Source organism: Zea mays, chromosome 3 (assembly GCF_902167145.1).
Source record: "Zea mays cultivar B73 chromosome 3, Zm-B73-REFERENCE-NAM-5.0, whole genome shotgun sequence".
NCBI lineage: Eukaryota > Viridiplantae > Streptophyta > Magnoliopsida > Poales > Poaceae > Zea > Zea mays.
This window is the reverse complement of record NC_050098.1, coordinates 25,612,399-25,756,577: the sequence shown is the minus strand read 5'-3', so window position 1 is coordinate 25,756,577 and position 144,179 is coordinate 25,612,399.

Here is a 144,179-nt window from a genome sequence, read left to right as displayed (position 1 = left end):
CAGCCTTCGAACCCCTGATCAGTAATGGGCGCGGAGCCCGAGTAGCCTGAGGCGGCCATGGAGCCCTTCGGGGGGCTGGCCTTCGAACCCCTGACCAGTAGTGGGTGTCGGGCCCACGCGATCTGAGGCGACTGTTGAACCCTTCGGAGGGCCAGCCTTCGAACCCCTGATCAGTAATGGGGGGCTCGGAGCCCGGTTCCTTCGCGGAGAAGGATCCCTTTCGGGGTGTCCCCCTTTCTCGGTCCCTGTTGCAAGAGATAGAGAAAGAGAAAAACGGAAAAGGATACGAAATCGGACGACGTGGCGTACCTTTTCTGACGCGGTTATTACGGCGAAGGTGAAGCGCCGCGCGCTCCTCCTGCCAGAGGCACCGCGTGTCCCGCCGCGGAGTTAATGCGACGCGGCGAGTGGTTGGCGAGGCGGCCGTTGCGCGCGTGCGATCCGTTCGAGGAATGGGTCACGGGCGCACCGTCTCCACGCCGTGAGAGGAGGCTCTCTTGCTGTCTCAGGATGGGACGTGAGCCTGGCTGACGGCGTGACCGCTGCGCCCGCCCGCCTGCCACCGCTATTACTGATGGCCCACTTTCGATCGCTTTGACCGACGCACCAGGCTGGCGCTGTTGGGTCGCCTCGAGTCGTGGCATAGGCTTTGTAACCGAAGAGGCGCGATGGTGGCACAAGTGGCGGTGCGGTTGCTTGCATGCAGCAACTGGCGCGCCGGTTGCTCGACGCGTGGGCCTGGGTTCCCAAGCTGGCGTGTCAGAAGTCGGAGAAGCGCGTCCATCTGGCGCGGTTGCATGCCGCCTGCATGGCTGCCCGCCCCTTCTGCCCGTTGGTCTGGGCGGAAATGGGGGGTCGCCTGTAACCGCCGGACGGTCGTGCGCACCACGCGCGGCGGTTTGGCTTCTTCTGCCCTGGGCTGGCTTGCATGACATGCGGGACCCAGCCCCCGAGTCGCAGGGGAGGGCCTTGGAGCGTGTTGGAGAAGACTCAGCCCGCGGCGTCTGGGGGCGCACGTAGGGAGAGTTGCCTTTTAAAAGGAGGGAGACTCCTTTCGTAAGGCAACCATGTCTTCTTTCTCCCTTAAGCGTCGTGTCTTCCCATCTTCCAAGCCCCCGGATGGGGGGTATCCGCCGCCTTTCCGCCTCCTCGTTGGAGGAACGCAACTCCATGGGAGTTGGTACCTCTCAGCCATCGTTCGGCTTCAAGGATTTTCATCAGCCGGCCCGGCCGTACCCCCATGCCGACGATCACCCAGGATGGTGACCGCCGGTTTCTGGGTGGGGAAGAGCAAGCCGGGCTGCGATCTTGGTCCCACCCTCAGCTTCAAGGATGTTCATTATCCCCGCTGGGGCGGGAGCCACGCTGAGCCGGTGCTCTACCTTCCGCGCGGGTCCGCGGGTCGCCCTTTCCCACGGCGTTTGGGGGTGGAGGCGCTCGCTGGCCCTGCGGACGGCGCGGACTCAGACAACGTGGGGCTGAACGACGGCGGGCGTCGTCACCTCCAGCGTGTCGGAGTCGTCGGCCGGGCTTCCGGCGGCCCCTCCTGCCGGAGGGTGACCGCCACATCGTGTGCACGGGAGGACCACCCAGGATTCCGCGCGCCGTTAGGGCGGCGTTCGTGTTCTGGGGTGGTCCTGCTTTTGCACTGGGACGGCGCCCTCGCGCAGTGGCCGGCGCCCCACTCGTCTGGGAGGATTTGAGTGGGGATCTGCCGGGGGGCTGGTGTCCCCTGCCATCGGCGCCGATGCGGAGGCGGCTCGAGAAGTCCCCGTCACCGACGGGATCACTGCCACCACCCGCGCCTCGGGCCACCGCGCCGGCGTGCTTGTCCTCGCCCCTCGAGCGTCGGCGGGGGCGAGGGCAAGATTGCAGCAGCGCCGACCCACTGTCGCCGTAGTCAGGATGGGCGGCGGCGAGCCGGCCATCGGTCTTCTGTGGCTCCGCAGGCCTTCCCCATGGAGTGGGGTCGTTCGTACCTGCGGAGGGGGGAACCGGAGTTCCGTTCGTAATGGCACTTTGGATGCCAGTGTTTTTTGTTCATTGTGGCTGTCGAGGCCTGAACGTGTATGTAATTTCGGCACGGAGCCGTGTTTTTTCCTCATTTTCGAGCATTAAGTCTCGCCTGTTGATTATCTGAACCGCTTTACCAAGCATGAGTTACCCCGTGTCAAGGTGACGGGTGAGGTATCCGTATCCCGGAGGCGTAGGAATCCCTCGGCCCGTTCGGCCTTGTTGTCTGGGGCTCCTCTAGCTTAGTTGAAGAGACCCCTCGGCCGCCCTTCGGTGGACCGAGGCCAGGGGTAGCGATATCAGTATGAACAGAGGCGGAGTTGGCTCGAGAATGGGAACCTGGTTGGTCGGAGCCTAGCCGTGTTGTCCGTCAGCGGAGCCGACGCCAAAGTCGATCAGTCGAGGCCTCGGGTCGGGCTGGCGCCCTTGGAAGCCGGTTGACCGAGGCCCCAGGGGTAACCGGTTGAGCCGCCTGCTCGGGCCGGATTCCCGGAGGAGTCCCTGGGCCGCGGCGCCGCCCGAGGCTGGGTCGGGCTTTGCTGAAGACGTCGTCGATGCCGAGGGTGCTACGGCTCCCTTCAGCGTGAAGATCCGAGCCTGCAGGATCAGATCATCTTGTAGCGTGTGCTTTCTGCGGCCGCCGAGGCCAGAAGAACACACCCTCGCCGCGCTTGCGAAGCCGCGTCTTTTTTTCCTCTTGTTTCGAGCATCTGGACTCTGTCGGTAACAGGGATGTTTGTGTGAGCGAGAGCTGCTTTTCGCGGAAGGGACGAGTGAGGTATCCGTATCCCGGAGGCGTGGGAATCCCTCGGCTCGGTCGGCCTTGCGGCTTACGCGTACTTTCACTCGTCCATGAGGCCCTGTCCCCGACTTAGTCGAGAAAGCTTGAAAGACTGCTTCGGCAGGAGAGCTTCCGAGCGTGATGACTCGTTCGGTCCACGGAGTCGCTTTATCCGAGCGCAACTTACTTATCGCAGAAGGTGATGAGTGAGGTATCCGTATCCCGGAGGCGTAGGAGTCCCTCGGCTCGGTCAGCCTTGGCTGCTTACGTGTACCTCGTCGTTTCCAGGATCCGCTTTCCGAAGTAGTCAAGAAGCACGAAAGAAATCCTGCTAAAAAGAGATCCTTTTTCGAGGAAAAATTCGACGCAGAGGGGGTCTCCCCCCTTTTAGCCCCCGAGGGAGGGTCGGGCTTTGCCGAGGCTAGGCCGACCCTTCCTTGACGACTAAACTTTGCGTAGGTGCGAGGTATATGAACAACTTGAAAACATCTTAAGGGTAGAAGCGACGTAGCTGTTTGATGTTCCAAGCGTTGCCGTAGATCTCGCCTTGATTGTTGGCCAGCTTGTATGTTCCGGGCTTCAGAACTTTGGCGATGACGAATGGCCCTTCCCAGGGGGGCGTGAGCTTGTGCCTCCCTCGGGCGTCTTGCCGCAGCCGAAGCACCAGGTCGCCCACCTGGAGTTCTCGGGACCAGACCCCTCGGGCGTGGTAGCGTCGCAGGGACTGTTGGTACCGCGCCGAGTGTAGTAAGGCCCTGTCCCGAGCTTCCTCCAGCTGGTCCAGCGATTCCTCTCGACTAGCTTGGTTACTTTGTTCGGTGTAGGCCCTCGCCCTCGGGGAGCCGTATTCCAGGTCAGTGGGTAAGATAGCTTCAGCCCCGTAGACCAGGAAAAACGGCGTGAAGCCTGTGGCACGACTCGGCGTCGTCCTTAGGCTCCAGACCACCGAGGGGAGTTCCTTCACCCATCGCTTGCCGAACTTGTTGAGGTCGTTGTAGATCCGAGGCTTGAGCCCTTGTAGAATCATGCCATTGGCACGCTCTACTTGCCCATTCGACATGGGATGAGCCACGGCGGCCCAGTCCACCCGGATATGGTGATCCTCGCAAAAATCCAAGAATTTTTTGCCGGTGAACTGGGTGCCGTTGTCGGTGATGCTGGAGTTCGGGACCCCGAAGCGATGGATGATGTTGGTGAAGAATGCCACCGCCTGCTCGGACCTGATGCTGTTCAGAGGTCGGACCTCGATCCACTTGGAGAATTTGTCGATGGCGACCAGCAGGTGCGTGTAGCCCCCGGGCGCCTTCCGCAAGGGACCGACGAGGTCCAGACCCCATACAGCGAAGGGCCAGGTGATGGGTATTGTCTGCAGGGCCTGAGCGGGCAGGTGTGTCTGCTTCGCATAGAATTGGCACCCTTCGCAGGTGCGGACAATTCTAGTGGCGTCAGCCACCGCCGTTGGCCAGTAGAAGCCTTGCCGGAAAGCATTTCCGACAAGGGCTCGGGGCGCTGCGTGGTGGCCGCAAGCCCCCGAGTGTACTTCTTGCAGCAGTTCCCGACCTTCGGCGATGGAGATGCACCGCTGGAGGATGCCCGAGGGGCTGCGATGGTAGAGCTCCTCTTCGTCGCCCAGCAAGACGAATGACTTGGCGCGTCGCGCTACCCGCCGAGCCTCGACTTGGTCGAGGGGTAGCTCTCCTCGACGGAGATATTGCAGGTACGGGGCCTGCCAATCTTGATCTGGTGTGGCCCCGCTCTGCCCTTCCTCGACGTTCAGTGCTCTGCCCTCGGGGGCCGAGGGTACCTCGGGCTGTGCCGAGGGTACCTCGGGCTGAGCCGAGGGTACCTCGGGCTGAGCCGAGGGTACCTCGGGCTCGGGCGTGTCGTCGAGCTTGACGGAGGGTTGATGCAGATCCCGGGAGAAGACGTCCGGGAAGTGGAGGCGCAGCACGTAGCGCATGTGCTTTCCGAGGGGCGAGATGAAGAGCAGGCCCGCGCCGACCCCCGTCTTCATCAGCGACCCGTCGAAAAACATGGTCCAGAGCTCCAGTCGGATCGGGGTCGTTGGCAGTTGGGTGTCGACCCATTCGGCCACGAAATCCGCCAACACTTGGGACTTGATGGCCTTCCGAGGGGCGAACGAGATCGTTTCGCCCATGATTTCCACCGCCCACTTCGCGATCCTGCCCGAGGCCTCTCGGCACTGGATGATCTCCCCCAGGGGGAAGGATGACACCATAGTTACCGGATGGGACTCGAAGTAGTGTCGCAGCTTCCGCCTTGTCAGGATCACAGCATACAGCAGCTTTTGAACTTGTGGGTAGCGGATCTTAGTCTCGGACAGCACTTCGCTGATGAAGTAGACCGGCCTCTGAACGGGCAACGTATGCCCTTCCTCTTGCCTTTCGACTACAATCGCGGCGCTAACCACCTGAGTGGTCGCGGCGACGTAGACCAAGAGGGCTTCTCCGTCCGCCGGCGGCACCAAGACAGGCGCCTTTGTAAGGAGCGCCTTCAGGTTGCCGAGGGCTTCCTCGGCCTCAGGGGTCCAAGCGAAACATTCGGCCTTCCTTAAGAGGCGGTACAGAGGCAGACCTCTTTCGCCGAGGCGTGAGATGAAGCGGCTCAGGGCCGCGAGGCATCCCATGACCCTCTGTACCCCTTTTAAGTCCTTGATGGGTCCCATGCTGGTGACGGCCGCAATCTTCTCCGGGTTAGCTTCGATGCCTCGCTCGGAGACGATGAACCCTAGGAGCATGCCTCGGGGCACCCCGAAGACACACTTCTCAGGATTAAGCTTGACTCCTTTCGCCTTGAGACACCGGAATGTCACTTCAAGGTCGGAGAGGAGGTCGGAAGCCTTCCGCGTCTTGACTACGATGTCATCGACGTAGGCCTCGACTGTGCGACCGATGTGTTCGCCGAACACATGGTTCATGCACCGCTGGTACGTCGCGCCCGCATTCCTCAAACCGAACGGCATGGTGACATAGCAGTACATGCCGAACGGCGTGATGAAAGAAGTCGCGAGCTGGTCGGACTCTCTCATCCGGATCTGGTGATACCCTGAGTAGGCATCGAGGAAGGACAGGGTTTCGCACCCAGCAGTGGAATCCACGATTTGGTCGATGCGAGGCAGAGGGTAGGGAACCTTCGGACATGCTTTGTTGAGACCAGTGTAGTCTACACACATCCGCCATTTCCCCCCTTTCTTCCTCACAAGCACAGGGTTGGCAAGCCATTCGGGATGGAATACCTCTTTGATGAACCCTGCTGCCATTAGCTTGTGGATCTCTTCGCCAATCACTCTACGCTTCTCCTCGTCGAATCGGCGCAGAGGCTGCCTGACGGGTCGGGCTCCGGCCCGAATATCCAGCGAGTGCTCGGCGACATCCCTCGGTATGCCGGGCATGTCCGAGGGACTCCACGCAAAGACGTCGGCGTTTGCGCGGAGAAAGTCGACGAGCACTGCTTCCTATTTGGGGTCGAGCCCGGAACCGATCCGGATCTGCTTGGTGGTGTCGCCACTGGGGTCGAGGGGGACGGCCTTGACCGTCTCCGCTGGCTCGAAGTTGCCGGCAGGGCGCTTCACGTCTGGCACCTCCTTGGAGAGGTTCTCCCGGTCGGCGATGAGGGCCTCGGACTCGGCGAGGGCCTCGGCGTACTCCACGCACTCCACGTCGCATTCGAACGCGTGTTTGTACGTGGGGCCGACGGTGATGACCCCGTTGGGGCCCGTCATCTTGAGCTTCAGGTAGGTGTAGTTGGGGACGGCCATGAACTTCGCGTAGCATGGCCTCCCTAGCACGGCGTGGTAGGTTCCTCGGAACCCGACCACTTCGAACGTCAGGGTCTCCCTTCGGAAGTTGGAGGGTGTCCCGAAGCAGACTGGGAGGTCGAGTCACCCGAGGGGCTGGACGCGCTTCCCAGGGATGATCCCGTGGAAGGGCGCAGCGCCTGCCCGGACGGAGGACGGATCAACGCGCAGGAGCTTGAGGGTCTCGGCGTAGATGATGTTGAGGCAGTTGCCCCCGTCCATCAGGACCTTGGTGAGCCTGACATCGCCGACAACGGGGTCGACGACGAGCGGGTATTTCCCCGGGCTCGGCACATGGTCGGGGTGGTCGGCCCGGTCGAAAGTGATGGGCTTGTCGGACCAGTCTAGGTAGACTGGCGCCGCCACCTTCACCGAGCAGACCTCCCGGCGCTCTTGCTTGCGGTGCCGAGCCGAGGTATTCGCCGCATGCCCTCCGTAGATCATGAAGCAGTCGCGGACCTCGGGGAACTCTCCTGCTGGGCGATCTTCGTTCTTGTCGTCGTCGCGGGCCCTGCCACCCTCGGCGGGTGGCCCAGCCCTGTGGAAATGACGCCGAAGCATAACACACTCCTCGAGGGTGTGCTTGACGGGCCCCTGATGGTAGGGGCACGATTCCTTGAGCATCTTGTCGAAAAGGTTTGCACCTCCGGGGGGCTTCCGAGGGTTCTTATGCTCGGCGGCGGCGACAAGGTCCGCGTCGGCGGCGTCACGTTTCGATTGCGACTTCTTCTTGCCTTTCTTCTTGGCGCCGCGCGGAGCAGACGCCTCGGGAGCTTCTTCCGACGGGCGGCCCTGGGGCTGCTTGTCCTTTCGGAAGATAGCCTCGACCGCCTCCTGGCCAGAGGCGAACTTGGTGGCGATGTCCATCAGCTCGCTCGCCCTGGTGGGGGTTTTGCGACCCAGCTTGCTCACCAGGTCGCGGCAAGTGGTGCCGGCGAGGAACGCGCCGATGACATCCGAGTCGGTGATGTTGGGCAGCTCGGTGCGCTGCTTCGAGAATCGCCGGATGTAGTCCCGGAGCGACTCCCCCGGCTGTTGCCGGCAGCTTCGAAGGTCCCAGGAATTCCCGGGGCGCACGTATGTGCCCTGGAAATTGCCAGCGAAGGCTTGGACCAAGTCGTCCCAGTTGGAAATCTGCCCCGGAGGCAGGTGCTCCAACCAGGCGCGAGCAGTGTCGGAGAGGAACAGGGGGAGGTTACGGATGATGAGGTTGTCGTCGTCCATTCCACCCAGTTGGCAGGCAAGGCGGTAGTCCGCGAGCCACAATTCCGGTCTCGTTTCCCCCGAGTACTTTGTGATAGTAGTCGGGGGTCGGAACCGGGTCGGGAATGGCGCCCGTCGGATGGCCCGACTGAAGGCCTGCGGACCGGGTGGCTCGGGCGAGGGACTCCGATCCTCCCCGCTGTCGTAGCGCCCCCCACGCCTGGGGTGGTAGCCTCGGCGCACCCTTTCGTCGAGGTGAGCCCGACGGTCGCGTCGATGGTGCTCGTTGCCGAGGTGGCTTGGGGCCGCAGGCGCGGTGTTGCGCGTGCGCCCGGTGTAGACCGAGGCTTCCCGCATGAATCGGGAAGTCGCGGCATGAGGTTCCGAGGGATATCCTTGCCTTCGGGATGCAGTGCTCTCGGCCCGCTGGGCCGCAGCGCCTTCCAGGAGATTCTTGAGTTCTCCCTGGATTCGCCGACCCTCGGTGGTTGACGGCTCCGGCATCACGCGGATGAGCATTGCTGCGGTTGCCAGGTTCTGACCAACCCCGCTGGATGCGGGCGGCGGTCTGATCCTGACATCGTTGGCGACGCGGTGCTGGAGACCTTGGGGCAGATGACGTATTTCTCCGGCCAGGGGTTGGCCCACCCATGCTTGTCCGACGTCCCGATGGATCGGCGCAAGCGCTCCTGTTCCCTCGTTGAGCCTGGCCTGCGCCTCGCGGACTTGCTCGAGTTGTGGGTCGTAACCCCCCGCCGGAGCGGGGACCACAGCTAGCTCCCGTGGGATGTCGGCGCGAGGCACCGGCCTAGGGAGATCACCATCCTCCGGCATGCCAAGATGGTTGCCTTCGGTGGGATCCCCTAGCTCGATGTGGAAACATTCGCGGCTTGGGCCACAGCTCTCGTCGCCAAGGCTGCGGCTTCCATCGGAACAGTCGGATAGGCAGTAGTCACATGCGGTCATGAAGTCCCGCACGACACTGGGGTTGCCAAGTCCGGAGAAATCCCAACCGATGCCGGGATCATCATCTTCCTCGGACCCAGAGGGCCCGTAGGTCGAGACGTCCGTCAGTCGGTCCCAAGGCGACCGCATACGGAACCTCAGTGGGGTTGCACTCGCCTCAATGAGAGCGCCCGCCAAAACGAGGTCGTTTGGCGGGTTGAGGCCGAGTCGAAATGACGCAAGATGGGAGTTAGTCGTTACCTTTTGGTCGACGAGGAGCGACGTAGTCACATCGGGGACTGGTTGCGCCGTCATCTCTGGTTCGAGGGCGACGTCCTGCAGGCTTTCCGCGAGCGCGCCAGCGTCGTCTTCTTGCTCGGGGTCAGCGCGCCGCGGGGGGACAGCGCTTGCCTCCGTCTTGAACGCGAGGTCGACGTCCGGCGTGCCTTCCGTCGGGGCGTTGGGGGCGTCGATTCGCTCGACGGCCGACGAAGCGCGGCCTCCCGTCTGGCCTTGACGGCCCCGCCTCCTCCTCCGTTGGTGGGGGAGGGAACGGAGCGAGCCCGAATGTCGCTCTTCCACCACGCGGGGAAGACGTCGTCGATTCCGCCGCCGGCGGGCGGGTTGTCGGCCGCCATTGTCGTAGTCGCGCGGCGGTGGAAGAAGTATCATGTCGTAGCTGCCGTCGAAGGACATGAACTCAAGAGTCCCGAAACGAAGCACCGTCCCGGGCCGGAGAGGTTGCTGGAGACTGCCCATCTGGAGCTTGACGGGGAGCTGTTCGTCAGCACGCAGCAGGCCCCTACCTGGCGCGCCAACTGTCGGCGTTTCGAGACAGGGGGGTCCCTAAGCCGACGAGTGAGTGTGCTGCGTGCCCCAGCCCAGATGGGTCGAGCGCGTGGGCGAGCGCGAAGGGGGGAGAGTAGAGGTGGCCGGAGTCAAGCGTGAGAGAGGTGTAAGTCCCGCGGCCTTCGTGTTCGTCCCGCGCCCAGGTCAGGTGCGCTTGCAGTAGGGGGGTTACAAGCGTCCACGCGGGTGAGGGAAGCGAGCGGCCCCAAGAGAGCGCCTGTCCCGTCCTCGGTCCCGCGCGGCCAACCTTCTCTGAGAAGGCCCTGGTCCTTCCTTTTATAGTCGTAAGGAGAGGATCCAGGTGTACAATGGGGGGTGTAGCAGAGTGCTACGTGTCTAGCGGAGGGAGAGCTAGCGCCCTAGGTACATGCCAATGTGGCAGCCGGAGAGATCTGGGCACCCTGCTGGCGTGATGTCGTGGCTGTCGGAGGTGCGGCGGAGCCTGATGGAGGGACAGCTGTTGGAGCGGTCGAGTCCCTGCTGACGTTGTCCTGCTTCCGTAAGAGAGCCGGGGGCCGCCGTCGTCATAGAGCTTGTGGAGCGCCATCATTGCCCCTCTGGCGGAGCTGGCCGGATGAGACGCCGGTCTTGTTCTCCGTGACCCGAGTCGATTCGGGGTAGGATGATGATGGCGCCTCCTGTTGACGTGGCGGTCTGTGCCCTAGGCAGGGTGACGTGGGGGTTCCTCCGAAGCCGAGGTTGAGTCTGCCTTTTGTTGCCGTGGCCGAGCCCGAGCCAAGGGGTCGGGCGAGGCGGAAGTCGTTCGGCCAAGGCCAGGGCGGAGTCCGAGCCCTGGGGTCGGGCGAAGCGGAGTTTCGTCGTCTTCCGGGTGCTAGCCCGAGTCCAAGCCCTGGGGTCGGGCGGAGCGGAGTTCGCCGTCTTCCGGGTGCTTAGCCCGAGTCCGAGCCCTGGGGTCGGGCGGAGCGGAGTTCGCCGTCTTCCGGGTCTTAGCCCGAGTCCGAGCCCTAGGGTCGGGCGGAGCGGAGTTCGCCGTCCTCCGGGTCTTAGCCCGAGTCCGAGCCCTGGGGTCGGGCGGAGCGGAGTTCGCCGTCTTCCGGGTCTTAGCCCGAGTCCGAGCCCTGGGGTCGGGCGGAGCGGAGTTCGCCGTCTTCCGGGTCTTAGCCCGAGTCCGAGCCCTGGGGTCGGGCGGAGCGGAGTTCGCCGTGGCGCCTTTGGCAAGGCCTGACTGCCTGTCAGACTCACTCTGTCGAGTGGCACTGCAATCGGAGTGGCGCAGGCGGCGCTGTCCTTCTGTCAGACTGGCCAGTGGAGCAGTGGAGTGACGACGGTCACTTCGGCTCTGCCGGGGGTGCGTGTCAGGATAGAGATGTCAGGCCACCTTTGCGTTAAATGCCCCTGCAATTTGGTCAGTCGGTGCGGCGATTTAGTCAAGGTTGCTTCTGAGCGAAGCCAAGGCCTCGGGCAAGCCGGTGATGTGTCCGCCATAAAAAGGGGGCCTCGGGCGAGACGGAAGTCTCTCGAGGTCGGCTGCCTTTGGCCGAGGCTAGGCTCGGGTGAAGCGTGATCGAGTCACTCGTGTGGACTGATCCCTGACTTAATCGTACCCATCAGGCCTTTGCAGCTTTATGCTGATGGGGGTTACCAGCTGAGAATTAGGCGTCTTGAGGGTACCCCTAATTATGGTCCCCGACAGCATCTTTAGAGTTCTAAACTATTTTAGATATTCAAGTAGAGTTCTAAATTATTTTGGATACGAAAATACTACATAACATGCTACAAGTTTCTTCAGTCTGAATCACAATCTATAAGTAACTCATCTTCGGAGTCATCCGTCGCGCAATCCTCAACGACAACCTCATTCCACTTGCTGCATTGTCCTGCATCACACTTGTCAACAGTTCTCTTGTAATAATTGGCTTCTGCTTCATCTGCAGCTTGGGAGAATAGCTCATCCTCAGCCTCATCAGACTTCTTCTTGTAATAAGCCGCCTCTACCTCTTCGGCGGTCTGAGACATAAACTCATCCTCTTCCTCTTGAGCACGTAATCCTGCCTCAGCTAGTGCGATGAGCTCACTCAACCTTGATGTGTCGTCTTCCTCTTCTTCATGTAATCCTGCCTCTGCGAGAGCGATAAGCTCACTCAATCTAGATGTGTCGTCCTCCTCCTCCTCCATCAGCTCAACCGTCGCCATTTTATCCTGAACATATCTTGCATGCGCCTCATCGGCCAAATAGTTTACGCCACATCCAATCTCTGCAAATATAATGAGCAAAATAAGTTAGCAAAGTCAAGATAAATAAATTGTACTAACATAATTATAGTATCATTTTTCTCACTCACTTCCCTTGAGGCGATCAGCAAGATTATCCAACATCTGTTTCTCGGCTTGAGCCGCTTCCCATTCCCTTGCATCTTGTGCTCTCTTCTCATCTGCCGCCTTCAACCTCCTATACTCTGCACGCTTCGGGCTATCATAAAAGACAGATTTTGCTTCCCTACGCATGTCGCGTATGCGATCATTAATGTACGAATCGACGAGCTGAGATCCACAACGCATCTTCTGTCCCATTAGTCTCTTGGACTCTATTGTGCGCATCACCTCTCCTTTGTCGTCGTAACTCTCCCAACTGCATTTCCTCGTCTCCTACAAAAAAATAGTAAGTACCGCTATAACATTACAGCTGGTGCAAAAAAAATATCAACCTCATTGTAATCGACCATATGTCCACAAAAATATCCAACACCAAGCTCGGAAGGAACTAATCCATACTTAGCTTCAATACCACATTTGCAGAGTACTGGATCAAATTTCAACTCTTCTTCCGCCCACTGATTGTATCTCTTTTCCTTTACCTCTGGCTCTGGCCAATGGGACAAAGGACCATACAACCACTCTCTGAAATGACACTTACGCCACCCGTATGGCTGCAGGAGAAAAAATTAGTAATTTATTGTAAAAAATAACTAGTTCATACATTTAGCGTATCGATGGGCTCACATAATCAATGTTCGGACAACAGAACTGCTTCTCATAGTCTTCGTCGATGACAGCACGGTCTCCACAATCGCATCGAGGCGGTGAGTCCATCCATCTTTCTATTGCTACCTCCTTCTCCGCATCCGTCATTGGTGGAGGATTCGGGGGAGGAGGTACCCAACGCTTAAAACGGTCATGACTAGTCCTTCCACTCAACCAATTAACGAAAAGAAGATATCGAGGGTCAAATTTATCAGGACCGTCGATCCACTGGAAAAAGAAACACCTCTGATGCCCCTAAAATAATGAAAAGAAGCACTATTACACATCTACAAAATAATGAATGCGAACAAAATTAAGTGACAAGTTATAAGCTACGTACGTCCAAACCGCCACAAAGGTAGTAGCAGCGAGCAGCCGTGTCTTGATGTTGTGATTGATGTACCCAAGCCAGTCTGCCACAGTCACAGTTAGGCACGGGGAGTTCAGAAGGAACAGGAGCATCCTTACTAGATACGTCCGGATATAACTCCCGAGGACGATCTCTCTTCTGCCACAACGCCTCTCGGTACATGTCTTTCATCTAATAAACGATTATAATTATCACTTGTACCTAATATGCTTTATAACAGGTTTACACAAACTATCAAATAAAATATACTCATCATATTAATGATACTATATATATTATGAGCAACTATGAAACTAATAATCGAAATGATAATATAATAAGTTTACACAAACTATCAAACATGAAAATATGAGCAACTATGAAACTAACAACCCAATATACAAAACAAATCAGTTGGGCACCATACCTTGGTCTACGAAGTAAACCACCTCGAATCTTTGAATCCAAATAAATTTGACGAAGTTTTGAAATGAGAGGAATTGTGCTGCTCTCGGCCAGTAGCGCGGCTGTTTTATAGGCATCCGTAGCTTGGCGCCAAGATCTGTGGCGCCGAGCTACGAGGCCGCGTCGCCGCCACATCGCTGCCACGTCAGCCCTGGGCGCAGGTAGCCGTTGCTGCCACGTCAGACCTCGGCGCCATAGGCTGTGGCGCCGAGCTGTGTTACCTCGGCGCCACAGGCTATGGCGCCGATCATCGGGTCCAAAATTGCAAATAAAATTTCTGGGGGTCCAAATGTAAATATTTTTCAAAAGTAGGGTTAAAATACAAAAAATTCGGCCTATATGTATCCGATTTTTATTTTTAATTTAGTGAACTTATACGTATGTATGTGTTGGATACGACCCAGCCAGCCCAACAAGGTGTAGATGCTAGTAACCTGAACCTAGACCCTAGCCCCAGTTCCCTCGTGCCGCTTTAGGTCTTGCACTCGTGCAGGCAATGCGCCACCGTCGTTTGGCGCTAAGAGGAGAAAGTGTCGCCAGAGATGGCAATGGATATTCGAAATTCAAATATCCAACATATTTTATCTAATATGTAGGTAAATATAGAATGATTTTTTACCTACGAGTATGTTAATGAGCAACAATATCTATCCGTTGGGTAGACGGGTACGAGTATGGATGGGTAGTACCCCTACCCGTATACCCGTATCATACCACTATTATTATCTAATAAAGTCAATCTTAGTTAAAATAAAATTCTTCTTTGGCTATTGTTTATTTAACTATCAAGTTATGTAATCATACAATTTGTTATATTTCAAGTTGAACTTACTTTCGTGTATTTATTTGACATTTTAAGTGATCAAATTGTTTTGAGACCTTAGCGGGTACAGGTTATTCGATGGGTAAAATTATCCATGCGGGTATGAGTATGAGTAAGATTTCATATTATAAATAAAATGGACCTCGACCCATTTAACTAAGCGATTTTGATGTTTGATGAACAACATAACTAGTGAACTAATGTTTTTTAAGTGTTTGTGTTTTGTAGTTCACAGGATGTGAAGTGGATTGGACTTAGGCTCTGAGAATGAAACACATCAAAAGAAGACCCAAAAGACTCCTAGAAGACTCACAAATACTCAACACAAGTCCAAGACACAAGACCAAAAGAGCCCAAGAAAATAGGATTGAAGATTATGAAGTGGGCTGTTAGCTGGCGCACCAGACCCATAGAGAGCTTTGCAAATGGCTCTTGGGCTACTGGCGCACCGGACCGTTGTCCAATGACTAGCTGCCAACGGTCACATGACATGGCAGGCACTGGACCGTCTCCAGTACTAGCAGGGTACAACGACTAGTTGACGTGGAGGCCAGACCGGTCCGGTGCACACGCAGATAGAAAGTCGGCAACCTTTTCCAACAGGTAGAATTGAGGGGGATCTCTATATAAATCGCTAGTCGGTCATTTGATGGTGTGGGAGCTAAAGCAACATACCAAGGAAGGTTATACATATCTCCAAGTGCTCGAACACCTAAGTGCTTAATATAATCACTCGATGATTACTTAGGCGTTTTGCGAGGTGCTTAGGTTAGTTAGACTGCTATTGCGCTTGCTCTAGGTGATTCCTAGTGAATTGAGTGAATTTAGAAAAACCCACAAAACCCCTTGGCTCTTGCGCGAGCCATTGTAATTGTATTGATTAGGGCATCGTTTTGCGAGATCACGTCAACCACGAATCTCGTTCGATAGCTACCGTGTACCATAGGGAACGAGGCCCACAACGTTTTGGCCGGAAGCTCGATAGTGAACACGACATGGATCATCCGAGAGGAGCTGAAAGCGAAGCACCACTTGCGCGTGGGGAAGGCCCACAACTCTATGGATTTACTCGTCCATGGTGCTTGGCCCTCGCGTGGGATACCCTTTTCGTAGGGGCACCAACGAGGATTAGTCGGGACCTTGCACGATTCTGGATACCTCGATAAAAGATACAAGCGTCGTCCATGGGAGTTTGCATATCTACCCTTGCTCTTTAGCTTCCGCATTTATATTCAATTACTTAAGTTCCTTTCTCTCTATTCCTAGTTTAGATTTGTTAGGATTGGAACTTAGGTTGCAAAACTACTTTTGGGTAGAGATAGCGACACTTAGACAAAACCTAGTTTGCACATTTAAGTTTACATATTTGCATATGTTTCGTTCTAGGGACTTATTTGTGGCCTAGACTAGCAAAGTTTTTAGAAGTCCTAATTCACCCTCCTCTTGGGCGTCTATGTTGCTTTAAATTGGTATCGGGGCCCGGTTTGGCTTATTTGGAACATTTTTGTCTTCATCGCTAATAGAGCTGACACTTTTTAGAGAAAGGGGATGGATACCCATAGGCCACCACACTTTGACAACACTAACTTCCCTTATTATAGTGCTAGAATAGCTTGTTACCTAGAAGCAGTTGATCTAGGTGTTTCGAGAGTCACTTGCAATGGGATCAAGCTACCTAAGAATCCTAAGAAGCTCACCGTGTGTGACAAGAAAGAAATTTATTTAAATGATAGAACTAAAAATTGTTTGTATGAATCTCTTAGCATGAAAATTTTCAATCAATTCTTTACTTTGAAAACTGCTAATGAGATTTGGCTAAAATTACATGAGCTCCATGACGTCACTTCAAATGTCTGTGAGCAAAAATATTGCCTAGTCTTGAATGAATATAATTCTTTTAAAATGAAAGAAAATGAGCTTGTCAGAGATATATACTCTCGCTTGAATCTAATTATCAATGAGCTCAATTCTATTGGAATTAAAAATCTAGGTGATGCAGACATTGTGAGGAAGATCATCTTCCTTCTACCACAACAAAAATATGGGAGTATCGTCACCTCCTTCACAACTTGGAGGACTTGAGTCAAATGACTCCGACACTCATGATCGAAAAAATTGTGGCATTAGAGATGTCACGAAAATCAGGTCAAGAGGAGGCCACTTCATCGACGCCATATGCTTTTGCATGTGATGAAAAGAAGAAAGGAAGAAGAAGGCTCCTAGCTCAAGTTCCTCAAGTGAAGAAGAATAGGAATATAAATGTCGGTGTTTCGGACCCGGGGGACCCTCAACCGGACCGACTAGTGAATTTCATGCCGCGTGCCCCTGTTCAGATGGGTTGATGCAAGATGGAACACAAGAGGAGGGATGAGGCTTATATTATCTTGCACCGGGGTGCTTGCAGTAGGGGTTACAAGCTTCGCGAGAGAGGGAACGGGTCCTAGGCCTCCTGAGGAGTCTAGTGTTGCGGAGTGGAGTTCGATGTTTCAGTGTGTCCGTCTCCGTCGTCCTTACTGCCCGTCCCCCTCCCTTTGAGAAGGCCCTGGGCATCCCCTTTTATAGATACAAGGGGATGGTCCAGCTGTACATATGGGGGTGTTGCTATGTGCTAACGTGGCTGGCGGAGAAGTGCTTGAGCCCTGTAGAAGCGTAGCTGGCGGTGCGGTCCTGGGTCCTGCTGACATTTCTTTGCCTTTGTAGAGAGCTTGAGGACTATTGACGTCCTGGACGCATGCGGGGAACCATCATTACCTGTTGCCGGAGTAATCTAGATGTGACTCTGGTCTTGTTCCTTCGTAGCCTAAGGCGGCTAGCTAGAGGTAGGGTCATGATGTATCCCCTGTAGCGTAGTCGGTCCGAGGCCGAGGTCGGGCAAGGCGGTGACTTCTCCTAAGGCCGAGGTCGGGCGAGGTTGTGACTCCTCCCGAGGCCGAGGCTGAGGTCGGGCGAGGCAGAGATCTCCTCCCGAGGCCGAGGCCTGGGGTCGGGCGAGGCGGAGCTCCCTGTTGCGCCCGAGGCTGAACTCGGGAGAGGCCGTGACTTACTGTTGTTAGTCTTACCCTGGTGGTTGGCACAGTAGTCGGAACGGGGTAAATAGTGTTGTTTTCCTGTCAGAACGACCAGTAAAGGGGCAAAGTGACGACGGTCACTTTGACCTTGCCAACTGAGGCGCGCGTGTCAGGATAAGGTGTCAGGTGATCCCTGCATTAAATGCGCATGCGATACGGTCGGCGATAAGGCAATTTGGCCGAGGTTGCTATACGACAAAGTTTGCCCGAGCTTAGCCTCGAACGAGCCGGTGGTGCGCCCGCTGCCTGAGGGGGCCCTCGGGCGAGGCGTGAATCCGTTCGAGACCACTGTTCTTGTCCGAGGCCGGGCTCGGGCAAGACGAGATCGCGTTCCTTGGTAGACGAGGCTTTAACTTTGCGCTGCGCTTACCAGCCCTTACGGTCTGTTTTGAAGATGTTTTTCAGCCATGCTTAGGAGTATTGGGGGTACCCCTAATTACGGTACCCGACAGTAGCCCCCGAGCCTTGAAGGGCGTGTAGGCACTTGCTTGGAGGTTCTGTCGGATTTTTTGCAAGGAGACTAGCCTTTGTCGGTTATGTTTTGTTCCGATGGGTGCACACGAGCGCACCCGTCGAGTGTAGCCCCCGAGGCCTCGAATGAGTGGTTTGACTCCTCTGAGGTCTTAATTCTTCTTGTGATTCCTCGGTCGGCCTTGTTGTTCCCTCATGCGGCCTGGCCGCAGCCCGGGTGCATGGTCAGGCTCCGAGTTTTTAAGCTAGTTTGTTGACGTGGTCAACAATTTGGCCGTGGCCTGGTGCGAGAGCGGCCTCCGAGCCTCTGCACGGAGCGAGAGGATGATCGAGGACCGTCTTGGCTTTTTATTGTACGCCCTTCGTCGCCTTTCCGCAAGGAGGAGGGGGGGAACGCGCCATGTTACCCTCGGTGGGCACTGAACATGGTGTTTCCAGTGAGTTGCTAGCGGGTAATCCGAGTGGACGCCCGAGCCCCATTCGATAAGGGTCGGCTAGTGGACCAGAGGCGCGCTCCAAAAGTACCTGCAGGTGATTTGCTGGACCCGGACCCATTCGATAGGGTCTGAGGACTCGGTGCCTCCCTTCGGTGGGATTCCATTACAAATCATTCCCGCTGGTCTCGAAAATGTCTTAGGGTACCTCGGGAGCGCAGCCCAAGCCTTGGTCAAGTAACGGACGTACCCAGGGTCATCATTGACTCTGCATGTTCTGGGGCAGCTGTCGAATCCCTTCGAGGGGCCAGCCTTCGAACCCCTGATCAGTAAAGGGCTCGGAGCCCGAGTGCTCTGGGGTGGTCGCCGAACCCCATGGGGCGCAACCTTCGAACCCCTGATCAGTAGGAGGGCTCGGGGCCCATTTCCTTCGCTGCGAAGGACTCCTTCGAAATGTCCCGTTTCCCGATCCCTGCAGAGAGAGAGAAAGAGAAAGGAAAGGAAGAAAGGAGATATTTTGAAACAGTGTGGCACACCTTTTTTGAGGCAGTCATCATGACGGAGGCAAAACGGCGCCCATCCGCCTGCCAGAGGAGACGTGTGTCCTGCCAGGGAGTTAATGCAACGGGATGGGCGACTCGCGGGGTATCTGTTGCGCGTGCGCGAGCCGTTCGAGGAGTGGAACATGGGTGTGTTGTCTTTATGCTGTAGGAGAGGGCTCCCCTGCCGCTTTAGGGGAGGATGCGAGCCTGTAGGTGGGACCAGGGCCTGGTTGGTGGTTGGACCGCTGCCTCTGCCTGTTGCTGCAATTACCACCGGTCCGCCTATGATCATACCAGCCGTTGCGCCTATCCCCACGGCTGACTGATCCGTGACCGTCGCACTTAATTGGCACTGTTGGGTCATGTGCGGGGCTGCCTCGAGTCGCTGCACTAGTTCTGTAGTCCCGAGAAGACGCGGTATTGGCGCAAGTGGCGGTGCGGTCTCTTTGCACATGGTAACCGGCGCGCCGGTTACATGACATGTGGGCCCGGGCCTCCATGTTGGACTGCCAGTCGCACCGAAGCTGAAAGGGTGCACGACCGTGGTGCGGTTGCATGCTTCTCGCGTGGCGGTCCGCCTTTTCGACCACTGGTTTCGGCGAGGATGAGAGAGCGCTTAACAGCGGGGCGGTTGCATGCTTCATGTGCAGCAGTTCGCCATCTTCACATTTCGGGTCAGTTTGTATGACATGTGGGACCTAGCCCCCTGTGTCGTAGGGCAGGAACCCTGGAGCACGTCGGGGGAGACTTTGCCCGTGATGCTTCGGGGCGCGAGTGGGGAGATCTGTCTTTAAAAAGGGATCTATCCCCCGGGCAGTAGCCATGCCTTTGCTCTTCTCGCATTCATCGCGTCTTTCCATCTTTCGGGCCTCCAGATGGGGTGCACCGGCGTTGCCTTCTTATTCTTGCCGTTGGAGGAGTGCGACCTCGTGGGGGTTAGCGCTCTTTAGTCATTGCTTGGCTTCAAGGATTTTCATCATGCAGCCCGGCTACCGTTCCCCGCCAGTGGTCACCCAGAATGATGACCACCAGCCTTGTGGCGGAGAAGAGCGAGCCGGGCTGTGGCCTCCCCTCTGCCCTCAGCTTCAAGGATGTTAATCATCCGTGCTGGGGGCGAGGGCAAGTCGAGTAGGGGCCCTGCCTTCCGTATGGGCTGGCGACCCGCTTCTTCCTCCAGCATTTGGGGAAGAAGGGCGTTCACTAGCCTTGTGGAGGAGGCGAACTGCCACCTGCTGCTTGGCCGAGGTGTGGCTGTCCATCCACCGCACGGGCGACGGTCGCGCCGTGCGCAGGTCGGCCACGTCCATGGCCCGTCCTGCGCCGCCGACCACACCGGAGGGGTCGTACAAGACGTCGTATGCCGCAGGGGCGGTGTCCGCGTTCCTGGATGGCCCTGTCCTCACTCCCGTAGCGACGACGGGAGCGAGGACCTCCTTGCGCGCGCTGGGGCGGCCGCCATTCGTCGGTGCGGCGTTGGTGCGCAGGTGGCCGCTGTCATTGGTGCTGAGGTGGTGGTGGCCACCATAGGTGAGGCTTCCCACCGCAGAGGTGGTTGCCTCTGCCGACGAGACCGTCAGTGCCACCTGCGGGCGGACCTTCGGCTCTTTGGCTTTAATGGCTTGTTCTCGCCCCCCATGTGGGGACGCGGGCGAGGGCCTTCTCATAGTAGCGTTTGCCCTGGGGCAATCGCTGCTGCTGTCTAGCCGCCCGAGGCGGAGGTCGTTGTCGCTGCTGGTGCAGTGGTCACCGGTGAGCCGCTTGGAGTTCGTTATCTTGCAGCCCTTCCGGTGTGGAGGTAGTTCATTCCTGCAGGAATGGAGCTGGGGTCCCATTTGTAAGGGAATGTAAGAGCAAAATGTAATTGTTTTAAGTACTAAGACATCTGCTGCAGGTCGGGAAAACCACCGAGGGTGCTGCCGACATCTAAGTCTATGTAGCATAGTTGTCCCAAGTATGCGTGTTTGTTTTCTGCGGCTGCCGAGGCCTGAACATTTGGGTATTTGAGTATAAAGCTGTGTTTCTTTCCTCTTATTTCGAGCATTAGGACTTGTTCGGTAGTAGAATCACTTATCCGAGCGTGAGCTACCTTTCGTGGAAGGTGACGAGTGAGGTATCTGTATCCCGGAGGCGTAGGAGTTCCTCGGCTCGGTCGGCCTTGCCGTTCAAGGTCTCACTTGTCATTTTTTAGGACTCCGCTATCGATATAGTCGAAAGGCATGGAAGTTGTTTTGGTAGAAAACCTTTTCGAGGAAAATTTTGACGCAGAGGGGGTTCCCCCCTTTTCAGACCCCGAGGCGACCGCTCGGGCCGGGACCCTCGTGGAGGGCCTGGCCGTGGCCGACGGGTCTGCCCGGTCTGCCCAAGCCATGGCCTCATAGCAGCATGCCCGGGCCGAAGGTATGTTTTGCCTGCTTTGTGACTTTGGTTTAGCTTCATCCTTTTCCTTGTGTCTGAAGAACATCGTCCGACTGTCTTCAGGGTTCGAGGCGGCTTTCGATAAGTCCGTCAAGAACTACAAGGCACTTGCCTAGGCGGCTGAGCAGAAAGAAGTCGACTGCATGGCCATGTCTGAGGCCATCTCGGCCTTCTGCCGGACCTTTAGCCTCGACAACGTCCCCTCGGGCAGCTCCCCCCAGAGTCGCAGCCGGGCCTTGGGCGGCCACGTGCGCAGCAAACTTCGCGGGGTGCTGCACCACGGCGTTAGGCGTGCCTTCGCTGTCCTCGCTTCCCACTACGACGTGGATCTGGAGCGGGTCAGCGAGGGCTACTGCTTACCCGACGAAGAGGAGGTCGCCCTGGCAGAGGTCCAAAGGCTTGATGCGGCTGCCGAGGGCCCAGGCGCGACGTTGGCTTCCTTTTTTGAGGTGGAGATCCTTCCGCCTGTGTCACCGTCCGAGGCAGGGCTAGATTCCGCCGCAGGTAGGAATGAAGCCGAGGGTGCTGCTCCTCCCCCTGCCGACACCTGAGCCTATGGGGAACAGTTTATTCTAAGTATGTGTATGTTTCTCGCGGCCGCTGAGGCCTAAACATTTTCAGTGTTAGAGTATAAAGCTGCGTTTCGTTTCCTCTTGTTTCGAGCATTAGGACTTGTTCGTCGGTAGCAGAATCACTTATCCGAGCGTGAGCTACCTTTCACGAAAGGTGATGAGTGAGGTATCCGTATCCTGGAGGCGTAGGAGTCCCTCGGCTCGGTCGGCCTTGCCGTTCAAGGTCTCTCTCGCTCGTTTTTAGGATTCCGTTATTGATATAGTCAAAAGGCACGAAAGTCGTTTTCTACCCGAGCGTTAGGACTTGTTCGGTAGCAGAATCACTTATCCGAGCGTGAGCTACCTTTCACGGAAGGTGATGAGTGAGGTATCCATATCCCGGAGGCGTAGGAGTCCCTCCGCTCAGTCGGCCTTGCCGTTCAAGGTCTCTCTCGCTCGTTTTTAGGATTCTATTATCGATATAGTCGAAAGGCACGAGAGTCGTTTTGGTAGAAAACTTTTCCGAGGAAAATTTTGACGCAGAGGGGGTTCCCCCCTTTTCTGACCCCGAGGCGACCGCTCGGGCCGGGCCCTCACGGAGGGCCTGGCCGTGGCCGACGGGTCTGCCCGGTCTGTCCATGCCATGGCCTCACAGCAGCATGCCCGGGCCGAAGGTATGTTTTGCCTGCTTTGTGACTTTGGTTTAGCTTCATCCTTTTCCTTGTGTCTGAAGAACATCGTCCGGCTGTCTTCAGGGTTCGAGGCGGCTCTCGATAAGTCCGTCAAGAACTGCAAGGCACTTGCCCAGGCGGCTGAGCAGAAAGAAGTCGACCGCATGGCCATGTTTGAGGCCATCTCGGCCTTCTGTCGGACCTTTGGCCTCGACGACGTCCCCTCGGGTAGCTCCCCTAGAGTCGCCTGCGGGCCTTGGGCGGCCACGTGCGCAGCAGACTCCGCGGGGCGCTGCACCACAGCGTTAGGCGGGCCTTCGCTCTCCTTGCTTCCCACTACAACGTGGATCTGGAGCGGGTCAGCGAGGGCTACTGCTTACCCGACGAAGAGGAGGTCACCCTGGCCGAGGTCCAAAGGCTTGATGCGGCTGCCGAGGGCCCAGGCGCAGCGTTGGCTTCCTTTTTTGAGGTGGAGATCCTTCCGCCTGTGTCACCGTCCGAGGCAGGGCCAGATTCCGCCGCAGGTAGGAACGACGCCGAGGGTGCTGCTCCTCCCCCTGCCGACACCTGAGCCTGTGGGGAACAGTTTATTCTAAGTATGTGTATGTTTCTCGCGGCTGCTGAGGCCTAAACATTTTCAGTGTTAGAGTATAAAGCTGCGTTTCCTTTCCTCTTGTTTCGAGCGTTAGGACTTGTTCGTCGGTAGCAGAATCACTTATCCGAGCATGAGCTACCTTTCACGAAAGGTGATGAGTGAGGTATCCGTATCCCGGAGGCGTAGGAGTCCCTCGGCTCGGTCGGCCTTGCCGTTCAAGGTCTCTCTCACTCGTTTTTAGGATTCCGTTATTGATATAGTCAAAAGGCATGAAAGTCATTTTCTACCCGAGCATTAGGACTTGTTCGGTAGCAGAATCACTTATCCGAGCGTGATCTACCTTTCGCGGAAGGTGATGAGTGAGGTATCCATATCCCGGAGGCGTAAGAGTTCCTCGGCTCGGTCAGCCTTGCCGTTCAAGGTCTCTCTCGCTCGTTTTTAGGATTCTGTTATCGATATAGTCGAAAGGCACGAGAGTCATTTTGGTAGAAAACTTTTTCGAGGAAAATTTTGAAGCAGAGGGGGTTCCCCCCTTTTCAGACCCCGAGGCGATCGCTCGGGCTGGAACCCTCGCGGAGGACCTGGCCGTGGGCGACGGGTCTGCCTGGACTACCCAAGCCATGGCCTCACAGCAGCGTGCCCGGGCCGAAGGTATGTTTTGCCTGCTTTGTGACTTTGGTTTAGCTTCATCCTTTTCCTTGTGTCTGAAGAACATCGTCCGGCTGTCTTTAGGGTTCAAGGCGGCTCTCGATAAGTCCATCAAGAACTGCAAGGCACTTGCCCAGGCGGCTGAGCAGAAAGAAGCCAACCACATGGCCATGTCTGAGGCCATCTCGGTCTTCTGCCGGACCTTTGGCCTCAACGACGTCCCCTCAGGCAGCTCCCCCCAGAGTCTCCTGCGGGCCTTGGGCGGCCACGTGCGCAGCAGACTCCGCGGGGCGCTGCACCACGGCGTTAGGCGGGCCTTCGCTGTCCTCGCTTCCCACTACGACGTGGATCTGGAGCGGGTCAGCGAGGGCTACTGCTTACCCGAAGAAGAGGAGGTCGCCCTGGCCGAGGTCCAAAGGCTTGATGCGGCTGCCGAGGGCCTAGGCGTGGCATTGGCTTCCTTTTTTGAGGTGGAGATCCTTCCGCCTGTGTCACCGTTCGAGGCAGGGCCAGATTCCACCGCAGGTAGGAACGACACCAAGGGTGCTGCTCCTCCCCCTGCCGACACCTGAGCCTGTGGGGAACAGTTTATTCTAAGTATGTGTATGTTTCTCGCGGCCGCTGAGGCCTAAACATTTTCAGTGTTAGAGTATAAAGTTGTGTTTCCTTTCCTCTTGTTTCGAGCGTTAGGACTTGTTCGTCAATAGCAGAATCACTTATCCGAGCGTGAGCTACCTTTCACGAAAGGTGACGAGTGAGGTATCCGTATCCCGGAGGCGTAGGAGTCCCTCGGCTCGGTCGGCCTTGCCGTTCAAGGTCTCTCTCTTGCTCGTTTTTAGGATTCCGTTATCGATATAGTCAAAAGGCACGAAAGTCGTTTTCTACCCGAGCGTTAGGACTTGTTCGGTAGCAGAATCACTTATCCGAGCGTGAGCTACCTTTCGCGGAAGGTGATGAGTGAGGTATCCGTATCTCGGAGCCGTAGGAGTCCCTCGGCTCGGTCGACCTTGCCGTTCAAGGTCTCTCTCGCTCGTTTTTAGGATTCTGTTATCGATATAGTCGAAAGGCACAAGAGTCATTTTGGTAGAAAACTTTTCCGAGGAAAATTTTGATGCAGAGGGGGTTCCCCCCTTCTAGCCCCCGAGGGAGGGTCGATTTTTGCTGAGCAAGGCCGACCCTCCCTTGACAGCTAGACTTTTTAATTGTACATGTAAAGGGACCAAGGTACATGAACGACTTGAAACACTTTAAGGGTAAAAGCGACGTAGCTGTTCAATGTTCCAAGCATTGCTGTAGACCTCGCCTTGATCGATTGCTAGCTTGTATGTCCCGGGCTTCAAAATTTTGGCGATGATGAACGACCCTTCCCAAGGAGGAGTAAGTTTGTGGCGTCCTCGGGCGTCTTGTCATAGCCAAAGCACCAAACCTCCCACCTGGAAGCCTCGGGGCCGAATCCTTCGGGCGTGGTAGCATCGTAGAGACAGCTGATACCTCGCTGATTGTAGCAAGGCTACGTCCCGAGCCTCTTCTAGCTGGTCCAATGAATCCTCTCGGCTGGTCTGGTTGCTTTGGTCGTCATATGCCTTCGTCCTTGGGAAGCCGTATTCTAAGTCCGTGGGTAGGATGGCCTCGGCCCCATAGACTAGGAAAAACGGCGAGAAACCCGTGGCCCAGCTCGGCGTCGTCCTCAGACTCCAAACCACCGAGGGTATCTCTTTTATCCACCGCTTGCCAAACTTGTTGAGGTCGTTGTAGCTTCTTGGTTTTAGCCCCTGCAAAATCATGCCATTGGCGCGCTCCACTTGCCCATTTGTCATTGGGTGAGCTACGGCGGCCCAGTCCACACGGATGTGGCGGTCTTCGCAGAAGTCTAGGAACTTTCTCCCAGTGAACTGCGTGCCGTTGTCGGTGATGATAGAGTTTGGGATCCCAAAGCGGTGGATGATATTCGTAAAGAACGCCACCGCCTGCTTGGACCTGATGCTGGTTAAGGGTCGGACTTCGATCCACTTGGAGAATTTGACGATGGCGACTAGCAGGTGCGTGAAGCCCCCAGGTGCCTTCTGTAAGGGACCAACGAGGTCCAGACCCCACACAGCGAACGACCAAGTGATAGGTATTGTTTGTAGAGCCTGAGCAGGCAGGTGTGTTTGTCTCGCGTAGAATTGACACCCTCGGCAGGAGCGTACAATCCTAGTGGCGTCGGCCACTGCGGTCGGCCAGTAGAAACCTTGTCGGAAAGCGTTTCCTACGAGGGTCCGAGGTGCTGCATGGTGACCACAAGCCCCCGAGTGTATTTCTTGTAACAGCTCTTGTCCTTGGGCGACGGATATGCATCGTTGGAGAATGCCTGAGGGGCTGCGGTGGTACAACTCATTTTCATCACCCAGTAAAACGAATGACTTAGCGCACCGAGCCAGTCGCCGAGCTTCGGCCTTGTCGAGGGGCAGCTCTCCCCGGAGGAGATATTCTAGGTACGGGGTCTACCAGTTTAGGTTTGGTGTTACCCCATTCTGCTCTATCTCTACGAGCAGGGCCTCACCCTCGGCGGTCGAGGGTACCTCGGGCTGGGCCGAGGTCTTCTCGGGTTCGGGTGCGTCGTTGAGTTTGACGGATGGTTGATATATGTCCCTGGAGAAGACATTCGGGGGAACCGTTGTCCGTCCCGAGGCTATCTTAGCCAGCTCATCTACAGTATCGTTGTACCGTCGAGCAATATGGTTGAGTTCTAGCCCATAGAACTTATCTTCCAAGCGCCGAACTTCGTCACAGTAGGCCTCCATTTTCTGGTCGCGGCAGTGAGAGTTCTTCATGACTTGGTCAATAACGAGCTGCGAGTCACCACGAGCGTCGAGGCGCCGAACCCCTAGATCAATGGCGATGTGTAACCCATTCACCAAGGCCTCATATTCGGCTACGTTGTTTGACGCTGGAAAATGGAGGCGTATTACATAACGCACATGTTCTCCGAGGGGTGAGATGAAGAGCAAGCCCGCGCCTGCTCCGATTTTCATCAACGACCCATCGAAGTACATGGTCCAAAGTTCTGCTTGGATTGGAGCCGTTGGCAACTGGGTGTCGGTCCATTCAGCCAGGAAGTCGGCCAAGACTTGGGATTTTATGGCCTTCCGAGGGGCAAATGAAAGTGTTTCCCCAATGAGTTCCACTGCCCATTTTGCTATCCTACCCGAGGCCTCTCGGCACTGGATGATCTCTCCCAGGGGAAGGATGACACCACAGTCACCGGATGAGACTCGAAGTAGTGTCGCAGCTTTCGCCGTGTTAGAATCACTACGTACAGTAGCTTCTGGATTTGTGGGTAGCAGATTTTGGTCTCGGATAGCACTTCGCTGATGAAGTAGACTGGCCTCTAGATGAGTAGTGCATGCCCTTCTTCTCGTCTCTCGACTACGACCGCAGCGCTGACCACCTAAGTGGTTGCGGCGACGTAAATCAAGAGGGCTTCTCCCGCAGCGGGGGCACCAAGATGGGCGCATTAGAAAGGAGTGCCTTTAAGTTTCCGAGGGCTTCTTCAGCCTCGGGAGTCCAAGTGAAGCGCTCGGCCTTCCTTAAGAGGCGGTCCAAGGCGCGAGATGAAGCGGCTCATAGCCACAAGGCATCCCATGACCCTTTGTACTCCTTTTAAATATTTGATGGGTCCCATGTTGGTGATGGCCGTGATTTTTTCCGGGATGGCCTCGATGCCTCGTTCGGAGACGATGAACCCTAGGAGCATGCCTCGGGGGACTCCGAAGACACACTTCTCGGGATTGAGTTTTACGCTCTTCGCTTTTAGGCACCTGAATGTCACCTCAAGGTCAGAGAGAAGGTCGGAGGCTTTCCTTGTTTTGACAACGATGTCATCGATGTAAGCCTCGACCGTTCTACCGATGTGCTCTCCGAACACATGGTTCATGCACCTTTGGTATGTTGCACCTGCATTCCTCAAACCAAATGGCATAGTAGTATAACAATACATGCCAAAAGGTGTGATAAAAGAAGTCGTGAGCTGGTCGGATTCTTTCATCTTGATTTGGTGATAGCCTGAATAGGCATCGAGGAAAGACAGGGTTTCGCACCCAGCGGTGGAGTCCACAATTTGATCGATGCGAGGCAGAGGGTAGGGAACCTTGGGACATGCTTTATTTAACCCAGTGTAGTCTACACACATCCTCCACCTCCCACCTTTTTTCTTTACAAGCACAGGGTTAGCTAACCATTCTGGATGGAATACCTCTTTGATGAACCCTGCAGCCATTAGCTTATGGACCTCCTCGCCTATGGCTCTGCGCTTTTCTTCATCAAAACGGCGCAGGTGCTGTTTCACGGGTTGGGCTCCGGCTCGGATGTCCAGTGAGTGCTCGGCGACATCCCTCGGTATGCCTGGCATGTCCGAGGGACTCCATGTAAAAATTTTGGCGTTTGCACGGAGAAAGTCGACAAGCACTACTTCCTATTTGGGGTCGAGCTCGGAGCCGATCCTGACTTTCTTGCTGGCATCGTTGCTGGGGTCGAGAGAGACGGACTTAACCGCCTCGGTTGGTTCGAAGTTGCTGGCGTGCCGCTTCGCGTCGGGCGCCACTTTGGAGAGGCAATCCAGGTCGGTGATGAGGGCTTCGGATTCGGCGATGGCTTCGGCGTACTCCACGCATTCCACGTCGCACTCGTAAGCGTGGCAGTATGTGGATCCGACAGTGATGGTTCCCTTGGGGCCTGGCATCTTGAGCTTGAGGTACTGTAGTTGGGGACGGCCATGAACTTGGCGTAGCACGGTCTTCCCAACACCGCGTGATAGGTCCCTCAGAACCCGACTACCTCGAAAGTGAGGGTTTCCTTTCGGAAGCTGGAGGGAGTTCCGAAGCAGACGGGCAAGTCAAGTTGCCCAAGGGGCAGGACATGCTTGCCGGGGACAATCCCGTGAAAGGGTGCCGCACCGGCCCGGATCGTGGACCGATCAACCCCCAAGAGCTCTAGGGTCTCGGCGTAGATGATGTTGAGGCTGCTGCCTCCGTCCATGAGGACCTTGGAGAGCCTTGCGTTGCCGATGACAGGGTCGACAACAAGCGGGTACCTTCCCGTCTCGGTACGTAGTCAGGGTGGTCATCTTGGTCGAAGGTGATGGGCTTGTCGGACCAGTCTAGGTAGACCGGCGTCGCTACCTTCACCGAGCAGACCTCCCGGCGTTCTTGCTTGCGGTGTCGAGCCGAGGCATTCGCCACTTGCCCACCGTAGATCATGAAGCAATTGTGGACCTCCGGGAACTCTTCTTCCCTGTCACCTCCTTTCTTGTTGTTGCCTTGGTCCTTGCCACCCTCCGCCGAGGGTCCAGCCTTATTGAAGTAACGCCGGAGCATGTCGCACTTTTCAAGGGTGTGCTTGACGGGACCCCTATGATAGGGGCACGACTCCTTGAGCATCTTGTCGAACACGTTGGCCCCTCCGGGAGGCTTCCAAGGATTCCTGTGCTCGGCAGCAGCGACGAGATTTGCGTCAACGGCGTTGCTTTTTGCTTACGCCCTCTTCCTGGTCTTCTTCTTCGTGCCATGCTAGACGGGCGCCTCGAGGTCGCCTTCCTTCTGCCTTCCCTGAGGTTGCTTGTCCTTCCGGAAGATGGCTTCGACCGCCTCCTGACCAGAGGCGAACTTGGTGGCTATGTCCATCAATTCGCTCGCCTTGGTGGGTGTCTTGCGCCCCAGTTTGTTTACCAGGTCCCGGCAAGTGGTGCCGGCGAGGAATGCCCCGATGACGTCCGAGTCGGTGATGTTAGGCAACTCGGTGCACTGCTTTGAAAACCGCCGGATGTACTCTCGCAGGGATTCCCCTGGCTGCTGGCGGCAGCTCCGAAGATCCCATGAGTTCCTAGGACACACGTACGTACCTTGGAAATTTCCAGCGAAGGCCTTGACTAGGTTGTCCCAGTCGAAGATCTGTGCAGGGGGCAGATGCTCCAGCCAGGCCCGGGCAGCGTCGAAGAGGAAAAGGGGGAGGTTGTGAATGATGAGGTTGTCGTCGTCCGTCCCTCCCAACTGGCACGCCAGCCGGTAATCCGCGAGCCACAACTCCGGCCTCGTCTCCCCTGAGTACTTGGTAATGGTAGTCGGGGCCCGGAACCGGGCTGGGAACGGCGCTTGTTGTATGGCTCGGCTGAAGACCCACGGGCCTGGTGGTTCGGGTGAGGGGCTCCGATCCTCCTCACTATCGTAGCGTCCCCCGCGTCTAGGGTGGTAGCCTCGGCGCACCTTTTCCTCGAGGCGGGCTCGACAGTCGCGGCGGTGTTGCTCGTCGCCGAGGCGATCTCGGGCTGCAGGTGTCTCGCCTCCTGTGAGCTCGGTGTGGACCGAGGCCTCGCACATGTGTCGGGAGGACGCTGCGTGATGCTCCGAGGGGCATCCTCGCCTTCGGGAGGCGGAGCTCTCGGCTCGTCGGGCTGCGGCATTTTCCAGGAGGTTCTTGAGTTCGCCCTGGATACATCGCCCCTCGGTGGTAGATGGCTCCGGCATCGTTCGAAGCAACATCGCCGCTGCAGCTAGGGTCTGGCCAGCCCCGTTGAAAGCCGGGGGCAGCATTGCCCTGGCATCATCAATAATACGACGCTGGACGTCCCGGGTCCGATGACACGCTCCTCCGGCGAGCGCTCGGCCTGCCCACTCTTGCTCGAGGTTTTGTTGGAGCTGCACAAGTTGCCCTGTTTCTTCGTCGAGCTTGGCCTGCATCTCACAGAGTTGCTCGAGCTGTGAGCCCTGACCCCCGTAGGGACCTGGGCCACAGCTAGCTCCCGCGGGATCTCAACATGAGACGCAGGTGCAAGGGCGCCGTCATTTCCTGGCATGCCGAGGTGGTTGTCTCCGTCGTGATCTTCCTGATTGATGTGGAAGCACTCGCGAGTTGGGTCGTAACCCTCGTCGTCAAGGCTGTGGCCATCGTCAGAGCAGCCAGAGAGGCAGTGGTCACATGCGGACATGAAGTCTCGCATGGCACCGGGATCACGGAGTCTGAAGAAATCCCAACTGAAGTCGGGGTCGTCCTCTTCCTCGGAACCCGTGGGTCCGGAGGTTGAGACGACCGTCAGTCGGTCCCAAGTTGACCACATATGATACACCAGAAGGTCAGGATATGCCCTTACAAAAGCGCTTACCGAAGTGGGGTCGCTTGGTGGGTCGAAGCTGAATCTAAAGGGAACAGGATGGAAAACTGATGGTACCTCCTGGTTGGTGGGCGGCGGTGGAGTTGCGTCGAAGATGGAATATGTCGTTATCTCAGGCGCGAGACTAATGTCTGACAAGTCCCTCGCAAGGGTGCCGGCGTCATCAGTCCGCATGGGGTTGGCACCTTGCTGGGAAGCAACACCCGTTGTTGTCTCAGGTGCGAGGATAACACCCGACATGTCCCCCACAGGGGTGTCAGCATCGTCGACCCGCTCTGGTTCGACAGCCGACGAGGCGCTGCCTCCTGGCTGGCCATGGTCGCTCCGTCTCCTCCTCCTCCGGTGAGGAGGGTGGCGGGGTTGACCCGAGTGTTCTTGCGCCATGGGGAGATGTCGTCGCCGAGTTCGCCTCCGCCGGGCGAGCCGACGACCGTCGTTGTTGTCTTGCTGCGGAGGGAGGAGTACCATGTCATAGCTGCCGTCGGGGGACATGAACTCGAGGTTCCCAAAGCGGAGCACCGTCCTGGGCTGAAGAGGCTGCTGAAGATTGTCCATCTGGAACTCAACGGGAAAGTATTGTCAACACGCAGCGGCCCCTACCTGGCGCGCCAACTGTCGGTGTTTCGGACCCGGGGGACCCTCAACCGGACCGACTAGTGAATTTCGTGCCGCGTGCCCTTGTCCAGATGGGTTGATGCAAGATAGAACACAAGAGGAGGGATGAGGCTTATATTATCTTGCACCGGGGTGCTTGCAGTAGGGGTTACAAGCTTCGCGAGAGAGGGAACGGGTCCTAGGCCTCCTGAGGAGTCTAGTGTTGCGGAGTGGAGTTCGATGTTTGAGTGAGTCCGTCTCCGTCGTCCTTACTGCCCGTCCCCCTCCCTTTGAGAAGGCCCTGGGCATCCCCTTTTATAGATACAAGGGGATGGTCGAGCTGTACATATGGGGTGTTGCTATGTGCTAACGTGGCCGGCGGAGAAGTGCTTGAGCCCTGTAGAAGCGTAGCTGGCGGTGCGGTCCTGGGTCCTGCTGACGTTTCTTTGCCTTCGTAGAGAGCTTGAGGACTATTGACGTCATGGACGCATGCGGGAAACCATCATTACCTATTGCCGGAGTAATCTAGATGTGACTCCGGTCTTGTTCCTTCATAGCCTGAGACAGCTAGCTAGAGGTAGGGTAATGATGTATCCCCTGTAGCATAGTCGGTCCGAGGCCGAGGTCGGGCGAGGCGGTGACTTCTCCTTCGGCCGAGGCCGAGGTCAGGCGAGGTTGTGACTCCTCCCAAGGCCGAGGCTAAGGTCAGGCGAGGCGAAGATCTCCTCCCGAGGCTGAGGCTGAGGCCGAGGCCTGGGGTCGGGCGAGGCGGAGCTCCCTGTTGCGCCCGAGGCTGAACTCGGGAGAGGCCGTGACTTACTATTGTTAGTTTGACCCTGGTGGTTGGCACAATAGTCAGAATGGGGTAAACAGTGTTGTTTTCCTGTCAGAACGATCAGTAAAGGGGCGAAGTGACGGCGGTCACTTCGACCTTGCCAACTGAGACGCGCGTGTCAGGATAAGGTGTCAAGTGATCCCTACATTAAATGCGCATGTGATATGGTCGGCGGTAAGGCGATTTGGCCGAGGTTGCTATACAACAAAGTTTGCCCGAGCTTAGCCTCAGACGAGCCGGGGGTGCGCCCACTGCCTGAGGGGGCCCTCGGGCGAGGCGTGAATCCGTTCGGGACCACTATTCTTGCTAGAGGCCAGGCTCGGGCGAGACGAGATCGCGTCCCTTGGTAGACGAGGCTTTAACTTTGTGCTGCACTTACCAGTCCTTACGGTCTGTTTTGAAGATGTTTTTCAGCCATGCTTAGGAGTATTGGGGGTACCCCTAATTACGGTACCCGACAATAAAGAAGGTGAAGATGATGACAATGAAGATAATCAAGCCTCAACATCATCGTTCGAGGACAAAGAAACGACATGGTACGTTTAAAAGGTAATGATGATGATTCACAAGATTAATCTAATGGGTGTGCCCCTGCAAGTCAAGGATCTTCTCTTTAACATTGACAGAAAAACAAAGAAAGAGAGGATTCTTTACATGTGGGGAGAAGGGCCATTTTTTGGATAATTTCCCAAATATGGCTGAACCCAAAACATTTATTTGTGCTTAGATCTCTCTAGAATGAAGCAAAGGTGTTATGCATTTGTATGGGAGTGTTCTCTTGCTCCAGGGAGGCTTGAGTACTCGATGTGACTGATGGAGGAGGTATTTATAGCCCCAACTAGCCAATAGTTGTTGGAAGATGTGCTAGAATTCTGCTTTGCGCGGACACACCAGTCTGGTCTGGTGCACCACCGGATCTCCAGCATGTCACCATCTCCCGGATTCTAACTGGGACCTTCTATCTAACACTGGCACATGACCTGTCCGGCCTACCACTGTACCGCCTGCCACGTTAGCTAGCCATAGCGATTACTGTTGGAGCTGAAAGTAGGTGTTGGACCAATGTCCGGTGCACCAACGGACCATGGTCCGATGATTTTTAATCTTCAAGGCTGAGAGTGTCGTGTTCGTTGTAGACGGTCTGGTGTGACGGAACCTCCCAAGTTATTAGGCCCACCTACAGTTGTCCTTGTCCAACGGACTTCAGACAACCCTGTAAATGCTCCTGAATTACTTGAAAAGTTTGGTATCTGCTTTTCTTACCTTTCCCAAGAGCGTTTCACCCATCACGCAGACATTACAGACCATCGGAGATACATAAATGCAGAAGCAATTACATAATCTTACATTTATTGAAAGTAAGATCAAGTTAGTTATTACAGACCAGTATATAAACACGAGTGCAGAGTACTTAATATTACAATACCAAGGGAGGTAAAAACTCCTCCCGATAAGTTCTTACATAAAAGTTTTTATGGAGGACTAGGTCCTCCCGCATCTTCATTCTTGCTTTTCTTTATTTGACACCACCTTGGTACAAAAGCAACAAAAATTTGCTGCTTCCTCACCTAAAAACAATAGGAAATAATACCCTGAGTATGGAATTACTCAGCAAGTCTTACCCGACTAAGGAAAAGACTCTCAAGGGTATGCTGGTTAATGGTTATAAGGGAGTCAAGCTAAGGTATCTCAATGATCAAAGACTCTATTTTGCATAAATGCTTACTAAAGTGGATCCTTAAAAATCCAGTTTTATTTTCAGGTTAGGTAAAATTACCTGCATCTAGAGTTCTTTCTACCCTAGTTCAATCACTTCACCTGCACTAGCCAATTTTCTTAACAAGTCCTTTATCTTTACTGGAATTCTACGTATAGGGCAGTGACCAAGTCTTCATGACTATGAAGGTACGACGATCTGATTCGATTATACTCAGCTGAGGATCTCCGATCACACGACATATGTAGCACTTAACCCTTGCATATGTCAACCCACCACCGGGGTTCTTAAGACCAGATCAGGTTCACGCGAACCGAGAGCACAGATACACCACCGTCTAGCCTCTTGCCACGGAGGGTACACGCTACTCCCGCCACCGCTCCACGCCCATTCCGTGTTATCTTATTCTGGTCTTAGTCTGCCCGAGGCAAGGCTTACCCATGACGAGGCATGTGACCAGTTAAAGGGTCCTCGATCATCAAGCCTACATTGACATGGTCCTTAATCGACTCAGACAGAGATACTACACCGAGACTCTCTTCTCGTGCAAGTCACCCGCCCGATCTCAACTTAATCATTTAAAACCCAAAGCTTGGTACCTGGCAGAGGTACATCTTTTCCGATGTTGAACCCATCACGACCGTGATGGATCCACCATCAAGTTTTATTTTCAAAAACATCCTTCCCACTTTGCCAATCATCTTTGGTAAAACAAAAGTTTTTTTTTGCTAGAGCAATACTAAGCATAGTAAAACCTTTTGTAAAAACATGGTTTCAAGGAAGGTAATCAAGTTCAAGGAAGGTAATGCAGGAATCGTTTAAGCATTCAACTCCTATCACCTAATGCATTAATCAAGTGAAAAAGATTTTAAAAACATCAAGGAAGGTGGCAAATGCACCGGGGCTTGCCTTCGTTGATAGGTGAGTCAGGCTCGGACCCACACATATCAAGGTAGAAATAGTTTCCTGCCTGAGATTCCGAAGGTGGTGGTGTCTTCTCTTCAGTTACTTCGATTTCTTCTTCGTTTTCTAAAGATAACCATATATATGTATATAAGAATGAATGCCATGTAATGCTCATGAGAGTGCAAAGATAATAAGAATTTATTAGCTAAGGTCTTAAATACAACTTTCCTTCACGGAACTCCGAGAACTTAGGGTTTCCGGAGTTAGTAAAGGAATTCAAAGAGCAGGGGTGGGGGTTTTGGGTTCTAGTTATCAAACAAGGTCCAAATCAAACCAAACTCTACCCAAGGCTTCTAAATAATGTGTAGAGCTCATATAAAAAGTTTGGGCATTTTTGGACTTATTATCTATTTTCTAAAAATCCAGAACTAATATTTTAGGCTATTTTAAATACTCTAAAATTCCCTATTTAACCTAAAAATCATGAAACTATTTTTATTAAATTCTACGGAAAATAAGAAGTTTAGAAAAATTAGTTTGACAATTTTAGGGTTTTTCTACAATTTTCTATAATTGTTAGAGTTCTGCTGGAAAAAGAAAAAGAATAAAAATGAATAGTCTTGTGCTGAAAGCAGCCTGAGTCGGCCCAACTAAGACAGAAACGCGCCCACGCGTGTCCGACCGTGGCGACTTTGCATAAAAGACCTTGGCGCCTTGAATAATCATAGAAGAAATCTGCACACTATTTCGGGGAGTCACTGACAGTTTATAGAAACGCCCTTGAACTTCTATTTCTTCGCAGGATGGGGTCCCCGACGACGGCGAACGCGACCGAGCTCCGGTGAGCTCCTGGACCGGCTGAATGGAGCAACGACTGGGGTTCCCGAGCGGCTAACACCAAATTGGACCTCCCCCAAATGATTCCCCCAACTTAATTCCATAATTGGTAAACTATCAAGCTCTGACCACGCAGGCCGCGGATGATGAAGACAACCGCATGCGTTCCCGGTGACTAACGAAGTTCTAGCTTAATTGGACAGTTCGACGATCATCCAGAGCAAGTAAGAATGTCGAAACAAGAATTCAAATGACAAGAATGGACCTGATTTGGACTGGCCACGGCGAGGTGTTCTTCGCGGTGGCGGAGACTTGATTTGGGGGAAGTTTGAAATTCAAGAGCTCTAGCGAACGATTGCTAGCGATTTTCGGTGGCTGGGTGGGTGATGACCTTGTGGGGCTAGTGGGGGCTTCAATTTATAGGGCTCAATGGCGGTGGCCGGGAATTTGGATGACGACGCGCGACGGCCGGAGGAAAGGAAGGGCTCTGGCGCGCGTGATTCCGTGGCATCTACCGTGGCAGTCACTCCGACGAGCCACGAAGAGGCACGAGGGTTCACGGTGATACAGTGCAGGGGCTCAAGTATGTGGCATACGGCCGGAAGACGGCGGTTCACCGGCGAGCTTATCTGCTCAAGCCGCAAAGCAGAGGGGAAGTACGACGGTGAGTCACCGGAGTGGCGTCCAGCGCACGGGGTGACGACCGAAGCGTTATCCCCAATCCAAGTGCATGAATCCACATGCCGGCGACACGAATCACGGCGGCAAGTCACCGGCGGTGAGATCTCTGTAGCAATATTGTAGTGTTATAAACCAGCTACAACTCGACTATAGGGATTAAACTTAGTTGAGCACTGGATCAAGGTTAAATCCAGGTCCAAAGTTAGCTCTATTACACTGCAATTCTGAATTTCAGAGTTCCATCAGCCTGACAGTCCAACTTTGGGCTTAATTATCTCCAATATCTTCTTAACAACTATGCTTGCACTCTTAAGCAAAGTTGTTCTCCTTTGCTTTATCTACAAGTTTGATGTGGTGACCTAGGGCAAAAACCCTAGAATTTGAAAGTTACAAAGCTCAAAATTTGAGCCCATAACACTGTTTTTCAGACTTAGAGTAGAATCACAATTAGGGTCTTTTTGCAAATTTGTCCACAACTTAGGGTTTGGCTTGTAAATCTTCATAAATGTGAACCATGTGACTTTATATGCTTTAATATTGTAGTTTTTACACTTTAGTCCAAATGTGCACTATTTTTGCACATAGGCCCCTAGGGTTTGGATTTAGGGTTTTCCAGGGTTTCAATTAGGGTTTCTGGTATCTCAGGGGTATAAATGTAATTCAAATTCATTCTTAGGAACATTTTATGATTGTTTTACATAAACCTTAGGTTTTTCTCAATTTAGGTCATGTTTTACCCCTTTAAACCCTATTTAGGGTTAAGTCCCCTAGTCCAGGGTTCTATTTGCAAAACACTAGAACAATACAACTTGCTTGAAATTTTTTACCTAGTGAATGCACTCTAGGTGTGTCAAACATATGCAATGCCAATGTTTATGATGTCATGCTCAAGTTTTAGTAGCAGTAACACCAGGGGTGTTACATCCTTTCCCCCATAAAAGAATCTTGTCCCGAGATTAAATGTCCTAGGGTAGGTAATGGAAAAGGAAATGCTTCACATTTTTATTTCCTTATTTCTGGTACAAGGCAGGGGTGGGTTGGGACTCATTCCATTATTACAACAATGTTGTACACTTTACAAATCACAAGAGGCTAAAAAGCCTGGGAAATTCTTATATAAAAAGTCTTGAGTTTCCCATGTAGCCTCATCTTCGGAATGTTGATTCCACTGTATCTTGTAAAACTTGAGAGTTTTCCTCCGGGTAGTCCTGTCCTTTTGATCCAAGACTCGAATAGGATGCTCTGAATATGTTAAGTCTGGTTCAAGGACAATATCTGTCACTTCAACGGTTCGATCTGGTACCCGAAGAAACTTCTTCAATTGGGACACGTGGAACACATTATGTACAACAAACAACGTTTCGGGTAGTCGGAGTCGGTATGCCACTGGTCCACATTGCTCAAGTATAGGGAATGGACCAATGTACCGGGGTGCAAGCTTCCCTTTAACCCCGAAACGCGATACACCCTTCATTGGAGAAACTTTCAAGTAGACATAATCTCCTACTAGAAAGTATAAGGGTTGTCGTCGCCGGTCTGCATAACTCTTCTGACGGGTTTGAGCTTTCTTCATATTATGAATTATTTTCTGAACCTTGTCTTCAGTTTCTTTTACCAGGTCAGGCCTGAAGAAGTACCTTTCACCTGGTTCAGACCAATTTAGCGGAGTACGACATCGTCGTCCATATAAGGCTTCAAAGGGGGCCATCTTAATGCTTTCTTGATAGCTATTATTATATGAGAATTCCGCTAACGGCAAACATTCATCCCATTTTTGTGAGAAGTCCAGCACACATGCCCGCAGCATATCTTCAAGTATTTGATTAATGTGATGGAACCTTCCAAGTCATTAGGCCCACCTACAGTTGTCCTTGTCCAACGGACATCAGACAACCCTGTAGATGTTCCTAAATTATTTGATAAGTTCGGTATCTTCTTTCTTACCTTTCCAGGAACGTTTACCCGTCTTGCAGACATTACAGAACATCGGAGATATAGAAATGCGGAAGCGATTACATAAACTTACATTTATTTAAAAAGTAAGATCAAGTTACTTATTACAGACCAGAACTATAAAAAGAGAGTGTAGAGTAGTATTATTACAATACCAAGGGAGGCAAAAACTCCTCCCGATAAGTTTTTACATAAAAGTTTCTTACGGAGGACAATGTCCTCCCGCAGCTTCACTCTTGTTTTTCTTCGTTTGGAACCACCTTGGTACAAAAGCAACAAAAATTTGTTGCTTCCTCACCTAAAAACAACGAGAGAATAAACCCTGAGTATGGAATTACTCAGCAAGTCTTACCCGACTAAGGAAAAGACTCTCAAGGACATGCTGGTTATAAGGGAGTCAAGGTAAGGTATCACAAGATCAAAAGACTCTGTTTTGCAAAAATGCTTACTAAGAGTGGATCCTTAAAAATCCATTTTTATTTTCAGGTTAGGTGAACTTACCTGTATCTAGAGTTCCTTCTATCCTAGTTCAAACACTTTTCCTGAAGTAGCCAAGTTCTTAATCCATCCTTTGTCTTTTAGTGGAATTCTATGTATAGGTCAGTGAAGTCTCCATAACCGCGGAGGTACGGCGATCCGAATCGATTATACTCAGCTGAGGATCTCCAATCACACGACATATGTAGCACTTAACCCTTGCATATGTCAACCCGCCGCCGGGGTTCTTAAGACCAGATCAGGTTCACGCAAATCAAGATTATAGATACACCACCGTCTAGCCTCTTGCCATGGAGGGTACACGCTACTCCCGCCACTGCTCCACGCCCATTTCGTGTTATCTTATTCTGGCCTTAGTCTGCCCGAGACAAGGCTTACCCATGATGAGGCATGTGACCAGTTAAAGGGTCCTCGGTTAGCAGGCCTACATCGACACGGTCCTTAATCGACTCAGACGGAGACACTACACCGAGACTCTCTTCTCATGTAAGTCACCCGCCCGGTCTCAGTTTAATCATTTAACCCAAAACATGGTACCTGGCAGAGGTACATCTTTTCCGATGTTGAATCCATCAAGGCCTTTGACAGATCCACCATCATGTTTTTATTTTCGAAAACATCCCACCCACTTTTGCCACATCATATTTTGTAAAACAAAACATTTTGTTTTTCTAAAGCAAGGCTAAGCATCAAAATCTTTTGTAAAACGGGTGATCCAGGAAGGTAATCAAATTCAAGGAAGGTAATGCATGAATTGTTTTAGCAACCAACTCCTATCACCTAATGCATCAAGCAAGTGAGAAAAGTTTAAAAACATCAAGGAGGTGGCAAATGCACCGGGGCTTGCCTTCGTTAGTAGGTGAGTCAGGCTCAGGCCCGCAGATGTCAAAGTAGAGACAAGACCCTGCCTGAGTTTCCGAAGGTGGTGGTGTTTTCTCCTCGGTCACTTCAATTTCTTCTTCGTTTTCTAAATATAATCACACAAAAGTATATAAGAATGAATGCCATGTAATGCTCATGAGAGTGCAAAGATAATAAAAACTTATTATCTAAGGTCTTGAATACAATTTTCCTTCACGGAACTCCGAGAACTTAGGGTTTCCGGAGTCAGTAAAGGAGTTCATAGAGCAGGGGTGGGGGTTTTTGGTTCTAGTTATCAAACAAGGTCCAAATCAACCCAAACCCAACCCAAGGCTTCTAAATAATGTATAGGACTTATATAAAAAATTTGGACATTTTTGGAATTACCATATGTTTTCTAAAAATCCAGAACTAATACTTAAAACTACTTTAAATATCTTAAAATTCCTTAGTTAGCCTAAAAATCATGAAACTATTTTTATTAAATACTATAGAAAATAAGAAGTCTAGGAAAATTGGTTTCACAATTTTAGGATTTTTCTACAATTTTCTATAGATTTCTAAACTTCTACTGAAAAAGAAAAGGAAAAAGATTGAATAGTGTTGGGCTGATTCTAGCCCAGCCGGCCCAGTACCAGGGGAAAACGCGCGCACGCGCCCGCGCCCTAGCGACTTTTGCACAGAGGCCCTCGGGTTTTTAGTTAACTGGGAACGAGTTCAGTTACTATTTAAATCAGTCACTGATAACTTGCACCGAGGTCCTTGAGGTTCTATTTCCCTACCCTGACTGGTCCACGACGGTGCTCAGCACGGAGAGCTCAACTCCGACGAGCTAGACCGGCCAAAGGGAACTAAGACCGGCGCCCAGCTTCGGACTAAACCCAATTCAAGACCCAGAGAGGATTTTCCCCAACTTAATTGCACTAATGATCAAGTGGTTCGCTCTGGCCACGGTGACCGCGAGAACTATAGCAAGACTGCCGTGTTCCCGGCGACCAGAGGCTACTCCGTGCAATTGAGTGGGTCGATGGGCATCACAGGCATACGAGAGCACCTAAACACGGTTTGAAGTGGGCAGAGTTTTACCAGAACAGGCCGACCACGACGAGCTTGGTTCGACGGTGGCAGAAACTTGATTTGGGGAAAACAAGAAATTCGGACACTCTGGTGATCGATTGCTAGCAATTTCTGGTGACTGGGTATTTGATGATCTTGCGGAACTGGTGGAGGGCTCAATTTATAGAGAGAGCAAGCAGTGGTGATCAATTCGGCCGAGCCGTGCTGGCGGCCGGAGATGAAGAAGAAGCTTGGTGTAGTGATTTCGTGTCCACCGTCGTGGCAACCTCCCCGGCGATGATGGGACAGCAGTAGGGAGCCACGGTGACGCGGTGGAAAGGCAAAGGCACGTGGCGCAAGGCCGGGAGACGGTGGTTCACTGGCGAGCATATCAGCTCAAGCCGCGGGGTAGAGGGGAAGTACGGGGGGATCATCGGAGTGGAGGCTAGCTCACCGGCGGCGACGATTTACACACCCTGCAATGTTATCCATCTGCCCCAAGCGCGAATCCTTACGCCGGCGACACGAATCACGGCGAGGGAGCGATCATCGACGGTGAACTGTTCTGAATCTGAATAGTTACTGTACCATGAGCTTCTTTCATTCAGTCGACCTGACAGTCACAGTTTAGGCTTGATTTTCTCACAAACTTATATGGCAACATACTCCATGCTCTGCAGCAAAGTTGGAGAGCTATATACCATCTACAATTCGACTATAGGGGTTGAACTCATTTGAGCACTAGATCAAAGTTGAATTCACACCCAAAGCTGGCTCTGTTACACTGAAAATTTGAATCTCACAATGGAACCAGCCTGACAGCCAAACTTTAGGCTTAATTATCTCTGGATTTTTCTTAATAACTGAGCTCACACTCTTAAGCAAAGTTGTCCTCCAATAATTGGTCTACAACTTTGATGTGGTTACCTAGGACAAAAACTCTATATTTTGAAAGCTACAAGGCTCAAAAGTTGAGCAAAAATCTCTGAAATTCAGACTTAAGCCATTTGGGACATAAGAAGTGATTTTTGCAAATAGACCCAAAACTTAGAGTTTCACTTGCAAATTTACATTTGAGTGACCCAAATGACTCAAGATACTTATTTGACTTGGTTTTTGCACTTTAGTCCAAAAGTGGACTAATTTTGCACATAAGCTCCTAGGTTTTAGTTTTAGGTTTTTTTCCAGGGTTCAAATGGGGTTTTTGGATATCCCAGGGGTATGAATGTAATCCAAGTCTATTTTTGGGAATATTTCATGACTATTTCCCCAAAGCTTTTAAGTTTTCTCAACTTGGGCTAGGTTTTACCCCTTTAATCCCCCTTTAGGGTTAGGTGCCCTATCCAGGGTTCTATTTGCAAAATACAACTTGTTTGAAATTTTTACCTAGTAAATGCACTCTAGGTGTGTCAAACATATGCAATGCCAATGTTTATGATGCCATGCTCAAGTTTTAGTTGCAGTAACACCAGAGGTGTTACAATTAACCCTCTCAGTTTGCCCACTAGTTTGAGGATGATAGGCCGAACTGTGGAGCAATTTGGTACCCAGGGACTTATGAAGTTCTTCCCAGAATTTGGATACGAATTGAGGTTGTGACACTATAAAAATCGTCAAATAAAAATAATACATTTAGTTTATTAGTGGTATTTATTTTAATAATTTTTCATTGAAGTGTTTGTTATTTATTTCATTCGGAATGATTTTTGATTGCTCATAAGTAATTTTGAATATTGAATATTTTTTTCTTAAATGAAAATTCACCTAAATAATATAATAAATACTAGTCCAAAAATTAATATTTTATTTATAAATAATTTTGGTTTGATTCTTATGAATTTTATAATTATTTAAATTTGTATTTCAAAATTTGAAAAGGAAATAGAAAAAAAGAAAAAAAACTAACTAACCTAACCCTAACCGGCCCACTAGGGGCCCAATATCCCTAACCCTAGCCGGCCGCAGCCACCGCGCCCTGCTCCCCTCCACAGCCGCCGCCGCCAGGACTCTACTCTCCCCTTCCTTCTTTTCTCTCTCTTCTCTCTCCACCCGCACCTTCTCTCTCCTCCTCTCCTCTCTCGCTCAGCGCGCCAGGAAGACCACGACCGAGTCGCTCGCCGAGCTGGCCGCCCTCGCCCCGCACCAGGAATCGCTCGGCCGCCTCCCATCCGCTCCCAGTTGGCCGCCGCCTGCTCCCTTTCCCTCTCTTCTCTCTACAGCGCGCGTCGCTAGGAACACCGAGCCGCAAGGCCCCTGCCGCGTCCTGCCCAGCCTCCCGATCTTCCGCGCCCGATGCACTGGCGCCAGGAGCCGTGAACCACGCCCAGGCCGTCGTCGCCCTGCAGCCCGACGCCCCGACCACCCTGCGCTGAGCACAGCGCCGAGGAGACGTGCACCGAAGACCGTCCGAGCAGCTCGCGCCGAGACGTCCGACCCAGAGACCGTGTGCGCAGTACCCTGCACCCGCACCGATCGTTTCCTCCGCGTTCAAGAAACTTCAATGGAGCCGTTACTTCTCTCCCATTAATCTCTCTGTTGATGAATGCCATTAATGATAGCTTGAATGACCCGACCACCTCTCTCCCTCCCTCTCCTCTATAAAATCCAACGTCGAGCTCCTCTCTTCTCCCTCCCACAACCGAGCCGACCCCTCTCTCCCAAGCTCGCTCGCTCTCTCTCCCTCGCTCTCCTCGAGTCCGCGCCCTCCTCATCCAATCGCCGGTGACCTGCTCTGCCCGTCGACGACACCGAACGCCGCTGTAGAGCCACGCATTCCTATGTCGAGTTCTCTGTGCGTGATGCTTGCCGTCATCGTTCTTCGCTTCGCAGAACATGCTTGCCTCTGCGTCGTCGCTTCCTATTCCGCGCCGTGACATCACCTTGTTGCTGAACTCGTCAACACCGTGTCCGAAGCCACAACTCCTTATTCTACAACGAACGTGAGATCAAGAAGGTGAAAAATTATGTGCTAAGCACAAATTCGCGTAATCTCTTATGATGGTTTTTTTTAAAATCTACTAGTAATTGTTTTGTTAGTTTCATACGTCTGTTCTAAATACTTCAAAGTTAGTATTTACGATTGTTCACGTGTTTTCGTAATTCAAATCTAGTTTGTGACGGTTATAATTAATTTATGCGTAGTTTTCTAATTATGAAATTAAAAAGAATTGTAGATCATATTTTCCAATCAAACGTACTAAAGAAACAATTATATAATTACCTTTTTATGATTATATTTAAGTATTTCATATTTAAATATGTGTATGATTTTATAATTTTAAAAATAAGTACGGTCACTATTCACTACTTCAGTGGTTTAATGTATTATTAGGTGTTTTGATTATTAATGACATTTTCTTTAGAAAGGAAAGATAGAACTAAAATGAAGATCATTATTCATAGTATAAATAACTAGGTAATAATTAATTATTTCTATAGAATTTGTTAAGTTATTACACCTAGGCCACATATGTTTAGTCAGATAAAAATATATTTCATCATTCATAATAAATATATTCATAGCACTTAATTACTTAGGATAGTAAAATGCTCATTTATGTCATAATAACCATGAATAGGTTATTAAAAGTCCCATTTAGTAATTTACAATTAATTATTAGTATATTAATGTTAGAAGAATTAAATAAACAATTTTTAGTTATACATATAAATTCTATTTAGAAAAGAAAGGAGAAAAACCAAAATAGTAGAATTTATAATAATGTTAAAAAGACTTAATTAGACGCTCATACTTTTCTAATAAAGAAATTGATAGTTATATTGGTAAATATAGGTTTCTTACTAAAGAATTAAAGAATTTGTTTCTAACTATAAAATGACCTTTTAATAGACATTATGATTTTGATTTATAGGATTTGTTGTAGATGTTTAAGTGTAGCCGTACTAAATAGTTATAGGTCTAATAATGATATAATAGTTTAAATAAGTGCTCACACTGTCATAACTAAAATGATAGTTAATAATATACTAATAAATATAGTATTCATTTTAATTATCTGGATCATTTGTTACTACAATAGAATTAAAGATAATTAATAGATTAATTATCCTTTGTCATAATTTATAGTCAATTTGTTCTTAACTAGGTTTATGGCACGATTAATGATTTTATAGAATTTAGTGCACAGTATATACGAATCACTCAGTTTTTCCTAAAGGATAAAATAAAGTAATAAGAGTTTAAGTTCTTTTATAACTTAAAATGTGGCTTTATATATATTGACTTCAAATATATAGGCTATATGCTTTTATTGATATTAAATGATGGTTATGCGTTCATTATCTTTTGCATGAAAATCCACTTAAGATCCATAACCTAACTCGTCTTAAATAAGTGATCAATAATATAATTATGGTCTTTTCACATAAAACCTATTTAGACTTATATCTTAATTTGTCATAAGTGAATGATTAATAATATGCTACATAATGCTTCTATAATTAATAACGTGATTAGTAGCCCATTAACATTAGATATAACATATATCTTTTCTAAAATGTTAAAAAGGTTTAATATTGTTATAACGTGTTTTATCATCTTATAAACCCTTTATCTTAGATATATCGCGTATGTCGTTTTATAAAAGATTAATTTGGTGAACCTAATATTTGTATATTTTAATTAAGATATTTATAAGCACATGTCTTGTTTTATAAAGTATAGATCACACATTTTTGAAAAGAACACCCTCCCATTATAACCATTACTTGCGACGTTTTTGAAAAGTGACGCTCTCTTCGTTAGGCTTTCTTTTAGCTTTACGTGTGGTGAATGTGGTATGTTATTGAGTGGTGTTTGTTCTTCTTGTTTGTTTGTGTGATATTCAGTGGTTGATCTAGTAGTTTGAATCAAGATCTATTCCTATCCGTGGAAGGACCTCAAGTTTTCAATAAGCTAGGCAAGTGGACTTCTCCCTCTGCATACTCTGTTTGATCCCAAACAATACATTTAATAAAGTTTATTCTTTTGGATATATATGCATAATTTGACGGGTTACCTATTTAGATAACCTTTCCAACCTTATTCCTTGATCAAACCTGGGAATTATACTTTACATTAGTAGCTATGCTATTGCTACAACTTAACTTTATGCAGTCACTCCCGCTTATGATATTAATGTTCCAAACTTCTTAAGTTTACATTATGGTTGTTAACCCGATGGTTAAACAAGATTATTGCATATTAATTGGAACATGGAGTGACCACCCGGGAAAACAGTGCTACCATGAGGACTATCATGACTCTGGTCTTGGCTAAATAACTAGGGAAGTCTTATGTTGGGTGTTGGTCGTGGTCGACCGGAACGGGGGCATCTGGCAAGCTCTTATAGTTCCGGCTCAGGCAGATTGAATACGGGCATAGTTCCCAAAGCTTTACCCTGTAGTCTGGACTATAAGTTGGTTACGGTAGGTGTGCCTTATGCAGTTTGACTATTTCCAACATTTGCGTAATGAGGACTCTAGGGAGAAGCCTCGTAGTGAGACCCTGGCCGTTCACCTCGGAAGTGAATACGGGTCTAGCTAACCCGGGCAAGAAGGGAATCGCGACTCATGGGTAAAGATGCGCCACCTCTGCAGAGTGTAAAACTGATATATCAGCCGTGCTCACGGTTATGAGCAGCCTGGACTCCTCACATGATAATTGAACTTGAAGATGGAAATAAATCGAGATCTGATGATCTACCAATGGTTTGCTTAAGTGGTTTCACTTAAGTGTTTTTGATATACTCTTATATATTATTTTTAATGGGAATACTTGGGATTCACACTTATTAGTAAGACAGGTGTTGTTAATAAAATGTTGACCAACTAAAATGCTTACTGCTCAACCTCAGCCTCACCTTGTTAGACTTGCATTAGTTTTTCCCCCACTTGCTGAGCCCCGACCATAAGTGAGCTCACCCTTGCTTAATTTTGATCAGAAGTTGCAGATGAAGATATGATACTGAACTCCATGGATGCTAGTCTAGTGATACCCCCGGTCATCTTCCTGTGGATGGATGTCCATGTTCGCTGTACTTTGATGAATAAAGGTTAAGACATTATGTCTGTTTGAAGTATAATATGTTAATAAAGTCGTTATTTATGCTTTTATGCATTGTTCTTTTGATATATTACACTTGTGACGTCAACATATGTGTGGAAATAGATCCTGGCACACATATGCTATGCACCCGGCTCTGCCCCTCAGAAAAGGGTGTGACAGAAGTGGTATCAAAGCCAGGTTGACCGTAGGTCGCTAGATTAGTTAGAAATGGAAAGCCTAGTCAGTCTTTCAAAGCCTGATATATTTTCCTCCATAAAAACTTACTTTATATCATGACTCGTCTCTTTTATTTTCAACTCTACTTATCTGATTCTTCGTCTATCAGAAGATTCTAATGAGAAGCATTGCAAGATGATCAAGCTAGGATTGCGGAACTTGAAGCGAAGTTTGCCAGAAGAAACCTTTTCGAAGCTATCGACGATGCCCCATTCTCTGTCTTATCCCGGCCCAGCAAGAAGTTCTCGTTATAGATCTCTTGGATCTATTACCATTCTTCTTGGTTAGGTTGATAGGATAGTTCTTTAGTATTAAGATTTTTGACTAGATCGGTAATGGCGATATTATATTATATTATAAGTGGTTTTCTAATCCCTAATATTGCTATGTAACCCTTGACTTCTTATACTTTTGTTGTCTTGCCATTGTATTGCCACCCTTGTGCAATATCTACCTTGATATATTAAACTTTTGCCTCTCTACTTTTCTCCTCGATAATGCTTTCTCCCTATTGAATTCTTATACTTTTGCTTTCGTGCCATTGTATTGCCACCCTTGCGCAATATCTACCTTGATATATTAAACCTTTGCCTCTCTACTTGCCTCCTTGATAAAGCTTTCTCCCTAACTCATTTCATATCCTTGGTTGTATCATTTATCCTCACTTTATTAGTTCATGATTATCTTATTTCACTCTTGGCCACCAATGAATATGTCTGGTCTAACTCCTTGATAATTCTTACCCAACTCCTTGACTTTATAATATTTTTTTTATTCCAAACCTTGTCTCACCGTTTGTTCTAGTTGAATGAGTAGAATTGGATTGTGTTGTGCTGGTATGCTTGAGTTCATTGTCCTTTGTGTTCATGTTTGATTTGCTTCTTTGAAATGATTGTTGGTGTATTGTGTGACTTTTGTCCACAATGGCATCAGTTAGCTAGGTAAAACCTTAGATAGATGGGTTTTCTCTGCTCTCTATAATCTGTCTTTGCTCAACCCTTTCATCCCTTCCATTCTTCCATACTCATACAGATGTCAGACCTTGGAATGTCAACTACAAGTGATGTCACTAAGTGCAAAGAATACAGTGTGTTGGCAAGTCAAAACAACACTCTAAATAAAACAGCTGATGAACAGACAATCAAGATTCAAGACCCAAAATGATGCACAACCAAACCAACATACAAGTGACCTTGGAACATGTTGTTGTTGTAAGTACTATGGAATTCCTTGTCGCCAGATCAGTACAAACGAAAGTAAAACTACAAAATAGAAGAACCGGATTTTATTTTCTGGCATAAACAGACAGATGTCCCCCCAAGAACAACTAATAGCAGATTCTCTCGTACCTAATGCACTGTCAGTTGATGAATTGCAAAGTATGCCAAAAAGGAAACATCACAAGGATGCCCAGCCCCAAGAAGAAACACATGAGTGTTATATTGATGGATGGACTATTACTTGCACACAGTTTCAACCTCGTTGTCGTATCAGGTCCAAGAAACAAAAAGGGAAACATGGAAAAAGTCAAGAAATAACTTCAAGAAAAGCTTGCTATCAATGTGGACGTGAAGGTCATTACTTCCGTAATTGTCCAGAGAAGAGTTCACTATCGGACACCCCCGAGATAAAGCTACCTCAGTCTCCAGACATGGAATGTGAACAAAAATGCACAGAAACTTCTACCAACAACGTAAAGACAACTCCACCATGTAACTTATCAATTCGTGCTTGCTTTGGCTGTGGTGATATCGGCCATCTTGTTAATGGTTGTCCTAAGAAGGATGTGGAGATCAATAAGGTCCAAAAGAAAAGACAACACCCTCAAACCCATGCATCAACAAAGAATAAACAATGGAAAGAGACCTCAGGAAGGATAAGTTATGCAGTGACAGGAACCATTCCATATGATGATGCAGTAAATTTTGGAACACTAGTCATTCACACAACCATCGCCACCGTGTTGTATGATCCTCATACAACACATTCTTTTATCAGTACCCAGTTTGCAACAAAGTATGGTATCTTTAAGTGTCCCTTAAGATCAAGAAAGACCATCAGTACACCCGAAAGGAAAATGTTAGTGAACTACATATGTCCGAAAGTAAGTGTTAAAATCAACGGGATATATTTTTCAGCTGATCTCCTAGTGATAGAATCAATGGGAAAGGATGTGATTCTTGGAAAGAATTGGTTACAAAGAACTAAGGCAGTAATCCAACATACTGAGAGAACCATGTGCTTGGAAACTCCATCTGGAGAAACAATAGTAGTTGAAGACAACCGACCTCCAGCTCAGATTTGTACATCTGACAAGGAAGAATAATATATCGTTTAGCTAGAAGGAGTATGTCTCACAAAAAAAAGTGTCAAGTTGTTGCCCCTTTGAGAAATTGTAATTGTGTTAAGTGATATATGAATAAATTTGGAGAATCTCTCGCACCTATTGTATTTTGCCTCTTTATAAAGAGAATAAAGTGTGGTGTCATCTGCTATATGCAAACAATGTGATGCTCTACTCTAGTTGCCCTAAAGTCCCGCTCAAGTTTTTCTATCAAATTGTGCTCAAAGAAATATTGTTGGAACATAAAGATGATTTGGATATCATGCTCTGAAATCTATAAGGTCCAAAAGATCTCTGTTAAGGATTATAACACTTGTACACTCTTGTAGTATGATGAAGCTAGGAGAAATATGAAACCATCCTTGTTCCTTGACTAATCTTATCTTGGAAATCAAAATGTTGTGTTAAACTCTTTATCTTAATGTCATACAAGCCTTTTATGCAGTCTGACTCACTAACTCCTTTACCCTCTGACTAGATGATGAACCCCAATGGAAATGAAGTAAATGATGCCAACGACAATATTCCTACCTTAACAACTATGAACGAGAGAAATGAGTCACCGAGATATTCGATGAATGGAATGAAGAACAACAAAAGGAATAGAAAAATGTTTGGATACATGATTAGTTCACCTCAACCACAAGCAAAAGCCCCGAAACACAGGGATACCCAAACAGAAGAATCAAGCCAGGCTCAGCTATATGAGATACAAACACCCAATCAATCCTCACCCCATGTTGGTCAAGCAAAGTTAACTCGCAAAGAACTCAAAGCAAGAGGTGCTTGCTATTATTGCAAAAACGAAGGACAACTTATTCGCGAATGCCCCAAGAAGCGTCTAGACCGACTAGAGAAGAAAGCTGCCAAGCATGACCTAAGCAATAGTTCAGAAGACCCACCATTTTATAAGTATGATGATGAAGGTCGCTTGATTAGTATACATTTTGGAGCAAAGAAGTAAGGAAGTTCCTTAAGTTTGGAGGAGTTCAATGAGAACTAAGAACTTACAAATAAACCATGTATCTCCCTTGCTTTCGTGCTAGCCTTTCTTAATCTCGAGGACGAGATTCTTTTTAAGAGGGGTAGATTTGTGACACTATAAAAATCGTCAAATAAAAATAATACATTTAGTTTATTAGTGGTATTTATTTTAATAATTTTTCATTGAAGTGTTTGTTATTTATTTCATTCGGAATGATTTTTGATTGCTCATAAGTAATTTTGAATATTGAATATTTTTTTCTTAAATGAAAATTCACCTAAATAATATAATAAATATTAGTCCAAAAATTAATATTTTATTTATAAATAATTTTGGTTTGATTCTTATGAATTTTATAATTATTTAAATTTGTATTTCAAAATTTGAAAAGGAAATAGAAAAAAAGAAAAAAAAACTAACTAACCTAACCCTAACAGGCCCACTAGGGGCCCAATATCCCTAACCCTAGCCGGCCGCAGCCACCGCGCCCTGCTCCCCTCCACAGCCACCGCCGCTAGGACTCTACTCTCCCCTTCCTTCTTTTCTCTCTCTTCTCTCTCCACCCGCACCTTCTCTCTCCTCCTCTCCTCTCTCGCTCAGCGCGCCAGGAAGACCACGGACGAGCCGCTCGCCGAGCTGGCCGCCCTCGCCCCGCACCAGGAATCGCTCGGCCGCCTCCCATCCGCTCCCTGCTGGCCACCGCCTGCTCCCTTTCCCTCTCTTCTCTCTACAGCGCGCGCCGCTAGGAACACCGAGCCGCAAGGCCCCTGCCGCGTCCTGCCCAGCCTCCCGATCTTCCGCGCCCGATGCATTGGTGCCAGGAGCCGTGAACCGCGCCCAGGCCGTCGTCGCCCTGCAGCCCGACACCCCGACCACCCTGCGCCGAGCACAGCGCCGAGCAGACGTGCACCGAAGACCGTCCGAGCAGCTCGCGCCGAGACGTCCGACCCAGAGACCGTGCGCGCAGTACCCTGCACCCGCACCGATCGTTTCCTCCGCGTTCAAGAAACTACAATGGAGTCGTTACTTCTCTCCCATTAATCCCTCCGTTGATGAATGCCATTAATGATAGCTTGAATGACCCGACCACCTCTCTCCCTCCCTCTCCTCTATAAAATCCAACGTCGAGCTCCTCTCTTCTCCCTCCCACAACCGAGCCGACCCCTCTCTCCCAAGCTCGCTCGCTCTCTCTCCCTCGCTCTCCTCGAGTCCACGCCCTCCTCATCCAATCGCCGGTGACCTGCTCTGTCCGTCGACGACACCGAACGCCGCTGTAGAGCCACGCATTCCTACGTCGAGTTCTCTGTGCGTGATGCTTGCCGTCATCGTTCTCCGCTTCGCAGAACATGCTTGCCTCTGCGTCGTCGCTTCCTATTCCGCGCCGTGACATCACCTTGTTGCTGAACTCGTCAACACCGTGTCCGAAGCCACAAGTCCTTATTCTACAACGAACGTGAGATCAAGAAGGTGAAAAATTATGTGCTAAGCACAAATTCGCGTAATCTCTTATGATGGGTTTTTTTAAAATCTACTAGTAATTGTTTTGTTAGTTTCATACGTCTGTTCTAGATACTTCAAAGTTAGTATTTACGATTGTTCACGTGTTTTCGTAATTCAAATCTAGTTTGTGACGGTTATAATTAATTTATGCGTAGTTTTCTAATTATGAAATTAAAAAGAATTGTAGATCATATTTTCCAATCAAACGTACTAAAGAAACAACTATATAATTACCTTTTTATGATTATATTTAAGTATTTCATATTTAAATATGTGTATGATTTTATAATTTTAAAAATAAGTACGGTCACTATTCACTACTTCAGTGGTTTAATGTATTATTAGGTGTTTTGATTATTAATGACATTTTCTTTAGAAAGGAAAGATAGAACTAAAATGAAGATCATTATTCATAGTATAAATAACTAGGTAATAATTAATTATTTCTATAGAATTTGTTAAGTCATTACACCTAGGCCACGTATGTTTAGTCAGATAAAAATATATTTCACCATTCATAATAAATATATTCATAGCACTTAATTACTTAGGATAGTAAAATGCTCATTTATGTCATAATAACCATGAATAGGTTATTAAAAGTCTCATTTAGTAATTTACAATTAATTCTTAGTATATTAATGTTAGAAGAATTAAATAAACAATTTTTAGTTATACATATAAATTCTATTTAGAAAAGAAAGGAGAAAAACCAAAATAGTAGAATTTATAATAATGTTAAAAAGACTTAATTAGACGTTCATACTTTTCTAATAAAGAAATTGATAGTTATATTGGTAAATATAGGTTTCTTACTAAAGAATTAAAGAATTTGTTTCTAACTATAAAATGACCTTTTAATAGACATTATGATTTTGATTTAATAGGATTTGTTGTAGATGTTTAAGTGTAGCCGTACTAAATAGTAATAGGTCTAATAATGATATAATAGTTTAAATAAGTGCTCACACTGTCATAACTAAAATGATAGTTAATAATATACTAATAAATATAGTATTCATTTTAATTATCTGGATCATTTGTTACTACAATAGAATTAAAGATAATTAATAGATTAATTATCCTTTGTCATAATTTATAGTCAATTTGTTCTTAACTAGGTTTATGGCACGATTAATGATTTTATAGAATTTAGTGCACAGTATATACGAATCACTTAGTTTTTCCTAAAGGATAAAATAAAGTAATAAGAGTTTAAGTTATTTTATAACTTAAAATGTGGCTTTATATATATTGACTTCAAATATATAGGCTATATGCTTTTATTGATATTAAATGATGGTTATGCGTTCATTATCTTTTGCATGAAAATCCACTTAAGATCCATAACCTAACTCGTCTTAAATAAGTGATCAATAATATAATTATGGTCTTTTCACATAAAACCTATTTAGACTTATATCTTAATTTGTCATAAGTGAATTATTAATAATATGCTACATAATGCTTCTATAATTAATAACGTGATTAGTAGCCCATTAACATTAGATATAACATATATCTTTTCTAAAATGTTAAAAAAGTTTAATATTGTTATAACGTGTTTTATCATCTTATAAACCCTTTATCTTAGATATACCGCGTATGTCGTTTTATAAAAGATTAATTTGGTGAACCTAATATTTGTATATTTTAATTAAGATATTTATAAGCTCATGTCTTGTTTTATAAAGTATAGATCACACATTTTTGAAAAGAACACCCTCCCATTATAACCATTACTTGCGACGTTTTTGAAAAGTGAACGCTCTCTTAGTTAGGCTTTCTTTTAGCTTTACGTGTGGTGAATGTGGTATGTTATTGAGTAGTGTTTGTTCTTCTTGTTTGTTTGTGTGATATTCAGTGGTTGATCTAGTAGTTTGAATCAAGATCTATTCCTATCCGTGGAAGGACCTCAAGTTTTCAATAAGCAAGGCAAGTGGACTTCTCCCTCTGCATACTCTGTTTGATCCTAAACAATACATTTAATAAAGTTTATTCTTTTGGATATATATGCATAATTTGACGGGTTACCTATTTAGATAACCTTTCCAACCTTATTCCTTGATCAAACCTGGGAATTATACTTTACATTAGTAGCTATGCTATTGCTACAACTTAACTTTATGCAGTCACTCCCGCTTATGATATTAATGTTCCAAACTTGGTAAGTTTACATTATGGTTGTTAACCCGATGGTTAAACAAGATTATTGCATATTAATTGGAACATGGAGTGACCACCCGGGAAAACAGTGCTACCATGAGGACTATCATGGCTCTGGTCTTGGCTAAATAACTAGGGAAGTCTTATGTTGGGTGTTGGTCGTGGTCGACCGGAACGGGGGCATCTGGCAAGCTCTTATAGTTCCGGCTCAGGCAGATTGGATACGGGCATAGTTCCCAAAGCTTTACCCTGTAGTCTGGACTATAAGTTGGTTACGGTAGGTGTGCCTTATGCAGTTTGACTATTTCCAACATTTGCGTAATGAGGACTCTAGGGAGAAGCCTCGTAGTGAGACCCTGATCGTTCACCTCGGAAGTGAATACGGGTCTAGCTAACCCGGGCAAGAAGGGAATCGCGACTCATGGGTAAAGATGCGCCACCTCTGCAGAGTGTAAAACTGATATATCAGCCGTGCTCACGGTTATGAGCAGCCTGGACTCCTCACATGATAATTGAACTTGAAGATGGAAATAAATCGAGATCTGATGATCTACCAATGGTTTGCTTAAGTGGTTTCACTTAAGTGTTTTTGATATACTCTTATATATTATTTTTAATGGGAATACTTGGGATTCACACTTATTAGTAAGACAGGTGTTGTTAATAAAATGTTGACCAACTAAAATGCTTACTGCTCAACCTCAGCCTCACCTTGTTAGACTTGCATTAGTTTTTCCCCCACTTGCTGAGCCCCAACCATCCATGGATGCTAGTCTAGTGATACCCCCGATCATCTTCCTGTGGATGGATGTCCATGTTCGCTGTACTTTGATGAATAAAGGTTAAGACATTATGTCTGTTTGAAGTGTAATATGTTAATAAAGTCGTTATTTATGCTTTTATGCATTGTTCTTTTGATATATTACACTTGTGACGTCAACATATGTGTGGAAATAGATCCTGGCACACATATGCTATGCACCCGGCTCTGCCCCTCAGAAAAGGGTGTGACAGAGGTCCACGATCTGACACTATAGTCTTCAAAACACCGTGTAAACTGAGAATGTGAGCTATGTATAATTCCGCATAGGTGATGACGGGATATTTTACTTTGACCGGGAGGAAGTGGGCGATCTTGGTAAGTCGATCAATGATATCCCAAATAGAGTCATACCCCTTTGCGGTCCTGGGCAATCCCACAATAAAGTCCATACTTATGTCTTCCCATTTTCATGTCGGTATTGGTAGAGACTGTAATGGACCGGTAGCTTTTAGGTGTATGGCTTTGACACGTCTGCAAATGTCACATTTAGCTACATAGCGTGCAATTTCAATCTTCATCTTTGTCCACCAATAATGTTGTTTTAGATCTTGATACATCTTAGTGCTTCCGGGATGAATAGAATAGCGACTAAGATGTGCCTCATCAAGAATTTGCTGGCGGACTTCTTCATTCTTCGGCACCACTATGCGGTTATTAAACCATACAATCCCTTGATCATCTTTTCGGAAGCAATTGGCTTTGCCAGCTTCAATCTTTTCACGAATATGTTTTATTCCTTCATCATTCTTTTGTGCGTCGATTATCCTTTGCAGGATGACTGACTCAAGCTTCAAGTGATTTGAAGTCCCATGTTGAATTATACCCAGGTTTAAATTCTCCATCTCCTGGCACAACGTAATGTCAGAAGTCCTCACAGTTAGACAGTGGCAGGAGGCCTTGCGACTGAGTGCATCGGCCACTACATTAGCCTTGCCTGGGTGATAATGGATCTCTAGTTCATAATCTTTAATAAGCTCAAGCCATCTCCTTTGTCTCATGTTGAGTTCAGACTGGGTAAAGATATATTTCAAACTTTTGTGGTCTGTGTAAATATGACAGACATTTCCCAGTAGATAATGACGCCATATCTTCAGAGCATGAACCACTGCAGCTAGCTCCAGATCATGAGTAGGATAATGCTCCTCATGCCGGTGTAACTGCCTTGAAGCATACGCAATTACTCGGCCCTCTTGCATTAATACACAGCCGAGACCACTGCCAGATGTGTCACAATACACATCAAATGGCTTGTTAATATCCGGTTGAGCCAATACCAGAGCAGTGGTTAATAATATCTTCAATTTCTCAAAAGCTTCATTACAGTTGAAAGACCAATTGAATTTAGTATCATTCTTCAATAGACTTGTGATTGGCTTCACAAGTTTAGAAAAATCTGGTATAAATCGGTGGTAATAACCAGCCAGTCCAAGGAAACTTCGGACTTAGTGAACAGTGGTTGGGGGTTTCCACTCCAAAATGTCCTTGACTTTGCTGGGATCTACCGCGATCCCCCTAGCAGATAGAACATGTCCCAGAAATTGAATTTCTTCGAGCCAAAATGCGCACTTACTGAACTTGGCATATGATTGATGTTCTCTCAAGCGCGTTAACACAGTCCGTAAGTGTTGAGCATGCTCCTCTTCATTCTTGGAATAAATTAGAATATCGTCAATGAAGACCACCACAAACTTGTCCAACTCGAGGATGAATACCGAGTTCATCAAATAAGTGAAGTGGGCAGGAGCAATTGTCGGTCCGAAAGACATTACCAGATACTCGAATAACCCATACCGCGTAGTGAATGCGGTCTTTGGTACATCCTCGGGCCGAATACGGATCTGATGATAGCCCGATCTAAGATCAATCTTGGAGAATACCCTTGCCTCGGTCAGTTGATCAAATAAAATGTCAATCCGCGGAAGAGGGTACTTATTCTTGATAGTGACCTCATTCAGGGGTCGATAATCCACACACATACGTAAAGTTTGATCCTTCTTCTTGACGAATATGGCGGGACAACCCCATGGTGACGAGCTTGGCCGGATGAATCCTTTTGATAGTAGATCTTGTAACTGAATCTTCAATTCCGCCAGCTCATTTGGAGGCATACGGTACGATCTTCGAGAAATGGGAGCCGTACCGGGCTGCAATTAAATCACAAACTCTACATCTCTCTCGGGTGGCAATCCAGGCAAATCCTCTGGAAAGACATCTGGGAACTCGCATACCACCGGAATATCCTTGACTTCCGGTATAATGGCTTCATAAACTCTGCCAGTAATTTTGGTTGGAATGGGGATAGACAAGAGAATTTCTTCTTGATTATGACTCAACCTGATGGTTCTCTGATCAGTGTTGAGGGTTGCTTTATGTCAGGCCAGCCAATTCATGCCCAAAATCACATCTATGTCTTGGCCTTTCAGAACTATCATATTAGTAGAAAAGTCCCGTCTGGCCAATGTTACGGGCAGTTGATAGGCCACTTCTCTAGTAAAGATTTGTCCCCCAGGTGACTGAATTTTAAACCCCTCTTTTGATTCATGGTATGAAATGCAATGTTGCTCCACAAATTTCTTGTTGATGAATGTATGGGAAGCACTAGAATCAAAGAGAATAATTGCGGGATGATTGGCCACAAGGAACGTACCCATCATGACCGGTTCACCATTCGGCGTAGTGGCCACTTGCGTATAATATATGCGTCCCGTCTTATTTGTATTTTTGCCCATAGTATTTCCCTTGGCTTGAGATGAATTCCCAGATCCTTGTGGATTGTTTGACTTGTTTTGCTTCGGATAAGGGCAATCCTTGATAAAATGCCCAGATTTTCCACAATTAAAACATCCAGTCGATGAACTAGGAAGAGCAGGGAATCGAGTGCCAGGGGCACCCGGCTGACTTGTTGTTGTAGGGGCAGTGTTGGGACGGATAAATACTGGCTGTTTAAATGGGAAGGAGGATGGACGTGCTGAAGAACGACCCTGATTAGCAGGCCGGATAACAAACCGTTGCCTCTTTTCAGGGCCCTGAGTAGGCCTGTTTCCTCCACTCCCCTTGATCTTTCCAGAACTTGCATATTTGGATTCGACTGCCAGCGCTGTGCTGACAGCCCTTCCATAGGTAAGGTCAATGCAAGTAGTCATTTTTCTTTGCATCCTTTCATTCAGTCCTCGCATGAAACAATTTTTCTTCTTCAGATCGGTGTTCACTTGATCGATTGCATACTGCGACAAATGATTGAACTTATTGAGATACTGATTAACAGTATCCCCTCCTTGCTTTAGCTTCATAAATTCTTCTTGTTTCATGTGAAGTACACCTTCTGGTATGTAATGTTCATGGAAAGCCAGCTTAAATTCTTCCCATGTTATCTGATGATTGGCCGGTTGAACGGCCATGAAATTTCCCCACCAAGTGCTGGCAGGGCTGCGCAGTTGCTGGGCTACGAATAAGGGCTTCTGGGTTTCAGAACATCGCAGAAGTCCAAACTTTTGCTCGATAACACGAATCCATTCGTCTGCTTCTAACGGGTCTTCAGCTTTAACAAACAGCGGTGGACGCGTTTCAGAGAAGTCTAAATAGGATGTCTCACGGGGTCCTTGCGGATAACCCCGTCCGCCTTGCAGCTGAAATTGCTGACCCGCCATTTCCCATAGGAAACGGGTATTATCCGCGGTTGCATTTACCAAGGCGGCAATCGCCTCGGCAAGTGTGGGAGGGACAAGACTGGGGTGGACTCCCTCCCACTGAAGGTTCCGGCTGCATCCTGTGATTGGGTCTTGGACGGCATCTGTGGCAACAAACATTTGGAAACAAATATAATATGCCAAAGAAAAAAACCATCCATTTTACATTACTAAAAAGAGTAATGTTATAGACTCGGATTTATACAACAGGAGTACAGTACCCATATACAATAACACTACTAATTTTACAACCCTACTGTCCCTATTTCCTATCACTCTTAGTAGCTTCACTGTTGGGCGTAGGAGACCATTCGTCGACCAACTTCATGGAGGGAAGGGGCCTAAAAGGTCCAGTTCTCCACCAAAAGCTTCTCCAGCTTCATGAGAAGGTCCGGCTTCTGTCCCGACAGGATTTTCAGGTACGTTAGGGTGCAATTGCGAATACAGTACATGAACTTCTTCATGTAGGGTATTGCAATATGCCTGCAGATTATCAATAGCTGAGCTTAGTTCTTCGACTCGGGCTCGAGCCTTTGCTTCCTTAGCCTAGGCGAGTGAACGAGACTGAACTGCCCAGTCAAGCGCTAAGTCTCGATCAGCGAGCTGATCCTGCAGGCGGCGGATGTGGCTTCTTAATTCATTTATTCTGTCGCCATCCGCGACCCATATGTTCGTCCTGCGTTGAACCTCCGCTTGAAGCTGATTTACTTGGGCCTCAAGATCCCCAATTGGATCGTTACTCCCGCTACTACTATCGTCATGTCTGGGAGCGAGTTGATGATGGGGTACACCAATTGGGCCAGTTGACTTGCACGCGGTTTTCCTCGTGCGCGGCGGCATTTCTCTATGGGGAAAATTTTATTAGTATAGTTCTTAGCATGATGCATGTATAATTACAGAACCAACCTTAGTTGATTCATACCTTCTATACATTGCACTCCTCCTATCTGGTCTTTCATATAGATTCTTCAGATATAAGGGGTAAGAATGGAAGAAATCTTTTTCTAGATAAGTCTGTAGAAAATCCTTTTGAAGATGCCTCATAATATCTACAGAGAAGGGCTTCGCTCCGATACCAGCTATGACGAAACCTCCCAAGTTATTAGGCCCACCTACAGTTGTCCTTGTCCAACGGACTTCAGACAACCCTGTAGATGCTCCTGAATTACTTGAAAAGTTTGGTATCTGCTTTTCTTACCTTTCCCAAGAGCGTTTCACCCGTCACGCAGATATTACAGACCATCGGAGATACAGAAATGCGGAAGCAATTACATAATCTTACATTTATTGAAAGTAAGATCAAGTTAGTTATTACAGACCAGTATATAAACACGAGTGTAGAGTACTTAATATTACAATACCAAGGGAGGTAAAAACTTCTCCCGATAAGTTCTTACATAAAAGTTTTTATGGAGGACTAGGTCCTCCCGCATCTTCATTCTTGCTTTTCTTCATTTGACACCACCTTGGTACAAAAGCAACAAAAATTTGCTGCTTCCTCACCTAAAAACAATAGGGAATAAAACCCTGAGTATGTAATTACTCAGCAAGTCTTACCCGACTAAGGAAAAGACTCTCAAGGGTATGCTGGTTATAAGGGAGTCAAGGTAAGGTATCTCAAAGATCAAAGACTCTGTTTTGCATAAATGCTTACTAAAGTGGATCCTTAAAAATCCAGTTTTATTTTCAGGTTAGGTAAAATTACCTGCATATAGAGTTCTTTCTACCCTAGTTCAATCACTTCATCTGCACTAGCCAATTTTCTTAACAAGTCCTTTATCTTTACTGGAATTCTACGTATAGGGCAGTGACCAAGTCTTCATGACCGCGAAGGTACGGCGATCCGAATCGATTATACTCAGCTGAGGATCTCCGATCACACGACATATGTAGCACTTAACCCTTGCATATGTCAATCCGCCACCGGGGTTCTTAAGACCAGATCAGGTTCACGCGAACCGAGAGCACAGATACACCACCGTCTAGCCTCTTGCCACGGAGGGTACACGCTACTCCCGCCACCGCTCTACGCCCATTCCATGTTATCTTATTCTGGTCTTAGTCTGCCCGAGGCAAGGCTTACCCATGACGAGGCATGTGACCAGTTAAAGGGTCCTCGGTCATCAAGCCTACATCGACATGGTCCTTAATCGACTTAGACGGAGACACTACACCGAGACTCTCTTCTCGTGCAAGTCACCTGCCCGGTCTCAACTTAATCATTTAAAACCCAAAGCTTGGTACCTGGCAGAGGTACATCTTTTCCGATGTTGAACCCATCACGGCCGTGATGGATCCACCATCAAGTTTTATTTTCAAAAACATCCTTCCCACTTTGCCAATCATCTTTGGTAAAACAAAAGTTTTTGTTTTGCTAGAGCAATACTAAGCATAGTAAAACCTTTTGTAAAAACAGGGTTTCAAGGAAGGTAATCAAGTTCAAGGAAGGTAATGCAGGAATCATTTAAGCATTCAACTCCTATCACCTAATGCATTAATCAAGTGAAAAAGATTTTAAAAACATCAAGGAAGGTGGCAAAACCGGGGCTTGCCTTCGTTGATAGGTGAGTCAGGCTCGGACCCGCACATATCAAGGTGTCTTCTCTTCAGTTACTTCGATTTCTTCTTCGTTTTCTAAAGATAACCATATATATGTATATAAGAATGAATGCCATGTAATGCTCATGAGAGTGCAAAGATAATAAGAATTTATTATCTAAGGTCTTGAATACAACTTTCGTTCACGGAACTCCGAGAACTTAGGGTTTCCGGAGTCAGTAAAGGAATTCAAAGAGCAGGGGTGGGGGTTTTGGGTTCTAGTTATCAAACAAGGTCCAAATCAAACCAAACTCTACCCAAGGCTTCTAAATAATTTGTAGAGTTCATATAAAAAGTTTGGGCATTTTTGGACTTATCATCTATTTTCTAAAAATCCAGAACTAATGTTTTAGGCTATTTTAAATACTCTAAAATTCCCTATTTAACCTAAAAATCATGAAACTATTTTTATTAAATTCTACGGAAAATAAGAAGTTTAGGAAAATTGGTTTGACAATTTTAGGGTTTTTCTACAATTTTCTATAATTGTTAGAGTTCTGCTGGAAAAAGAAAAAGAATAAAAATGAATAGTCTTGGGCTGAAAGCAGCCTGAGTCGGCCCAACTAAGACAGAAACGCGCCCGCGCGCGTCCGACCGTGGCGACTTTGCATAAAAGACCTTGGCGCCTTGAATAATCACAAAGAAATCTGCACACTATTTCGGGGAGTCACTGACAGTTTACAGAAACGCCCCTGAACTTCTATTTCTTCGCAGGATGGGGTCCCCGACGACGGCGAACGCGACCGAGCTCCGGTGAGCTCCTGGACCGGCTGAATGGGGCAACGACTAGGGTTCCCGAGCGGCTAACACCGAATTGGACCTCCCCCAAATGATTCCCCCAACTTAATTCCATAATTGGTAAACTATCAAGCTCTCACCACGCAGGCCGCGGATGATGAAGACAACCGCACGCGTTCCCGATGACTAACGAAGTTCTAGCTTAATTGGATAGTTCGACGATCATCCAGAGCAAGTAAGAATGTCGAAACAAGAACGCAAATGACAAGAATGGACCTGATTTGGACTGGCCACGACGAGGTGTTCTTCGCGGTGGCGGAGACTTGATTTGGGGGAAGTTTGAAATTCAAGAGCTCTGGCGAACGATTGCTAGCGATTTTCGGTGGCTAGGTGGGTGATGACCTTGCGGGGCTAGTGGGGGCTTCAATTTATAGGGCTCAACGGCGGTGGCCGGGAATTTGGATGACGACGCGCGGCGGCCGGAGGAAAGGAAGGGCTCTGGCACGCGTGATTCCGTGGCATCTACCGTGGCAGTCACTCCGACGAGCCACGAAGAGGCACGAGGGTTCACGGCGATACGGTGGAGGGGCTCAAGTACGTGGCATACGGCCGGAAGACGGCGGTTCACCGGCGAGCTTATCTGCTCAAGCCGCAAAGCAGAGGGGAAGTACGACGGTGAGTCACCGGAGTGGCGTCCAGCGCACGGGGTGACGACCGAAGCGTTATCCCCAATCCAAGTGCACGAATCCACACGCCGGCGACACGAATCGCGGCGGCGAGTCACCGGCGGTGAGATCTTTTTAGCGCTGGCGGTCTGATCCCCAACAGTCATTGTACCATGGTGAACTCCATTCAGAGCACCTGACAGATCATCTTGGAGCTCCATTTTCTCCCAAATTCAAATGGCAACTCGTCCAGATCTCTATAGCAATATTATAGTGTTATAAACCAGCTACAACTCGACTATAGGGATTAAACTTAGTTGAGCACTGGATCAAGGTTAAATCCAGGTTCAAAGTTAGCTCTATTACACTGCAATTCTGAATTTCAGAGTTCCATTAGCCTGACAGTCCAACTTTGAGCTTAATTATCTCCAATATCTTCTTAACAACTATGCTTACACTCTTAAGCAAAGTTGTTCTCCTTTGTTTGATCTATAAGTTTGATGTGGTGACCTAGGGCAAAAACCCTAGAATTTGAAAGTTACAAAGCTCAAAAGTTGAGCCCATAACACTATTTTTCAGACTTAGAGTAGAATCACAATTAGGGTCTTTTTGCAAATTTGTCCACAACTTAGGGTTTGGCTTGTAAATATTCATAAAATGTGAACCATGTGACTTTATATGCTTTAATATTGTAGTTTTTACACTTTAGTCCAAATGTGCACTGTTTTTGCACATAGGCCCCTAGGGTTTGGATTTAGGGTTTTCTAGGGTTTCAATTAGGGTTTCTGGTATATCAGGGGTATAAATGTAATTCAAATTCATTCTTAGGAACATTTTATGATTGTTTTACATAAACCTTAGGTTTTTCTCAATTTAGGTCATGTTTTACCCCTTTAAATCCTATTTAGGGTTAAGTCCCCTAGTCCAGGGTTCTATTTGCAAAACACTAGAACAATACAACTTGCTTGAAATTTTTTACCTAGTGAATGCACTCTAGGTGTGTCAAACATATGCAATGCCAATGTTTATGATGTCATGCTCAAGTTTTAGTAGCAGTAACACTAGGGGTGTTACATCTGGTGTGTCACCTGACTCGTCCGGTGCACCAGGCCACCGGTTCTTCTTTAAGGCTTTTTGGATAAACGGTTCGATGAGCAAAAATATAGCTAAAAAAGTGCAACTTTTCTCTTTTCTTCTCCAACTCGAATTGGGTGTACTTGAGAGCTTTCCCATGACCTATACAAACATATTTAGAGTATGTTTAACTTGTCTAAGTCACAAATTCATACTTGTAACTGATTCTTCAACTCAGAAATATGTTTATATCTGGAATATGTATTATTAAACAATCTAAAGTGCTCAAAAACATTCTTAAGGGCACTTAGAACTTATTGAAACCTTAGAACCACTCATGGTTCAACTCCTTCATGAAATTGCCCTGTTTTGCCTCTGTTTGAGCTAGATATCAAGTTGAATGATACAATTTGACTCTTCTAAACCTACAAATGCACACTTCACAAACTAGTTAGATCACATAGTACTGGTCATTACTCACCAAAACTAAGTTAGAAATAACATATAGCACATTTCCCTTTCACTCCCTCAAGTGCTTTGGTGGGACTGCATGAGCTTCGCTACCTCCAGCGCGAGTTCCCCTGCCTCTCGTGCATGCTCTGGTGCCTCCCACATTTGTCTAACGCCGCCGCTCGCGAGCTCCAACCTCCCCCTGTGTGCTTCAGTCGCGCCTGTGCGAGCTCTGCCACCTCTCGCGTGTGCTCCGACACCTCCCACCCACACAACCTCTTGTGTTTTTTGCACTTAGGGCATTTCCAGTGAGAGTTTCATCATAGTTTCATTTTAATAAATGAGATAACACAACATCGTGGCACGATATTTATGATGAGAGATGGAGAGATTTTAATGGAAGAAGAGAATGTTTCATCCAGATAAAGCTAAGGATACACGGTTTCATAGATAAAATCTGATGTGTCATTTTTGAAAACCGTGCAATGAAACTTTCATTGGCAATGACCTTACCTTTTTGATGCCCTTAAAATACAAGTTATTTATGTGTGTTGTACATGTCCTTAGTACATCAAAATTTCTGATGCAAATATTTCTAGGTACTTCTACAACAATATCTTTTTTAAAAAATAACTTAAAATTACGACGTAAAGAGGGGTACCGTGCAATCGACTGTTAGAGCTACAAGGGATCGGTTTTTAGCAAGTTTCGTAAGTTGCTTTTTCTTTCTTTCTCGTAAAAAAAGTTGCCATAACATTCTTATCTATCATTTATTTAAAAAACCACAAGATTTACAAAAAAATAGCAACACTTATATCTTTAAATACGTCTATAAAAACAATATTTATTGTTTCATTTAATGATACTAACAGTATATCATAAATATTAATATTTTTTTAAAATATACTGTTAACATTGAGAATAATATCTCTATCTCTACTTACTAGTATAATACACCAGTTGTCATCTCTTTTAAAAAAAAACCCAAAACTTTTTTCTGCACTAACCCACAGTCCAATTACATTATCTTTTCTCTACTCTATATCTATCTCTAGCTGCTGTAATGTGACAGTTTCGTGCAAGCCCCCACTCCCCGTCGTCCGGATTTTTTGTTTTTTAGCCCCTTTCGAGACAAAAATTTACGTTTGGACCCCTAGAAATTTTATTTGCATGTTTGGACCCTAAGCTCGGCGCCATGGGTTGTGGCGCCGAGGTAACACAGCTCGGCGCCATAGGCTGTGGCGCCGAGCTGTGACGTGGCAGCAACTGCTGGAGCTGACCTGGCACCGACGTGGGCGACGCGGCCTCGTAGCTCGGTGCCACAGATCTTGGCGCCGAGCTACGAAAGCTCGGCGCCACAGATCTTGGCGCCGAGCTACGTTTGCCTATAAAAACGCCCGCGCGGCTGGCCGAGAGCAGCGCATTTCATCTCATGTCCAAACTTCGTCAAAATTTACTGGATTCAAAGATTTGAGTTGGTTCACTTCGTAGACCAAGGTATGGTGCCCAACTTGATTCGTTTTGTATATTGGGTTGTTAGTTTCATAGTTGCTCATAGTTTCATATTTTAATAGTTTGTATAAATCTATTATATTATCATTTCGATTATTAGTTTGTGTAAACTTATTATAAAGCATATTAGGTACAAGTGATAATTATAATCGTTTATTAGATGAAAGACATGTACCGAGAGGCGTTGTGGCAGAAGAGAGGTCGTCCTCGGGAGTTATATCCGGACGTATCTAGTAAGGATGCTCCTGTTCCTCCTGAATTCCCTGTGCCTAACTGTGACTGTGGCAGACTGGCTTGGGTACATCAATCACAACATCCAGACACGGCTGCTCGCTGCTACTACCTTTGTGGCGGTTTGGACGTACGTAGCTTATGACTTGTCACTTAATTTTGTTCGCATTCATTATTTTGTAGATGTGTAATAGTTCTTCTTTCCATTATTTTAGGGGCATCAGAGGTGTTTCTTTTTTTAGTGGATCGACGGTCCTGATAAATTTGACCCTCGATATCTTCTTTTCGTTAATTGGTTGAGTGGAAGGACTAGTAATGAGCGTTTTAAGCGTTGGGTACCTCCTCCCCCGAATCCTCCACCAATGACGGATGCGGAGAAGGAGGTAGCAACAGAAAGACGGATGGACTCACCGCCTCGATGCGATTGTGGAGACCGTGCTGTCATCGACGAAGACACTGAGAAGCAGTTCGTGTGTCCGAACATTGATTATGTGAGCCCATCGATACGCTAAATGTATGAACTAGTTATTATTTACAATAAATTACTATTTTTTCTCCTGCAGCCATACGGGTGGCGTAAGTGTCGTTTCAGAGAGTGGTTGTATGGTCCTTTGTCCCATTGGCCAGAGCCAGAGGTAAAGGAAAAGAGATACAACGGGTGGGCGGAAGAAGAGATCAAATTTGATCCAGTACTCTGCAAATGTGGTATTGAAGCTAAGTATGGATTAGTTCCTTCCGAGCTTGGTGTTGGATATTTTTGTGGACATATGGTCGATTACGATGAGGTTGGTATTTTTTTTTGCACCAGATGTAATGTTATAGCGGTACTTACTATTTTTTTATAGGAGACGAGGAAATGCAGTTGGGAGAGTTACGATGACAAAGGAGAGGTGATGCGCACAATAGAGTCCAAGAGAATAATGGGACAGAAGATGCGTTGTGGACCTCAGCTCGTCGATTCGTACATTAACGATCGCATACGCGACATGCGTAGGGAAGCAAAATCTGCCTTTTATGATAGCCCGAAGCGTGCAGAGTATAGGAGGTTGAAGGCGGCAGATGAGAAGAGAGCACAGGATGCAAGGGAATGGAAAGCGGCTCAAGCCGAGAAACAGATGTTGGATAATCTTGCTGATCGCCTCAAGGGAAGTAAGTGAGATAAATGATATTATAATTATGTTAGTACAATTTATTTATCTTGACTTTGCTAACTTATAATCTCATTATATTTGCAGAGATTGGAAGCGGCGTAAACTATTTGGCCGATGAGGCGCATGCGAGATATGTTCAGGATAAAATGGCAACGGTTGAGATTATGGAGGAGGAGGAGGACGACACATCTAGATTGAGTGAGCTTATCGCTCTCGCAGAGGCAGGATTACATGAAGAAGAGGAGGACGACACATCAAGGTTGAGTGAGCTCATCGCACTAGCTGAGGCAGGATTACGTGCTCAAGAGGAAGAGGATGAGTTTATGTCTCAGGCCGCCGAAGAGGTAGAGGCAGCTTATTACAAGAAGAAGTCTGATGAGGCTGAGGCTGAGGATGAGCTATTCTCTCAAGCTGCAGATGAAGCAGAAGCCAATTATTACAAGAGAACTGGTGACAAGTGTGATGTAGGACAATGCAGCAAGTGGAATGAGGTTGTCGTTGAGGATTGCGCGACGGATGACTCCGAAGATGAGTTACTCATAGATTGTGATTCAGACTGAAGAATTGTAGCCTGTTATGTAGTATTTTCGTATCAAAAATAATTTAGAACTCTAAAGATGCGTTACTTATTGCTTGTTATGTTTTTTACAATTCACAAAAAAAATTTGCAAGAGTTCCCCTTGTTTTATTAACAACCACAGTTCAAATAATCACATATTATAAGACATGTAAGCATTTCAACATATAATACATCACAAAATAACATCGAATATAAAAACATCCACAGAACATAGTTCGTCATACAATGTCCACAAACAAAGTCCAAAATACAATATCCACAACACATAGTCCAAAACACATAACATAGTGCATATTACAATGTCTCCAGCATGAGTCCAAATCACACAGTTTTCAGCATAAGACCAACATCACAAAAGTATTCATTTCCTCCTAGTCTTACCCTTGCCCTTGGCCCCAAGAGCGTCGGTGCCTGGAGTGTAAGGGTCTCGTGGACGCCTTCTACGTGGTGTCAGCTGTGATGGCTGAGTTGTAGGAGCATCCTGCAACTGATATGGTCCAATCTCCTCCTGACCTGCGGCGCCAGCGCCAGTGTCGTCGTCGTCGTGGGTCACGTCCTCAAACGTGTCTCGCGTCGATCGCGAGGAGCTCAGTCCTGCTGTAGATGGTCCAACTGCACAAATGGGAGGCTGAACGTCCTGCTGCATACGAGGCACAGGCAGCTGCACGTCAACGCCCGCTAGAGACTGGCATCCACACCGAGCCGCTGCACGACGAAGACGACGTGATACCCTCTGTAATCGAAATATTAGTTACAGACATATGTTACAACATACAAATAAACAAGTTTTCTTCAACTTATCCTCGAAAAACGAAACCTCCAACTGTCGACATACCTCCTCAAAAAGGGGGAAGTTAGCCTTGCTATGATCCTTTCGAAGAAGATTTTCTGCTAGATGTCGAGTGCACCATCTGTGGTGCATGGGTGCGTAGCCAGGAATCTGCTCTTGCACTGCATTAAGAATACCTTGGTGTCTGTCAGATATGACACCAACCTCGCGTCCAGGGCCTACGACATGGATGCGTACAAGCCGCAAGAACCAAGACCAACTATCTCTGTTCTCCCTCTCCACCAAAGCAAATGCCAAAGGAACCAGTGCGTTGTCTGCGTCGCATGATATGGCAACCAACAATGTGTCCTTATACTTCCCAAGCAGAAAAGTACCATCAATAGAGAGCACGGGACGACAATGCCTGAAGGCCTCTACGCACTGCGAGAAACACCAGAAAGCACGAAAAAATATCTCTCTGTCGTTCCTCCATTCATTAGGTTTGGGGATGTACTCGTAATGCATGCCTGGGTTTTTTGCTTTCATTGCATTGAACAATGCTGGTAACTTCTCATAACCCTCCTCCTAATCCCCGTATATCATCTTCCATGCTCGCTGCTTTGCCCTCCATGCTTTCCCATATTTGATCCTGTAACCAAACAGCTCCGAAGTCATGGTCATAATTGACTTCACCTTCAAGTTTGGCTGACCCTTCAATATCCCCAATATCCTTTTCGCAATCAGGGTAGATGTCAACTGACGATGCTTAGAGCTCAGCTCTGTCTGGGCACAAGTGTGTGGACCTACAATTTTGGTGATCTTAAACTTTCCGGTGTCCTTCTGCCTTCGGGCACATACCCTCCAATTACATTCCGACACCTCGCACACAACAGTGTAACGACGCTGTGCATACGAATGTCTCACCTTGAATGGCCTCTTCCGGTTCACAGAATATTCCTGTAGCCATCGTCTCAGTGTAGGCAGGTCCTTGAAAAGTAAGCCTACCTTAATCTCAATGCTGTCGGCATTATCCGAAGCCTCTAGCAGTTCATCGTCACGTCCTTCAGCATAAGCACGGGTGGAATGACTTAAACTGCTAAATTCATGTACTGCAGGGTCTCGCTCCGGACACAAACGTCTTATGAGTTCAATTTCTTGCTCGGTCATTTCTTGAACCGGACGGTCATCATCAGAATCTAAGGCCCGTGCAGCCTCATATGGCTCCTCCTCATCCTCAATCTGAACATCAACACTATTGGATGCCCTGCATATGTTGTCCATATTATATGACACAGGCACATCAAGATAAGCAGCATTATCGATATGTGGAGATCCTGCATCGGGTCGGAGCAAGAAAAACCACATTAAAAAGTCTAATCAAACGAAATAATGATGGATACGAACAATGTGTCAAAGACACTTACTAGGATGATCGTGAACTGGATCCTGGGTCAATGGGATCTCTTGGGGGGGTACCACCGGATTAGAAGCCCCACAAACGCCAGGAAGAGGACGAGAAATCCCATACTCGTGCGGACACGATTGAGCATCGGGCACAACAACCACTTCTTCATGAAGCTCTACCAAAGGAGCTTCAATACGAGATGCATTTGGCATTTGTGGAGACAACCCGACTGGACCATCGCAATGACTAACAGGTAACTTTTGAACAACCACATCCAAACATGGTGGAACCATCGTCTTCACAATTCTTAAATATATCACCCAATCATCTTCTGAGGTAATGGAGATCAACCGTCGGACAATTGTTCCATATGTAATATGGGACAACAAACCCTGAATTGATATTCTAGGGTCGTTTATGTCGCAACTAATCTCCTCACAAGCTCGAGCCAAAAGCTTGTCAAAAGATGGTCTTTCATCGAACAACATGGTCACGATCTTCATACCATCAAAAGTAACACTCCCATAAGCATCTATCTTCACCCTTCCTCCATGGTATAGTGTTACTAGACTGTCCATCTATTGCAAAAATGGATTACTAACTCAATAATGGCTATATACTTAAGCCTACTAACTTACTAAGTAATAAATATATATTAACTAATAACTATATAGTAAATATTAAATGAACACATCAAACGAAATTACATAATCTATAAATAATGTACGAAAACAATGTATACCTGAGAACGCGTACGAGTCCAGCTAACGGTGGAGAAGGTCAAGTCGGACGAACACCTACGTACAAAAAAACCTATTGTCAATAAAAAATTTGGCAGCACCTCCCCTGTAAAGTGATCTTTATAGAACTTGCGAATAAACGACAACACGATGGTTGCCAACACAGAAAACATGTAATATCAATGCGCTAAACAAAATGCTAACTATATAATCACTAAGAATTTACTAAACACTAACAATATACTAAGCAAGAAACTAGCTAACTATTTTAATAAACACTAACAACAAAATATCTAACTATTTACTAAACAATAAATAAGTGGATAGCTAACTAATTACTAAACACTAACAATAGCTAACAGTTTACAAACTAAGAAATTAAAAAAAATACCGGGCGGCAGTGGGGGCGGGAGCTGCCGGGGCCGGAGCGGGCGCGGTGGCCGGCCGGTGGCGAGCAGACGCGGTGGACGGTCCTGGCGAGGTGGCCGAGCGTTGGCCGGAGCCAAGCGGGCGGCGGCGAGCTCGGCGGCACTCCGGGCGGCGGTGAGCTCGGCGGAACTCCCTAAACCCACCGGCCGGAGCGGGGCGGGCGGGCGGCAGCGAGCCGGGCTGGAAGCTGGGCGGGCGGGCGGGTTCGGCCGGAGCTACGACGGCGGGCGGCGGCGAATTCGACGGGAACGACGGCGACGGGTTTTGCGGTAGAAGTGATTCGAACAGAGAAGAAACGCGCAGAGAGAAAGGTAGTTTGCGGGTATTTCCTAGCTCGGCGCCAAGATCTGTGGCGCCGAGCTAGGTGCCACGCGTACTGCCACGTCACACAGCTCGGCGCCATAGGCTGTGACGCCGAGCTATGCCTATGGCGCCGAGCATCAGGTCCAAACGTTCAATTAAAATTTCTGGGGGTCCAAACGTAAATTTTTGTCTCGAAAGGAGCTAAAAACAAAAAAAAAATTCGGCCCCGTCGCTTGGTAATCGCCCACGTCCACCGGCCCCACTCGCGATCCTCGCACCCCGCGCGTTGCCCGGGAGCAGCAACCTCGCGGCTCCACGCCCGCCGCGTCGACTTCGAGAACTCCGTCTTCTCCTCTGCTCCTCAAATGGCGGTGACCACCTCCACCACTCTCCCGAGCGATGCTAGGGAGCAGCAACCGCGCGGCTCCGTGCCCGCCGCGTCGACTTCGAGAACTTCGCCTTCCCCTCTACTCCTCAAATGGCGACGGTCACCTCCTCCATCAGATAAGATACTGCCGCTATTAAAGTCGTTCACTCCCCTCCCGAGCGTCGTCCCTCCCTAACCCTAGCTGCCACAACATCACGGATCGGATCTTGGTGAGCAGTGGGCCTCAACATCGGTGAATGTGTGCAGTGGCCATCGCTCATGTCAGACCTCGTCTGCCACGGCAGCCGCAAGCTGTTCCGCCCGACGGAAGCGGTCGTGACGACTGGCACCTGCGTGCACCGCATGACGGCCACCACGCGGCGGCTCTTGGAGTTGCCCGACTCGCTCGGCCTCCCATTCCTGTATGGCGCCCTCCGCATGTGCAGCGACGAGGACCTGCGCAGCTTTGCCACGAGCTGCTGCTCGCGCTCAACGGTGGTCTCGTGCGACACGACGGATATTCAGTACTACAACTCTGCATCCAATGTGCGCCGGCATCGCCTGCAAAAGTCGTAGCCTTCTTGCGTCCTTACCCTGCATTGCGCCCAATCACATGATGAGGCTTCAAGCAGCAGAGCAGCGATACATATCACAACTGCCTGCTACTGATCTACTTCTTTTTTGTTGTAAAAGAGGTACAGTCAAATACTAATTTTTTATTCCAAAACAAGTTTCATCAAAACTATGGTTATGTCCACATGCTAGGATTAATCTAACCAGTTTTTACATGTTCGATGATATACTGTCATGCATAAACCTGAGATGAGAACAATATTGCATCCAATAAAGTTTTCTTGGGCTTTTAGGAGGATGAGCAGAACTATAAGACGTATGATTCAAGTGGAAGATGACGGGCTAGATGAGGAACTTGATGAATTCATGCTTATTATGGTGGGGGAATATCCTAAGAGGAAGTGAAGTGTGAACAACGTAAAACGTATTGCGGGTCAATTTATGGACACTAGAAAATTATCACTAGTACAAATAAGTTCAAAGCATGCGGCACGTTGAACTTTTCACTGGCGGTTTCCGTTATCAAACGCCAGTAAAAGAAACAGGTGGGCCCGGCTTTAAAAACCGCCAGTGGAAACCTATTTCCACTGGCGGTTATCTTAACACAACCGCCAGTGGAAATAGGATGTTTCCACTGGCGGTTGTGTAACACAAACCGCCAGTGAAAATTGATTTCCACTGGCGGTTATCTTAACTTAACCGCCAGTGGAAACATCCTATTTCCACTGGCGGTTTTTAAAGATAACCGCCAGTGGAAATCAATTTTCACTGGCGGTTTTTAAAGACAACCGCCAGTGAAGTGTCTGTTATAAATACCCCTCTTCCCCCGACAGTGAACTGTATGCTCGCAGCCAACTTCCATTGGAGGCGATTTTGGAGGTCCAGAATTCACAAAATACATGGGGAGAGGTTTTGATCTTCATTTTTTGGAAGAAGATTGCTAAGAAAGGTTGGTTTATGTTGCTAATGTCAATTTTTATTCATTTTTGCTCAATTTTAGCCACATTTTGGATCTAGGGTTTCACCATTGGAGAGAGAGTGTATCCTCTCTCAATTTTAGCCACATTTTAGCCACATTTTTGCTCTATTCGCTCAAATAAAGTTGTTTAATATGGTTAGATTTTGTCTATCCTCTCTCCTTTTTCATGTTTAGTTCTCAAATCAGTTTATCCATGACATATTAAGTTGTTTAATGAATGGTTCATGTGTTGTGTGGAGAGAGAAGAAGATAGGTTTGATAATTAAGATTGTTTTTATTAGTTGCTATGAAAGTTGGTTTAATTATGTTTTAATTGCCAATTATTGTTTATCTTTGCTCAATTTTGGAACTAGGCCTTCACCATGTGTTAAAGAGAAGAGTATGGCTAGGAAAGTTTAGTTTTATGTTCCTCTTGCCAATTTTTGTTCATTTTCCTTAAATTTAGCCACATTTTGGATATAGGGTTTCACCCCTTCATCCTTCCCAACAGGTGGTGATGGAGAGGACATCCTGGATGTATAACTTATCAAGGCTAGATCCATCATACATATCCGAGGTCCATAAGTTTATTGATGTCGCTACGAACCATGCTTGGAGAACAAAGACAAAACACATATATTGTCCATGCATGGACTGCAAAAATGCTGCTGTATTTAATGACACAGAACAAATCATATCTCATCTGGTATGCCGAGGATTTATGAAGGATTACACAATTTGGACAAAGCATGGAGAGGGTAGCTCTTCGCCTTATACGACTGGAAACCCTGAGAACATCGACGACAGATTTCAGTTCGTTCACGAGACACACCAACCTCTTCCACAGAGCGAACATGTAGTGCAAAATGTTACTGATCATGGTTACGCTCGAGGAAATGAACATGATAGACCTTATGTTCTGCCAAGTGTTATGGATGAGGAAGATGCAGAGTTGCTAGAGGCAATGTTGCGTCGTCATACAGATCAATCGATGTTCTTAATGAAAGGTATGGAGTCCCTGAAGAAGGCAGCAGAAGAGCCTTTGTACGACGAGTCTAAGGGTTGTACCAAAGAGTTCACGACGCTCCGGTCTGTGCTAAAGCTGTTGATGTTAAAAGCTAAATATGGTGTGTCTGATGCTGGCTTCGATGCGTTCTTGAGTATTATCGCAGACATGCTTCCAAAGGAGAACAATGTGCCTGCTAACACGTACTATGCAAAGAAACTAATCAGTCCGCTCACTATGGGTGTGGAGAAGATCCACGCGTGTAGAAATCACTGTATCCTTTATCGAGGTGATGATTATAAAGACTTGGAGAGCTGCCCAAAGTGCGGTGCAAGTAGGTACAAGACGAATAAAGACTATCGAGAGGACGAAGAGTGTGTTGCATCCGTGTCTAAAGGGAAGAAGCGAAAGAAAGCCCAAAAAATACTTCAAAATCCACGAGCAAAGAAAAAGAAGTAGACTATTATGCGCTCAAAAATATTCCTGCTTTGGTGATGTGGTACCTCCCCGTCGTCGATCGATTGAGGTGTTTGTTCGCTAATCCTGAGGATGCCAGACTTATGAGCTGGCATGCTTCTGATGAGCACAAAAACGATGGGAAGCTTCGACATCCAGCCGATGGGAAGCAGTGGCAAGATTTCAATGACAACCACCGAGACTTTGCCGATGAACCGAGAAATGTTAGGTTCGCACTGAGTACTGATGGAATGAACCCATTTGCTGAGAGGGGCAGCAAGCATAGCACATGGCCGGTGATCCTCACCATATACAACCTTCCTCCATGGTTGATGCAGAAACGGAAGTACATTTTGCTAACCATCCTTATTTCTGGACCTACACAACCTGGAGTTGACATGGATGTATTTTTGGAGCCCTTAATGGAGGATATGAAAATATTGTGGGAAACAGGTGTTCAAATGTTGGATGAGTATCGTAAAGGTTCATTCACGCTGAGAGCAATTCTTTTTGTTACGATCAACGATTACCCTGCTCTCTTCACATTATCAGGCCAGTTTAAGGGAAAGGTTGGTTGCACAGTATGCATTGATGGAACTGCTTACGTATCCCTTGCTGCATCTAGGAAGATAGTTTACATGAGGCACAGACGCTTTTTATTGGAAGGACACAGGTACCGCATGCGAAAGATGGATAAGTACTTCGACAATAATGGTGAACTACATTCTACTGCTCCATCGGGTAACAATAGAGGTCATAGAGTTTTTGAAATAGTCAGGAATATCAAGTTTGTTTTCGGGAAGAAGACAAAAGACGGAAAAACAAGGAAGGATGTCAAACCAGCTTCGGGGGCTATATTCAAGAAGAAGTCTATTTTCTTCGAGTACTTGCCTTACTGGAAAGAGTTAGATGTGCGGCATGCGATCGATGGTATGCACGTTCAGAAGAACGTGTTTGAAAGCATAATGGGCACCTTGCTAGACATAAAGGGCAAAACAAAAGAAGGGCTCAATTCACGCATGGACTTGGTAGATTTAGGCATAAAAAAGGAACTACATCCCGTTCTTCAAGAAAATGGGAAGTACCATCTCCCAGCAGCAAGCTACAATCTCAATGTAGATGAGAAACATGCGATGTGTGTTTGGCTTAAGAATTTGAAAGTCCCATCCGGATTCTGCTCTAGCATACGGAGTATTGTGTCAATGAAAGACCTGACAATCACCAACTACAACTCACATGATTGCCATGTCATGCTGACTACATTCCTACCTATTGCCATCAGGGCTATAAATCCTTTGTTTTTAAAGATGGCAATCACACGGTTGTGCTACTTTTTCAACAGGATTTCACAAAAGGTAATTGGCCGTGATGAGTTGGCATCTCTTCAGGAATTCGCAGTGGAGACAATATCACAGTTTGAGATGTGTTTCCCTCCATCGTTCTTTGATATTATGGTGCACCTTGTGGTGCACTTGGTGCCACAAATAGAGGCATTGGGTCCTATGTACTTGCATGAAATGTGGACGTATGAGCGTTTCATGTCAATACTGAATGGCTATGTATCAACCCGTGCTCGTCCTGAGGCATCCATGATAGAGGGGTACTGTACCGAAGAGGCCATTGAGTCCGGAGGTCCATTCTGCAATAGTATCCTAAAAGACCAGGTTGCAATAGGTCTGCCTCCGTCACGACATGAGGGTAGACTGTATGGAAGCGGGAGGATGGGACGGAAATCTTTCATCCCACCGGATTACGATATAGTACTTGAGGCACATCAGAGCATCCTACATCAGCTAACGATAATGGAGCCATTTATCCAACAACACATCAATGAGCTTCGCGAGCAAAATCCTGGGCATACGGATGATTGGGTAATGAAGCAACATAAGCAGCGATTCAACACATGGCTAATGGTGAAGGACATTCCACGTGGAGAAACAATAGAAGAACAAACCATCAAGGGCTTGGCATCTGGACCATCACGCCAGGTCACAACATGGCAAACCTATGACATTAGTGGATTCACATTTTGTACCAAGTCCAAGGACAAAAAGAGCATGTCACAAAACAGTGGTGTTCGATGCGAGGCCATAGATGATGAAACTGGTGAGATTATAACATATTTTGGCTTTATTGAGGACATATGGGAACTAGACTATGGTACATTTCAGATCTCGGTTTTCCGATGTCAATGGGTTGAAGACAAACATGTCACGGTAGACAACTATGGGGTCAGAGTTCTTGATCTAAGTAAGGTAGGTTACAAAGATGACCCATGGATCCTTGCTAATCGTGCTGCACAGGTCTTCTATGCTGAACAGATCATTTTTAACAATGAGAAGAAAAGCACCGACAAACCGAAGCATGTAGTTTTTCCTGGAAAACAACAAGCTATAGGAGTTGATGGTGTATCTGATTTAGAGGATTTTAACCAGTTCAACGACATGTCTCTTTTCATAGACCATCCAACCAAGATAAGGAACGTTGAGCGAAGCATCCCACGCAATTCGTTGCCCTGGGTACGCCACGATGGACAAGGCAGAACAATAGCTTCCTAGATTATATACTTGTCATGTAATTGATTATTGTTAGGACTTGTCATGTAATTGATTATTGTTAGGACTTTGCACATCCAGAATGCCCGTTCTTGCACTGATTTTACACAGAGCAGAACATCATGCTGGAGCCTACCGATCAATATGTACTGTATATATACATGCATGGTAATCTGACTTGCCATGAAAACTTCGGACTGGAAGGGTAGGCAGCAGATGTCGCACTCCAGCGCGTCCTTCTCCACGGATAGTGTCACAGTCGCCTCTTCCTCATCTTCCAACCCCGTCTCTTTAGAGTGCAGCCTTCTTTAGAGTGCGGCCGGCAGAGGAAGCCGTGGTCTTTTTCCCAGTCATGGTTTATCACCTAGAAAGGTAAATAAAAGCAGAGAAGATTATTCGACTAATATATATCAGGCAGTAAGAAACAACCATCTCCAACGGTGACGAGAGACGCAAAGCCAAGAGACAACATAGGATTTAATTCATACAGTGGGAGTGAAGACGAAGATACGCGAAGCAAGGAGACTACATAGGATTTAAACACTGCAATTGAATGCTCTCACTGAGTGGAGGAGCCGAGGAGGCCGCGCAGGCCTGCCCGTCAGCCGTTTCCGACGTCTCACTGAGACGTCTCGACCTCGGATCGAGGTGCTCGAGGATCGGGGTCCACGTGAACCCACCGGCACCTTCGGCGGTTTCTGCTTCCTAGCCCTAGGATTGGAGCCTTCTCTAGTTCTCTTGAGTTGAGCCTCGACTACTCCGGCGGGGGAAAGTGTACTGCTGCAGCAGCACTGGAGCGCAGAAGTCGAAGTCTTCTTTGATCAATCGAGTCAATCAAAGAAGTTGCATTTTGTTGTCGTCTCACCAGGCAGGCTATCTGATCGGCGACATGTCTGAATGTCGTATCAGGCTTTATCGATCATCTCCAAAGGTATTATATACTCTACTTCTCATTGAACTCTAGAGGTGCCCACAGCATTTTGTGATAAAGAGGAGAGAGAGAGAGAGGAGAGATAGAGGAGAGAGAGAGAGGGAAGAGATAGAGGAGAGAGAGGAGAGATAGAGGAGAGATAGAGGAGAGAGAGAGATAGAGGAGAGAGAGGAGAGATAGAGGAGAGAGTATACTTAATATATAAAAACTATACTAATTAAATATATAAAAAGTATACTAAACAATATATAAAAAACTATGTTAAATAATAACAAAAAACAATTTCTACTGGCGGTTGTCATATAGAACCGCCAGTAGAAATGGCTTCTACAGTCTGTGGAAGCCATTTCTACTGGCGGTTCTCTATGACAACCGCCAGTAGAAATGGTTTCTACTGGCGGTTCTCGTTGTCAACCGCCAGTAGAAATGGCTTCTACAGTCTGTGGAAACCATTTCTACTGGCGGTTCTCGTTATCAACCGCCAGTAGAAATGGCGCCTATATAAAGGTGGCGCGCGGGAGCCGAAAATTTTACAAGTCCCTGGCGCCCTTTCACTTGAAGACGACGCCGTCAGGCTGCTGGATTTCGACCCCGAGGGTTTTCGCCGGCGATCGTCCCCGCGCCCGTCCCCACGCCGCCATTCCCGCCCCCGCACCGCCGTCTCCAGGTTTTTTCTCTTTCCCCTAATCTGTACCGCCGCCGTCTACTACCGCGCCGGGCCGCCGCCGCCGCCGCGTTTTAGTAAAACCTAGGGCACGCGCCGCCGCCGAGAGGGAGGAAGAGAGATGAAGGAGAGGGAGAGGGAAGAGAGAGGAGGGAGAGGGAGAGGGAGGAGAGAGGAGGGCGCACGCGCCGCCCGCCGCCGAGAGGGAGGAAGAGAGAGGAAGAGAGAGGGAGAGAGATAGAGGGAGGGAGAGGAGGGTGAGAGAGAGAGAGGAATTTTATACATTGTAATTTTATGTGTTCAAATGTATGTTGAATTCATATGTGTTCAAATGTATGTTGAAATGTATGTTGAAATGTATGGTGAGAGAGATAGAGGGAGGGAGAGGAGGGTGAGAGAGGGAGAGGAGGGTGAGAGAGAGAGAGAGGAATTTTATACATTGTAATTTTATGTGTTCAAATGTATGTTGAATTCATATGTGTTCAAATGTATGTTGAAATGTATGTTGAAATGTATGGTGAGAGAGATAGAGGGAGGGAGAGGAGGGTGAGAGAGGGAGAGGAGGGTGAGAGAGAGAGAGGAATTTTATACATTGTAATTTTATGTGTTCAAATGTATGTTGAATTCATATGTGTTCAAATGTATGTTGAATATATACATTTGTTGGTGACTTGTTCTCAAATGCTAAGAGTTAAGAACAAGGCAACATGAAAAGTGTTAAGTGTTAAAGTCCTTCGTCCTTCGAAGCATTATGTCCCTTCGGGAAATAATGAGTTTCGGACGAAGGTCATAAGAGACATACCTTCGTAAATATAATAGGTAAAAACGAAAGACTCATATAAAGCATGAGATATAATATAAGCATCATCATGGAATCGTTTCTATTTTATTAACATGGGAAAATAGAAATGATTTCAAATTACAAATGTACCTTCGGTCCTGAGAGAAGGTAAAAAGTACAGGCGTGACGTAAAAGCAAATGTAAAGTCAGCGTGAACAGTACGGGAGTACTGTTCATCTATTTATAGACGCGGGACGCAGCCCACGTAAAATTACATCCATGCCCATTACATTTGCTAACGGCTTATGGAAATCTGTCGAGGCCCCCGAGGTCTTTTCATCTTTAAGTCGGTTCCCCCTTCTGCCATCGAGCCGAAGCTTCCCTGCGCACGGCTTCGGCTGCCCCCGACCTTCGTCTGGCTCAGCCTTCGTCCTGGTCGTGATCCATATCCATAGTTCTGAATCCGAAAATACCTGTTCATATAATTCACTTGGAAAACATTGTCAAATCATGTTTTTGAGGACCTTCGGAGGACGAAGGCCCCCAACAGTAGCCCCTCGCAATATTAATTTGTAAATAATAAATTCAGATTGCGATATGGACGAAGGCCTTGAGCCGAAGGTCCGAAAAAACACCTTCCCTTTGCTAGAATAGCAACATTCACTGACAAGCGGGGCCTTTTAACTTTCAACGCCCTAGGCGTATAAATAAGAACACATCGTGAATTCATTTGGTACACACGCTTGCCTTTTGCTTCGGCCCACTAAAAAATTTTTAGCTCTTGCTCATTGAGATTTGCTGGTCTTTTTGATTTCGAAGCTTCGGCCTCGGGAACAAATTTTTAGTGTTTCCGAAGATGTCTGAAGACAAGAAGATCCCTGCTGAGACGAAGCTGAGTCTCGAGGAGGAGAAGAATCTGGGGTTCCTGATAGCGATGGCAGAGACTAATACAGAGAAAATCACGAAGGAGATTCTCGAAGGTTTGTCCGAAGATACTGATGACAGCGACAGCTATGATGTGGAAAGTAGTGGGGAAGAGGCCGAAGATCGACCGTGGCGACCAAGTCACTCAGTTTTTGGGAAAACAACCATCAAGCAGAGTCACATTGACAATATGAGGGGGCGATACTTCCGAGACATATCTATTGTGAGAGCTGATGCCGGGGAAAAGACCTCTCCCACCCCTGAAGAGGATGAAGTTGTAATTTTCCGAAGCCTCCTCAAAGCTGGGCTTCGATTCCCCCTGAGCAATTTTGTTGTTGAGGTACTGAAAACATTCCAAATCTACCTTCATCAACTCACTCCCGAAGCTATTATAAGAATGGGGATTTTTGTCTGGGCTGCGAGAAGCCAAGGTTTGGAACCAAACGCTAAAAGCTTCTGCAATATACACGAGTTATTGTACGAGACGAAACCCTGGGGAAAGGAGCAATACCACAACAACTTTGGGTGCTACAGCTTCGGCGCCCGCTCCGGGTCAAGCTACCCTGTGCCAACCTTTCGGAAGAGGTGGCCCGGAGCCTGGATGTCTGAATGGTTTTATGTGAAAAATGATCTAACAGCGCAAAATAATGTCCAAAGTATCATTATGTACCCCATTTGGCAACGCTTCGGACTTCGAAGGCCGAAGGTTGAAATGGATGAGGCAGCCGAAGAATGCCAAAGAGCCTTCGGCGCAGTCTGCTCCTTCATTGGGACAAGGGACCTGGTCCAGGAGCACATTGCCTTCAGGATATGGCCACTTGCAGAAAAGTGGGAAATGCCGAAAGAAACCATTAAAGAGTCCGACGAAGGCGGACTAGTCAGATTAAAATACACATTCAAATATGCAGATAAATTTATTGAACCTGATGATGACTGGCTGAAAAGCATTGAAATATTAAGTGATGAATTACTTGGGGCATTCTCGAAGGCTGAAAATACTGCACTATCAGCAGCCTTCGGAGGCCGAAAAAAGAAGAGACTGAACCGAGTGTTTGATGCAATCGGGTTCTTCTACCCTGATTATTGTTATCCCATCCGAAGGCAAAAAAGGAAAAAATAACCTCTGAAAAAGAAGAAGCTGGAACCGCTCCTAGCGAGCCAGAACCAAAAGGAAAAAGGTTGAAGGTCTTCACACACCGACCACGCGATATTGAACCAGCTTCGGTGCCAGAGTTTACCGGGAAAACTTCTTCAGCCACCGAAGCTGAGAAACTAATCGAGCCGGCCTTGTTGCCAGAGATCGCAGAAACGGCCGAAGTGCCACCAAAGATAGAATCAGAACAATCAAACATTTTGTTGTCAGAAACAAAAGAGAAAATCGAAGCGCCGCTCAAAGAAAAAATTGAGAAAGTAAGAGAAGCAACTGAGGGCTTCAAAACATCAGAAGTTTTGAGTCCTACAGCAATCATCGGGACAGCAAAAAATGAAAAAGTGCCAGCTGTAACTCCGAAGAGAAAGAGAATGGCTAATGTGCTAGACGTATTGGAAACGATCGAATCTTCGAGCACACCTCCGAAGAAAGCTGCTATTACTCCTGAAACAAAAGCTGAAATCTCTGGTTCTACAGCTCCAGAGCAAGAGATTTCAGCCGAAGCTGGACCCTCAGAGCCCGCAAAAACTTTGGAAAGTGAGACAGAGAAAATAACAAAGCCAACTATTGAAGAATCTAGTGTTGTTGCCCCCGAAGCATCCCCCAAGATTCGTGATTATATTTTTCGTCATGCTTCGGGGAAAAAATTATCAGAAAAAGAAGAACAAGAGGCCCAGCATTATGCCCAAAAACTGAAATATCCGAAGGGAGCATTAATATTTAATGGCAGTGGAGAAGAAGACTTCTTGTACTGTCTTCCCGACAACAAGGAAATTTCTGTCTGTCGGGAGATAGGCAGAAGCTTCGGATTCCCAACTTTAGAAGACGGACTTTCGGTGCTATCAAAAAACGATCTGGCTGACAGCCTAGCTTATAACAGTTTAAAGGTATGATAAATGAAATCGTTGTATTTTTCCGTTCATGTAAACCCTCTGACACACACACATATTCCTTTTTGCAGGGCTTGATTCTTAGCAATGCTCTCAGAGCCCAGAAAGATACTGAAGACGAAGGGTGTACTATAGCCCTGAGCAACCTTCGTTCCGAAGTGATTGAACTGAGGAACGAAGGTCTCGAAAAAGACAAAATATTACACTCATTGATAGATAAAATAAAGGAGGACGAAGCTGCTTTCAAAAGTCAGGCTGAAGCTCAGAAACGCGAAATTGAAGACCTTCGGAAACAACTGGCCAGAGCCACAGAGGAACGTATACTTGAAGAAACAAAGCGTGAACTCAGCGATCAATGGGCAGATCACCTAGAAGTGACTGTTGAAGAGCTTCGTTCATCCAAAAAGAGATGCTACAATAAATCTATAGACTGTGCTAAAAAATTAAAGGCTAGCTTCGCCAAGGTCGGCGCATTTTCAAGTGAAGAAAATTTTCTGAGGGGCAATCCCGAAAGTGTCATTGAATGGATTGACCACGAAGCTGAAGTCTTTGAAGAAATTTTAAATAGCCGAGGAGATATATGTGCCTTCTCTGGCGCCAGAGGGATTGCCACTATTTTAGAGAAGAAGGGCTGTGAACATGTGAAAATTTTAGCACAGTCCGAAGCCACCTTGTCGACTGAAGATATAAAAGATCCTTCAGCCGAAGCTAGCGCGGTTGGGGGAAAATTTTTTACCGACATCTGGGACAACGGTGGCCGAGAAATGGCAAGAGAAATTATTCAGAGAAGTGAAAAGGGCATCCATGATGCTAGAGAAGTGGCTAAGGCTGCTGAAAAGAGCACAGAGCCCGAAGGTCAATTAGGTACTAAATAATAGCTTCTACCGTGTTGTAATCTTTAGGCTTTTAAGACCTGTTTGTGATTTGTAATAGTAATGTAGTCGTGTCCTGCTTCAGATCCGACTAAAGCGCCTTCGGGCCCTCAGCCGAAGGGGGACGACGAAATTAAAAAGATGGCCGAAGATATTATGGACGAAGTCGTCAATCGGCTTCTGAATGAAGCTGCAGGAGTCGTTTTGAGAGAAGATTAAACATTTTTGTAAAAAACTTCGGAAATGTAATATAATGTAACATTTTTGTAACCCCGAATGTAATATATCTATTTTTGCTATTCAATTCTTTACGATGCATGAAACTTTACACACGTACCGTTTTTGAGTTTGGCGAAAAAAAACACCTTCCCTTCTTTTCATGCTTCGTGAAGAATATCCAAACTTCGTGAAAAAATTCTCCGAAGCTATTCTTCCGAAGATGAAGATTGATTCTCCGAAGCTTTACTCTTGCAAATCATACTTCCGAAGATCAATATCGTGTCCCCTTCTTAGGACCACGATTTTCACTCTTGCAAATCATACTTCCGAAGATCAATATCGTGTCCCCTTCTTAGGACCACGATTTTCACTCTTGCAAATCATACTTCCGAAGATCAATATCTTGTCCCCTTCTTTGGGCCATATGCAACATGATGTATGATGCTTATGCTATGCAAAATGATGTAATGATGTTATGCTACGTAGATGACATTTGTTCCGAAAGATACACACATATCCTCACACAATATTTTTGTATCAGCACTGATTCTTGGCTGTAAGCTCTGCATTCCCTTAGGAACGTCTTTGGAGCTTCTTCGCCTCTTACTTAGGCGGTATAAGCTCTGCATTCCCTTAGGAACGTCTTTGGAGCTTCTTCGCCTTTTACTTAGGCGGTATAAGCTCTGCATTCCCTTAGGAACGTCTTTGGAGCTTCTTCGCCTTTTACTTAGGCGGTATCAGCGTTGACTTTTCGCTGTATGCTCTGCATTCCTTTTGGAACGACTTTGGAGCAGAAAACTTACGCTGCGCTCCCTTCGGAACGACTTTTTGTGACTTCGCCAGACTTACTCTGCGTTCCTTAGAACGACTTTTCGTTGCTTCGAAGGATTTTCAATAGTCCGAAGGTCCTTTTTATTGTCGCAAACCTGTGAAGAAAACATATTTTTCTTGTAGGAATCAACGAAACTAATTACATGAAAACAATGTCCTTTATTACAGAGAATAAAACTGAATGAAAAAGATTGCTATTAAGGTAGGATATTTGTCAATAGATGTGCTTTGATTCTGGCACGGTGCTGTTGACCGTGCGAGCTTCGGACTGTTCTCTGAAGTCCCTTTGATGTGGAGCATATTGGCTCCCTTCTGGCTGCTGACCTTGTTGCAACGGAGGTGGAGGCGGAGGCTGTTGCCAGGAGGCTGAAGGCTGGCTTGCCGAAGCAGCAGAGACTACAGGATGATTGCCCACATATTCTGGGATGTAGGGCGAATGATACGAAGCTGTATGCATGACCTGCTTCGGCTGGGCTTGTTGTGCTGCTGCTTCAGCTATTTCCTTTTGCTTCTGTATAGTAACATGGCACATCCTGGTAGTATGGCCTTTGTTCTCTCCACAGAATAAGCAAAAGATTCTTCTTGGTTGATCGCCAAATCTTCCTCCGAAGCCCCTGGCGCCTCTGCCTCTTGGAGCTGGTGGTCGGAAGGAGCTTTGCTGTTGCCCCGAAGCCTGTGAGGAGTACTGTGGCCTTTGCTGCTGGCTCCCTTTATCATCATTTTGATTGGAGTTATGAATTGATCTGACATGCCTCGGATAGAATCTTCCTCCGAAGCCCCTGGTCATCTCAGAAAATCTGAAGGCCTCCTCCCTTCTTTGGCGAAAATCATTATCAGCTCGAATATATTCATCCATCTTCTGGAGCAGCTTCTCCAGCGTTTGAGGAGGCTTCCTGGCGAAGTACTGAGCTGACGGACCTGGCCGAAGCCCCTTGATCATGGCCTCAATGACAATTTCATTGGGCACCGTTGGTGCCTGTGCCCTCAAACGCAAAAACCTTCGGACATATGCCTGAAGGTATTCTTCGGGGTCCTGAGTGCACTGGAACAGAGCCTGAGCAGTGACCGGCTTCGTCTGAAATCCTTGAAAGCTAGTTAATAACAAGTCCTTCAGCTTCTGCCATGAAGTGATCGTTCCTGGTCGAAGGGAGGAATACCAGGTTTGAGCAACACTTCTAACAGCCATGACGAAAGATTTGGCCATGACTGAAGCATTGCCACCGTACGAAGACACTGTTGCTTCGTAGCTCATCAAAAACTGCTTCGGATCAGAGTGGCCATCAAATACGGGGAGCTGAGGCGGCTTGTATGATGGAGGCCAAGGTGTAGCCTGTAACTCAGCAGACAGGGGAGAAACATCATCAAAAACAAAATTCCCATGATGGAAATTGTTATACCAGTCATCTTCGTTGTGAAAGCCCTCCTGATGAAGGTCTTGATGCTGAGGCCTTCGGTATTGCTCATCCTGAGCAAGATGACGAACTTCTTCAGAGGCTTCGTCTATCTGCCTCTGCAGTTCAGCTAGCCTGGCCATCTTCTCCTTCTTGCGTTGAACCTGCTGCTGAAGGATCTCCAGATTCCGAATCTCCTGATCTAGATCATCCTCCGGAGGTGTTGGACTGGTAGCCTTCCTCTTCTGGCTCCGTGCTTCTCTAAGAGAAAGGACGTCTTGATTAGGGTCCAGCGGCTGCAGCGTGCCAGCCCCTGGTGCTGAAGCCTTCTTCGGCGGCATGACGAAGCTGATGCTTGCCGAAGGTGCCGAAAAACTCAAGCAGTGGAAGTGAGTTCACCGGAGGTGGGCGCCAATGTTGGTGACTTGTTCTCAAATGCTAAGAGTTAAGAACAAGGCAACATGAAAAGTGTTAAGTGTTAAAGTCCTTCGTCCTTCGAAGCATTATGTCCCTTCGGGAAATAATGAGTTTCGGACGAAGGTCATAAGAGACATACCTTCGTAAATATAATAGGTAAAAACGAAAGACTCATATAAAGCATGAGATATAATATAAGCATCATCATGGAATCGTTTCTATTTTATTAACATGGGAAAATAGAAATGATTTCAAATTACAAATGTACCTTCGGTCCTGAGAGAAGGTAAAAAGTACAGGCGTGACGTAAAAGCAAATGTAAAGTCAGCGTGAACAGTACGGGAGTACTGTTCATCTATTTATAGACGCGGGACGCAGCCCACGTAAAATTACATCCATGCCCATTACATTTGCTAACGGCTTATGGAAATCTGTCGAGGCCCCCGAGGTCTTTTCATCTTTAAGTCGGTTCCCCCTTCTGCCATCGAGCCGAAGCTTCCCTGCGCACGGCTTCGGCTGCCCCCGACCTTCGTCTGGCTCAGCCTTCGTCCTGGTCGTGATCCATATCCATAGTTCTGAATCCGAAAATACCTGTTCATATAATTCACTTGGAAAACATTGTCAAATCATGTTTTTGAGGACCTTCGGAGGACGAAGGCCCCCAACAACATTGTAATTTTATCCGTCACAACTCGATAATATACGTATCCGATCCGATCCGAATTCGATCTGAACTCGATAATTTCCGTCCGACTCTCCCTCTCTCCCTCTCTATACGTCCTATGCGACTCTCCCTCTCTCCCTCTCCTCGTCCTATACGACTCTCCCTCTCTCTATACGTCCTATGCGACTCTCTCCCCGTCCTACACGATACTATACGACTATACGATACTATATGGTTAGGGTTTAGGGTTATGGTTAGGGTTAAGGTTAGGGTTAAGGGTTATAGTTAGGGTTAGGGTTAAGGGTTAGGGTTAGGGTTAGGGTTAAGGGTTCGGGTTTTGGGTTAAGGGTTCGGGTTTTGGGTTAGGGTTAGGGTTTAGGGTTAGGGTTAGGGTTAGGGTTAGGGTTTTGGGTTAGGGTGTTAGGGTTAGGGTTAGGGTTAGGGTTAAGGGTTCGGGTTTTGGGTTAAGGGTTCGGGTTTTGGGTTAGGGTTAGGGTTAAGGGTTTAGGGTTAGGGTTAGGGTTAGGGTTAGGGTTAGGGTTTTGGGTCAGGGTTAGAGTTAGGGTTAGGGTTAGGGTTAGGGTTAAGGGTTCGGGTTTTGGGTTAAGGGTTCGGGTTTTGGGTTAGGGTTTGGGTTAGGGTTAGGGTTAGGGTTAGGGTTAGGGTTGTGGGTCAGGGTTAGAGTTAGGGTTAGGGTTAGGGTTAGGGTTAGGGTTAAGGGTTCGGGTTTTGGGTTAGGGTTAGGGTTAGGGTTAGGGTTTTGGGTTAGGGTTAGGGTTAAGGGTTTAGTGCCCGCGAGGATGTATTTAATTATACTATTTGTTAAGATGAATTTAATTATTGCTTACGTTAATATGTGTTAATATGTATTTAATTATTGCTTATGTATTTGTATATATATAGCTCAATGAGTTCTCCGATCAAGGACCAAGGATTAGTGCCCGAGCACATGGACAAGAGTGTTGCTCAAGAACAATCTAGCAGTGAAGGATATGAAACGCCTAGCGACCCTTTTCCTACCACTAGCATAGATAGGGCCGCTCTCCGTGAGTTGCAACGTGACCCTACTTATGATCCACGAGAAGCTGAGGTAAAAGTACGCATCTTTAGCTTCGTATGTGTACCCTACTGATTTCACATGCATGATCTCTTGTGCATTTTATTACATGAATAGGAGGTCGTGTCTGAATTTCGTGCGATACTCGAAGAAGCCGTGGCACGATACGAAGACGTACCAGAGCCGACCCAAGACGCACCGGAACAGACCAAGACAACAACCGAGACATCAAGGAAAAGGAAGCAGAGCGATCGAAAAAGAGGTGACAGGGGGCTGAACAAATTTCCCGACAAAACATACAAAATCTCAGACGTGAGCCCGAAAGGTCAGCCCCTAGCTCCAGAAGAGGCACTACCTAAGTTTCGGAATGCACTTGGGTTTTTAGTTAGAGATAATCTTGACATAACAATACGACAGTGGAGAGATGTGTCAGATGATGTCAAGAATCAAATATGGAATAAGCTATTAATGAGGTTCGTTCTGCCTCGGGGTTCAGAAGAACTCGTGAAGGAATACACGATGAAGCAGCTTGCAATAAATTTCCGAAACTGGAGGTCTGAGATGAACACAAAGTTTGCAAAGAAAGGTCTGGACCCGACCAAAAAATATAAAATCTCAGCAGGTCAGTGGGCAGTATTTCTAGAGCAGAGGAGCAGCCTTGATTTCATATCTCTAAGTGAGGCAAATTCAGAACTATCAAAGAAGAACAAGTACCGCCACCACCTAGGCACAGGTGGTTACAAGCGTCAGGTTCCTAAATGGACACAAGAAGACGCCGAGAAGAAGGCTGCAGGGTTGCCGACGCTGTCCGAGCAACTTGGTGAAAGGGCGGCAAATTGGCTCCGTGCTAGAAAACCAAGGGAAACCGAGACCGGTGTATCTTTTGATGATCCCATTATCGAAGAAGCGGCAAAAAACATATATACAATGGCAGCTAAGCAGAGCGAAGGAACTTTTAAGCCACAAAGGGAAAGAGACATCCTAACGGCTGGTCTCGGTAACCCTGAGCATCCTGGTCGTGTACGAGGAATCTCGTCTAAGGAAGGATGGAAGGAAGGATTCGGACCACAGTGGGAAGGTCTGTACAAGAAACGTGATCGATACAAGGAAGAGATCGCGGATTATTTTAAGGAGGAGGCCAAGAAAGAGTTCAAAGCCATGATGTCTCAAATGCTATCGAATCCTCCTCCAGAATTGATGCAACAGTTGGCGAGTGCGATGTCTGTTCAACAGATGACCACTCCACAGATACAAATAATTCCAGCAGCTCAACCGCCGGCTTCCACAGATTGTACGACATTACCAAGCTCTGTTGCTTCAACGGGAAATAAGGACCGTTATCCAGTTGATGACATCACAAGGCCTGTGGCGTGCACACTGGTTATAAGATATGGTATTAACAATAAACGTACAAAGATAGTAGCCACAGGCCTTGCGATCCCAGGACGCAAGTACCATGGAAACGATATTCCAGATGATTATTGCAAAGTAGAAGTGACGACGGTCGTCCAAGGATACGAGGACGACATGCTAGACATCCCTGGGCCCGAAGATATCGAGAAACTTGGACAAGCTATTAAGAATTTTATCCTTTGGCCTCGAAGGGATGTCGAATTGCTTGATTTGTCGAATTCGTCGCAGGCCCAACCGTCTCCGCCTTCTCAAATTGCTGTTCCTATTGTACATCCATCCTCACCTCCTCAAACTTCACATGCTGCTCCTCATCCTTTTTCTGACCCACCGTCTCCGCCACAAGCATCACCATTCAGGGCTCCACCACCTTCTCCTCCCCATCCTCTTGGTGACCCACTGTCTACGCCACCATCAAGGGATCCACCTTCTCCACAGCCATCAAACGATCCACGGCCATCAAAGAAATCTAAACTTCCTATACCAAAATTGGTGTCCCCGTATCAGAAAAAGAAGAGTAAAGCTACTACTGCTGGCACAGTTAGGTTTTTGAAAGGGATTGGACGGAGCCTCACGTCACAAACTGTTGATTTGGCCGAGCACGAGGAGTCTGCAAAAAAGGCTGAGGCAACGGCCGCAAAGATAAAGAAGCCAACTAAGGCAGATTACAAAAACGTGCCTAAAAAATATGTGTCGGGCAGACCTCTGCTACCTCTTGACAAACTAAGAAAGGTCCCGGCTGGTGTTAAAAGGTTGCATGACTGGTACATGCGGGCATCATCGGTTGGCATCGACACCATCAGTGTGCATATACCAGACCATGCTTTTATTGGTTCGAACCAAAAGGCCGTTGTTACATTCGAGGACATGTGGTTAATGATGAACCTTCAGGGACTCGACGTGCAACTTGTAACGATGTTTGCATTGTAAATGTCGCTCATACTTCCACATATGTGTGTTATTATTAGTGAGCTGTATAAAATTTCAATATCTGACATGCACGTGTGACTTGCAGAATGCAACATGATCAGTAGGAGATTCTTTACGGTACCAAGCCCAATGCTAGTGCCAGTAAAAGGGTTGGGTATCTCAACCCAATACTTATATCCGAGGAAAGCCACACTTTTAGAATCGGGAAAGACAACGATGAAATAAGGGGAAAGACGGACGAAGAAGTTGAGAAGCGTATAAAGGAAATGAAGAAGGATTTTGAAGCTCGATACGCCACATACATAGGACATGCAATGCTTCAATTTCAAGACAGGGAAGCCATAATGGCCCCGTACAACTTTAAGTAAGTGTGATTTTGCATAAATAAAATTAATAATTTCAATACACATGCATCACAAATTTGATTCGTACAGGGACCACTGGATATGCTTCCTCATTTATCCTAAGGTTGGAAAGGTGCTGGTGCTCGACTCCTTGAACTTCGACCCTTCGACATATGCAACATTCCTCAGCATCTTAGAGCTGTAAGCCTTTTCTATGCATGCATACTTTTATCGATTAAAATTTGAGAATAACATGGTGATTCTATTTGAGATCACAGTGCTTATAGATTCTATAAGATGAGAGGTGGAAAGTACGACCTGTCGAAAAAACTCGTGCCACTAGACATCCATCATCACTGGCCGGTAAGTATGTGATTTTATGAATACATATCATACACAATGTTGCAACTAAATAACCAATCTCCCGTTATGTAGTGCCACAAGCAACCACAAGGATCGGTCCTATGTGGATTCTATGCGTGCGAGTTCATGAGAGTGAACGGACGATACATCACGAACCCTGACAAGGTATTATTAGTAATAGTTAAGTATGTATTTATGTCATTAAAGATGCAAATGTGTTATTATTGAGTATAAATAGATGATGTTTATAAAATTCCTTTACAGCAATTTCAACGAGGAAACCCGGAGAACTTGACCGAAGCTGCATTGTATGGCATAGTCGAGGACCTCTGCACATTCATATTGAAAGAGGTCATTCCCGCAGAAGGAAAATATCACGATGCTTCCGGGACATTAGCTTTGCCAGAGTTCAGAATACTAACAGAAATTAGTAGATTATCTCTTAGCCGAGATAGTTATTAGAGCTTAGGTGAAAACTTATGATGTATAGAATGCATGAAGCATATATGGTTGTAAACAGAATACTTTGATGTATATAAATGTATGATAGAATTTAATTTCATGTTGCTTTCAATATCAATATAGATATATATATATATATATGTTTGTGTGTGTGTAAATAAATATATATATAATTCAGTATTGTTTGAAATTTTGAAAAAAGGCGGGAAAACTTCCACTGGCGGTTTTATAAAGAAAACCGCCAGTGAAAAGTGCATTTCCACTGGCGGTTTGCTTTATAAAACCGCCAGTGTAAATGCATTTCCACTGGCGGTTTTCTTTATTCAGCCGCCAGTGGAAATGCACTTTTCACTGGCGGTTCGTTAAGAAAACCGCCAGTGAAAATGCACTTTTCACTGGCGGTTCCAAAATAACCGCCAGTGGAAATGCTGATTTCCACTGACCCCTAGCACTGGCGGTACTGAAAAACGCCAGTGTAAATATGTTTAGAACCGCCACTATAGAGCTTCTGTGTACTAGTGTATATCGCGATTACTGCTCAGCACATGGCGTGTATAAAAGATCTCAGGAAACTAAATGGAGATTACATCAATATCATTTACAAAACATAATGAAGGCAGATTCAGAGATAGTGGCGTAGAAAATATTTCTATGTGAATTGGCTGAGGAAAATCATATTGAATATGAATGGGTACTATTTTTTTTATCAATGGCCATTTGTATAACATAAGATTAGAAATTCCTATAATTTTTGTCTTGTAGTTTCAAGTCGAATCTCGCCTCCTCTGACTTGTCAATTATCATTACTAAAGGACGATTGAAATATGCTGGATCAATCCCACCACACAAATAAATGTGTTTGATCACCGGTGCCGGAAAAGATGATATGACTTACTGACATTTTTATCTTTGCCTTGATTGCAGCGTTTGGTATTTTCAATACGTAGTTATTTGGTTAGTCAAAGGATACAACAAAAAATAAAACAATTTTTGAAGTTTTTCAGAATTCATGGTAAAAAGATGCATTTCTATTTTAATATTACCCTTGACAAATAGATCTGGACAGGACCGTTCACATCTTATGAAAAGCTTGACTTCGTAGAAAAGAGAGAATTGTGTTTACACAAGTCATTTACTCATACGGTACAACCATTGCAATGATATTTTGGTGAAAGGATTAAACCAGAGTTGTTGCTTCTTCTGTTTGTGTCTGGAGACTGACCATGGTACTTGGAGGTATCCATCTATAAAGATAGATCTGTTTTCAATGTCAATCTGCTTCTCCTATTACTTTATCATGTAGTTCCTTTGCAATTCCCTTATTTTCTCTTACGGCCTATTCTCTATCTTTTTGTTTTGTGTTATTCTTCCAATTTCACTGTAGTAATTTTCAAGTCCACATTATTAGTTGTTTCAGGTTAGTAGACATGCAATTTCCTGAAGCTTCTTAGTTTTTAAGGTTTCACACTGAATGTATGATTGTCTATGGAGAACCTTTGTAGGATGTTTCCACAGATAAAGATTCAAGCGTGGATTGTGTAAAAGACTTTAACCTTGAAATTTTTCTGATGAGCTTGATCATATATCTTTGAAAGAGCTTTACAAGATCCTTCTAGCAGACCAAAGTCCGGGGCTTGGTACAATATCAGCTGGGAAATCTATAATGCGTATGGAAACTAGTAGAGTATCACCCAAATCATAAAAAAGCAACCAACTATGATAGTGCAGATATATACCAAGGCTTAGTTGTTACTAGGGTGCTACCTCCAAGTATCGTTGACTACCAGTTTACGTAGAAGCGAGCCATGATGCACCACTTAGTCAAAGTATTTTCCTACATAGTGATTAGTGACATAATTAGATGAACACATATTAATGTGTTAAATAAGTAACTATCATAACTAAGTGGAATTAAGCATTATGAAAAACAAAAAAGCTAAGTAATTCTAAGTAGAGCGTAACAGACAGATTATATTTTAGACAATATTATGTTAGGGTTTTGTAACTTTTTTATTTAAATTGAGTTTGTCAAAGATTGTTTGGTGGTGAATATAAGGGGTAGATTTGAAGGTTAGAGCACGAGGGATATGAATATTTATACATATTTAGGCTCTCAATGTGAGACAATACCCTATGTCCTGCCTGTGGTGGATCTGTTGTATCTTATTTTGATGTTCGGGGGTTCCTACACACCTCCTTCTATATCCTAAGGAGTATCTTCTTCTGATGTTGAGGGGGTTCATCCGCACCACCTTCTATATCCTAAGGAGGGACAATAGTTACATGTTAGGCACTGAGTCTATTACCAAGTTTATGACGTGACAGAGTTGGTTACCGAGTCATACATGAGTCCAACTCTATTTACAAGCTTATCTCTTATTCAGTTAAGACTTTTGCTATATCTGCACTTTTAGAAACCTCCTAACTATGTGCTCTCTCCCATACTTATCGGCGAGTCCTCGGGCTCGATGTTGAGCTCATGGGCCCTTCTACTCAGACTTCTCTTTGTGAAGCTTGTCATGATGCCTATAGTACATATCTTTCATAATAGCCCCTGAGGTCTATTTGACCGAGTCATTAATTCAGACAAATGATACTCTTCTTGTGAATCTCCTCGAATGACTTGAATTATTATGTTTGTGTAAAAATGTCCTTAGTCGAGTGCCCGACTTATTCCAGTAGCCCTTGAGTGATAGAGTCAGTACGAAGCTCGAGACTTGTCCATTTATTAATCCAACGCTTTAGGTTCAATGATCCCACTTCTCTAGGCCTCTATAAAAAAAGAAAACCCTCACATCGCTCAGCTTCCATGAACCAGCAGCTTGATACCCATGATAGATACTTCCTCCGTTTCTTTTTAGTTGTTGCTGGATAGTTCAATTTTGCACTATCCAGCGACAACTAAAACGAAACGGAGGGAGTATCTTTCATAGAGATAGTAGTAAAGTTTTAGAAATTAAACTAGCCTTTTCATTTTCTAAAAAATATAAGACTATTCTAAAACTTGGAAGATGGTGATAAAAGTTGTCCGGTATTTATAGTTTAATGGCTAAATATTTTGGGTTTTAGAGTTACGAGATCAAACACAAACATGGGTAGTAGTTATATGGCCGCAGTGGGATTCTCCCTGTTTTGTGAAATTATTACTGTAGTGAATATACTGAAAGCTCTCTTGTGGGTTTTGGTGGTTTGGATGACAACCCAATTAAAAAACTAACAAGTGTGCTAAGTGTTGAACAGGTGCTTAATGCAAAGCTAACAGGATTCAACACAAGTGAACAAGTGTGATGGTCCAAAGACTGGATTATCTATAGATAATGGACATCACAAGTAAGACGGACATTGCTTAAGTGAGACTCGGTGTGCGTAACTCAGAGACAACCGATCAAGCCAATGATGGAGGCAAGAAGAGCTTCGAGGTACCGAGTGCACGGGAGAAGGTCAAGGAGACCAGGAACCCAAAGCTAGGGGTGAAGAAGAAGACTTGCAAAGTCAAGGTTGATCGAGTTAAAAAGAGTTATGGTGCATCAAGGATCACTACATAAGGACATGACTTACAACCAATGAGGTAACATCTACAATTATGTGGTGTAAGTCATAAGGCTCAAGATCAAGCTCGAGAAGTGAACAAGGGGGTTGGAGCTGAGATATGTCAATCTAGATAAAGTCAAGTTGACTTGATGGTTTAGAGTCCAACATCGACCTCAAACATGCCAAATTGGGTAAAACGATGAAAAAGGTTAAGTATGTAAGGTTTGAGTGTTCAACCATTTTGCATACACCTATTACTACAAGTTTGGTGCTTTGGTTTGCTCTCTAACTCTTTCTGTAGAGAAAGTGCCATTCTGATCTCTACTTGAGGAGAAACAGAAAAGCTAGGAGAAAAACAAGAAAGAGGTAAGTTTCTAGGACTAAATCAATTGGATTATACTCTAAATGTGTTTGTTTAAGTCTCAGGAAAGTCCTCCCAAAAGTTGAAGTCAAACAGAGAAAGAATGGAGGAAAAAGCACTTAGTGTGCTGTTGGCTGGTGCACAGGACAGTGAATAGTAGTTGTCCGATGCACAGGACAATGAATAGTAACCTGCAGGTGCACAGGACAGTGAATAGTAACCTGTCTGGTGCACAGGTCAGTGAATAGTAACTTGTCCGGTGCACAGGACAGTGAATAGTAACCTGTCCGATGCACCAACGGCTAGCTCTCCCAGAGAAGGAAACTGTCAATCAGATCCGTTATTGTTCACCATCCGGTGCGCCACCGGATAGTCCGGTGCACCCGCAACCAGGGAAGTCTGGGAGCTTCCAAATGAAGCTCCAACGGCTCCTAGGTCCTTTGGGACTATAAAAGGGATACCTAGGCGCCTCCAACAAGTACACAAGAGCAGCCAACAAGTGCATACATCATTTGGATCAATTCTCTCTCTCTCCCTCTCTTGTGTATCTCTCTAGTTTGTGTAGAGGCAAATTTATAAGCCTTTAGAGAGAGGAGAAGTGCTGTTGAGAGCTAGAGCAAAATCTTAAGCGCATTGTTACTCTGCCGGAGTGCTGTCGAGAAGATTGTAAGCAGCCACGACATCGTTGTAACTGGTATCAACATAGTGGAAGGCTCTATCTATCGCACTGACAGATCTAAGCAAACAGAGGAAGGAGTTGAAATAGACTCCAAGACAAGGTGTGGCTAACTCCAACGAGGACTAGGCAAGCATTTCAGGCTTGGCCGAACCTCGGGATAAATCCCTGTGTCTGTGTGCTCTGCTCTATGCTGTGTGTTGTTTCTCTGTCTTATTTGCTTTTTATACTTGCACTTCAATACTTATATGTGGTACAAGCTATCTTCGAAGTGCAGGGTATTTTAAGACAGGAACTTCAATTTCGCTGCAACATACTCGAAGAGTCTTTCATTCCACTGCGATCCAGCCTTCGATAGAGTAAGAATTTCTAGTTTTTACAGTGATATTTATTATTCGCCTATTCACCCCCCCTCTAGGTGACATCTAGATCCTGTTCCCGGGCATAGGGAACTTTCAATTGGTATCAGAGCTATGCCTCTCAAGTGTGGGCTTAGCCGTCCGGAGATGACGATGTCATCACAAGAGGTAACTCTAGAACTTCTTCTAGGCGATGGTTCTAATTATAAATCTTGGTCTGTCTCTATTTATAATGCTTTCGTGCATATTGATCCTGATTTGAGATAGATCTTTAGTAGAAGTATTTTTCTCTCTGATATTAGTAAAAAACTTTCTAATGCTGAACTAAGATGTTTATCTCTCAATCACCATGCTTGCAACATCTTAGTTGACTCTCTTTCTAGAGGTGCTTATTTTGCCATCATGAGTAGTGATAGTGATTTATTTGTTGATGTTCATGATCTATGGACTAAAATTAAGTTGAAATTTTTTAAGTCCATATGCACTGCTTCTGCTCCCTCTATTGCTGGTGGTACTAACTTGTCCAAGGGAGAAGAACAACAATGATGGACACCAAGCGATGGATCCACCTCACCGACAGGGTCATCTCCCACTAGTTATACATGTCTTGTTGCTAACGATGATAGTGGAAACGAAAGTGAGGATGAGGAGGAATATGAGGACGATAGCAAGGATGAGTCTTCATCACTATAAGGTACATGTTCTTGTATTGCTTCCACAGATAATAATGACAGGGAAAATGAGACCGACGATGTGGAAGAAGAGGAGATTCGCCGATTCTACACCCATCTCAACAAAGAAGACAAAGTGCTCTTGGTTAAGCTGTTGAGAAGGAATAAGGAACAAGGTGAGACACTTCTCAAGCTAGAGGAGACCCTCATTAAAACCAATAGCAGCCTGGAGAAGATGACCAAAGAACATGAGGAGCTAAAGTGCTCTCATGATAATTTGGTCCAACGGTACGAATCTGTTTTATTTGAGCAAAGAAATAATCATGATGTATTATCTGATGTTGCTCAACTTAAAACTGAGAATTCTATGCTTAAGAGTCAAGTAGAAATGATAGATTTAGAAAAACTTGCTCTAAGTGAAAAGTATGATATGTTGTCTTATTCTCATAATGAATTAGTTGATGACCATATCATGCTCGATATTGCTCATGAGGTAGTAATTACTAGTTTGAACTCATGTGAACTACATTCTTGCATAAGTGATCAATTAGTTAAAAAATTATCATGTGCTGACCTCTACTGCCCCAAGAAAGGCCAATCTTTGATTGAGCAACAAGTTGTAGGGTCAAAAAGAAAATTACTTAGGAACAAGAAACAAAGACAATTGAGGAGAAGACGTCATGCTCGACTTCCTCAAGATATCTATGAACGCGTGGTGAAGAAGCTTGAGGAAGGAGAAACCACAACAATGGTCAAACTCCACGAGAAAAAAGTTCCTAAGGCAATAAGTGAAGCAATCAACATGAACAAAGAAAAAGGTAAAGATTCAATTAGTCATGTTGTTTGTACTGATCATCTCTCTATGTCATCCAAGAGCAAAAAGGGAAGAGGAAAAAGGAGGTGCTTCAAGTGCAAGGAATTAGGCCACTTCATTGCATCTTGTCCACATAAAGACAAGGATGAAGGAACGAGAAGATGTTTTGGATGCAATGATAAGGACCATATGATCACTTCATGTCCGCTCATGAAGAATCAAAGACGTGCACCCTCCAAGATGACCCTCACTAAGAAAAAAGATAAACAACAAGTGTCATGTCAGGTTGAGCGACACTTCTACTACATGTGTGGTGAGCATGGTCATCTACCTAAGATATGTACGAAGGGTAAGGTTCCTAAGTAAGTAAATTTATCTCAATCTTATTCACTTAGGAGACCCAAATCATATACTTATGCTAGATCTGTAATGAGATCACCTAGAACTAGCACAACTGCTATTTAGGTACCAAAGGCTCTTTTAGATGAACGTTATGGACCCATCCCGAGAAGGGTACCAAACTGTGCCAACTAGACCATGCAGGTGCCTCGAGATGGACTGGAGACCCTGGGAGAGCTTAAGATGGTTAATTCAAACTATATGCTTAAGCTATCAATTTTATTGTCTATTTATTAACCCAAGGTTGAATTATTGTGCAATACTAATCCCATGTTCATCTCGAGTTAAATAAGTTGTAGGGGTCCTTAATCATTATTGGCGAATCAAGCAAAGGACTTTGATGAGAATCTGCAACTCGCTCTCCAAAGGACGGTACCCGTGTATCTTAAGTGCATTATTTCCAATCAGTATTGCTCTTAAGTAGGATCGTCATGCTATATCTATCCTTAGAGTAGTTATGCTTTTGAGATTCCTTATGTTGAATATCTCTCAATTAATGATCCATGATTTTCAAGATCATAATCATGCTTGCTCAACCATGACTATGTGCTTTATAGGTTATATCTCTTGAATCATTCAATGGGTAGCTTTTCATTTGATATATCTACCATGATTAACTCTCTTGGTGTATGTGGCTAAACCTGTATCTTTTTGTAAATCATGTTGTGTTGTTTTTAATGATTATGTATTAACCTATGTGCAAGCATGATAGTTTTGTTTAGTCCATGTTCACATGATTACTTTGTCTTGGTACTCTGTGTATACCAAAACAAGAAATCCATGTTATGTCTCTAATGCACCCTCTCGAACTATGAGGTGCATGAGCAAAAGGAGCCCTAAATTGGTGACAACAGGTGCTCTCACTCCACACTACCTAAAAGAATGAATCTCATGGCATTTAGGTAAAAGGCAAAGGTATGTAGAATGGAACTATGCAATTTCTTTGAATATCTTGAAGTTCCGTTGATTGTGATCATAGCTATGTTCTTGCCTTTCAATTGGTAGTATCTTAGCTTAGGTGCTTTATGCTTTAAAATGTTGTTTCCTTTGGTGTATCTAAGAAAATACTTCTTAATCATGGTGTGTGCTTTATATGCATGATCTTGTCGTTTTTCAATTGGTATGTGTTGCAATGATCATCATGTGTGAAGCGTGCCTAGGTTGCTTTTAAAATATTATATATCTTGAGGCATGCATTATTTCCACTAGTCATAAGTTGTATTATGTCATCTATCCAATTGGTATCTTTTTGTGATGCAATTGATATATTATGCCTAGACCAAGGTATGTTGTGATCCCCTCTAGTTCTGAGGATGCTAGAATGTGCAAGGTGCAAGTCATTCAAACACTTGATGCACAACTTTAGGGGAGCACACATAACTTGTGTCTTTTGAGACTAATTGTTTCTTGAGTGATCCTGTATAGTCTCAAGGTGGAAAAGGGAAGATGAGCAAGAAATGGAGCAATCAGGACTTGGGTACCTCCACAAGTTGAGTAATTGGTATCTAAAGTTGTGAGTAATTACGTATTTAAAGGTTGCTTGTGCTCTATAATAGTTGGTGATCTTAGATGCTTATCTTTAAACTAGGCGAGTGCCCGTGCGTTGCAACGGGAACATATAATAACATGATAACTTATATACTAAACATGTCTTATATTGTTATAAGAAAATGTTTCATAATCCATTTGTAATCCTGGCCATACATAAATTTTGTTATTTTAATTTAGCTATTTCACTACTATATTGCAACCATCAGTATCATGCAGACTTCGATATATGCCACGATTTGCATGGTCTCATCATTGAAGAGCACGTGCCACACCTACCGGTAGAAGTTCCCGCGTACATTGTCAGTCATCAAGTACGCACCACCATACACGCTTGCTTAAACAAAAAGGCAAGTGTATGTGTTTGTGAAGAGAATTAAAGGCAGGCCGGCACAAAAGCTACCCCGACGATGGTGAGTGGTCATTGCTGTCGGTCCTCCTCTACGTCACCTCTGGCGCCAAGATGATGCCACAGTCCTTGATATAGTAGTCGTCAAACGCGCACGACATAGCAAGTACCGATGACTCTTGGTTGGGCTGCCAAACGAAGTGCACCCCGGGCTCATCAGCGAGGTAGTACACCTAGCCGTTGCACCAACGGATGTGCTACTCCACTAAATGCATCTTGTTCGAGGACACTCACACAACGTCAGCAACAGCCGTCGTCCTAGCGCACAAGAATTCACAGCCGGTCAGTAGCGACTTACGTGGCATGTTGAGCTTCAGGTGGATGATGAGCTGGACGGCGTGACGACACAGTCATCGGATGCGGTGCCCAAAACAACCCGAGAGTCGCCGGTGTTGGCGATGACCATGAGCCCCCCTGTTTGAAGATGGACAGCGCGGTGTAGCCGCTCTGGACCGCGTCCAAGCGGCGGTTGCGCCGGAGCTTGCCGAACACAGCGGCGCATGCGGCCACGTAGGACTGCTTCTAGAGGTCGAACTGGCAGTCGCCAAGCTTCTTCTTGTCGTCGATGAGCGACGCCAACGTGAGTGCCTCCCGCCAATGGTGTTTGTTCGGGGTTTCCAAGTAAGAAACATGGATTCATCTTTGGTGTTTGTTTATGAAAATGACTCACAAGTCAAATCCATGGAAAAATATTACGGAGAATAAATGTCACACATATAAAAAAAGAATTTAAGTTGGAAACATTATTCAAACAAAAGAAATTGCATGCAAGGCTCTTCTTTAAATACTACTCCATCCATCCAAAAATATAATTCAGAAATCTCGTTGATAATTATCTACTACTACACATTGTGCAAGAGTAGCAGGTGGGCTTTGGGAGAGATGTAGTAGATATATTTACTGTAACAAATATTGACATAAACACACATATGGTGTAGTGGTAGCTATGAGCACATTTGCTTGAGGGGTCACAAGTTCTGAAAGTCGCCTAGAGGGGGGGTGAATAGGGCGAAACTGAAATTTACAAAATTAATCACAACTACAAGCCGGGTTAGCGTTAGAAATAATAAAGAGTCGGAGAGAGAGGGCGCAAAAAAAATCGCAAGCGAATGAAGAGTGTGACACGCGGATTTGTTTTACCGAGGTTCGGTTTTCGCAAACCTACTCCCCGTTGAGGAGGCCACAAAGGCCGGGTCTATTTCAACCCTTTCCCTCTCTCAAACGGTCCCTCGGACCGAGTGAGCTTCTTCTTCTCAATCACACGGGACACAAAGTCCCCGCAAGGACCACCACACAATTGGTGTCTCTTGCTTCGGTTACAAGTGAATGAATCTCAAGAAAGAGTGAGAAAGAAAGAAAGAAGCAATCCAAGCGCAAGAGCTCAAAAGAACACAACAAATCTCTCTCACTAGTCACTAAAGCCTTGTGTGGAATTGGGAGAGGATTTGATCACTTGGGTGTGTCTTGTATTGAATGCCTAGCTCTTGTAAGTGGTTGGAAGGTGGAAAACTTGGATGACTTGAATGTGGGGTGGTTGGGGGTATTTATAGCCCCAACCACCAAACTAGCCGTTTGGTGAAGGCTGCTGTCGACAGGCGCACCGGACAGTCCGGTACGCCACCGGATAGTCCGGTACGCCACCGGACAGTGTCCGGTGCGCCAGCCACGTCACCCGGCCATTAGGGTTCGACCATTGGAGTTCTGACGAGTGGGCCCGCCTGGCTGTCCGGTGGGGCACCGGACAAGCCCTGTAGGCTGTCCGGTGTGCCACCCGCGCGTGCACTGCTCCTCTGTGCGTGCTGGCGCGCATTTAATGCTGTAGCAGGTGACCGTTGCGCTGAAGTAGCCGTTGCTCCGACGTTACACCGGACAGTCCGGTGTGCACCGGACATGTCTGGTGAATTATAGCGGAGCGGATTCCCGAAGCTGGCGAGTTCAGAGTCGCTCTTCTCTGGAGCACCGGACACTGTCCGGTGGTGCACCAGACAGTCCGGTGAATTATAGCGAAGCGCCTCTGAAAATTCCCGAAAGTGCGAAGTTCAGCTTGAAGTCCCCTGGTGCACCGGACACTGTCCGGTGGCACACCGGACAGTCCGGTGTCCCAGACCAGGGCACACTTCGGTTATCCCTTGCTCTTTTTGTTGAACCCTTTTCTTGGTCTTTTTATTGGCTTATTGTGAACCTTTGGTACCTGTAGAACTTATAAACTTGGGCAAACTAGTTAGTCCAATTATTTTTGTTGGACAATTCAACCACCAAAATCAATTTTGGAAGTAGGTGTAAGCCTAATTCCCTTTCAATCTCCCCCTTTTTGGTGATTGATGCCAACACAAACCAAAGCAAATATAGAAGTGCATAACTTAAACTAGTTTGCAAAATGTAAGTACAAAGGTTACTTAGAGTTGAGCCAATAAATATTACTTACTAGATATGCATGGATTGTTTCTTTATTTTTAACATTTTGGACCACGCTTGCACCACATGTTTTGTTTTTGCAAATTTTTGTGAATCCTTTTCAAAGTCCTTTTGCAAATAGTCAAAGGTAAATAAATAAGATTTTGCGAAGCATTTTTAAGATTTGAAATTTTCTCCCCTTGTTTCAAATGCTTTTTCTTTGACTAAACAAAACTCCCCCTCAATAAATTCTCCTCTTAGTGTTCAAGTGGGTTTTAAGATATCAATTTTGAAAATACTACCCCTTTTGAACACAATAAGATACCAATTTGAAATTTTCCATTTGAAAATCATTAGTTTTAAAATTAGGGTGGTGGTGCGGTCCTTTTGCTTTGGGCTCATATTCTCTCCCCCTTTGGCATGAATCGCCAAAAACAGAATCATTAGAGCCCTTTCAACTACTTTCTCCCCTTTGGCAAATAAAACATATGAGTGAAGACTATACCAAAGTTGGAGAGTTGCTCGGAGCGACGACGAAGGATAAGTGATAGAGCGGAGTGGAAGCCTTTGTGTTCGCCGAAGACTCCAATTCCCTTTCAATACACCTATGACTTGGTTTGAAATTCACTTGAAAACACATTAGTCATAGCATATATAAAAGAGACATGATCAAAGGTATATTTATGAGCTATGTGTGCAAGACATCAAAAGAAATTCCTAGAATCAAGAATATTTAACTCATGCCTAAGTTTGGTAAAAGTTTGTTCATCAAGTGGCTTGGTAAAGATATCGGCTAATTGATCTTTAGTGTTAATATATGCAATCTCGATATCCCCCTTTTGTTGGTGATCCCTGAGAAAATGATACCGAATGGCTATGTGTTTAGTGCGGCTATGCTCAACGGGATTATCCGCCATGCGGATTGCACTCTCATTATCACATAGAAGAGGAACTTTGGTCAATTTGTAACCATAGTCCGGTAGGGTTTGCCTCATCCAAAGTAATTGCACGCAACAATGGCCTGCGGCAATATACTCGGCTTCGGCGGTAGAAAGAGCTACAGAATTTTGCTTCTTTGAAGCCCAAGACACCAAGGATCTTCCCAAGAACTGTCAAGTCCCCGATGTGCTCTTTCTATTAATTTTACACCCCGCCCAATCGGCATCCGAATAACCAACTAAATCAAATGTGGATCCCCGAGGGTACCAAAGCCCAAACTTAGGAGTATCAGCCAAATATCTCAAGATTCGTTTTACGGCCGTAAGGTGAGATTCCTTAGGGTCGGCTTGGAATCTTGCACACATGCATACAGAAAGCATGATGTCTGGTCGAGATGCACATAAATAGAGTAATGAACCTATCATCGACCGGTATACCTTTTGATCGACGGATTTACCTTCCGTGTCGAGGTCGAGATGCCCATTTGTTCCCATGGGAGTCTTGATGGGCTTGGCATCCTTCATTCCAAACTTGTTTAGAATGTCTTGAGTATACTTCGTTTGACAAATGAAGGTGCCCTCTTGGAGTTGCTTTACTTGAAATCCCAAGAAATACTTCAACTCCCCCATCATCGACATCTCGAATTTCTGTGTCATGATCCTACTAAATTCCTCACATGTAGATTCGTTAGTAGACCCAAATATAATATCATCAACATAAATTTGGCATACGAACAAATCATTTGCAAGAGTCTTAGTAAATAAAGTAGGATCGGCCTTGCCGACTTTGAAGCCATTAGCAATAAGGAAATCTGTAAGGCATTCATACCATGCTCTTGGGGCTTGCTTGAGCCCGTAAAGCGCCTTAGAGAGCCTATAGACATGGTTAGGGTACTCACTGTCTTCAAAGCCGGGAGGTTGCTCAACATAGACCTCTTCCTTGATTGGTCCATTGAGGAAAGCACTCTTCACGTCCATTTGATAAAGCTTGAAGCCATGGTAAGTAGCATAGGCTAATAGTATACGAATGGACTCAAGCCTAGCTACGGGTGCATAGGTTTCACCGAAATCCAAACCTTCGACTTGGGAGTATCCCTTGGCCACAAGTCGAGCTTTGTTCCTTGTCACCACACCATGCTCATCTTGCTTGTTGCAGAAGACCCACTTGGTTCCTACAACATTTTGATTAGGACGTGGAACCAAATGCCATACCTCGTTCCTCGTGAAGTTGTTGAGCTCCTCTTGCATCGCCATCACCCAATCCGAATCTTGGAGTGCTTCCTCTACCTTGTGTGGCTCAATAGAGGAAACAAAAGAGTAATGCTCACAGAAATGTGCAACACGAGATCTAGTGGTTACCCCCTTATGAATGTCGCCGAGGATGGTGTCGACGGGGTGATCTCGTTGGATTGCTTGGTGGACTCTTGGGTGTGGCGGCCTTGGTTCTTCATCCTCCTTGTCTTGATCATTTGCGTCTCCCCCTTGATCATTGTCGTCATCTTGAGGTGGCTCATCATTTTGATTTTCTCCTTCATCAACTTGAGCCTCGTCCTCATTTTGAGTTGGTGGAGATGCTTGCGTGGAGGAGGATGGTTGATCTTGTGCATTTGGAGGCTCTTCAGATTCCTTAGGACACATATCCCCAATGGACATGTTCCTTAGCGTGATGCACGGAGCCTCTTCATTACCTATCTCATCAAGATCAACTTGCTCTACTTGAGAGCCGTTAGTCTCATCAAACACAACGTCACAAGAAACTTCAACTAGTCCTGAGGACTTGTTAAAGACTCTATATGCCCTTGTGTTTGAATCATATCCTAGTAAAAAGCCTTCTACAGTCTTAGGAGCAAATTTAGATTTTCTACCTCTTTTAATAAGAATAAAGCATTTGCTACCAAAGACTCTAAAATATGAAATGTTGGGCTTTTTACCGGTTAGGAGTTCGTATGATGTCTTCTTGAGGATTCGGTGTAGATATAACCGGTTGATGGCGTAGCAAGCGGTGTTAACCGCTTCGGCCCAAAACCGATCCAGCGTCTTGTACTCATCAAGCATGGTTCTTGCCATGTCCAATAGAGTTCGATTCTTCCTCTCCACTACACCATTTTGTTGTGGCGTGTAGGGAGAAGAAAACTCATGCTTGATGCCCTCCTCCTCAAGGAAGCCTTCAATTTGTGAATTCTTGAACTCCGTCCCGTTGTCGCTTCTAATTTTCTTGATCCTTAAGCCAAACTCATTTTGAGCCCATCTCAAGAATCCCTTTAAAGTCTCTTGGGTTTGTGATTTTTCCTGCAAAAAGAACACCCAAGTGAAGCGAGAATAATCATCCACAATAACTAGACAGTACTTACTCCCGTCGATGCTTATGTAAGCAATCGGGCCGAATAAATCCATGTGTAGGAGCTCCAGTGGTCTGTCAGTCGTCATGATGTTCTTGTGTGGATGATGAACACCAACTTGCTTCCCGGCTTGGCATGCGCTACAAATCCTGTCTATCTCAAAATGAACATTTGTTAATCCTAAAATGTGCTCTCCCTTTAGAAGCTTATGAAGATTCTTCATTCCAACATGGGCTAGTCGGCGGTGCCAGAGCCAACCCATGTTAGTCTTAGCAATTAAGCAAGTGTCGAGTTCAGCTCTATCAAAATCTACCAAGTATAGCTGACCCTCTAACACTCCCTTAAATGCTATTGAATCATCACTTCTTCTAAAGACAGTGACACCTACATCAGTAAATAGACAGTTGTAGCCCATTTGACGTAATTGAGAAACGGAAAGCAAGTTGTAATCTAATGAATCAACAAGAAAAACATTAGAAATGGAATGGTCAGGAGATATAGCTATTTTACCCAAACCTTTGACCAAACCTTGGTTTCCATCCCCGAATGTGATAGCTCGTTGGGGATCTTGGTTTTTCTCGTAGGAGGAGAACATCTTCTTCTCCCCTGTCATGTGGTTTGTGCACCCGCTATCGATGATCCAACTTGTGCCCCCGGATGCATAAAGCTACAAAACAAATTTAGTTCTTGACTTTAGGTACCCAAACGGTTTTGGGTCCTTTGGCATTAGACACAAGAACTTTGGGTACCCAAACACAAGTCTTGGAGCCCTTGTGTTTGCCCCCAACAAACTTGGCAACTACCTTGCCGGATTTATTAGTCAAAACATAAGATGCATCAAAAGTTTTAAATGAAATGCTATGGTCATTTGATGCACTATGAGTTTTCTTCTTAGGCAACTTAGAACGGGTTGGTTGCCTAGAGCTAGATGTCTCACCCTTATACATAAAAGCATGATTAGGGCCAGAGTGAGACTTTCTAGAATGAATTCTCCTAATTTTGTGCTCGGGATAACCGGCAGGGTATAAAATGTAGCCTTCGTTATCCTGAGGCATGGGAGCCTTGCCCTTAACAAAGTTAGACAATTTCTTAGGAGGGGCATTAATTTTGACATTGTCTCCCCTTTGGAATCCAATGCCATCCTTGATGCTAGGGCGTCTCCCACTATAGAGCATACTTCTAGCAAATTTAAACTTTTCATTCTCTAAGTTATGCTCGGCAATTTTAGCATCTAATTTTGCTATATGATCATTTTGTTGTTTAATTAAGACCATATGATCATGAATAGCATTAATATCAACATCTTTACATCTAGTGCAAATGGAAACATGCTCAACGGTAGATGTAGAGGGTTTGCAAGATTTTAATTCTACAACCTTAGCATGTAATATATCATTTTCACTTCTAAGGTTGGAAATAGTAACATTGCAAACATCAAAATCTTTAGCCTTAGCAATTAATTTTTCATTTTCATTTCTAAGGCTAGCAAGAGAAATATTCAATTCATCAATCTTAGCAAGTAAATCAACATTATCATCTCTAGGATTGGGAATTGAAATATTACAAACATGAGAATCAACCTTAGCATTTAAACTAGCATTTTCATTTCTAAGGTTGGCAATTAAATCATGGCATGTGCTTAGCTCACTAGTTAATTTCTCACATTTTTCAACTTCTAGAGCATAAGCATTTTTAACCTTAACATGCTTTTTGTTTTCCTTGATTAGGAAGTCCTCTTGGGAGTCTAAGAGTTCATCCTTCTCATGGATGGCACTAATTAGTTCATTTAGTTTTTCCTTTTGTTGCATGTTGAGGTTAGCAAAAAGAGTACGCAAATTATCCTCCTCATCACTAGCATTATCATCACTAGAGGACTCATATTTAGTGGAGGATTTGGATTTAACCTTCTTCTCTTTGACGTCCTTTGCCATGAGGCACTTGTGGCCGACGTTGGGGAAGAGAAGTCCCTTGGTGACGGCGATGTTGGCGGCGTCCTCGTCGGGTGAGGAGTCGGTGGAGCTCTCATCGGAGTCCCACTCGCGGCACACATGGGCATCGCCGCCCTTCTTCTTGTGGTACCTCTTCTTTTCCTTTCTTCTCCCCTTCTTGTCGTCGCCCCTGTCACTGTCACTAGAAATAGGACATTTGACAATAAAGTGACCGGGCTTACCACACTTGTAGCAAACCTTCTTGGAGCGGGACTTGTAATCTTTCCCCCTCCTTTGCTTGAGGATTTGGTGGAAGCTTTTGATGATAAGCGCCATTTCCTCATTGTCGAGCTTGGAGGCGTTGATTGGTTGTCTACTTGATGTAGACTCCTCCTTCTTCTCCTCCGTTGCCTTGAATGCCACCGGTTGTGCTTCGGGCGTGGAGGAGGTACCTTGCTCGATGATTTTCTTTGAGCCTTTAATCATTAGCTCAAAGCTCACAAATTTTCCTATAACCTCCTCGGGAGACATTAGCTTATATCTAGGATCACCTCGAATTAATTGAACTTGCGTAGGGTTAAGAAATACGAGGGATCTAAGAATAACCTTGACCATCTCATGGTCATCCCATTTTTCGCTCCCGAGGTTGCGCACTTGGTTCACCAAGGTCTTCAAGCGGTTGTACATAGCTTGTGGATCCTCACCTTGGTGAAGCATGAAGCGACCGAGCTCCCCCTCGATCGTCTCCCGCTTGGTGATCTTTGTCACCTCGTCTCCTTCGTGCGCGGTCTTGAGTACGTCCCAAATTTCCTTCGCACTCTTTAACCCTTGCACCTTATTATACTCCTCTCGACTTAGAGAGGCGAGGAGTATAGTGGTGGCTTGGGAGTTAAAGTGGTGAATTTGGGCCACTTCGTCCGAGTCATAGTCTTCATCCCCTACGGATGGTACCTGTACACCAAACTCAACAACATTCTATATGCTTGTGTGGAGTGAGGTTAGATGATGCCTCATTTTGTCACTCCACATATTATAATCTTCACCGTCAAAAACCGGTGGTTTGCTTAATGGAACGGAGAGCAAAGGAGTACGCTTTGAAATATGGGGATAGTGTAGAGGAATCTTACTATACTTCTTGCACTCATGGCGCTTAGAAGTAACGGACGGTGCATCGGAGCCGGAGGTCGATGGTGATGAAGTGTCAGTCTCGTAGTAGACCACTTTCCTCATCTTTTTGTGCTTGTCGCCTCTCCGATGCGACTTGTGGGAAGAGGATTTCTTCTCCTTCCCCTTCCCTTTGTTGCGGGATTCTTCTGATGAAGTCTTCCCATGGCTTGTAGTGGGCTTGTCGCCGGTCTCCATCTCCCTCTTGGTGTGATCTCCCGACATCACTTCGAGCGGTTAGGCTCTAATGAAGCATCGGGCTCTGATACCAATTGAAAGTCGCCTAGAAGGGGGGGTGAATAGGGCGAAACTGAAATTTACAAAATTAATCACAACTACAAGCCGGGTTAGCGTTAGAAATAATAAAGAGTCAGAGAGAGAGAGAGGGCGCAAAACAAATCGCAAGCGAATGAAGAGTGTGACACGCGGATTTGTTTTACCAAGGTTCGGTTTTCGCAAACCTACTCCCCGTTGAGGAGGCCACAAAGGTCGGGTCTATTTCAACCCTTTCCCTCTCTCAAACGGTCCCTCGGACCGAGTGAGCTTCTTCTTCTCAATCACACGGGACACAAAGTCCCCGCAAGGACCACCACACAATTGGTGTCTCTTGCTTCGGTTACAAGTGAATGAATCTCAAGAAAGAGTGAGAAAGAAAGAAAGAAGCAATCCAAGCGCAAGAGCTCAAAAGAACACAACAAATCTCTCTCACTAGTCACTAAAGCCTTGTGTGGAATTGGGAGAGGATTTGATCACTTGGGTGTGTCTTGTATTGAATGCCTAGCTCTTGTAAGTGGTTGGAAGGTGGAAAACTTGGATGAGTTGAATGTGGTGTGGTTGGGGGTATTTATAGCCCCAACCACCAAACTAGCCGTTTGGTGAAGGCTGCTGTCGACGGGCGCACCGGACAGCCCGGTGCGCCACCGGACAGTGTCCGGTGCGCCAGCCACGTCACCCGACCGTTAGGGTTCGACCGTTGGAGTTCTGACGAGTGGGCCCGCCTGGCTGTCCGGTGGGGCACCGGACAAGCCCTGTAGGCTGTCCGGTGTGCCACTCGCGCGTGCACTGCTCCTCTGTGCGCGCTGGCGCGCATTTAATGTTGTAGTCGTTGCTCCGACGTTACACCGGACAGTCCGGTGTGCACCGGACATGTCCGGTGAATTATAGCGGAGCGGATTCCCGAAGCTGGCGAGTTCAGAGTCGCTCTTCTCTAGAGCACCGGACACTGTTCGGTGGTGCATCGGACAGTCCGGTGAATTATAGCGAAGCGCCTCTGAAAATTCCCGAAAGTGCGAAGTTCAGCTTGAAGTCCCCTGGTGCACCGGACACTGTCCGGTGGCACACCGGACAGTCTGGTGTCCCAGACCAGGGCACACTTCGGTTATCCCTTGCTCTTTTTGTTGAACCCTTTTCTTGGTCTTTTTATTGGCTTATTGTGAACCTTTGGTACCTGTAGAACTTATAAACTTGGGCAAACTAGTTAGTCCAATTATTTGTGTTGGACAATTCAACCACCAAAATCAATTTAGGAAGTAGGTGTAAGCTAATTCCCTTTCAAGTTCAAATCCCATTAGGACCACATTTGTGTTTTTTAAATTTAATTTCAGCTAAGCGTGGGATGCAACCGGGAATGGGAATGGGCTTTGTGAGGAGGGGGAATGGGAATGACAGAACACGGAATGGGAATGGAAATGAGCTTTTGCGGGGAGGGGGGAATGGGAATGGCAGAACACGGAATGGTAGCCTACCCCTTACTGCCTTAATAAGTAGTAGAGATATCATGGAGCTATGACAGTAATGATCTTTCAATTGGTAGCCTTGGTAGTGTGCTTCAATTAGAATCTTTTGGTAATCACTAGAATAGAAGCTTCATCTTGTGCCACACTACTATAACTTGTTCTAAGCTTGATGTTTTAGCAACAAGAAAAGGTCAGGATAAAGGATCAGACACAAGTGTGAAGGAGCTCCCTAGAGATAAAACTTTCAAGATGGAAATCTTAAATTGATGACAAAAGGAACTCTGCCTACTTAGATGGAAAGTACCATAACAATGGTAAAGGTACAAAAGGAGGTATTGACCTTTTGCGTATTTGTACCTTAATTTTTCTCCAATGCTTGTGTTACATATGTTTAATGTGTAAGGGGGAGTAATGTTAGTGTGTTGCATTTTTCCTGCTTAATACCCTGCTGTCCCTTGACATCATCCTATGTTCTTGCTTGAATATGGTTTTGGTGTTTGATGTCAAAGGGGGGAGAATTTGTGCATTAAAGCTTACCTCGACCTGAGAGGAAAACTTATCTTAAGGGTGAAGATTAATTTTTTGTGTGCTAAAGGACTCAAAGGGGTTTCCTTGAGTTCCTTTGATCTTAAGGAAAAATGTGTTAGTTTGTTGATAATACTTATCATATGCTTCTTGTTGTATTATATGGTGATAATGCAAAATTAGTGCTTCCGTTGATATGAATCAATTGGTATCTACTGTGTTTATCCTGTGATAGATATTCATGTGGTTCTGGCGCTTGAAATCGGTATCTTAATGGTGAATAGTGGTAGGTTGATATTCCTGTGGTATATCCATTTAATTGGTGTTTAACTCTGATTCTGTGCATTTGTGTGTTATACGCATCACAGTTTGATTCTTGACACAATGCATCCCACAGGTGCTAAGGTGTAGCAATGCTTCGAATTAGCCTAAGTATGTGCATTTTGGCATTTAAGGCCAAAGTTAAGATTTTATTGTAAGCACATATTTAGGAGGAGCATTCTATAAACTTAGAATTCAAAATTTGTGCTTTAAATCTTATTATTGTGTAAGCTTTAATTGTGTTGCCATCAATCACCAAAAAGGAGGAGATTGAAAGCTCTCTTGTGAATTTTGGTGGTTTGGATGACAACCCAATTAAAAGACTAACAAGTGTGCTAAGTGTTGAACAGGTGCTTAATGCAAAGCTAACAGGGTTCAACACAAGTGAACAAGTGTGATGGTCCAAAGACTGGATTATCTATAGATAATGGACATCACAAGTAAGATGGACATTGCTTAAGTGAGACTCGGTGTGCGTAACTTAGAGACAACCGATCAAGCCAAAGATGGAGGCAAGAAGAGCTTCGAGGTACCGAGTGCACGGGAGAAGGTCAAGGAGACCAGGAACCCAAAGCCAGGGGTGAAGAAGAAGACTTGCAAAGTCAAGGTTGATCGAGTTAAGAAGAGTTATGGTGCATCAAGGATCACTACATAAGGACATGACTTACAACAAATGAGGTAACACCTATAATTATGTGGTGTAAGTCATAAGGCTTAAGATCAAGCTCGAGAAGTGAACAAGGGGGTTGGAGCTCAGATATGTCAATCTAGATCAAGTCAAGTTGACTTGATGGTTTAGAGTCCAACATCGACCTCAAACATGCCAAATTGGGTAAAACGATGAAAAAGGTTAAGTATGTAAGGTTTGAGTGTTCAATCATTTTGCATACACCTATTACTACAAGTTTGGTGCTTTGGTTTGCTCTCTAACTCTTTCTACAGAGAAAGTGGCATTATGATCTCTACTTGAGGAGAAACAGAAAAGTTAGGAGAAGAACAAGAAAGGGGTAAGTTTCTAGGACTAAATCAATTGGATTATACTCTAAATGTGTTTGTTTAAGTCTCAGGAAAGTTCTCCCAAAAGTCGAAGTCAAACGAAGAAAGAATGGAGGAAAAAGCACTTAGTGTGCTGTTGGCTGGTGCACAGGACAGTGAATAGTAGCTGTCCGGTGCATAGGACAGTGAATAGTAACCTGTCTAGTGCACAGGACAGTGAATAGTAACATGTCCGGTGCACAGGACAGTGAATAATTACTCTGCCCGGTGCACAGGACAGTGAATAGTAACATGTCCGGTGCACCAATGGCTAGCTCTCCCAGAGAAGGAAACTGTCAATCAGATCCTTTACTGTTCACTGTCCGATGCGCCACCGGACAATCCGGTGCACCCGCAACCAGGGAAGTCTGTGAGCTTCCAAATGAAGCTCCAACGGCTGATAGGCCCTTTAGGACTATAAAAGGGACCCCTAGGCGCCTACAACAAGTACACAAGAGCAGCCAACAAGTGCATACATCATTTGGATCAATTCTCTCTCTCCCTCTCTTGTGTATCTCTCTAGTTTGTGTAGAGGCGAAGTTATAAGCCTTTAGAGAGAGAAGTGCTGCTGAGAGCTAGAACAAAATCTTGAGCGCATTGTTACTCTGTCGGAGTGCTGTCGAGAAGATTGTAAGCAGCCATGGCATCGTTGTAACTGATATCAACATAGTGGAAGACTCTATTTGTCGCACTGACAGATCTGAGCAAACGAAGAAAGGGGTTGAAATAGACTCCAAGCCAAGGTGTGGCTAACTCCAACGAGGACTAGGCAAGCATTTCAGGCTTGGCCGAACTTCGGGATAAATCCCTGTGTCTGTGTGCTCTGCTCTGTGTTGTGTGCTGTTTCTTTGTCTTATTTGCTTTTTATACTTGCACTTCAATACTTATATGTGGTACAAGCTATCTTCGAAGTGCAGGGTATTTTAAGACATGAACTTCAGTTCCGCTGCAACCTACTCGAAGGGTCTTTCATTCCACTGCGATCCAGCCTTCGAGTAGAGTAAGAATTTTTAGTTTTTACAGTGATAATTATTATTCGCCTATTCACCCCCTCTAGGCGACATCTAGATCATGTTCCCGGGCATAGGGAACTTTCATATACAAAAATGGTAAGATGTGAATTTTCATCTAGCTATATTTATACCCATATGTCACAAATTTGTGCTTCTACAATGTAGATGTATTCCCCTTGAGTTTTCACCGGCACCGTCTCTGATAAGGCTTTGTTGGTTTCATCTCTAATTTATGGGGATTGAGGGGGATTGGAGTGAATTGAGGGGGATTTTGACTTGTAGGGATTAATCTCTCTCAATTCCTATGGATTTGATAAAAACGAACAGAGCCTAAGGAAGTATATATATGTTTTATCCATAAATCCATGTGACGACAAAAGGCAAAAAAATGAATGAATGAACACCAGGAAAACACGACTAAAGTAGTGAGATTATGAGAATATATGCCCCTGGGACGATCGATTGATCAGGAAGATTTTCGAACCAAGGTCTGCATTCTTCTTTTCCGGCCGAAAGGACGTTAAGACGTACGCAGTGTCGATTGATGCTGTTGCTAACTTTACAGGCATTAAGATTCTGTATGCGCTAGTACTGTTTTTTTTTCATCTTTGGAAAAGCATCAGTGGATCCACACAAATACACAATCCTCTTGACGAGACAGATGGAGCTACGAGCTTTTTATCCTTGTCGTTTCTTTGCTCTCGTTTAATTTCGACCGGGCAATTCGACCGGACTTTGTCTGCATTTTTTTTAGGGATTCCTATTTTTCTAAAGAAAAATGAGCTAATTTTTTTAGGAAAATAAAAATTACTTAGAAGAATGAAGTTCCTAGACTAGCTCTCAATAAACGGTAAAAATCGTAAAAGTGTCATCAACCTATTTGGCGGACTTTTTACTATGCTAATCATGATTGCCGTTGACATTCCGCCAGCTTACTTTGTCGCTTAATTATTAAGGCAATGTACGCAAAAGATGAAGCATCTATCTTGTCTAAAGTACTGTATATATTTCCGATGTAGGCATGTAGCTATACCTAATCGTGGCAAAGATCAGTCGACACTCTGTTCGTTAAAGGCACACAGAAGACATCACTACCTACAAAACGGCATTGATCCTCATCCATGCATCCATCCCTACCGTTCCCAACAAACGGTGGTACCAGGTGCAATGGATCCATCCGTGGATGGACATTAGGGGTGACAATAGGTATATACTTGTTGGTTAGTAGCATTTCACGCTTATATCCATCATAAAAAATTATACTCGTTGGGTTACCTATATGGCTATATACACTCACGAGTATAAGATCTTACTCATACGTGTATCCGCGTGGGTAATTTTATCCGTCGAGTAACCCATACCCGCTAAAAAGATCTCAAATTTTAATATTCCGATCACACAAAATGTCAAATAAATGCACAGTATAACAAACCATATGATTTCGTAACTTGATAGTTAAATAAACAATAGCCGAAGAAGAGTTTTATTTTAACTAAGATGAATTTTATTAGATAATAATAGTGATATGATACAACTATATGTTACCCACGGGTATGCGGTTACGGGTAGTACCCATCCATACCCGTACCCGTGTACCCAACAGGTAGAGGTTGTTGTCTATTAACATACTTGCGGCTATAGAAATCATACAATACCTACGCCTACATATCGAGTAAAACCCATCGGGTATTCGGGTTTCAGGTACCCGTTGCCATCTCTAATTGACATGCATGAATCAAGGAAAACCTAAGCATCATGTGTGAGAAATCATACTGCTTGCAACAAAGATCTCAATTGATTCTTTTTTCTCAACCATAAAACCAGCTGCCAATGAGAAAAAACTATGCATGATTTCAGGGGTGGATCTAGGAATTTTGGTCGATGGTGTCACCAAGAAACTATAGTATATAAGGTTCTTGTTTAACTATATATATATATATTTTAATGGTACATTAAAATAAAAGGTTATAAGATACAAACCATTTAAATGCTTCCATAGTAGTCAAAACAGTCAATAGTCAATAGCTAAATAGCGTAGACATCAATATAAGCTGGTGTAAAAAGGATGAAGTAACCTGAAAATAGAAATTTAATGTGTCATATATTGAAGTACTGACTAAAATAATTTGATAATTAACAATAATACAATTCTTTCAAATAAATCATAGATATTTACCTCTCAAAAGCATTTTGCTGTTACGATTCTCCATCTTTTGGAATTGGACTATTACAACATTGTCTAGTATTGTGGCTAGATAGGCCGACTCGACAAAGCAAACGATACAATCATTCATAAATGTATTTCCAATGCGATTTCACAATATTATCTTCACAATTTTCATTGCTGAGAAGCACCTCTCAACAGATGCAATGGCAACAGAAAAAACAAGCACTAACTTTAATAGTCGATAGACCAAAGGAAAAGCAAGAAGCTTATTTTTGTCCGCCATCTCTTTAGCAAGCTCAGTAATAGTGTTTAGATTAGAATATCTTTCATCAGCTTGTATATTGTCAGTGTAAATAGGAAGATCATGAGAAAGATCCTTCAACTCATCTAAACTAAAATCATTTGGATAGAGCTTATCTAATTCCATTAAGCTCTCTACCTTGAAGTCACCAAAACAATTATTGGGGCTAAGAGTAGCCATGTAAGTAAGAAAATTAGAATTTGTTTCACCAAAGCGATCATTGAACTCTATAAGTAGCAAGTCATGAACCGAGTTTAAACAATCCCATCCATAGTGCTCATAATTAGTTTTTTGTCTTTGTTCTTGGTTTATGGTGATCAATATATTGTTCCTCCATTTTAGGTTTAGGAATTCCATGCTCTTCACAGAAGGAATATAGTTTCTCCAATAAACATTCCCATCCATCATCTCTAATTTGCTAGATTTGTGCTTGGTTAATTTTACCTTAGACATGGTCTCCAATATACCCTGATCTTTCCTCTGCAAACAAAGTGGCAAAGAATTTGATGTCCCAAGATCATCAACATCAAGTGCAAATGAAACACAAAATCGAAGTCCTTTAGATTATCTAGTAGCCCACAAGCTTGTGGTTTCTTCTTATCATTTGGGCCATCCTTTTCCACATATTCAAGAACTTCGATAACACAAGGGAACAAGTTGTTAAGACTCTTAAGAGTCTTATAGTGAGAGCACCATCGTGTGTCTCCAGATCTTTGAAGAGATTATTCTTGGTTCAATCCTGTTCTAGTACTGATATGTCCACTACCTATGGCTTTTTTACTCTTTCTTGTTGATTTAAGATTGTTGGGTTATGCACCATGTAATGCCATGTTGCGACAATATTTATTCTGTTTTAAAAATTCATGATTTAGGGAAATTTCATTTTAATATATGTTTAGCATTTGAATAACACTGACAATAGGCATGGATTTGGATATTTATTCGAATGTTAATTTTTTGGTCTTCTTGATTGTGAACAAATATGATATATAATTTGTTATGTAAATTTATATTTTTGTTTTTAGTATTGAGCTTATTAAGATTCATAAAGTGTAAATTTCAAATTCATTCTATATCTTTTTAAATAATTGATATAAAATTCGGATACTCATACGATTCACATTCAGATATTTTTGCACCTTTTTCGTTCTAGGGAGAAAATAATGCACAAAAAATATACAAAAAATTATTCTTGTCCTCAATAATATGCTTAACAATATGACTAAAGAGTAGCACTAAATTCTATGCACATATATGCTAAAATATTAAATTTATTATATAATTCGGATGCTTAGGATCTATCCCTACGACTATTGATGAAAGGGGTTATTAATATTCCATGTTAAGGTCTATAGGTAGGCAGAGGCATGAAAGACGCGTGAATCGAGAATGAAAACAAAAAAATATTTTCTATAGAATTAGAGCTTGTTTTTAGGCTTTATTACATTGTTTAGGAAACGTGCCAAGAATCAAACCCGTAAAGTTGGTGATTATAGTTGTTTTTTAGGCTGTCTCTAGCAGTTCTCGTATGTTATTATTTTAAACTTTACTATACAAACAATATTAACTACTGCATCCTCTATTTTACATGATCCATCGAAGACGGTTTTAAATCTTTAGTTTTCTTTTACAATATATCAATATTGGCTGAAAATTCTTACCCATAGTCTTTTCACATTGTTAGAGCAAACACATTGAGAACCAAAGCCGTAATAAAAACTCAACTGTTTTTTAAGGTTTTAATATTTTTTATGATTTTTTGTTATATCTAAAAATTCTTATTGATAACTTGCTTAACCCCTGACAGTCCCGCTCACGGTGTGGCATCACGCAAAAAAGACCAGTGTCTAGCTCACAGAGAAAGAATGAAGAATATTGTATAACAATATTATCATATAGCTCATACCAATGCTAGGATCTTGAAGATTGGAGGGAAAGAAGGGGTTGACAGCTACAGCATAAGGGGAGGGGTTGACCGCGACATCAGCGACATGATTATGAGGGGAGAGAAAACGACGGAATGTGAGGGAAGGGGGAAAGAGAGGTCGGGGACGACAGAGGAAGAAGATAGATGGAGAATGATTCAAATAATATTGTTCATTATATTTAAGTGAGTAAGAAAGAGATTATTTAACGATCTAAACTGTTGATTTTGATGATGTTTTAAATTTAGTTGTAATTTGTTTGTTGGATTTATTGGAGGCTATAAATGTGAGGGTGATTTGGTTAGTTGAGTTTTACAAAGTTTAATTCGAACCGGTAAACACGAAATCATGGTTGTTTCTCTTAAGTAGGAATTCCTACTAGGCTAAAAATTCTTACCGATACATGCCTTTCCCTCTAGCAGCATCGCTCGCAATGTTACATCACGCAGAAGAAGACCCATGTTTTGCTCACAGAGAAGGGAAGAATAATATTCTTTGCTAAAATAGCTAGAGCTTGTTTTTAGGCTTTTGTCACACTATTTTAGGAAACGCACTAGGCACTAAGAACTAGACCGTAAACATGGAAAACCGTAGTTGGGGATTTAAAGTTTTAGTTTTTTTACAAATTATCGTTATAAGCTGAAACTTTTTCACAGATAACATGTCTTCCCCCATAACTGTTCCGCTCACGGTGTTGCAACATGCAAAAAAAAACTAGTGCTTAACTCACAACTAGTCGGTTGTTCGTGTGTTGCGACGGCTCACAACAATACCAACGTAAACTATCTATCAAAAAGATCTCAAGATTTTTTATGATTGTCTCCGCTCTCCACATAATATTTTTGATTTGACTAACTGATGTTGTTATTTACTCCATTCGACATGTCTTAGTACAACACGACCAATGAAGAGAGCGATTAGAAGAAAATTCACAACGACTGAATGAACGAATAGAGATTATAGAATGACATAATTCCACCATACACAGACCAAATAAGTGAAAGTTTGTGAGTTCAAGTTTCTAAAATAAGTCAAATGAATTCAAACTTATAAAAAAGATATGTCAAAATATGGAGTGGTTGCTAAACTGGATGCGCTTCATACAAATTATTGTACTTCGTAGCAATTACTAATGTTTAAAACCAACAAATAACATTTCCTTTTATTGTTAGCAAGACAAATCATTGTTGTTCCATCCAATTCAGCAACCTCAAACACCATGGAGTCCATTGCGCCAATGTGGTCTCAGAAACGACCTAATGCATCTAAGAGCCAAGAACACAAGGGACGAGCACCATGTGGTAGTGCCCGCATGGATCTCCAAATCCTAACACATATTTTGCAAGATCCATGAGCCATCATCGGAAGAACACTAACCTTGTGCAGACAACACATAAAGTATTAACACATCCAAATTATGTTCAATCCTTAGCACAACAAAAGGCTAACACCTAAAACAACAGAGAAACAACACAATATTTTTTTCAATGACAGAAGGATGTGTGACAGGTACATATAGAAGCAGTAGAAGCATACCGAGTCGGCATCGTGGTAAGAAAAAGGCCATGTAGACAGGCGATGCCGAGCCATTGAACAATAAGCAGCAAATCAGTGACCCCCATCTCTCGCCTCCCCACTTTCAAGGTTTCGTAGAGCAGGAAGGGAAGGAAAGAGGTGGGTATACCTGTTCATTGTCGGAGAAGGACACGACAAAGACCTGAACATCTAGAGGCGACATAGGTAGTATAACGCTAGATACATATAGGGAGAGAGCATGCAAGTGGAGAAAGAAGCCTAGCTAGAGCAGCTTTAAACCGAGAGACACCCGCACCAGGCGTCAGTCCGAGAAGGACGAGAGAATATGAGTGCCTTCCTAGCCCTGGACTCGCCGAGGCGACACAACACTACCACCAACTCCGTAGCATATGCCGACTCCTGCCGCGCTACGGGTTTTGGTTGTCCAATATTTTAGACCTAGATTTCCCATCGCCAAGATAACCTAAGCGTGGCAGGCGGCACCGTGTCCTCCTCGGCGGCACGCACGAAGAAAGGCAGGAGCAAGACCGACTCACCCCGTACCCGCGTCGAAGAGCATCGGTCGGCTCGCGGCTGCGACCGTGGGTGAGGGCAGTAGGTTGGGGAGGAAGAACAGGGCGAAGGCCGGGAAGATGAACGGGACGTCCGATGACGGCAAAAACGATGGTGCGCGCATACTGTGAAACGTCCTCGTGGACGTGCAATAGTCATTGCGCGGGTCGGTGTCAGGGCTGGTGTTGGACGAATACGGGGAGGAGGTGCCTGCTCCCACGCCCTTTGCCGAGAATAGGGTGGCGCGGAAGCGGAGGCATGAGAGTAGAGAGAAAAGAAGCAGGATGACGAACGAGGTGGCAGCAACTGAGGCGAGGATCATCATTATCGTGTGGAGGTATAGATGACCAAATGAGTCGTGTATGACGGGCCGGCCCGAGACACGACCCATTTAATAGTGCCTGGGCCAGCCCGGCACGAGCGTCGTGCCGTGCTTGGGCTGTAGACTCGTCCCGTAGTGCTAGTCTGGCCCGATACGATTATATTTTTTATTTTACAGAAAAACGTATATAAATATGTACAATTTATATTCAGTATTAAAAACACCTGATCATGATGTTGTACTGGTTAGACGACTTCACACAGTGTCTTCCGCCCTTCTTCCATCAGGACGTGGGTTCGAACTGTACCTCCTGCACCGTTTTAACATTTCATGCTGATTTAACCAAACGGACCGAGCCACACAATCAGTAGGTCGGCATGTCGTGCCTGGGCCAGAGCTGTGGCCCGCTTGCGTGGAGCGGACGGGTGTGAAGCAGGTTAATTTGAAATAGATGTGAGCGGTTATTTATAAAAATATGACGCAGGACGACCGTTGAAACTGATGCTTTAATATAGTATATAGATATAAGGGCTAGTTTGAAAACCCCATTTTCCCAAGGTATTTCTATTTTCCCAAGGGAAATTAGTTAATTTCTCTATGGGAAAATAAAAATCCATTGACAAAATAGGGTTCTCAAACTAGTCTTAAGGAAGAAGAATGGTGTTTAGGGCTAGTTTCGGAATTCAATTTTCTCAAGAAATTCATATTTTTCCAAGGTAAAATAAACTTATTTTTCTTACTAATATAATTAAATAATATAATTAAAGCTTGTGTTTAGGCTTTATCGCGCTATTTTAGGAAACACGCTAAGAACTGAACCTGTATTCATGGAAACCGTAGTTGTTTTTCTTAAGTTTTTAACTTTCTTATGATGTACTATTATAGGCAAAAAAAATCATTACCTATAGCATGCCTTCCTCCCTTAACAACCTCGCTCACAACGTTGCACCATTCAAAAAGAGCAGTGACTATCTCCAGGGGAAAGGAAGAACTTAAAACCTTGTTTTAGGCTTTACCACTAGCAAAACCAAGGTCTGACATGGCTAAAGTTTAGCCTAGGTTATATCTAAAGGTTGAACCACTTAGAGGTTTGTTTGGTTAAAAATGGATTAAAGGAATTAGAGAGAAATAATCTATTTCTAGTCAAAACTGATAGAAGGATTTAATTCTCTTTATTAATACCTTTTTATCCCTGTCTAACCGAACAAGTCCACTAGGTGAGGGCTTATGATCGCCCAGGACATGGGTGCTTAGGTGGTCCACTGCATTAGCTAATGGTGACTAGTCTTCGATTCTAGCCTGACTCTACCACTGAGCTTTACCACATTATTTTAAGAAACGTAATAAGAACCGAACCGTAAACATGGAAACCGTATTTGTCCTTTAAAAGTTTTAAGCCATTGTTTACGGTTTACCATTATAGGCTAACATTTCTTATCGAAAAGGTGTCTTTAAGTTCTTAACGTTTCTTATGATTTATCGTTTACTACCGGAAACATGTTCTCTGCCGAATGTTCAGAGGTTTATCAAGTGCAATATCTTGATAACTCGGCAAAGAAAGATTTGCCGAGTGTTCCGCTTGGCAAAGAATGCCACTCGGCAAAGTACCAACATAAAGCACTCGACAAAGAGATTGTTGCTGATGTGCAGTTCATTGAGTACTCTTTGTCAAGTGTCACACTCGTCAAAACATTTGTTGAGTGTTATCGAGGATTTCCCGAGTGCCTGCGGCACTCAGAAAAGTACTCTCACTACCGGAAACGGGCGCTTTGCCGAGTGCCCGAAACACTCGACAAAGCCCCACTCGGCAAAGGCTTTGCCGAGTGTCGCACTCGGCAAAGAAGGCTCGGCAAACAGTACATCGGCAAATGCTTCTTTGCCGAGTACTTTTTCTCGGGCACTCGGCAAAGAGGTTTGCCGAGTGCCAGGGAGCACTCGGCAAAGAAAAGTGGCCGTTACGGCGACGAGGTAACGGAGACGGCTTCTTTGCCGAGTGTCAAGGACGACACTCGGCAAAGGCTTCACCGCCTTTGCCGAGTGTCTTCCCGGAAGCACTCGGCAAAGAATACATCTTTGCCGAGTGCCTTCTGGGACATTCGGCAAAGAGCCCGCCAGGGAGGGTCCCCATGTCAGGCTCTTTGCCGAGTGCTCTCTGGCACTCGGCAAAGCCTGCCTCTTTACCGAGTGCCAGAGACATAACACTCGACAAAGTACCTAAACCGGTGCCTAGGTTTTGGCTCTTTGCCGAGTGTTATGACCCTGACACTCGGCAAAGAGCCTCTTTGCCGAGTGTAACACTCGGCAAAGTGACCAGTATATACCTTTTTTATTTGTTTTTTGTATTCCATCCACACAAACAGAAGATATCACATATATACATCACAGATATCATCACAAACATAAATAGCCAACACAAACATAAAACCGTCACCACAAACATAAATATCCATCACAAACATAAGTGTTCAACACAAGTATCAAACACAAACATAAGTCTCTAACGTCGCAAGCTCTCACATAAGTATCAAACACAGACATAAGTATTATACACAAGTACGGAAGTCTAAAACAATGAAAACACAACACTCATGGAGGTGGGCGGCTTGACCGGGGCTGCGTTGGGCTGAACCCTTCCGGAGGGTTGTTGGATGCCACCCCAGATTGGCCCTGCACAGAGAAGAGATTGCATGTATTATACCAGATGCATTACAAATATCTAACTACAATTTTGATACTCACAGGAGTGTTGAAGAGAGCAAGGTCAACTGGAGGGAACAATGGAGGTGGCGGAGCGATGCCCTGTGCGGCGCCAAGGCTCTGCATGTACTGGAACATCTCCGCCATCCTCTGATGATCTGCCCGGCGCTCCGCCTCCCGCTCCGACATCATCCTCGCCTCCATCTCGTGACGTTCCCTCCTCTCTTCTTCTAGTTGGGCCTGTAATATTACAAGCCAACGTTATAGTAACTCAAAGAGTAGGTATATAACTCAAGGAAGGACGAGTTACAGAAGCACTAACCTCGAGTTGCTGTATGTGATGCTGTGAGTTGTCGTGCCGAGGTCGTATGGCTGGACTCGAGCCCGTGCTCCTTGCTCTCACCTGAGACAGAGTGGGAGTGGAGGACGAGTCGATTGCCCCATCGGCAATCTAGTACCGCCCATGTCTCTTGCCTCCTCCGACCCTCATGAGCACATCGGGGTCGATCGGCTCAGTGCTCGGATCATAGTCTGGGCCATGGACCTCCTGCGCCATGGCGGTGTAGTCATGGAGGCGGTTGTAGACGGTGGGGTTGGTGTAGGCCTCGGGCCCGTCATCCGGGTTGTAGGTGACGTCGGACGTCGCCTTACCCTTATGGGCCATAGCATAGGCCGAGAAGGTGGAGCAAGGCCGGCCACCATGTGACGTCGACTGCAACGAAAACCAACGAGATAGTTAAAAATAATATCTAACTCAGTGCTATATATCTAAATAAAAAAGATGGCGTACCCATGCTTCGGCATATTGGCCCAGGCTCCGGCTGCCTTGGTGGTGGGAGGGGCCTTGCATCATCAAACGCCGTTCCCGGCTAGCGGTGTGCGCCTCGTCCCACTCAGCCGAACACCACCTATCCACCATCTGCTCCCAGCACAGAGGATGTGCGGCGCACCAATATGGAATCATCTACAAAGTATACACGTAAAGTGCATATCAGAAGATAAAATAAAATTCATGCATGGATTACTGGTACCAAACATGCATGACTTTACCTGCAGGTACTGCTCCCTGGTCAACGACATGGTTCGGGCTTGAGGTTTGGTCACCCTCTCCGCAAGGACGAAGCCGTGGTAGGTGATGATGGCCTGGATTCGAGCCTCATAGTGCATGTCCACAACGAGCTTCTTACAGCTCGTGGTGGCCACCACATCCGCCCTAGCCTCATATCCAGCATCACATCTAAAGAAATCCTGCATACAAAAACGATGTATCCATACATTATTTGAAGAATTTGCAACGAATGCGACATATTTTACATTATACTAAGACTTACCCACAGCTCTTGCTTCACCCGCTCCGCCTTGTTATTGAATTCCCTGTCGTCCCGGTCTACTGCATCGGGGGCGACGGCGTAGTAGTCGAAGGTGAAGGCTAGGCCCGTCACTCCGGGGTACTCCACAAGTCTAGGGAAGTGTTCACTGCACAACAGGCCGAGGATGCCATTGGGGGGGCGACGATGACCCCCAGCATAATCCAAAACCGTCCAAGACCTGTCCAAGTGATAAATAAAAAGTATTAGTTTATATTATGATTTTGAACACATAATATGAACAAGAATGAAGAACATAAAGTTACATACCTCTCCCCTTCCGGCCGAATCAGCGGCCGCCTGTCCCGAAGTATGGGACGCTGAGGGAGACTCGCGGGGCCTCGCAGGTAGATGCTCCTCGAACTAGAGCCGCCTGAACCTGAGGCGTCCTGCTGTTGGTCGTCGTCGTCCTGCTGCTGGTCGTCGTCGTCCTGAGGCGCCGCCTGCTGCTGTGCTGCCTGCTCTGCCTCGTCAGGGCCGTGCCTGAGGTAGGACGGGAGGGGCGGCCGACCTGGGCCCCCATCTTCCAGGGGCCCCACCGCACACAAAGTCCAATAAGAATATAGGATAGAAACGGATATTATTTACTATACCAATATATTTTTGAGTTTGTTAGGAGAATGGATTGCTATCACAATATATTTGTTGCTTATCGAATATTATTTACTATACCAATAACTATGGCATCAGCTGAAAGGAGCTTCTCAAAGCTTAAGTTATTGAAGAATTATTTAAGGTTTGGAATGTCTCAAGAAAGGTTAGACGGGCTAGCAACTTTATGTATTGAGAAGAAATTATTAGATGATGTAAATATTGAAGCCATCATTGATGATTTTGCATCTAGAAATGTTAGAAGACATTTTTAAATTGATCTCTAAAATATATTTAAGGTAATAATCTTACTTATATTTTTTACTGCTCAAGTCTTTCTGTGGTACATCAAGTATAATTAGTTGATACTCCCTCCGTTTTCTTTTTAGTTGTCGCTGGATAGTTCAATTTTGTACTATCCAGCGACAACTAAAACGAAACGGAGGGAGTATATATAATAGTAAAAAATAGTTTTTATGGTGTTGGGGCCTATGTTTATAATCTTGTCCCGGGCCCCTCAAAAGTCAGGAACGGCCCTGTGCCTCGTCAGGCTGTGCTGCCTGCTCTGCCTCGTCCGCCTCCTCCCCCTCCTCCTACTCAGCCAACCGCCCACCATATTTGTCCAACAACCTGCAATTAAGAGTAAGCAAATAAGCACATATAAAAAGATGGATTTAAAAATAGTTGCGAAATAAAAAATCATATAGCATTACATCGATTAAAAATAATCTTCATATGTGTCGGGGTTAGCCGGATCATAACTCTCATCATCACTATCAAGCATTTCAATCTCAACACCATCGGAAGACTCAACCTCGTCATTAATGTCATTGCCTTCAAGGATTACTAAGTCATTATCATTTTGCACCTCATCATCCTCCTCATCAACAACCATTTCAATATCTACGTCCATTCTGATAGCTTCAGTTAAGTCTATCTCAAATCGCCCTTCTAGCCCATCTTCTTGGAAGAACTCTCCATCATATGTGTCCGGGTCTAAGTTGTAATCTTCATCGTTAGGAACAGGTAACCTCCCGTGCGGCGATACCTTATACACAACATCCCAACCCTTAAGATGTTCTTTCGTTTGACACGCATATGGGAGATAATACACTTGTGTGGCCTGTTGGGCCACGATAGAGACATCGTCTCCTGCTAAGGTGGAATCTTGTCGAATTTTGACTATCCCAAGATTAGATTGTGTCTGTCTCGTCACTTGAGGGTCAAACCAATGACATTTGAATATCACTGGAGTAAGAGGTTTGGAACCATAAAAATTGAGCTCATATATTTCTTCGATTCGTCCAAAATAATCGACATTGTCAAGGCCGGGCGTAAAGACTCCAGAACACGTTGTTTTCCGATTGGGCCGACTTTTGTCGTAGTGTGTTGTGCGAAAACGGTATCCATTGACGTCATACCCAGAATATTTCTTGACCCTATAAGCAAAGCCGTTGGCTACTTGTTTCAACTCGGCACTCATAGACGGATCTCCTTGGCCCTGCAAGTATTCGCAAGTTAAAAGACGCTAAATTGAGTTCAAAGACGTATCTCTTTTACAAACTAAGCATGTACCTTACGTTTGAACCAGGAAATGAAATCGGGCAACCTATTTCTCGCACCCTTTCTAAGAAGAGCGTCATATTCCTGTGGAGTGGGGTCCCTTGATCGACGCCAGAATTCATGAAGAAATTGTTCCATGTATGGCGTCACTGTTGGCACTTGCTCTCAGCAGCAAAGAAGCCAACAAGAGTGAACAGTGGTGACAACAGGGTTGCGTGCTCGGGGGCAACAGCTCTGTTAATCTAGCCTCTCACGGGCACCTTGCGGGGGTATTTATAGGTATCTGAGTGCCCAGCGCCTTGTGTTAAGGACGCATGTGCCCTCAGACACCTAGTTTATCCCCAGAATATTCCCATAAAGCAGGGTTACAAGCTGTAATTACAAGCATGCCTTTACAGATTAGGCCCGTAACACAAAGGCGGCCACGCAGGGCCCGTTACAATGGGCCAGATCACACGTGGGCCTCGGAGCTGAACGCCGCCGCGCGGCGGGATGACCTCGTCGCCGGTCTTCGTCTGGTGCCGAATCGAGCGAAGGGTGTCCCTGCCTGTTCTGTCTCTGTCTGACCAGCGGTTATCAGCGAAGGCCTCGAGCGAAGGGTGGCGTCTTTGCCTTCGCCCCAACATTTGCCCTCCGAGGGACCAGTTCGACAAAGTCACCTGGTGCCGAAGACGTCGCTAGATGGCGGAGACGCTGCCCTCGCTCGAAGTGGTTCCGCGGGGGTTTTTGATGTGACCGTTGATGGACAGCGTACTGTTGGATTGCGGGTTTCCCGAAGCGTCGCGCCCTGCCTATAAAAGGGGGCGGGGGTTGGCGCTGTTTGAACTTTGCCTTCCGCGCTCCGTGAAAACCCTAGCCGCCCGCCGTCTTGCTGCTCCTCTTCTTCCGCTGTCCTCTTGCTCGCCGGAGTTCTGGCTCGAGTGAAGCAGACCGCCCGCCGCCGCCGACGGTACGTAGCAATGCCGTCTTCCTCTTCTTCCGCTGCTACTACGCCACCGTCCGCCGCCTCGTTTGAGGAGACGTTGAGTAGCTTGATGGTGGAGGAGTTGCGCGCCGGCGACTCTGTTGATTTTGGTGTGTCACGGATGACGTCAGCCCGCGTTGAAGATATGCAGCGATTGGGCTACTTTGGCGGCGGAGTTGCTCGTGCTCCGGGGACGGAGGAAGTCCCCGAGCCGGAGGGTGAGTTGGTCGTTTTCGAGGCGTTCTCCGCCGCCGGTCTCCGCTTGCCTGCGCACCGGTTTGTTGGCGAAGTCCTGCGTAGATTCAACGTTCAAATACATCAGTTGACACCGAATGCCGTGGTGGCGCTGGCGAAGTATGTCTGGGCGACGACTTCGTACGGCGGACAGCCGTCGGTTGAAGTTTTTGCGAAGTATTATTGTTTGCATTGGCAGAAGAGGATGATTGGGGACGAAGTCGCCCAGTTCGGGTCATGCACATTCACGCCGAAGACCGGCAAGACCACAATGCAAGTAGTGGAGCTGGTTCCGTGCGCCCGCAACAAGTGGGGCAATTGGAATGAATTTTGGTTTTACGTTGCTGAGGCTACTATCGAAGGCCATGAAGGACTCCCTGTGTCTGAGATGTGCTCTCATTATTACTCTGCGTATCCGCCCTTTGAAGTGGCGGAGGAAGATGCAGACGAAGGGGCCCTTCGGTGCGCCGCCGGCCAGAGCAGTGGGCGTGATTTAGTTGAAGAGTTCGTGGCGTACGGGGTGTGGCCCTTGGCGTACGGGTGGGCGCTGGGCGAAGTGTGCCCTCGCCATATGCCTTTTCACGGAGGAAGGGTGGTGCGAAGCCCTGCCTTCGCACTGAATCTGCGAAACCGCGACCCGGGCGCGTTTGTGCGCGATGCGGAGGACGGGGCGGTGCGGCTCATGGGGCGGTACGTGCCGAGGACAGAAGGCCAGCGCAGCTTTGATATCCGTGGGTCAAATGATCGTTTGAACAGGGTCTTCGAATTAAATCAATTGCCGTATGACGGCTATCCTGGTCAAGACGAAGCGGACCGCCGTGGAAAGAAACCGGCGGTGGAGACTGGAGGCGACCCTGCGCTGGCGGCCGCCCCGTCCTCGAGAAAGAGAAAATTAGGTACTGCGATGGGAGGACTTGGGGTGTCTGATAGTTTTGCTAGAGAGTTAATGAGGACGTGCGCCGCCCCGGGGGAAAGGATGTCTTCGCCCGAGCTCCGGGAGTCTTCGGCTCAGATGCTGAGGGTTACCGGGGGTTGCTGGCCTAGGAATGTTCCTGTCCCCTGCGTGGCTGGCGAGGACTGTTTTACATCTCGTATGGTTCGTCGGTGGAGAGTTTTTCCTTATGGGCGGAATATCGGTGCTGTTGTGTGGGCAGTGATGGACAAGGATCGCCAAGGTGCGGCGCAAAAACGCCAGGCGACTGTCAGGCTGCATGAAGCTAGGCCGAAGAGGCAGCGGGGGGCTGCGAAGGCTGCGGCCTCCGGCGGAGGCAGGCCGCCGCCGGCGGCGAAGGCGGGCGCCTCCGCACCTAGCAAGGCGCCGGAGGCAACGGCGGGCGTTGGGGGCTCCAAGTCAACGAAGGTGGTGCCGCCGGCCAGCGGAGTGGCGGAGGCCTCGAAGGCGGCCCGAGCGTTGCCGTTGTCGGGCAAGCGCGTTGCCGACTTCGGCACCGATATTACTGTAGACGACTATCTTGGTGGTAAGTCGTTGGCCTACTATTATTATTATTATTATTATTTTAAATTCGAAGATGCGTTGCAGGGTCGGACGAGGGGCAGCTTGCTATGGTTGCGCCTGGCGCGGAGACCGCGACGACGGCCATAGTGCCGAGGGCGAGGGGCGAGGCCCTTGGCGCCGGAAGCGAGGTGTCGGCCCTCGCGGTGGTTAGGGACGAGGCGAGCGCAGCGACCCGCCGGCTGAAGGGAGTGACAGAGGCGCTGAGTCAGGCGACGGAGGCACTGAGTCAGGTCCGCTGAGTTATAGTCTCTCGCCCACCTCTTTCTTTTGGGGCAACGGCCTTACGTACTGCGTCGCGGCTTTGCAGGTGGCTGACTTCGCCAGCCGTACTGCGTCGGGGGCCCTCACGGCAGCTGTGTCTGCCGAAGTCGAGAGACTTCGGACACAACATGCTGACGCTGTCCGTGAGAAGTCGGCCTCCGACAGCAAGTGCCGTAAGCTGACGGACAGGGTGGATGCCCTGGAGAGGGAGAAGGCTGACCTCCGACGCCAGCTGGCGGCGGAGAGGAGGGAAGCCAACGAGGCCGTCGCCAAGGGGCAGGCTGCGCAGGCGGAGGCCAAGCTGGCGCGGGCGGAGGGCAATCTTGCCAAGGAGCTTGCCGAACATCTGCAAGAGCGGCTCACCGCCCTGGAGAGCCGCGCGAAGGAGGCCGAGGCCGCGATGCATGCGGAGGCCGAACGGACGCGCACGCAGCTTATGGATACATATCGTGAGCTGGGTGCGCGGACCGGTGACTTCGAGGTGCCGGACCGAGAGCCCGGGCGTCGCTGCCTGCAGTGGGTGCAGGAGGAGCTGTTGGAACTTCCAGCCGTCGTGGGGGGTTGATGTCGTACGCCTCCCTGGTCACCTGCGAGGGGGCGATGAACGCGCCCTCCCGCGAAGGGTGCCGGCACTTCGAGGCCTTCGACCAGGCGGATGAAGAATTTGAGCGAGATATCTATAAGGTCGAAGACCCCGTAGTGAAGGAATCCGCCGAGGCCCTATATGACCGGATGTGGGGTCTGTACGGTCGTGAGGTGGTCAGGGAGCGAGCCGAGACTGCGAGGGCTCAGGTAACGTTGTTGTTTGTTTGGCGTTTGCTGTATGCAGGCTGTGCGTGTGTTTGCTGAATCTGTGTGTCTTGTCCTAGGCGGAGCGCGGCGAGCGGGTGGACGACTTCGGGGCCCTGAACAGCGTGCTGCCGGACCCGGAGCCAACCCCGGAGACCGCAGCGATCGCGACGGCTGCTCCCACATCCGCCGTGGTCGGCGAAGACCTGCCCCGGAAGGTGGCCGAAGGCGCCCCTGATGCCCCCGCAGCTGCTGTGCCGAGCGCTGAAGATCCCGCGGCGGTGGCGGCGGAAACGACGGCGGAGGCAGCGGCGGAGCCAACGGCGGAGCCAACGGCGGAGGCCTCCGCAGCGTCAGGGCCTTCGCAGGTGGCGTAGTAGGTGTTTAGGGTTGGGGAATTTTTGGATGCTGTGCTGAATTTTGGTTGCTGTGCAGGTTCAAGATTTTGGGCCTGCGCACGCAACCGCTACTACTGAGTTTTTGGCGGCTTCGACCGCGGAAGGTGGGAATGAATATGGTGGGTCTGTATCTGAGTTTTTTGATTTTACTGACTCTGGGAGCTCGGTTGAGTGGACTGAGGAGTTGTCGGAGGAGGACTTGGATTATTTTGCGGCCTTGGACGTGGTTGCGGCGGAGGCTTCGCCACACGCCGCGGGCGCGCCAGACGTGCCAGGTCCTAGCACCGGGCGCCGACGGCGAAGGGCGGTTGCAAAGCGTAGGGTTAGTGCGGAGGAAGGGGCTCGGCTTCGCGTGAGTGGGGCTGGTCGGCAGGAGCTGTTGTCTTTGCCGGCCGCCGCGGGTACAGGGGAGGGGGAACTGCGAAGTCTTTTTGCGGGTGAGGAGCTTAGGATAATGTTGTTTAACTATAGGGAGATGGGAATTATTCCTAAGGTTGAGCCGATGTAGAGTGTGGTGCCCTCGCTTATATATGTGTAAAGGCTTGTAAGATGAAGTTGTGTGCCCTCGCGTGCCTGTGCCTGCGAGGGCGTGCCTGTGCCTGCGAGGGCGTTGTGTGCCCTCGCTTATATATTCCTAAGGTTGATGATGTCGTTTCTGCTTTTGTTGTACTGGTTCGGCTGCGCCCTTAGGCGGCTTCTGCGCGGAGTCTTTGCGATAGACTTCGGGTTTTCTCGCACTTGTTGTGCTTAGTCCGGCTGCACCCTTAGGCGACTTCTGCGCGGATAGTCTTCGCGATAGACATCGGATTTTTTTTTCGCACTTGTTGTGCTTAGTCCGGCTGCACCCTTAGGCGACTTCTGCGCGGATAGCCTTCGCGATAGACATCGGATTTTTTTCGCACTTGTTGTGCTTAGTCCGGCTGCACCCTTAGGCGACTTCTGCACGGATAGCCTTCGCGATAGACATCGGATTTTTTTCGCACTTGTTGTGCTTAGTCTGGCTGCACCCTTAGGCGACTTCTGCGCGGATAGCCTTCGCGATAGACATCGGATTTTTTTCGCACTTGTTGTGCTTAGTCCGGCTGCACCCTTAGGCGACTTCTGCGCGGATAGCCTTCGCGATAGACATCGGATTTTTTTCGCACTTGTTGTGCTTAGTCCGGCTGCACCATTAGGTGACTTCTGCGCGGATAGCCTTCGCGATAGACATCGGATTTTTTTCGCACTTGTTGTGCTTAGTCCGGCTGCACCCTTAGGCGAATTCTGCGCGGATTTGTCGCACGCGAGGGTGGCTAGCGCTTAGCCTCGCGGTGACCTCGGATTGGTCGAATATCGAAGGCCGTCGTCGCAGTCTGCTTTCGACGCATGTTTTTGCGGGGGATTTTTCGCACATATATTACATGGCTCCGCCTCGTTAAAAACCTCACCCCCCGGGAGGAAAAGAGTGCGGGCCGGTACAAGATTGTTTTTTGGCAAATTACAAGGGCGAAATCAGCCCCGATTAGTCAGACAAAAAATTTGCGGAGGTTGTCGATGTTCCAGGAGTGCTCCAGGTCCTCGTCGTTTGGCGTTGTGAGCCTGTAGGCGCTGGGGGATGCTTTGGTCTTGACTATGAAGGGGCCCTCCCACTTGGGCTCCAGCTTTCCCCTGGACTCCGTCCGAGCTGTCCGGACGAGTACGAGGTCCCCTTCGCTGAACTCTCTCGGGATGACTGCGTGGTCGCGCCATGCTTTGGTCTGGGCTTGGTATTTGTTTAGGGCCTGTAGGGCGAAGACCCGGTCTCCGTCAATAAGATCTTTTGAAGTTGGCTCGTCCACGTCGGGGACGGCTGACGGAACTGTACGCGGGGACCCATGCTTTATTTCTTGCGGGGTCATGGCCTCCGATCCGTATAAAAGGCGGAAAGGAGTGAACCCAGTCGCCCTGCACTTAGTTGTGTTTAGCGCCCAGACTGCCTCAGGTAATAAATCGGTCCATCTGCCTTTTTTTCATCGAGGAGCATTTTCTTGACAGCTGTGAAGATTTTCCCATTGGCGCGCTCCACGACCCCATTGGACTGCGGATGATAGACTGAAGCGAAGGCAAGCTTGGTGCCGATGGAAAAACAAAAATCCTTGAAGTCTTGGCTGTCAAACTGTTTGCCGTTGTCAACTGTTAGCTCGGACGGTACTCCGAAACGGCAAACAATGTTTTGCCAGAAGAATTTCTGGGCAGTCTTTGATGTTATTGTGGAAACAGCCCTCGCTTCGATCCATTTGGTGAAGTATTCGACGGCTACGAAGGCGAACTTAAGGTTCCCCTGAGCGGTGGGCAGGGGCCCGACAATGTCCAGGCCCCAGCGCTGGAGAGGCCATGTATGGGCGATCAGCTTTGTATACTGCGAGGGGTTGCCTGACCGAGGAGAGAACTTCTGGCAGGCTTCGCAGGACCTTGAGACCCGGTTTGCGGCGCAGATCATTGCGGGCCAGTAAAACCCTTGGCGGATCACCTTGGCAGCTAGGGCCCTTGGCCCTGCGTGCGAGCCGCACGTGCCACTGTGGACTTCACGTAGGATCTGCATGCCTTCGTTTTCGGTGACGCACTTAAGCACTGGCTGACTGACCCCTTTCTTGTAGAGCTAGCCCTCGATCAGCGCGAAGTCCCGGCTTCGATGTCTGAGACGCTTGGCCTCGCTGACGTCGGTTGGATGATAGTACCCCTGGAAGTTGAGGAGAAACTTGTCCCTGAGACTTCTCCACGAATCAATGGACAGCGGAGGCAATCTGGTGAACCAGGTAAGTGCTGGGCCCTCTAGGGCGATGATGAAAGACTTCGCCATTGTGGCGTCGTCCCCTCCGGCGGATGCAACGACGACTTGGTAACTCATTATGTATTGCGCCGGGTCGGTGCTGCCGTTGTACTTGGGATATGCCCCTGCTTGGAAGTTAGCTGGCCAAGGCGTCACTTGCAGGTGTGGCGCCAGGGGACTTCGCTCGTCGAGGTAGTTGACCCCTTGGAATGGCGCGCCGTGCTGGAAAGCGTAGTCATGCTGTGGGAAACGCGGGTTCTCCGGCTGCGCCCGGTGTTGCAGGGGTGGGCCATGCTGCAGGCCGAGGTGGCCTTCGCGCGTGTCTTCCGGTTGCGCGCGCTGCTGGAGGGGTGGCTCTTGCTGTAGACCGAGGTGGCCTTCGCGCTGCATCAGCGCGATCTCGCGCTCGAGGTCTTGGGCCTTCTGCTCCTCGTCACGTATCATTTGCCGCACCTTGGCTAGTGCGGACACACGCTGGCGCTTGGCCTCCAGTATCTCTTTCTTCCTCTGGAGATTGCGGTTCTTGAGGCGCAGGGCGCGCAGCTGTAACTGTTCTTCTGTTGAGACGCCGAGGACCTCGCCGTCCTCGGTGAGATCCGCGCCCTCCAGTGGGGCGAGGCCTGGGGGCGGCTGCGATTGTCCTTCGGGCTCACAGGTGCGGAAGGTGTCGTCCTCGCAGGTGCGGGGAATATTGTCTTCGGTGGGCTCTTGGTGGGTGGATTGGGTGAGGGCGAGGGCCTTGCCCTTCCTTGCGGCAAGCAGTGCTGCCTTCGCAGCCTCATCAGCCTTCGGGTTAGCTCTCTTGGGTGCCATCGCGGGTGGTTTGGTCGTAGCACGAACGGTGGGCGCCAAATGTTGGCACTTGCTCTCAGCAGCAAAGAAGCCAACAAGAGTGAACAGTGGTGACAACAGGGTTGCGTGCTCGGGGGCAACAGCTCTGTTAATCTAGCCTCTCACGGGCACTGTGCGGGGGTATTTATAGGTATCTGAGTGCCCAGCGCCTTGTGTTAAGGACGCATGTGCCCTCAGACACCTAGTTTATCCCCAGAATATTCCCATAAAGCAGGGTTACAAGCTGTAATTACAAGCATGCCTTTACAGATTAGGCCCGTAACACAAAGGCGGCCACGCAGGGCCCGTTACAATGGGCCAGATCACACGTGGGCCTCGGAGCTGAACGCCGCCGCGCGGCGGGATGACCTCGTCGCCGGTCTTCGTCTGGTGCCGAATCGAGCGAAGGGTGTCCCTGCCTGTTCTGTCTCTGTCTGACCAGCGGTTATCAGCGAAGTCCTCGAGCGAAGGGTGGCGTCTTTGCCTTCGCCCCAACAGTCACCTCTTCAAGGTTGGCCAATACGTATAGCATCATATGCCGCCACTCTTCATGTGTCAGGGTCTTGGTGGTCGAGCCACTTGCGTTTCCGAGTTGGCCTCAAAATATGCTAAGGTTCGATTCATTGTCGCCATCATTGTAACGAGGGGGTGGATTATGCACGCTCGGCAGTTTGTCATCATAATAAGCTGTTGTGAAGTTTGAGACCTCCTCTAGAATGTATGACTCTGCAATGGAAGCCTCGATTTTGCATTTATTTCTACATTTCTTTCGAATAGTCTTTAGACATCTTTCGATTGGATAGCACCAACGTCCCTGCACGGGCCCCCCATTCGTGCCTCATAGGGGAGATGAAGAATCAAATGCTGCATTGGATTGAAGAAGCCGGGTGGAAATATCTTCTCAAGCTTCCACAGTAACACGGGTGTCAATCATTCCAAGTCTGCAACCACGGTCCGAGATAACTCTTTTGCACAAAGCTGACGGAAGAAATAGCTCAACTCTGAAAGCGCTAGCGAGACATGCTCAGGGACATAGCCTCGAACCATCGCAGGAAGAATCCATTCAATCCATATGTGGAAGTCATGACTCTTCATCCCTAAGACTCGCATAGTAGATAAGTTCACCCCCTACTCAGGTTAGCTGCATACCCATCAGGGAACATCAACATCTTGATCCACTGAAGTACTTCCTTCCTCTGGGCCCTGCTTAGGACGAAATCGGCCTTAGGCCTTCTCCACGTCTTTCCGCCACTTGGCGGCTTCATCTCTAGTTTTGGTCTATCACATAACGCTGCCAGATCCACTCTTGCCTTCACATTATCCTTTGACTTATCACGAATGTCCATAATTGTTGCTCACAGTGCCTCGGCAACATTCTTTTCAGTGTGCATCACGTCAATGTTGTGTGGAAGGAGCAGGTCGTCATAATAGGGGAGCCGAGTCAAGCCAGACTTATGTGTCCACATATGCTGCTCACCATATCCCACAAAACCACCTTCTGTATTGGCCACGAGCCCATCTATCTGTTGACGAATTTCGGCACCAGTCATCGTTGCAGGTGGGCGGTCTGTCACTACGACACCTTTCATAAAATTCTTGATGTCTAGGCGGAATGGATGGTCAGCAAGAAGAAATTGTCGATGTTTATCGAAGGATGAATATTTGCCACCCTTTTTCAACCAAATGAACCTGAGAGCTTCCTTGCAAACTGGGCATGGGAACTTACCGTGAACACACCAGGCACAGAATAGCCCATAGGCCGGTAAGTCATGCATGGAGTAATGGTACCAAACATGCATTCTGAAGTTTGTCTTCGTAGCTCGGTCATACGTCCATACCCCTTCCTCCCAGGCACGTACCAATTCATCGATCGAAGGCTCCATGTACACGCCCATTTTATTCCCCGGGTGTCCGGGAATTATCAACGACACGAATATATTCTGCCTTTGAAAACACACACCAGGGGGGAGATTGATTGGGATAACAAACACGGGCCAACATGTGTACGGGGCAGCGTTCATTCCATAGGGATTGAACCCATCTGTGGCCAACGCAACACGTACATTACGAGCCTCTTCGGCTTTCTCACGGTGAATGGCATCAAAGTGTTTCCATGCTTCACCATCGGATGCATGCACCATCTTGTCAGGATTGTATCGTTTTCCATTTTTGTGCCATGTCATCTGTTTCGCGGATTCCTCTGTCATGTACAGACGCTGGATCCTTGGTATGAACAGAAGGTGCCGTAGGAATGTCAAGGGGATGTCGAGCTGCCTCTTCTGTCCATCACCAGAGTCTACCTCCATGAACCTAGACGATGTACACTTGGGACAGTACTTTGCCTCCGTGTATTCTTTCCTAAATAGCACGCAGCCCTTCGGACAAGCATGAATCTGCTCATACGTCATCTTGAGTGCACGAAGGAGTTTCTATGCCTCGTACATGCTCTTTGGCAGAACATGATCATCCGGAAGCAGGCTCCCAATAACCGTCAACAAGCCATCGAATGCGTCTCTACTCATGATGTACTGTGACTTGAACGCCATTACACGCCCAATGGCATCCAGTTGAGAAACCTTTGTCTGGCCGTGAAGGGGCTTCTGTGCCGCGTCGAACATGTCGTAGAACGCCTTTGCAGTCGGCTCTGGCTCGTCATCCATACATCCTCCCGTGTACTGTGCCTCCTAATAGTCGTTCAACATATCCGCTACCCCCGCATCGGTGTCATAATCCTCGACACGTTGTCTCAGCACCTCCTCTCTCGTACGATGCGCTTCACCATGAAATATCCACCGAGTATAGCCCGGCGTAAATCCATTCTTCCAAATATGTTCTACCATGGCCTTCTTTGGTTTTCTTTTCTGATTGGCACATTTGCTGCACGGGCATGGGACTAGACTCGCTCCCTTAGCAGCTTCGCCATATGCCCGTTCCACGAAATCATCGGTCTTTCTAATCCATTCAGTGGTGACATCGTTCCTTCCTCTACGGGTCGTGTACATCCACTCACGGTCCTCCATCCTATAACATATATAACCGACTATAGTTTAATATAACATGTAAGACATTTGCAAAAAATAACTCAGGCATATAAACAAAAAATTCGGCAGCACCTCCCCTGTACGGGGATGTTTACAAAACCTGCAAATAAAACTAGTAGCACAATGGCCGATATCCACAAATATATCTAATTGACACACATAGTATAAACTCCCTAAATTCAATAAACATGTACTATAAATTTAATAAACACACATACTAAATTCAATAAACACACGAAATTCATTATAAACACATAATATAAACACGTAGTATCAACTCACTAAATTCAATAAACATGTAGTATAAATTTAATAAAACACATAATATAACTATAAACATACATAAATTAAATAACATATGACAATATATAATATGAACACAAACAAACATAAATTTAATAAATTCAATAAACCTTTACGGCTTGGCGACGGTCGGCCGGCGGCGGCGTGCCGGGCGCGTCGGGGGCGGGCGACGGTTGGCTCGCTGACGGCGGCGTGCCGGGCACGTGGGGCACATGGGGCGGCCGGGCGAGGGCGGCGGTGAGGCGTGGGCGCGGGCGCGGGCGGTGGTGGGGAGGCGCCGGCGGCGAGCCGGAGCGCGGTGAGGCGGTGAGGCGTGGGCGCGGGCGGCGGTGAGGCGTGGGCGGCGGTGGGGAGGCGCCGGCGGCTTGCCGGAGCACGGGGCGGGCGGCAGGCGTGGCGGTGGTGAGGCAGAGGGAGAAGCGAAAGGAGAAGGAAAGGAGAAGGAAGAAGAAAGCCGGCCGCGCGGCCGGTTTAGTCACTTTCTTTGTCGAGTGCCCGCGATTCGGCACTCGGCAAAGATTTTTTTAAAATTTAAAAGTAAACTTTGCCGAGTGCCGGATCACGAGCACTCGGCAAAGGCTGCTTTGCCGAGTGCTAGATGTACAACACTCGGCAAAGTTCTGTTCTGCATACTTTGCCGAGTGTCAAAGGACAGACATTCGACAAAGCCGCCTTTGCCGAGTGCTAGCTGTACATGCCAAGTATACTTTATTTTTTTATTTTTGGCAACCAAACTTTTTGTAGTGTGTTCCTACACTATTTAGACCTACTAGTACCATTTTGGTACAATTATAAAAGTGTTTTTTATAACTATTAGATTTAGTTCGTTTATTTGAATTTCTTCGGAAAATTCAGATTTGAAATGCAGGTCACTCGAAACTTGGGAAACCGTGCATGCAAAAATGATACCCATCCTATTTAGCACAAGTTACGACCGATTTCAGGAGCGGACCGGAAACTTCGAGCACCATGCTCACTCAACATGGCCGTGAACTTGCTATCCAGCTGTTTAAAAATTGTATAAAACACAAACAAAGTCAAAAAATCATGAAACTTATCCACGTGTCATGATATCATATGTAGAGGCTGTGATAAAAAATTGAGAATGTTTGGAGAAAGTTGTGAGACACTATGTGTAGAAACCTAAGAGAACCACACATGAAATCATAAAGTTTCAATGTGGTTCTCTTAGGTTTTTACACATAGTGTGTCACAATTTTCTCGAAACTTTTTCAAATTTTTATCACAGTCTCTACATATGATATCATGACACGTGGACAAGTTTCATGATTTTCTGACTTTGTTTGTGTTTTATACAATTTTTAAACAGCTGGATAGCAAGTTCACGGCCATGTTGAGTGAGCATGGTGCTCGAAGTTTCCGGTCCGCTCCTGAAATCGGTCGTAACTTGTGCTAAATAGGACGAGTATCATTTTTGCATGCACGGTTTCCCAAGTTTCGAGTGACCTGCAGTTCAAATCTAAATTTTCCGAAGAAATTCAAATAAACGAACTAAATCTACTAACGATTCAAAACTCTGTTATAATTGTCCATAAATGATACATGTAGGTATACATAGTGTAGGAATATACCACAAAAAGTTTGGGAGACAAAATCTAAAAAATAAAAGTATACTTTGCTGAGTGTCTTGATAAGACACTCGACAAAGCATCCTTTGCCGAGTGCCAACCCCCGCTCTCGGCAAAGACTGACGGCCGTTAGCTTTGGGACGGCCGCTGACGGCCCTTTGCCGAGCGCCTCCTTTGCCGAGTGTTAACGTGTCTTTGCCGAGTGGCGCCCTGTGCCGAGTGTCCAGCACTTGGTAAAGAGGCTTGTTGCCGAGAGCCTAACTTTACCGAGTGCGGCACTCGGCAAAGCCTTCTTCGCCGAGTGCCCGACAAAAGGCACTCGGCAAAGAGGCCGACACTCGGCAAAGCCTCGGATTCCGGTAGTGTCTGTTTCGGTAGTGGTTATAGGCTAAAATTGCTTACCCATAACATGTCATTTCCCCTAAGAGTCCTGCTCACAGTGTTGCATCATGCAAAAAGATCGGTGCCTTACCTCCCAGGCAAAGGAAGAAGAAGCACCCATGACCACATAATCAGAGTTGTTGCTGATAAATCGGAAGCCCAGACCAAGGTTTAAAGTAAAGACCCTTATTTTTATAATATATATAATATTCTCTCTGTACCAAAATATAGTTCGCTATAGGGAAAATACACATTCATTTAATAAGCTATGAATGTAGTTGGTATGCATGTCTATACTCATTTTCATTAATTTGAATGTAGATAGAAAAAGAGGGCTAAAAAGAACTATATTTTGGGATGGAGAGAGTATATGTTACTACAAAATATTCAAACATGTATAAAAATATTTATCTCAAATAAAAAATACATAATATATGATCACTTTAAAATTTTCTTCTAATATGTTTCGATGCAAAGTCATTAGATGACATCAATATCAATTTTATCCACTAATATCTTCTCGATATATAAAGCAGCCAAACAATTTAGCCTTACTTGCGATATTTTAGACCATAAATAATTTTTCATAAATTTCAACTTTGGAAAGCTCCTTTTTAATAATGCAACAGTCACACATACAATCACAAGTCGTGCGTCGTAAACTCGTTTGAAGTGATTTGCTAATGTCATGTGGCACCACATGACAACCGCTAGGTGACAAGAGATGGGACACATAAATTGCGTGTGTGCACCCTCGCACCCCCTCGAGGAATGGCCCTGCACACAATATTGATTGGATGGCTCACAATGTCACTCGACACACTAGAGCGTGGTATCTCTTATGCTACTCTCAATAAGCATTTTAATAGAGTTTTATTCTTATTAAATGGCAATGTCATATATGCAAGCAGAATGAAATGGTATGCAATTTAATAAAGAGAGATATAAGAGAGTTTCATGGATACACTATATCTAGATAAATGTTGACATGATAGCCTTGTAAACAATGTGATGAAGTTATACATTATTGATAATAGCCTTACTAATCTTTTCATTTATCTCTTGCAAACATAGTACATTATATGAATGCAAGTGGATTGCCTCGCCAACCCATATATAAACTTAATTCTTTTATTTGTAGTTCCATAGACAACCGACAATATTAGATATGCATGCAAATTTGCAAACCACTCAAATCACATAGTAGTGTACGTGTTGAAACCACGATCTAATGATTTTTTTTCCTGATTTTCTGTATTTTAACTCTTTTTCATAAAAATGAAGTATAGATCTCTGGAAAATTAATCTCATCTTTGGACCTATTGAGTCAAAGTTATGGTTTATGGCACTAGATTATAGGATCCGACGACACAATTCATTGTATGACCAATGACGTGGTATGACCTTGATGCTAAGTCCACCTACCTCGGTCGACCGTTCTCTTTTCTCCGTCTAGTGTCTCGTACTCATGTGGCCTATAATTATTTTTCACCTCTCTTCATGTTTGTCTCTCTCCAGTCCTTCAAACTTTCTCTAATCTATTGATTCAAAAAACCTTAGATTTGATCATTAGATCTTCAAAACCAAAGTATCCTCCATCTTCTCTTTAATTTATACACATTGTTTTGATCTACCTTAGGCATATTTTGGCGGTCTATTTTTAGGTAGATATGAGTTTTGATTCAATTTTGACATGGGTTGAATTTGGTTGTTGTCTATGGGTTTTATTTTGTCGTTTACAATGTTTAGTTTTGTAAGTTGTTTATAGTTTATATTATATGGCTATAGTAATTTAAAGTGCTTAGATTATTGTAAAGCCTAAAATTTGTATTAAAAACAAAATAAAATGAATAGATAAATAAATAAGTGGGTGTTTTTCCTGGAATTCTTTTTTTATTTATTTTCTTTGTGCATACTCAATTATGGGAATTAAAGTAGTCAAACAGCAAATAAATAAATATGGAATTATGCATCTCATGCTGAAGTTATTGTACTGTTGCACTTTGTATTCAAATTTGTGAGACGGGTTTAAATTCGGAAATTAGAATTTGAAAATGGAAATAGGAAATAAATGGGATGGAAAAAAATATATTAATGCAAAAAGGTGGGTGTTATATCTTCATTAGGTATGAGTTTTATAAATTGAAAGTTCAAAACATTAATTTGAATTTTGTTTGGATAATTCAAATTGGAACTAGAGAAAAGAAAATAAAGAAAAAGGAAAAATAGAAGAAACCCGCACTTGGGCATTTTCCCTGGTCGACCCATCTTCACCATCCCATCCCCGGCGGGCGGCGGCCCACTTCCTCATTCCTCATCTACGCGCTGACGATGCCCCACCGACCAGTTGCACGGAATTGCACCAACCTTTCCCCCTCGGTGCCAATGGGTGGGACCACCCCGTCAGCCGCGCCCAACCGTGTTTCTCTCCCTGACCAGTTGCACGGAATTGCACCAACCTTTCCCCCTCGGTGCCAATGGGTGGGACCACCCCGTCAGCCGCGCCCACCCGTGTTTTTCTCCCTCCGTTGCTGACCGGTAGGCCCCCTCGGCAGACGGATCTTCTTCCCTGTTGCAACAGAAATCGCTGCTATCCTCGATTTGTTTGCGCAGTGGGCGAATCTTCTACCAAAGTCGTGGGTTTTCGGTTGTGGTCGATCGGACTCTACCTGCCCCTTTTCTCCGTGCTATATAATCCCAGAGCTCGCCCCAACACCTCGTCTCATCACGACATGGGATAGAGATAGCTTTGTCGCCAGAAAGGGAGAGAGCGTCATCGTCAAGTATATCAGTGGGTGCCGCTGTCAGCGTCTTTCGCGTATGCCATCGTCGAGCCCTTGATGATCGCTCGTTGGGGTCGTGGGGATCCAGGGAAGGTACTCATGAACTAACCAGTGCTAGGCGGCATGGCTGGATCGACCGATTGCTCGCTGGGGGACAATTTCTGCCGTGGTGCGTAGTCACGATTGTCTGCGTCATAACTACAGGTAAGAAGCTACTCGATTGGTCCGCTCTCGTATCTAGTTCGCGTGGGACCGATTAGTTGTGAGCTTGGAGTTCTAGCTCGACGAGAGGGCTTGCGCCGGAGAAGGTCCACCGTGGAATGTCGGTTGCGCCGCCGCTCTGGGGGTTGCAGGGTAGAAGAACGCCTTGGACCATTGGATCTGTAATAAACGTCCGTGATTGATCGACTCATACCGGTTCGTCGTGGACCGTTGATCTCTATAGGAGCGGTTGGGATTAGATTTTGATACCGTTTCCGTCAATTACAATCGGACTGATGGATCTCGATCCAGTGGCTGTCATCTGATACCGGTTCGCTTAAAAGGATCAATCTAATCTGGATCCTTGTGATCAGATCGGGCGGCCAGGATCTTTGCGTACCCCTTCGGTCAGGGTGTTTTATGTAAGAGACCCTATGCTTTTAGCTATCCAACCCGCTGTCCATATGGGGGAATCCTGAGTCTTGGGAAATTTGCGAGTTAACCCCTGCGTTCCTCTGTTTTTGACGCCCAGTCCAGAGAATAATGAAAATAGAAAATTAATTATAGAAAATGATTTTTAATACAAAAATAATTCTAGAAACTTGTAAAATTCATAGAAATTTCATATTAAGTCCAAAGTGATCCATTCAAGTTTCTATAATTTTGTAATATTATTGTTTATCAACTAGTGTCTCTGTTTTGACATGAAAACCATATTAAAATTAATCTCCTAATTAACCTTGTACCTAGCACCTAGAACTTTTGGAAATTCATAACTCCAAAATTAATGATTCATGTTCCTATGATCTTATTTTAATATGTAGATTATTAATATGTATTCTGTTCTTATGTTTGGTGTGATGTTAATTTTGCATATACCATGTTTGTTTGTATTGCTACGACTAGCGCGAGGTCACGAGTCATCTGAAAAGCAAGTTGGTACCTGGAATCTCAAGTCCCAGGCAAGTTGTGCCCTTGACCACATTTATTACCCAATAATGTTCTTTAATATCACTTATTCATGCATAGGTTTAATTTTGATGGGACCCAATAGGTCACCCTAGACTGGTTATCCATTTTACCTTGTGTATCCCTGAATCATTTGGGTAGTTATGCTATTGCTTTACACGGTTTTTGGTTACTATTTCATTATATCCATGTTTCAATTATTTTGTTATGTTATTTATGTTCATGTCAAGATCATTAATTTTAATTGGAACATGGAGCTTAACTTGAGAAACACGTGCCACCACAAGGGTGGAATGGGACGCCCTTAGCTGACTAATTAGGAAAGATAGTGGAAGACTAACTTACCCGAAAGGGGCCAGGACAGTAGGGGAGTTGCATGCAGGGAGGTTCTCGAGTTGATTTTGCTGCGATGGCGGTCAGACGAGGGATTCTTGCAAGTGCTCTTCCCATAAACTATAGCGGGTTTTCGGAAGCTAGTGGAACTTTGTAAAGGCCTCGTTGTGTTACCCTGCCTCGCTTCCTTGGTAGAGGTGTATGTGGCCCGTACAACCCTGTGGCAGATGGGTAACATGACTTGTGGGTACAGGGTACAACCTCT